General features: G+C 46.7%; 1 long non-coding RNA gene and 1 pseudogene across 1 annotated transcript; both read left to right on the forward strand.

Annotated features, from left to right (window-relative positions):
- The first annotated feature begins 20,219 nt into the window (after positions 1 to 20,219).
- LOC147667580 (uncharacterized) lies at positions 20,220 to 100,009 on the forward strand. The gene is made up of 4 exons (XR_015304164.1): positions 20,220 to 20,313; positions 48,545 to 48,663; positions 98,313 to 98,431; positions 99,363 to 100,009. It is a non-coding gene; the product is annotated as an uncharacterized LOC147667580 (long non-coding RNA).
- On the forward strand, positions 52,201 to 63,574 carry LOC147667581 (GTPase IMAP family member 2-like; annotated as a pseudogene).
- Positions 100,010 to 144,179: the final 44,170 nt, after the last annotated feature.

Raw genomic sequence — 144,179 nt, forward strand, 5'->3', positions numbered from 1 at the left:
ATGTGTGAGTAGGAGAGTTCCTCCATGTTCTAAGATGTGTGAGTAGGAGAGTGCCTCCATGTTCTAAGATGTGTGAGTATGAGAGTTCCTCCATGTTCTAAGATGTGTGTGTAGAAGAGTTCCTCCATATTCTAAGATGTGTGAGTAGGAGAGTTCCTCCATGTTCTAAGATGTGTGAGTAGGAGAGTGCCTCCATGTTCTAAGATGTGTGAGTAGGAGAGTTCCTCCATGTTCTAAGTGGTGTGAGTAGGAGAGTGCCTCCATGTTCTAAGATCCCTGAGCAGGAGAGTGCCTCAGTGTTCTTAGATCTCGGAGCAGGAGAGTGCCTCAGTGTTCTTAGATCCCTGAGCAGGAGAGTGCCTCAGTGTTCTTAGATCTCGGAGCAGGAGAGTGCCTCAGTGTTCTTAGATCCCTGAGCAGGAGAGTGCCTCAGTGTTCTTAGATCTCGGAGCAGGAGAGTGCCTCAGTGTTCTTAGATCTCGGAGCAGGAGAGTGCCTCAGTATTCTTAGATCTCGGAGCAGGAGAGTGCCTCCATGTTCTAAGATGTGTGAGTAGGAGAGTTCCTCCATATTCTAAGATGTGTGAGTAGGAGAGTGCCTCCATGTTCTAAGATGTGTGAGTAGGAGAGTTCCTCCATGTTCTAAGATGTGTGAGTAGAAGAGTTCCTCCATGTTCTAAGATGTGTGAGTAGGATAGTTCCTCCATGTTCTAAGATGTGTGAGTAGGAGAGTGCCTCCATGTTCTAAGATGTGTGAGTAGGAGAGTGCCTCCATGTTCTAAGATGTATGAGTAGGAGAGTTCCTCCATGTTCTAAGATGTGTGAGTAGAAGAGTGCCTCCTTGTTCTAAGATGTGTGAGTAGAAGAGTTCCTCCATGTTCTAAGATGTGTGAGTAGGAGAGTTCCTCCATGTTCTAAGATGTGTGAGTAGGAGAGTGCCTCCATGTTCTAAGATGTGTGAGTAGGAGAGTTCCTCCATGTTCTAAGATGTGTTAGCAGGAGAGTGCCTCCATGTTCTAAGATCCCTGAGCAGGAGAGTGCCTCAGTGTTCTTAGATCTCGGAGCAGGAGAGTGCCTCAGTGTTCTTAGATCCCTGAGCAGGAGAGTGCCTCAGTGTTCTTAGATCTCGGAGCAGGAGAGTCCCTCAGTGTTCTTAGATCCCTGAGTGACTCAGTGTTCTTAGATCTCGGAGCAGGAGAGTGCCTCAGTGTTCTTAGATCTCGGAGCAGGAGAGTGCCTCAGTGTTCTTAGATCTCGGAGCAGGAGAGTGCCTCAGTGTTCTTAGATCTCGAAGCAGGAGAGTGCCTCAGTGTTCTTAGATCTCGGAGCAGGATAGTGCCTCAGTTTTCTTAGATCTCGGAGCAGGAGAGTGCGTCAGTGTTCTTAGATCTCGGAGCAGGAGAGTGCCTCAGTGTTCTAAGATGTGTGAGTAGGAGAGTTCCTCCATGTTCTAAGATGTGTGAGTAGGAGAGTTCCTCCATGTTCTAAGATGTGTGAGTAGGAGAGTGCCCCCATGTTCTAAGATCCCTGAGCAGGAGAGTGCCTCCATGGTCTAAGATGTCTGAGTAGGAGAGTTCCTCCATGTTCTAAGATGTGTGAGTAGAAGAGTTCCTCCATGTTCTAAGATGTGTGAGTAGGAGAGTTCCTCCATGTTCTAAGATGTGTGAGTAGGAGAGTTCCTCCATGTTCTAAGATGTGTGAGTAGGAGAGCGCCTCCATGTTCTAAGATCCCTGAGCAGGAGAGTGCCTCAGTGTTCTTAGATCTCGGAGCAGGAGAGTGCCTCAGTGTTCTTAGATCCCTGAGCAGGAGAGTGCCTCAGTGTTCTTAGATCCCTGAGCAGGAGAGTGCCTCAGTGTTCTTAGATCTCGGAGCAGGAGAGTGCCTCAGTGTTCTTAGATCCCTGAGTGACTCAGTGTTCTTAGATCTCGGAGCAGGACAGTGCCTCAGTGTTCTTAGATCTCGGAGCAGGAGAGTGCCTCGGTGTTCTTAGATCTCGGAGCAGGAGAGTGCCTCAGTGTTCTTAGATCTCGGAGCAGCAGAGTCCCTCAGTGTTCTTAGATCTCGGAGCAGGAGAGTGCCTCAGTGTTCTTAGATCTCGGAGCAGGAGAGTGCCTCAGTGTTCTTAGATCCCTGAGCAGGAGAGTGCCTCAGTGTGCTTAGATCTCGGAGCAGGAGAGTGCCTCAGTGTTCTTAGATCTCGGAGCAGGAGAGTGCCTCTGTGTTCTTAGATCTCAGAGCAGGAGAGTGTCTCAGTGTTCTTAGATCCCTGAGCAGGAGAGTGCCTCTGTGTTCTTAGATCTCGGAGCAGGAGAGTGCCTCAGTGTTCTTAGATCTCGGAGCAGGAGAGTGTCTCAGTGTTTTTAATTCCCTGAGCAGGAGAGTGCCTCAGTGTTCTTAGATCTCGGAGCAGGAGAGTGCCTCAGTGTTCTTAGATCTCGGAGCAGGAGAGTGCCTCAGTGTTCTTAGATCTCGAAGCAGGAGTGTGCCTCAGTGTTCTTAGATCTCGGAGCAGGATAGTGCCTCAGTTTTCTTAGATCTCGGAGCAGGAGAGTGCCTCAGTGTTCTTAGATCTCGGAGCAGGAGAGTGCCTCAGTGTTCTAAGATGTGTGAGTAGGAGAGTTCCTCCATGTTCTAAGATGTGTGAGTAGGAGAGTTCCTCCATGTTCTAAGATGTGTGAGTAGGAGAGTGCCCCCATGTTCTAAGATCCCTGAGCAGGAGAGTGCCTCCATGGTCTAAGATGTCTGAGTAGGAGAGTTCCTCCATGTTCTAAGATGTGTGAGTAGAAGAGTTCCTCCATGTTCTAAGATGTGTGAGTAGGAGAGTTCCTCCATGTTCTAAGATGTGTGAGTAGGAGAGTTCCTCCATGTTCTAAGATGTGTGAGTAGGAGAGCGCCTCCATGTTCTAAGATCCCTGAGCAGGAGAGTGCCTCAGTGTTCTTAGATCTCGGAGCAGGAGAGTGCCTCAGTGTTCTTAGATCCCTGAGCAGGAGAGTGCCTCAGTGTTCTTAGATCCCTGAGCAGGAGAGTGCCTCAGTGTTCTTAGATCTCGGAGCAGGAGAGTGCCTCAGTGTTCTTAGATCCCTGAGTGACTCAGTGTTCTTAGATCTCGGAGCAGGACAGTGCCTCAGTGTTCTTAGATCTCGGAGCAGGAGAGTGCCTCGGTGTTCTTAGATCTCGGAGCAGGAGAGTGCCTCAGTGTTCTTAGATCTCGGAGCAGCAGAGTCCCTCAGTGTTCTTAGATCTCGGAGCAGGAGAGTGCCTCAGTGTTCTTAGATCTCGGAGCAGGAGAGTGCCTCAGTGTTCTTAGATCCCTGAGCAGGAGAGTGCCTCAGTGTGCTTAGATCTCGGAGCAGGAGAGTGCCTCAGTGTTCTTAGATCTCGGAGCAGGAGAGTGCCTCTGTGTTCTTAGATCTCAGAGCAGGAGAGTGTCTCAGTGTTCTTAGATCCCTGAGCAGGAGAGTGCCTCAGTGTTCTTAGATCTCGGAGCAGGAGAGTGCCTCAGTGTTCTTAGATCTCGGAGCAGGAGAGTGTCTCAGTGTTTTCAATTCCCTGAGCAGGAGAGTGCCTCAGTGTTCTTAGATCTCGGAGCAGGAGAGTGCCTCAGTGTTCTTAGATCCCTGAGCAGGAGAGTACCTCAGTGTTCTTAGATCTCGGAGCAGGAGAGTGCCTCAGTGTTCTTAGATCTCGGAGCAGGAGAGTGCCTCAGTGTTCTTAGATCTTGGAGCAGGAGAGTGCCTCGGTGTTCTTAGATCTCGGAGCAGGAGAGTGTCTCAGTGTTCTTAATTCCCTGAGCAGGAGAGTGCCTCAGTGTTCTTAGATCTCGGAGCAGGAGAGTGCCTCAGTGTTCTTAGATCTCGAAGCAGGAGAGTGCCTCAGTGTTCTTAGATCTCGGAGCAGGAGAGTGCCTCAGTTTTCTTAGATCTCGGAGCAGGAGAGTGCCTCAGTGTTCTTAGATCATGGAGCAGGAGAGTGCCTCAGTGTTCTAAGATGTGTGAGTAGGAGAGTTCCTCCATGTTCTAAGATGTGTGAGTAGGAGAGTTCCTCCATGTTCTAAGATGTGTGAGTAGGAGAGTGCCCCCATGTTCTAAGATCCCTGAGCAGGAGAGTGCCTTCATGGTCTAAGATGTCTGAGTAGGAGAGTTCCTCCATGTTCTAAGATGTGTGAGTAGAAGAGTTCCTCCATGTTCTAAGATGTGTGAGTAGGAGAGTTCCTCCATGTTCTAAGATGTGTGAGTAGGAGAGTTCCTCGATGTTCTAAGATGTGTGAGTAGGAGAGTGCCTCCATGTTCTAAGATCCCTGAGCAGGCAGAAGAGTGCCTCAGTGTTCTTAGATCTCGGAGCAGGAGAGTGCCTCAGTGTTCTTAGATCTCTGAGCAGGAGAGTGCCTCAGTGTTCTTAGATCCCTGAGCAGGAGAGTGCCTCAGTGTTCTTAGATCTCGGAGCAGGAGAGTGCCTCAGTGTTCTTAGATCCCTGAGTGACTCAGTGTTCTTAGATCTCGGAGCAGGAGAGTGCCTCAGTGTTCTTAGATCTCGGAGCAGGAGAGTGCCTCGGTGTTCTTAGATCTCGGAGCAGGAGAGTGCCTCGGTGTTCTTAGATCTCGGAGCAGCAGAGTCCCTCTGTGTTCTTAGATCTCGGAGCAGGAGAGTGCCTCAGTGTTCTTAGATCTCGGAGCAGGAGAGTGCCTCCATGTTCTAAGATGTGTGAGTAGGAGAGTTCCTCCATGTTCTAAGATGTGTGAGTAGGAGAGTGCCTTCATGTTCTAAGATGTGTGAGTATGAGAGTTCCTCCATGTTCTAAGATGTGTGAGTAGAAGAGTTCCTCCATGTTCTAAGATGTGTGAGTAGGAGAGTTCCTCCATGTTCTAAGATGTGTGAGTAGGAGAGTGCCTCCATGTTCTAAGATGTGTGAGTAGGAGAGTTCCTCCATGTTCTAAGTGGAGTGAGTAGGAGAGTGCCTCCATGTTCTAAGATCCCTGAGCAGGAGAGTGCCTCAGTGTTCTTAGATCTCGGAGCAGGAGAGTGCCTCAGTGTTCTTAGATCCCTGAGCAGGAGAGTGCCTCAGTGTTCTTAGATCTCGGAGCAGGAGAGTGCCTCAGTGTTCTTAGATCCCTGAGCAGGAGAGTGCCTCAGTGTTCTTAGATCTCGGAGCAGGAGAGTGCCTCAGTGTTCTTAGATCTCGGAGCAGGAGAGTGCCTCAGTATTCTTAGATCTCGGAGCAGGAGAGTGCCTCCATGTTCTAAGATGTGTGAGTAGGAGAGTTCCTCCATGTTCTAAGATGTGTGAGTAGGAGAGTGCCTCCATGTTCTAAGATGTGTGAGTAGCAGAGTGCCTCCATGTTCTAAGATGTGTGAGTAGGAGAGTGCCTCCATGTTCTAAGATGTATGAGTAGGAGAGTTCCTCCATGTTCTAAGATGTGTGAGTAGAAGAGTGCCTCCATGTTCTAAGATGTGTGAGTAGGAGAGTGCCTCCATGTTCTAAGATGTGTGAGAAGGAGAGTTCCTCCATGTTCTAAGATGTGTTAGCAGGAGAGTGCCTCCATGTTCTAAGATCCCTGAGCAGGAGAGTGCCTCAGTGTTCTTAGATCTCGGAGCAGGAGAGTGCCTCAGTGTTCTTAGATCCCTGAGCAGGAGAGTGCCTCAGTGTTCTTAGATCTCGGAGCAGGAGAGTGCCTCAGTGTTCTTAGATCCCTGAGTGACTCAGTGTTCTTAGATCTCGGAGCAGGAGAGTGCCTCAGTGTTCTTAGATCTCGGAGCAGGAGAGTGCCTCAGTGTTCTTAGATCTCGGAGCAGGAGAGTGCCTCAGTGTTCTTAGATCTCGGAGCAGGAGAGTGCCTCGGTGTTCTTAGATCTCGGAGCAGGAGAGTGCCTCGGTGTTCTTAGATCTCGGAGCAGGAGAGTGCCTCAGTGTTCTTAGATCCCTGAGCAGGAGAGTACCTCAGTGTTCTTAGATCTCGGAGCAGGAGAGTGCCTCAGTGTTCTTAGATCTTGGAGCAGGAGAGTGCCTCAGTGTTCTTAGATCTTGGAGCAGGAGAGTGCCTCGGTGTTCTTAGATCTCGGAGCAGGAGAGTGTCTCAGTGTTCTTAATTCCCTGAGCAGGAGAGTGCCTCAGTGTTCTTAGATCTCGGAGCAGGAGAATGCATCAGTATTCTCAGACCTTGAAGCACAAGCGTGCCTCAGTGTTCTTAGATCTCGGAGCAGGAGAGTGCCTCAGTTTTCTTAGATCTCGGAGCAGGAGAGTGCCTCAGTGTTCTTAGATCATGGAGCAGGAGAGTGCCTCAGTGTTCTAAGATGTGTGAGTAGGAGAGTTCCTCCATGTTCTAAGATGTGTGAGTAGGAGAGTTCCTCCATGTTCTAAGATGTGTGAGTAGGAGAGTGCCCCCATGTTCTAAGATCCCTGAGCAGGAGAGTGCCTCCATGGTCTAAGATGTCTGAGTAGGAGAGTTCCTCCATGTTCTAAGATGTGTGAGTAGAAGAGTTCCTCCATGTTCTAAGATGTGTGAGTAGGAGAGTTCCTCCATGTTCTAAGATGTGTGAGTAGGAGAGTTCCTCGATGTTCTAAGATGTGTGAGTAGGAGAGTGCCTCCATGTTCTAAGATCCCTGAGCAGGCAGAAGAGTGCCTCAGTGTTCTTAGATCTCTGAGCAGGAGAGTGCCTCAGTGTTCTTAGATCCCTGAGCAGGAGAGTGCCTCAGTGTTCTTAGATCTCGGAGCAGGAGAGTGCCTCAGTGTTCTTAGATCCCTGAGTGACTCAGTGTTCTTAGATCTCGGAGCAGGAGAGTGCCTCAGTGTTCTTAGATCTCGGAGCAGGAGAGTGCCTCGGTGTTCTTAGATCTCGGAGCAGGAGAGTGCCTCGGTGTTCTTAGATCTCGGAGCAGCAGAGTCCCTCTGTGTTCTTAGATCTCAGAGCAGGAGAGTGCCTCAGTGTTCTTAGATCTCGGAGCAGGAGAGTGCCTCAGTGTTCTTAGATCCCTGAGCAGGAGAGTGCCTCAGTGTTCTTAGATCTCGGAGCAGGAGAGTGCCTCTGTGTTCTTAGATCTCGGAGCAGGAGAGTGTCTCAGTGTTCTTAGATCCCTGAGCAGGAGAGTGCCTCAGTGTTCTTAGATCTCGGAGCAGGAGAGTGCCTCAGTGTTCTTAGATCTCGGAGCAGGAGAGTGCCTCAGTGTTCTTAGATCTCGGAGCAGGAGAGTGCCTCAGTATTCTTAGATCTCGGAGCAGGAGAGTGCCTCCATGTTCTAAGATGTGTGAGTAGGAGAGTTCCTCCATGTTCTAAGATGTGTGAGTAGGAGAGTGCCTCCATGTTCTAAGATGTGTGAGTAGCAGAGTGCCTCCATGTTCTAAGATGTGTGAGTAGGAGAGTGCCTCCATGTTCTAAGATGTATGAGTAGGAGAGTTCCTCCATGTTCTAAGATGTGTGAGTAGAAGAGTGCCTCCATGTTCTAAGATGTGTGAGTAGGAGAGTGCCTCCATGTTCTAAGATGTGTGAGTAGGAGAGTTCCTCCATGTTCTAAGATGTGTTAGCAGGAGAGTGCCTCCATGTTCTAAGATCCCTGAGCAGGAGAGTGCCTCAGTGTTCTTAGATCTCGGAGCAGGAGAGTGCCTCAGTGTTCTTAGATCCCTGAGCAGGAGAGTGCCTCAGTGTTCTTAGATCTCGGAGCAGGAGAGTGCCTCAGTGTTCTTAGATCCCTGAGTGACTCAGTGTTCTTGGATCTCGGAGCAGGAGAGTGCCTCAGTGTTCTTAGATCTCGGAGCAGGAGAGTGCCTCAGTGTTCTTAGATCTCGGAGCAGGAGAGTGCCTCAGTGTTCTTAGATCTCGGAGCAGGAGAGTGCCTCGGTGTTCTTAGATCTCGGAGCAGGAGAGTGCCTCGGTGTTCTTAGATCTCGGAGCAGGAGAGTGCCTCAGTGTTCTTAGATCTCGGAGCAGGAGAGTGCCTCAGTGTTCTTAGATCCCTGAGCAGGAGAGTACCTCAGTGTTCTTAGATCTCGGCGCAGGAGAGTGCCTCAGTGTTCTTAGATCTCGGAGCAGGAGAGTGCCTCAGTGTTCTTAGATCTCGGAGCAGGAGAGTGCCTCGGTGTTCTTAGATCTCGGAGCAGGAGAGTGTCTCAGTGTTTTTAATTCCCTGAGCAGGAGAGTGCCTCAGTGTTCTTAGATCTCGGAGCAGGAGAGTGCCTCAGTGTTCTTAGATCTCGAAGCAGGAGAGTGCCTCAGTGTTCTTAGATCTCGGAGCAGGATAGTGCCTCAGTTTTCTTAGATCTCGGAGCAGGAGAGTGCCTCAGTGTTCTTAGATCTCGGAGCAGGAGAGTGCCTCAGTGTTCTAAGATGTCTGAGTAGGAGAGTTCCTCCATGTTCTAAGATGTGTGAGTAGGAGAGTTCCTCCATGTTCTAAGATGTGTGAGTAGGAGAGTGCCCCCATGTTCTAAGATCCCTGAGCAGGAGAGTGCCTCCATGGTCTAAGATGTCTGAGTAGGAGAGTTCCTCCATGTTCTAAGATGTGTGAGTAGAAGAGTTCCTCCATGTTCTAAGATGTGTGAGTAGGAGAGTTCCTCCATGTTCTAAGATGTGTGAGTAGGAGAGTTCCTCCATGTTCTAAGATGTGTGAGTAGGAGAGTGCCTCCATGTTCTAAGATCCCTGAGCAGGAGAGTGCCTCAGTGTTCTTAGATCTCGGAGCAGGAGAGTGCCTCAGTGTTCTTAGATCCCTGAGCAGGAGAGTGCCTCAGTGTTCTTAGATCCCTGAGCAGGAGAGTGCCTCAGTGTTCTTAGATCTCGGAGCAGGAGAGTGCCTCAGTGTTCTTAGATCCCTGAGTGACTCAGTGTTCTTAGATCTCGGAGCAGGACAGTGCCTCAGTGTTCTTAGATCTCGGAGCAGGAGAGTGCCTCGGTGTTCTTAGATCTCGGAGCAGGAGAGTGCCTCAGTGTTCTTAGATCTCGGAGCAGCAGAGTCCCTCAGTGTTCTTAGATCTCGGAGCAGGAGAGTGCCTCAGTGTTCTTAGATCTCGGAGCAGGAGAGTGCCTCAGTGTTCTTAGATCCCTGAGCAGGAGAGTGCCTCAGTGTGCTTAGATCTCGGAGCAGGAGAGTGCCTCAGTGTTCTTAGATCTCGGAGCAGGAGAGTGCCTCTGTGTTCTTAGATCTCAGAGCAGGAGAGTGTCTCAGTGTTCTTAGATCCCTGAGCAGGAGAGTGCCTCAGTGTTCTTAGATCTCGGAGCAGGAGAGTGCCTCAGTGTTCTTAGATCTCGGAGCAGGAGAGTGCCTCAGTGTTCTTAGATCTCGGAGCAGGAGAGTGCCTCAGTGTTCTTAGATTTCGGAGCAGGAGAGTGCCTCAGTGTTCTTAGATCTCGGAGCAGGAGATTGTCTCAGTGTTCTTAGATCTCGGAGCAGGAGAGTGCCTCCATGTTCTAAGATGTGTGAGTAGGAGAGTTCCTCCATGTTCTAAGATGTGTGAGTAGGAGAGTGCCTCCATGTTCTAAGATGTGTGAGTATGAGAGTTCCTCCATGTTCTAAGATGTGTGTGTAGAAGAGTTCCTCCATATTCTAAGATGTGTGAGTAGGAGAGTTCCTCCATGTTCTAAGATGTGTGAGTAGGAGAGTGCCTCCATGTTCTAAGATGTGTGAGTAGGAGAGTTCCTCCATGTTCTAAGTGGTGTGAGTAGGAGAGTGCCTCCATGTTCTAAGATCCCTGAGCAGGAGAGTGCCTCAGTGTTCTTAGATCTCGGAGCAGGAGAGTGCCTCAGTGTTCTTAGATCCCTGAGCAGGAGAGTGCCTCAGTGTTCTTAGATCTCGGAGCAGGAGAGTGCCTCAGTGTTCTTAGATCCCTGAGCAGGAGAGTGCCTCAGTGTTCTTAGATCTCGGAGCAGGAGAGTGCCTCAGTGTTCTTAGATCTCGGAGCAGGAGAGTGCCTCAGTATTCTTAGATCTCGGAGCAGGAGAGTGCCTCCATGTTCTAAGATGTGTGAGTAGGAGAGTTCCTCCATATTCTAAGATGTGTGAGTAGGAGAGTGCCTCCATGTTCTAAGATGTGTGAGTAGGAGAGTTCCTCCATGTTCTAAGATGTGTGAGTAGAAGAGTTCCTCCATGTTCTAAGATGTGTGAGTAGGATAGTTCCTCCATGTTCTAAGATGTGTGAGTAGGAGAGTGCCTCCATGTTCTAAGATGTGTGAGTAGGAGAGTGCCTCCATGTTCTAAGATGTATGAGTAGGAGAGTTCCTCCATGTTCTAAGATGTGTGAGTAGAAGAGTGCCTCCTTGTTCTAAGATGTGTGAGTAGAAGAGTTCCTCCATGTTCTAAGATGTGTGAGTAGGAGAGTTCCTCCATGTTCTAAGATGTGTGAGTAGGAGAGTGCCTCCATGTTCTAAGATGTGTGAGTAGGAGAGTTCCTCCATGTTCTAAGATGTGTTAGCAGGAGAGTGCCTCCATGTTCTAAGATCCCTGAGCAGGAGAGTGCCTCAGTGTTCTTAGATCTCGGAGCAGGAGAGTGCCTCAGTGTTCTTAGATCCCTGAGCAGGAGAGTGCCTCAGTGTTCTTAGATCTCGGAGCAGGAGAGTCCCTCAGTGTTCTTAGATCCCTGAGTGACTCAGTGTTCTTAGATCTCGGAGCAGGAGAGTGCCTCAGTGTTCTTAGATCTCGGAGCAGGAGAGTGCCTCAGTGTTCTTAGATCTCGGAGCAGGAGAGTGCCTCAGTGTTCTTAGATCTCGAAGCAGGAGAGTGCCTCAGTGTTCTTAGATCTCGGAGCAGGATAGTGCCTCAGTTTTCTTAGATCTCGGAGCAGGAGAGTGCGTCAGTGTTCTTAGATCTCGGAGCAGGAGAGTGCCTCAGTGTTCTAAGATGTGTGAGTAGGAGAGTTCCTCCATGTTCTAAGATGTGTGAGTAGGAGAGTTCCTCCATGTTCTAAGATGTGTGAGTAGGAGAGTGCCCCCATGTTCTAAGATCCCTGAGCAGGAGAGTGCCTCCATGGTCTAAGATGTCTGAGTAGGAGAGTTCCTCCATGTTCTAAGATGTGTGAGTAGAAGAGTTCCTCCATGTTCTAAGATGTGTGAGTAGGAGAGTTCCTCCATGTTCTAAGATGTGTGAGTAGGAGAGTTCCTCCATGTTCTAAGATGTGTGAGTAGGAGAGCGCCTCCATGTTCTAAGATCCCTGAGCAGGAGAGTGCCTCAGTGTTCTTAGATCTCGGAGCAGGAGAGTGCCTCAGTGTTCTTAGATCCCTGAGCAGGAGAGTGCCTCAGTGTTCTTAGATCCCTGAGCAGGAGAGTGCCTCAGTGTTCTTAGATCTCGGAGCAGGAGAGTGCCTCAGTGTTCTTAGATCCCTGAGTGACTCAGTGTTCTTAGATCTCGGAGCAGGACAGTGCCTCAGTGTTCTTAGATCTCGGAGCAGGAGAGTGCCTCGGTGTTCTTAGATCTCGGAGCAGGAGAGTGCCTCAGTGTTCTTAGATCTCGGAGCAGCAGAGTCCCTCAGTGTTCTTAGATCTCGGAGCAGGAGAGTGCCTCAGTGTTCTTAGATCTCGGAGCAGGAGAGTGCCTCAGTGTTCTTAGATCCCTGAGCAGGAGAGTGCCTCAGTGTGCTTAGATCTCGGAGCAGGAGAGTGCCTCAGTGTTCTTAGATCTCGGAGCAGGAGAGTGCCTCTGTGTTCTTAGATCTCAGAGCAGGAGAGTGTCTCAGTGTTCTTAGATCCCTGAGCAGGAGAGTGCCTCTGTGTTCTTAGATCTCGGAGCAGGAGAGTGCCTCAGTGTTCTTAGATCTCGGAGCAGGAGAGTGTCTCAGTGTTTTTAATTCCCTGAGCAGGAGAGTGCCTCAGTGTTCTTAGATCTCGGAGCAGGAGAGTGCCTCAGTGTTCTTAGATCTCGGAGCAGGAGAGTGCCTCAGTGTTCTTAGATCTCGAAGCAGGAGTGTGCCTCAGTGTTCTTAGATCTCGGAGCAGGATAGTGCCTCAGTTTTCTTAGATCTCGGAGCAGGAGAGTGCCTCAGTGTTCTTAGATCTCGGAGCAGGAGAGTGCCTCAGTGTTCTAAGATGTGTGAGTAGGAGAGTTCCTCCATGTTCTAAGATGTGTGAGTAGGAGAGTTCCTCCATGTTCTAAGATGTGTGAGTAGGAGAGTGCCCCCATGTTCTAAGATCCCTGAGCAGGAGAGTGCCTCCATGGTCTAAGATGTCTGAGTAGGAGAGTTCCTCCATGTTCTAAGATGTGTGAGTAGAAGAGTTCCTCCATGTTCTAAGATGTGTGAGTAGGAGAGTTCCTCCATGTTCTAAGATGTGTGAGTAGGAGAGTTCCTCCATGTTCTAAGATGTGTGAGTAGGAGAGCGCCTCCATGTTCTAAGATCCCTGAGCAGGAGAGTGCCTCAGTGTTCTTAGATCTCGGAGCAGGAGAGTGCCTCAGTGTTCTTAGATCCCTGAGCAGGAGAGTGCCTCAGTGTTCTTAGATCCCTGAGCAGGAGAGTGCCTCAGTGTTCTTAGATCTCGGAGCAGGAGAGTGCCTCAGTGTTCTTAGATCCCTGAGTGACTCAGTGTTCTTAGATCTCGGAGCAGGACAGTGCCTCAGTGTTCTTAGATCTCGGAGCAGGAGAGTGCCTCGGTGTTCTTAGATCTCGGAGCAGGAGAGTGCCTCAGTGTTCTTAGATCTCGGAGCAGCAGAGTCCCTCAGTGTTCTTAGATCTCGGAGCAGGAGAGTGCCTCAGTGTTCTTAGATCTCGGAGCAGGAGAGTGCCTCAGTGTTCTTAGATCCCTGAGCAGGAGAGTGCCTCAGTGTGCTTAGATCTCGGAGCAGGAGAGTGCCTCAGTGTTCTTAGATCTCGGAGCAGGAGAGTGCCTCTGTGTTCTTAGATCTCAGAGCAGGAGAGTGTCTCAGTGTTCTTAGATCCCTGAGCAGGAGAGTGCCTCAGTGTTCTTAGATCTCGGAGCAGGAGAGTGCCTCAGTGTTCTTAGATCTCGGAGCAGGAGAGTGTCTCAGTGTTTTCAATTCCCTGAGCAGGAGAGTGCCTCAGTGTTCTTAGATCTCGGAGCAGGAGAGTGCCTCAGTGTTCTTAGATCTCGAAGCAGGAGAGTGCCTCAGTGTTCTTAGATCTCGGAGCAGGATAGTGCCTCAGTTTTCTTAGATCTCGGAGCAGGAGAGTGCCTCAGTGTTCTTAGATCTCGGAGCAGGAGAGTGCCTCAGTGTTCTAAGATGTGTGAGTAGGAGAGTTCCTCCATGTTCTAAGATGTGTGAGTAGGAGAGTTCCTCCATGTTCTAAGATGTGTGAGTAGGAGAGTGCCCCCATGTTCTAAGATCCCTGAGCAGGAGAGTGCCTCCATGGTCTAAGATGTCTGAGTAGGAGAGTTCCTCCATGTTCTAAGATGTGTGAGTAGAAGAGTTCCTCCATGTTCTAAGATGTGTGAGTAGGAGAGTTCCTCCATGTTCTAAGATGTGTGAGTAGGAGAGTTCCTCCATGTTCTAAGATGTGTGAGTAGGAGAGTGCCTCCATGTTCTAAGATCCCTGAGCAGGAGAGTGCCTCAGTGTTCTTAGATCTCGGAGCAGGAGAGTGCCTCAGTGTTCTTAGATCCCTGAGCAGGAGAGTGCCTCAGTGTTCTTAGATCCCTGAGCAGGAGAGTGCCTCAGTGTTCTTAGATCTCGGAGCAGGAGAGTGCCTCAGTGTTCTTAGATCCCTGAGTGACTCAGTGTTCTTAGATCTCGGAGCAGGACAGTGCCTCAGTGTTCTTAGATCTCGGAGCAGGAGAGTGCCTCGGTGTTCTTAGATCTCGGAGCAGGAGAGTGCCTCAGTGTTCTTAGATCTCGGAGCAGCAGAGTCCCTCAGTGTTCTTAGATCTCGGAGCAGGAGAGTGCCTCAGTGTTCTTAGATCTCGGAGCAGGAGAGTGCCTCAGTGTTCTTAGATCCCTGAGCAGGAGAGTGCCTCAGTGTGCTTAGATCTCGGAGCAGGAGAGTGCCTCAGTGTTCTTAGATCTCGGAGCAGGAGAGTGCCTCTGTGTTCTTAGATCTCAGAGCAGGAGAGTGTCTCAGTGTTCTTAGATCCCTGAGCAGGAGAGTGCCTCTGTGTTCTTAGATCTCGGAGCAGGAGAGTGCCTCAGTGTTCTTAGATCTCGGAGCAGGAGAGTGTCTCAGTGTTTTTAATTCCCTGAGCAGGAGAGTGCCTCAGTGTTCTTAGATCTCGGAGCAGGAGAGTGCCTCAGTGTTCTTAGATCTCGGAGCAGGAGAGTGCCTCAGTGTTCTTAGATCTCGAAGCAGGAGAGTGCCTCAGTGTTCTTAGATCTCGGAGCAGGATAGTGCCTCAGTTTTCTTAGATCTCGGAGCAGGAGAGTGCCTCAGTGTTCTTAGATCTCGGAGCAGGAGAGTGCCTCAGTGTTCTAAGATGTGTGAGTAGGAGAGTTCCTCCATGTTCTAAGATGTGTGAGTAGGAGAGTTCCTCCATGTTCTAAGATGTGTGAGTAGGAGAGTGCCCCCATGTTCTAAGATCCCTGAGCAGGAGAGTGCCTCCATGGTCTAAGATGTCTGAGTAGGAGAGTTCCTCCATGTTCTAAGATGTGTGAGTAGAAGAGTTCCTCCATGTTCTAAGATGTGTGAGTAGGAGAGTTCCTCCATGTTCTAAGATGTGTGAGTAGGAGAGTTCCTCCATGTTCTAAGATGTGTGAGTAGGAGAGCGCCTCCATGTTCTAAGATCCCTGAGCAGGAGAGTGCCTCAGTGTTCTTAGATCTCGGAGCAGGAGAGTGCCTCAGTGTTCTTAGATCCCTGAGCAGGAGAGTGCCTCAGTGTTCTTAGATCCCTGAGCAGGAGAGTGCCTCAGTGTTCTTAGATCTCGGAGCAGGAGAGTGCCTCAGTGTTCTTAGATCCCTGAGTGACTCAGTGTTCTTAGATCTCGGAGCAGGACAGTGCCTCAGTGTTCTTAGATCTCGGAGCAGGAGAGTGCCTCGGTGTTCTTAGATCTCGGAGCAGGAGAGTGCCTCAGTGTTCTTAGATCTCGGAGCAGCAGAGTCCCTCAGTGTTCTTAGATCTCGGAGCAGGAGAGTGCCTCAGTGTTCTTAGATCTCGGAGCAGGAGAGTGCCTCAGTGTTCTTAGATCCCTGAGCAGGAGAGTGCCTCAGTGTGCTTAGATCTCGGAGCAGGAGAGTGCCTCAGTGTTCTTAGATCTCGGAGCAGGAGAGTGCCTCTGTGTTCTTAGATCTCAGAGCAGGAGAGTGTCTCAGTGTTCTTAGATCCCTGAGCAGGAGAGTGCCTCAGTGTTCTTAGATCTCGGAGCAGGAGAGTGCCTCAGTGTTCTTAGATCTCGGAGCAGGAGAGTGTCTCAGTGTTTTTAATTCCCTGAGCAGGAGAGTGCCTCAGTGTTCTTAGATCTCGGAGCAGGAGAGTGCCTCAGTGTTCTTAGATCTCGAAGCAGGAGAGTGCCTCAGTGTTCTTAGATCTCGGAGCAGGATAGTGCCTCAGTTTTCTTAGATCTCGGAGCAGGAGAGTGCCTCAGTGTTCTTAGATCTCGGAGCAGGAGAGTGCCTCAGTGTTCTAAGATGTGTGAGTAGGAGAGTTCCTCCATGTTCTAAGATGTGTGAGTAGGAGAGTTCCTCCATGTTCTAAGATGTGTGAGTAGGAGAGTGCCCCCATGTTCTAAGATCCCTGAGCAGGAGAGTGCCTCCATGGTCTAAGATGTCTGAGTAGGAGAGTTCCTCCATGTTCTAAGATGTGTGAGTAGAAGAGTTCCTCCATGTTCTAAGATGTGTGAGTAGGAGAGTTCCTCCATGTTCTAAGATGTGTGAGTAGGAGAGTTCCTCCATGTTCTAAGATGTGTGAGTAGGAGAGTGCCTCCATGTTCTAAGATCCCTGAGCAGGAGAGTGCCTCAGTGTTCTTAGATCTCGGAGCAGGAGAGTGCCTCAGTGTTCTTAGATCCCTGAGCAGGAGAGTGCCTCAGTGTTCTTAGATCCCTGAGCAGGAGAGTGCCTCAGTGTTCTTAGATCTCAGAGCAGGAGAGTGCCTCAGTGTTCTTAGATCCCTGAGTGACTCAGTGTTCTTAGATCTCGGAGCAGGACAGTGCCTCAGTGTTCTTAGATCTCGGAGCAGGAGAGTGCCTCGGTGTTCTTAGATCTCGGAGCAGGAGAGTGCCTCAGTGTTCTTAGATCTCGGAGCAGCAGAGTCCCTCAGTGTTCTTAGATCTCGGAGCAGGAGAGTGCCTCAGTGTTCTTAGATCTCGGAGCAGGAGAGTGCCTCAGTGTTCTTAGATCCCTGAGCAGGAGAGTGCCTCAGTGTGCTTAGATCTCGGAGCAGGAGAGTGCCTCAGTGTTCTTAGATCTCGGAGCAGGAGAGTGCCTCTGTGTTCTTAGATCTCAGAGCAGGAGAGTGCCTCAGTGTTCTTAGATCTCGGAGCAGGAGAGTGCCTCAGTGTTCTTAGATCTCGGAGCAGGAGAGTGCCTCAGTGTTCTTAGATTTCGGAGCAGGAGAGTGCCTCAGTGTTCTTAGATCTCGGAGCAGGAGATTGTCTCAGTGTTCTTAGATCTCGGAGCAGGAGAGTGCCTCCATGTTCTAAGATGTGTGAGTAGGAGAGTTCCTCCATGTTCTAAGATGTGTGAGTAGGAGAGTGCCTCCATGTTCTAAGATGTGTGAGTATGAGAGTTCCTCCATGTTCTAAGATGTGTGTGTAGAAGAGTTCCTCCATGTTCTAAGATGTGTGAGTAGGAGAGTTCCTCCATGTTCTAAGATGTGTGAGTAGGAGAGTGCCTCCATGTTCTAAGATGTGTGAGTAGGAGAGTTCCTCCATGTTCTAAGTGGTGTGAGTAGGAGAGTGCCTCCATGTTCTAAGATCCCTGAGCAGGAGAGTGCCTCAGTGTTCTTAGATCTCGGAGCAGGAGAGTGCCTCAGTGTTCTTAGATCCCTGAGCAGGAGAGTGCCTCAGTGTTCTTAGATCTCGGAGCAGGAGAGTGCCTCAGTGTTCTTAGATCCCTGAGCAGGAGAGTGCCTCAGTGTTCTTAGATCTCGGAGCAGGAGAGTGCCTCAGTGTTCTTAGATCTCGGAGCAGGAGAGTGCCTCAGTATTCTTAGATCTCGGAGCAGGAGAGTGCCTCCATGTTCTAAGATGTGTGAGTAGGAGAGTTCCTCCATATTCTAAGATGTGTGAGTAGGAGAGTGCCTCCATGTTCTAAGATGTGTGAGTAGGAGAGTTCCTCCATGTTCTAAGATGTGTGAGTAGAAGAGTTCCTCCATGTTCTAAGATGTGTGAGTAGGATAGTTCCTCCATGTTCTAAGATGTGTGAGTAGGAGAGTGCCTCCATGTTCTAAGATGTGTGAGTAGGAGAGTGCCTCCATGTTCTAAGATGTATGAGTAGGAGAGTTCCTCCATGTTCTAAGATGTGTGAGTAGAAGAGTGCCTCCTTGTTCTAAGATGTGTGAGTAGAAGAGTTCCTCCATGTTCTAAGATGTGTGAGTAGGAGAGTTCCTCCATGTTCTAAGATGTGTGAGTAGGAGAGTGCCTCCATGTTCTAAGATGTGTGAGTAGGAGAGTTCCTCCATGTTCTAAGATGTGTTAGCAGGAGAGTGCCTCCATGTTCTAAGATCCCTGAGCAGGAGAGTGCCTCAGTGTTCTTAGATCTCGGAGCAGGAGAGTGCCTCAGTGTTCTTAGATCCCTGAGCAGGAGAGTGCCTCAGTGTTCTTAGATCTCGGAGCAGGAGAGTGCCTCAGTGTTCTTAGATCCCTGAGTGACTCAGTGTTCTTAGATCTCGGAGCAGGAGAGTGCCTCAGTGTTCTTAGATCTCGGAGCAGGAGAGTGCCTCAGTGTTCTTAGATCTCGGAGCAGGAGAGTGCCTCAGTGTTCTTAGATCTCGAAGCAGGAGAGTGCCTCAGTGTTCTTAGATCTCGGAGCAGGATAGTGCCTCAGTTTTCTTAGATCTCGGAGCAGGAGAGTGCCTCAGTGTTCTTAGATCTCGGAGCAGGAGAGTGCCTCAGTGTTCTAAGATGTGTGAGTAGGAGAGTTCCTCCATGTTCTAAGATGTGTGAGTAGGAGAGTTCCTCCATGTTCTAAGATGTGTGAGTAGGAGAGTGCCCCCATGTTCTAAGATCCCTGAGCAGGAGAGTGCCTCCATGGTCTAAGATGTCTGAGTAGGAGAGTTCCTCCATGTTCTAAGATGTGTGAGTAGAAGAGTTCCTCCATGTTCTAAGATGTGTGAGTAGGAGAGTTCCTCCATGTTCTAAGATGTGTGAGTAGGAGAGTTCCTCCATGTTCTAAGATGTGTGAGTAGGAGAGCGCCTCCATGTTCTAAGATCCCTGAGCAGGAGAGTGCCTCAGTGTTCTTAGATCTCGGAGCAGGAGAGTGCCTCAGTGTTCTTAGATCCCTGAGCAGGAGAGTGCCTCAGTGTTCTTAGATCCCTGAGCAGGAGAGTGCCTCAGTGTTCTTAGATCTCGGAGCAGGAGAGTGCCTCAGTGTTCTTAGATCCCTGAGTGACTCAGTGTTCTTAGATCTCGGAGCAGGACAGTGCCTCAGTGTTCTTAGATCTCGGAGCAGGAGAGTGCCTCGGTGTTCTTAGATCTCGGAGCAGGAGAGTGCCTCAGTGTTCTTAGATCTCGGAGCAGCAGAGTCCCTCAGTGTTCTTAGATCTCGGAGCAGGAGAGTGCCTCAGTGTTCTTAGATCTCGGAGCAGGAGAGTGCCTCAGTGTTCTTAGATCCCTGAGCAGGAGAGTGCCTCAGTGTGCTTAGATCTCGGAGCAGGAGAGTGCCTCAGTGTTCTTAGATCTCGGAGCAGGAGAGTGCCTCTGTGTTCTTAGATCTCAGAGCAGGAGAGTGTCTCAGTGTTCTTAGATCCCTGAGCAGGAGAGTGCCTCAGTGTTCTTAGATCTCGGAGCAGGAGAGTGCCTCAGTGTTCTTAGATCTCGGAGCAGGAGAGTGCCTCAGTGTTCTTAGATCTCGGAGCAGGAGAGTGCCTCAGTGTTCTTAGATTTCGGAGCAGGAGAGTGCCTCAGTGTTCTTAGATCTCGGAGCAGGAGATTGTCTCAGTGTTCTTAGATCTCGGAGCAGGAGAGTGCCTCCATGTTCTAAGATGTGTGAGTAGGAGAGTTCCTCCATGTTCTAAGATGTGTGAGTAGGAGAGTGCCTCCATGGTCTAAGATGTCTGAGTAGGAGAGTGCCTCCATGCTCTAAGATGTGTGAGTGGGAGAGTTCCTCCATGTTCTAAGATGTGTGAGTAGGAGAGTTCCTCCATGTTCTAAGATGTGTGAGTAGGAGAGTTCCTCCATGTTCTAAGATGTGTGAGTAGGAGAGTGCCTCCATGGTCTAAGATGTCTGAGTAGGAGAGTGCCTCCATGTTCTAAGATGTCTGAGTAGGAGAGTTCCTCCATGTTCTAAGATCTCTGATCAGGAGAGTACCTCCATACTTTAACATCTCTTAGCTGGAGAGTGCCTCCATGTTCCGAGGTCCCTGAGACTGGCTCCCTGGGCACAATATGATAGTTACCAGGTCTCTGAAGTGGCGGTTGGCATGGGTCACAGGTGGCGGGAGGGTGTGGGAGAGAGGAGGGGTGGGGGTAAGGGCAAAATAAATAATAATAATAAAAGAAATACTTATCTTGTCGAAACGGTTCCGCTTCTGCACTTCTCATCTGACCGATGCCCAGGAATCACAAAAAGGCTCCCCTAACCAATCACAATGCAGCAATGCAGCGTTGTGATTAATAAGCATCCAGGCTCCACCTCCCAATCACAATGCTTCACTGCAGCGGTGTGATTGGTTTCGAGTGTCGTGGTGTGATGCTCAATTTCAGACAGGGGGCTGGGCTTGATCTCCATGCAGGCAGTAATGCAGCCGCCTGCATGGAGTACGGGGACAGTGCACATGACTGGAGCAGTCACCACTCACTTAGAGTGGGCAAACCCCTTCTCCCCTGCCCTGAGAGCAGAGCAGCGCCCCCCACCTGCCCGCCCCAAAGCTGCAGGAAACATGGAATGATAATAGCTCAGAGTGATTACCCTTTTATCTTTCCTTTACTCAGCGGGGGGGGGGGGGGGGGGGGGGGGGGAGCCGCCCCGGCAGCCTCTGAGTGCAGGGGTCGCAAGGACAGCGCCAGAGTTAGCCATGGGTAGGACAGGGGTCTCAGCCATGACCTCTGCCAACTACTAAAGGACCTTGATGTGTGTCTATGGGTCTTGTGGTTCACTCTCTGAAAGTAACCTTGATTCTGCCCGGTTAGTGAACGCCTCTCTGCCACTTTCGGTTTCGAGCTGAGTGTGCCGGGTGTGTTCCCTGGGATACAGCAAACACAGACGCAGGTGGGGCTCACAACAGCTCAGCTTGTGGTGCTGCGCACACACACAGGAGCTCCTGCGCCTTCCTGCTGAGGACACATCACAGCCAGCCACAGGGCGAAGGCAAGTACACTCCAGCAACTAACTGATCATGTGAACGGAGGGCTCACCTGTGAGGGTGGTTTTCCATGCCCCCCTCTGACTACACAAGTATCACCCTCTGGGGGAGGACTGTCAAGAATTAAGGGAGGGGCGCTGTAGCAGGAGCTGCCACCTGGGGGCGCCTGGGAGGGAGCAAGCTGGGTTGAGGAGGTGAACAGTGAGAGGTCTACAGATGCAACTGAGCTCAGGGCAGAGCCGCCTTGGTTTCTGTCGTCTTATTTGTTAGTGTTGCGTGTTGGAAGTGTGGTAAAGTGTGACTCTCCCGGGCCTCCTGTGTACCGCTCCCAGGCCCTAAGTGTGATGTTTGGGGGACCCTCTCAGAGGCCCCTCAAAGCAGCTCTGTTCCTGTCTCTGGTCTGGTTCAGCACGGCCCCTCTGTTGGGCAGAGTAAGGCGCTCAGAAGAACTCCAAGCAGTTACACTGCCCAAGTGCGAGTCTGCACTTGGCCAGTGAAGCTAATATGGTGTTTTAAATAAATATACTTGCATTAAACAGCAGGAAATGAAAAGGGTGGGGGGGGAGTTAATAAGAGCATTTCGGTTCCAGCAAGCACTCCGTGTAACCTCCAAGACTGCCTGAACACCTGCTGTAAACCACAGGAAATGTAAGGGTGGATTTTACGAGCATATCTGTCCCATCACGCGTTCAGTGTAACCCCCCTGTGAAGAAAGACTGCTGGGTTACCTGTACTGTGCCGGTACCAGTGTTACCTTTAGCATGCAGGGGCCCAGTATAGCCGGTAGTATGCCATTCCCCAGTATGTGTGTGCTCGTGTGCGTAGCTTGGTCAATACTGTGAGGAGGGTGCAGGAATGCAGGGCAGTGAGGCCAGACGGGCAGAGCTGCATACGGCCACACCTAATATCAGTGAACCAGGCTTGGAACAGTTTTTTTGTGCTCCAGGCCTAGCTGCAAACATATTTGGAAGAAGCAGAAATCAGGAAGGGCAGGCTAGGGGGAAACTGCAAAACTGTAGAAAATGCTGCAGAATACAAAGCAGCGTGTAATGATGTAAGATGCCTCAGACTCCAGCAAAGGAAACAGGACCATGAAACCACTATGCACTTTGGTGATGGTGCGGAGGTCAACAAGAGGACGGGGGACACGTGGAGGTGTTGTTTAAGATCGTAATCCCTTTTGTTTATTTTCAGAGAAAAAAAAACAAAATAAAAGGTAGCTGTAGGGAAGTAGGGTCTGCTTCTTATTGATGCCCCCACTTGTTGCTGGATGTGATGCTGTTTTTGACTCGTCTGACTTGGATTCTGCTATTCAAGACCCCTTAACTCTTATGTCTTGTACTTAGGTACACTCCAGATTGGATGCAGGAGTAACCTTGTCAGGCCCTAGTATATGGTACATGTATTATGCAACCCATGAGAGACCATGCAAAATGGAACTACACCCTTACCAAAGTTGCATACTACATTTAGTGGTTAACCTGTCTTTTTATAGCATTTGAAGACTATTTTATGCCAATTTTAGTATTCAATAGTGTTCTTTTTGGGAAGGCTAGTGCATGAAGACTACTGATATGTGAGTGGTACTTCTTGAATACTAACAGAATACTAAGCACATACTTATTTGTAATCGCATAGTCTTCATTTACAATGCAGAACATTTAGTGAATACAAACAGTTTGAATACGACTGGACTTTACCCAGACTACTATTTTCAGTCTATTCAAGCTGCATGCTGAATGGTAGATCGGTGCCTTATTTAATATACTATTTGCATGCCTTATTTATTATACTATTGTGGTGTTTGTGTAGTGTTTGGTAGTGTTTTAGGGTATAGGGTAGTGCTGGGGGATCGTGCAAGGTAGTAATTGAGGGTAGGGTCGTGCTAGGGGTAGTGTTTTAAGGTTTAGGGTAGTGCTTGTGTGTCGTGCAGGGTAGTGTTTGAGTGTGGGGACCGGACTGGAGGTCTGGGGAGGGTCGTGCTGGAGGTAGTGTTTTAGGGTTTGCTGTAGTGTTGTGGTGTTTGTGTAGTGTAGGGTAGGCATTTTAGGGTTAAGGGTAGTGATGGGGGTTGTGCAGGGTAGTGTTTAACTGTGGGGACCGGACCAGGAGACGGGGGAGGGTCGTGCTGGGTGTAGTGTTTTAGGGTTTAGGGTAGTATTGTGGTGTTTGTGTAGTGTAGGGTAGTGCTGGGGGGGTCGTATGTACGATACTATGGAAATATTAATCTGAAAACTTAGAAGCTATGAGTTTCTCGTTGCTCAAAAGGGTGTCATTTATGATATTTATATGTTTCGCTTATCTTCATTGCTTGATTTTGCTTGCGGGAAAGTTTCACTCATAGTCGCCGAATGTCACTCATATTCACACTAAAATTATGAAAATGTCACACATGGCAATCTGAAAGCTTGGCAGCTTTGCCCTGCCAAGTGTTACATATCTCGCGGTAAACTAACACATTTTAAATTAGATTACAGCATTGCTGCATGTAAAACTATTGTCACGCAAGTCAGCTTACTTAAAAGCTGAGTGTATTACTGGTTTTCATGGTTTGTAGAGACCGATATTGCGTATGGTTAAAGATACATAACCCTCGCATGTGCCTATTCTGCGGAGACCCATACTCACCATACTTACCGGCCCCCGCATACTGCTGCTGCCGAAGGTGGGAAATAATGTCAGCCAACAAAGCCTGGTATCCGTAGTGGTCGTTGTTGGCCGCAGTTTATTAATAACCAAAGACATATTAATAACACAAACTGGTATCAAGCAATCTTCCATTTTTGAACATTACTCATCAATCATAATTGGCATATTACACATTATGACACCCTCTTCTAGTAGCAGGTGTCAGTCTCTTTGTGCCCTCCTTAGTTCGAAAATGGGGCTTGTACACAACCAGTTTGTTGTCAGTCTATTGGTGCTCCAGTGGTTGGTTGCCCACGCCTTCTGCGTGTTGTGGAGGGGAGCTTTACGCTTTCCAGTCGGGAGTTAGGTCCCCAGCTCGCTACCAAATTGCGCCCTGCCGTCCGGCCGGGTCTGGGCCGCGAGTGCCGTCTCCTCCTGCTACTCCCCTCCTTTATGCCGCCACGTCACCCTGCCGTGCGGCATTCAAAAGTGAGTGGCCATCCTCTTACACACCGCCCGCCGGTGTGTTTTCTTAGCCAACCAGTGTAGGATTTCCGCTAACGCCCCTTCCCCTATCCAGCACTGCGACTTTAGCTGTTCCTTAGGTGTGGGTGGGTGGGCTTCAGTCGTTGTTGCTGTCGCGCCGATCTCCCAACTCCTCGAATGCGATGTGCTTCTGCTGGGAGGGCGGCGTCGCTTAAATCCTCCTGAGCCCTCCATGCAGGCCTCAGGTGAGTCCCCCTGATTGGGGGGTTCAAACAAAGCCAGGTTGACCATTGGACGTCCTTTGGGGGGCGCCAGGTCAACAGGTCACTTCCGGTCGGGTGGCTGGCGCGCACCCCGTTTCCGCTGGTTCCTGTGCGCATCGAAGCGCCCAGAACCAGTTTTTTCCCGCTGGTGGCACCACGAGGGTTATGGCGCCGGCCTTTGAGCCTCCCCCACCCTTCGGGCGGGTGCGGCGGCCTCTGCAATAACCCTCGCATGTGCCTATTCTGCGGAGACCCATACTCACCATACTTACCGGCCCCCGCATACTGCTGCTGCCGAAGGTGGGAAATAATGTCAGCCAACAAAGCCTGGTATCCGTAGTGGTCGTTGTTGGCCGCAGTTTATTAATAACCAAAGACATATTAATAACACAAACTGGTATCAAGCAATCTTCCATTTTTGAACATTACTCATCAATCATAATTGGCATATTACACATTATGACACCCTCTTCTAGTAGCAGGTGTCAGTCTCTTTGTGCCCTCCTTAGTTCGAAAATGGGGCTTGTACACAACCAGTTTGTTGTCAGTCTATTGGTGCTCCAGTGGTTGGTTGCCCACGCCTTCTGCGTGTTGTGGAGGGGAGCTTTACGCTTTCCAGTCGGGAGTTAGGTCCCCAGCTCGCTACCAAATTGCGCCCTGCCGTCCGGCCGGGTCTGGGCCGCGAGTGCCGTCTCCTCCTGCTACTCCCCTCCTTTATGCCGCCACGTCACCCTGCCGTGCGGCATTCAAAAGTGAGTGGCCATCCTCTTACACACCGCCCGCCGGTGTGTTTTCTTAGCCAACCAGTGTAGGATTTCCGCCACGCCGCAGGGAGGCGCACGTCTCACTGCGGCTCCCCCCCTGCACCTGGTTCGTGGCTCCCACCTTTCTCCATCTTTCATTTTTTATTTTTTTTTTTTAGTTGCAACCTGCGAGTGACATTGCACCCCACAAGTTATCCCAAAACACCTTCATCCCTTTTTCGGATAGGTGTACGCCGTCTTGCCCATAGAGCTCTGGGCGGCCCGGGTGGATGAGGCCGTGCCGAACTGATTCCAGGCCATTGGCGAGGCAGAACTTGTGCATTGCCACGTTTAGCTTCCTCCTTGCGTTGTCGACGGCCTTGTTGGAATCGGCACCTCTCCAATGTTTCCTGCTGATCATTTCGGACCAGACCACCGTCGTGGGTCCCAGCCACGCAGCTGTCTTGGTGAGATCCCTTTGGATGGCTTGCCCGACAGCTTTTCGCCCTAGCCGGGTCAGGTCATTGCCCCCTAGGTGGATGATCAGGACGTCAGGCAACCAGGCCGAATCTGCCATGAGGCCGTCCAGCGTCGGCAGTAGCTGCTCCCATCTCATGCCTGGCTGCCCTATCCACCTGATGTACGTCGCTTTGGGCCTGCGTATGCTGCTGTCCCCCTGCCGCCACCAAGACTCCATCCGGGACACGAATGAGTGCCCCACCACCCAGACCAGCTGCGGGCGTCCCCCTGTCGAGAGAAAGCATTCCGTTAGGTGGCTTTTACTGCGCACCTTGTGCATTCAAGAGAGGGCGGGGGTGTGTTGTCACCCTGCCGTGCGGCATCCCAAGGCAACTCCCACTCCTTCCCCCCCTCCCACCTTCGGGGCTTTCTCTCCCTTTTGTCTTTTTTTTTTTTTTTTTGTTTTGTCTTTTCTCTTCACCCCCTTTTTTTTTTTTTTTTTTATACGAGGTGAGGGCGTATGTACGACTTGTACGCCCTGGAGCGCCATCTGCCCACTGCCTGGATCCTGTCCTCTGGCATGCCATGCTGCGATGCCGAGGTTGCTGCGCCGATCCTGAAAGAGTGAGAGGCGAACGAAGCCGCGCAATACCCGGCTTTACCAAGGCCCTGGCGCATTAAGGCTGTAAACTGGAACTTGCTCAGGTTCCTCCCGTCCTTATGTATGAAGAGGGGGCCATCGCCAGCTGGTCGAGCCCCCATGTACCTGAACAACCAGCATACCGCGCAGAGCCCCGACTCTGGTATGCAATGGAGACGTATCGTCGTCCCCCTCCTTGCCCTGTCTGTTTTGGACTGTCTCAGCGTTAACTCCACTGCCCTCTCCATTGGTTTAATGTCTCTTGCCTGCAGGCATTGCTGCGCTGGGCCCGACTTGCTGGGGGCTACCAATTCGCTGACACGGAATGCTCCAAAGAACGCCGTCGTGAAAGCCGCCCTAAATAGCAGCAGCTCGTACTCATCCGATATTAAGCCTGTGAGGGCTTCAAGGAGCTGACCCAGTTTGGCAAAATCGATGGGACGCCTGTTGTCCTTCTTTTTTCCTTCAACCCTCCTCCAGCCTTTTAAGGCCGTCTTTAGATAGGCCGAGGTAGTGGGGTCCTCGCCTGTGTAAAGCCTCGCAAAATGGGCAATGGCGGACAGATGCGCCTGGGCCCATGATCTCGTTTTTCTCGACTCGAATGCCCATTGCACGAATTTCTCGACCGCCGTGCGAGTCTTTGCCCCGTTTTCCAGCGATTTTAGGCCCCCAACTTTCATAACTGTGCCCGCGTATGTCCTGTATCTTCTGCTAGCTTCCGCGGTGAGTGATTGCCCTACTAGCCATGATAAGTCTACTCCCCCAGGTCCCAAAGGGACGATGGAAAGGGGGTCATCTCCTTGTCCGCCCCGGGCACCAGTTCCCTGAAGCGCTTCATTTGGGACCGTGAGAGTGCGTCTGCTGCCGAGTTCTCTGCCCCTGGCACGTGGCGTGCTTTCAGCTCCAGGTTCCCTTCCAGCTGTAATTTAATTAACCGTCGCATTAGCCTCAGTATGTCCGGGCATCTCGCTGCGCCTCTGTTAATGGCCTGCACCACTCCCATGTTATCTGACCAAAGGGTGAGTTTCAGGTTTTTTATTTTCTCGCTCCAAATGGTCATTGCCACAATGATTGGGAACAGCTCGAGAAACGTGATGTTCCTGGTGAGCCCCTGTGCATGCCACTCGTCTGGCCACTGGCTGGCGCACCAGCTGTTTCCCAGGACCGCGCCGAAGCCAAGGCTTCCAGCCGCGTCAGTGTACAGGGCTATCTGTTCGGCCGTTACCCAACCTGCTCTCCAAATCAGCACCCCGTTGAAGTTCTGTAGGAACTCGTCCCACACCCGCAGGTCCTGTTTCACGCCTGCGCTCAGTCTGATGTGGTGGTGCTTGTGGGTGACGCCGGCCGTTAGCCCTGTTAGGCGCCTTGAAAATACCCTGGCGGGCGGGATTACCCGAGCCGCGAAGTTGAGTCTACCTATTACTCGCTGGATCTCCCTCAGGGTGGCCTTGTCCCGACCCCGTAGCTTCGATACTTCCTCGCGAAATTCCTTTACTTTGCCTGGAGGCAGCCTGGCCGTTCCCGCTATAGAGTCCAATTCTATGCCCAGGAACGTGAGACTTGTGGTCGGGCTTGTAGTTTTTTCCTTTGCGAGGGGGACTCCTAGAGACCTGGCTAGCTCCTCGAAGGCTGCCAATGTGCTTGCGCACACTGCGGAACCTGCCGGGCCCGTGAACAGAAAATCGTCTAAGTAGTGCAGTTTCCCCCCTTCCTGGTGCCGGTCATGCAGCGCCCATTCTAAGAAGGTGGCGAACTGCTCAAAGTATGCGCATGATATCGCGCATCCCATGGGCATGGCTTTGTCAATGAACACGTCCTCTCCCCATTGGAAACCCAGTAAGTGGAAACTGGAAGGGTGGACCGGCAGTAGTCGGAACGCGGATTCAATATCGGCTTTCGCCATAAGAGCCCCTCTGCCTGTCGCCTTCACCAGCTCGATTGCGTCGTCGACTGACGCATATCCCACTGAGCAAGCTTCGGGGTCGATACCGTCGTTCACGGAGGAACCTTCCGGCAACGAAAGGTGGTGTATCAGCCTGAATTGACCTTGTTCTTTCTTGGGGACCACGCCTAGCGGGGAGATGACTATGTCTCCTTGTAATTCCTTTGGGATAGGGCCCTCAACTCTGCCCAGCTTCACTTCTTTCTCAATCTTGGCGCTAACCACTTGGGGGTGCTGGCTTGCCGACTTCAGGTTGTTCGCCCCCGCCGAGGGGAGCGGGCCATGAAATGGAATAACGAAGCCTTGCTCGAAGCCCTCTACCAGTGACCTGGCCTCTGCTTTGTTCGGGTATTTGTTTGTTAATCTGCGCAGCTGTTGTGTAATAATGGGGGATCTGGCCAGCTGGCGCCTACGAATGTCCACCAGTCCCCTTTTTTCCCCTGCGTTGGGGCTAACGCTTCTTGCTCTTTTCTCTCTTCTCCCTTTTCGCTTCACGTTTGGAACCTTTGCATGCGGAGGTGGCATGCTTGCCCCCGCAGGTCGCGCATGCGTGTTGAAACTTACAAGACGAGCCCCATGAGCAGTCCCCCGCCTCGTATCTCCAACAGATCGCCTTAGTTGCGGTTGGGGAGTCTGATCTCCCGTTCGACCGCCTTTGATAAGAACCACTCTTCCCTTTTTGGTATGAGCTCCGAAAGGGCTGGTCGCCTTTTCCGGCCCAGGTCCTAACGTCTTTGGCTGTGAGCATCTTGTGGATGAAGCCGGAGACATCCTCCTCATTCCACTCCATTTCGGGGTGCCTCTGCATTTTTAATCTAAACCCTTTATCGTATTCTAGCCAGGCATCCCCTGGGAACTGCCTCTGTGCTAGGTGGATATTGGCCTCGTACAGCCACAAGTCAGCCGCGCAATGGGGGAACCTCTCCACTATAATGCACGCCATGATTCTGAAGGCGTCTAACCAATTCTCGAAACTGCGCTCTTTTCTGGCCCCACGCCTTTCTCTCCTGTCCTCTTCTTTCTTGTCGCACGTGGTTAGATCGAGACCTTCTAGCTGTATTTCAAGCAGCGAAAATATGTCGATGAATTCTTTGCGCCATATCCTCTCTTTTACCGCTAGGGGGATGAGACATGCCAGGCCGGTGGCTTTCGTAGTCAGGGACGCCGGGCCGGGGGATGGCCTGATGTAATGATCGTTGACTACCCCACTCGGAGGTGGGCTTCCTGCAACGGGGCCGTAACCCCAACCGGGTAGCGGGGAAATCTGTTCCCCCTGGGCGGACAAGCTTACCTGCTCCTGCACTCTTGTCTGGCGGGCCCACCCCGGGTCGACCATATGCCACGTGAGACCTGCCGCTTCCTCTGCGCGCTGCTCCCTAGGCCCTGGTACCCCCTGCCCTATGCCATTAAGTAGCCCCGGCGCTAGCGATTTCAGACATTCCCTTACGATGTTGCTAATATGCTCACCCTTTTTCTTTTTGTCGGTCGTCTCGCCCTGCTCACTGCCCTCCGGCCTCGGCGTAAGGGGTTTCTGCCGCACCTTCCTCGGAGGGTTCCTCTTCGATGTTCTCTTCATCGGCGTGTTTTTCAGCTTCTTGGGTGCGGAAGGCCCTGGTTCTTCGTCCGCCTGTTCAACCGGTCTGTTCTCTTTCCCCTTGCCCAGGTGGGGGTGAAGCCAGTCGTCGCCGTGGATGGCCGATAACTCGCGGATCTTCAACAGTACCTCCGCCATCTCGTCCGGCTGGCCTTCCGACATGTCGTGATTCTCTGCGCACTTGTGTGTGGCTTCTTAGTGTCCCGCGTCTGCGTCAGGCCGTCTGCCGGGGGCACAGCTGACTGCGTGTGCTTATCCCGAGCCCTGAGCTTGCCGCGGTCTTTACCTGTTGTTGTTTCGTGGGAGCTGGCACGGCGCGCCGCGCTCCGTAAGGCGTCCTCGGTGATGATGACCTGGATCTTCTACCGGAGTCCCACCGTCTTCCCGCCTCGTCCTTCGCCGCGTCGCCTCTCTTCTTCAGTTGTTCTTCAGTCGTTGTTGCTGTCGCGCCGATCTCCCAGCTCCTCGAATGCGATGTGCTTCTGCTGGGAGGGCGGCGTCGCTTAAATCCTCCTGAGCCCTCCATGCAGGCCTCAGGTGAGTCCCCCTGATTGGGGGGTTCAAACAAAGCCAGGTTGACCATTGGACGTCCTTTGGGGGGCGCCAGGTCAACAGGTCACTTCCGGTCGGGTGGCTGGCGCGCACCCCGTTTCCGCTGGTTCCTGTGCGCATCGAAGCGCCCAGAACCAGTTTTTTCCCGCTGGTGGCACCACGAGGGTTATGGCGCCGGCCTTCGAGCCTCCCCCACCCTTCGGGCGGGTGCGGCGGCCTCTGCAAAAGCAGGCAGCACAGAACAGCCAATGCAAGTTCTGCTGTGCTGTGATGGTACCATGCTGGTTCACCCATATTGGTCAGTGTTTTGCTTGTGTACGTACTACGTAGGTAATCTGACCTGACTACCTCGCCCGGCACTATTGGTCACTATAGTACTCACATGCATGCAGCCGTAGGACCTGCCGCACACAGGGAAGTTACGTTTACTACTCAGCAGTCTGTGCAGTGTTAGTGCGGCTAAAAGAATAAAGTTAATCAGTTAACTGCATCGTGTTGAAGACAGGGACCGAAAGGATTCCGTCGGCTCAAGCAGGATGTTTTTAGTTTCAAATCCCTGCTGCTGCCACTGCGGGCCACCAGGAATTGCAGCCGCCAGAATTAAATTAAAGGACAGGGGAGTCCTCCCGACACGTGCTGTGACCTGTCTTCCCATGCTGGGGGTGGGGCAGAAGCAGCAGTGTTCTCTGGAGGCTGTGTCCGGTCATAGTAGGAGGAGGTGCAGACAGCGTGCCATGCCATCTGCTCTTCCAATGTGGCAAGTACGTATTTCACATTTGATTCATGACCAGTTTAGATAAAAGAGGCACAATGTAGCGCTATAATGCAGTGCATCACTTGTAAATTTTCGCCTAAAAAAATGAGACATTCAAGTTTGAAATTGTCGATCCTGTGATGATTTATTACAATTTGGGATAAAATGAGATTCTGATTTAAACAAAGACCAATCGATGGCGGAGGTTTATTCTCGTAAAGGTTCAGAACATATATTCCCAGTTTGCACGTTCGCTTCCACTGTTACAGAGGTTAAAGGAGCTGTAATCAGCTACTAGTTATTAGAAACAGAGATAAGGTCGACTGAGATTCAAAGTTGTTCCATTATCCAGATGTAAAACAAAATGTTGATTAGTAAAAGAGACACCGCATACATGGGGGAAAATAAGTTGCGAGGTAGTGTAGCATTTTCCCTAATAAATCAGGTCCGAAGAGGCAGAGTAATGCTTAACTGTGAATGATCCACACCTTGAAACAGATGTTGAAAATTCCGACCCTTGTCTGAAAAAGTGTGCTGTTCCATCAGAACAAGATTTACAAATGCACAATCTACTGCTGCAGATCAGATGCAACGCAGTACTTTATGGTATACATAGAGCAGCGTCAGAATCGTCTAGGTCACTGTGCTAGCCTGCCCTCTCCACAGACAGCAGCTGCAGTCTACAGGTCGAGCAGCGAAAGTTATTTCCCCAGCACTGACTGCATAGTTAAGTTAAAGAGAACAAGGGTTCTTTCTGAGGAGAGATAGATTTGTCCAGGGCAAGTTGACTCACCAGTAGCGCAGGGGGTAATGTGCCTGCTGCAAAGAAGGTGCATCATGCATAGCTCAGAACCTAATGCTAAAAGGGATTCGTTTGGGTAGAAATGTATTTTTATTAGCAAAGTCAACCCCAGCTACTGTGGTATGTTTTAAATCATCAGTTTGTGCTCCTCTAGATCAAACATTTAAAATATACTGCATAGTTACACAATTGTTTTACTGTACGATCAGTTTGCAAGGTTACTGGGTGAGTGCCCTTCGATTTATGCTGCTTCAACATCTTACAGTTTTTCGTTGCACACACACACACATATTTATATATATATATATATATATATATATATATATATATATATATATATATATATATATATATATATATATATATATATATATATATATATATATATATATACGTCTAAATAGCTTGATTTTGCTTCTGAGAAACAGTCCTGCCAAGTATCACACATCAGGCGTTCGACTAACACATTTCAGTGTGGTGCTCTGCATCACCGCTCTGAAAATGCATTGTCACACATATCTGCATATGGCAGCTGCCACTGTGAAGCCTGTAGATGGTGCTAGACGGTGTGGCATACTCGGCAGCACTTGCCTGTGGCTGCGGCGCGGCGCGCTGTTTCTGCAGGCTTGGGGCACTGCTGGGAGGCTCACAGCGCTACTATGTATCAGCATGTTCGATTCCGCGGCACAGTGCAGCCGCGTGGGTCTTAGTCAGACAACCTGACTTCAGGGTGGGGCCCAGTCAAGTAGTTTGAATGGATTGGCTGGTGGCACTGCAGGTGTGATGTCATGCCTGATGCCGAGTCCCTGTAAGCTTGGGGGCTCCTGGCTGGCTGAGCCAACTACTTACTGGCTACAATGTATCAATAGGGCCGCGCCTCGGCAATACCTAATTCCGACTAGGTGACGTCAGGAGAGGCAATGTCCAATGCCAATTACCGAGAATCGTGACGCCGAGTCAGGTTTGGCACCATGACTTAATAGGTGGTGGACGTTACGTCCTGCCGCCTGCGACGTAAATGGTTGACTACAGTTTTTGTTAGAGTTTGAGGGAGGCAGGTTGCGGAAATGGCACTACTACCACCGATGCGCAGCAAATTCATATCAATGAACTATCATCCACGCGACCTGCGCCGGAGTCCGGAGCCAACCCCACGGGAACGTGCAGCATAGAGCACACAATGTGCAGCTGTCTGCTGCTGAGCATAAATGCAACACGTTTGTGGATGGAGTCGACGTGTTTGCGGCCAGGAAAACTCTAAGGAGTCAGGCAGCCCAGCTGTAAACCGGAATTGCTGCGACTTGCCTCGCAAGGTAAGTTTCAGTCTCAGATAGTGGTGTGCCTGGAAATGCTTGAGCCCCTCACCCATGTTAAGATGAGAGCTTTAGACGCGAGGATGGAGTAGGCGATAGGGGCTTAATAAAAAAAAATGTTTTTAAACTTACCGTCCTGCGCCACCTCAGTTCTAGATTGGGCTAGAGGACGTGGGTTGGTTGAGGGAATGTAAGTATTATTACACATGTACCACCCACTATCCACCCGGGTAGGTTGGAGGGTTGCAAGACCCACATTTTGTGCAGTTAGATAAAGCGCAAAGTTGGGTCAATGGCATTAAAGCGCTTTACACAAGAACTACGCAATACATTTTTTTTAACATATAAAGGATACGTGATTTGCCCGGAATCACTGGATGTTGAGTACACAAAGGCAGAACTCGGAATTTGTTCTTTGGTACCACAGCCCACAGCTCCAAACGCTAGAATGCATCTCTCCCACCTGGAACACCTCCCTAAGGATAATCCGGGGAGTGGTATTCCGCAAGTGTAGATTTTCTGTACCTCTCTGCGTTACAGAGCTCTGACGGCGGGCAATGCGCAAAAGCGCTAGCTATTCAATGAGCAGAAAGCGCTAGCTATTCAATGAGCAAAAAGCGCTAGCTATTCCCTGTGCCGTGGTGCTCACGCTTGCAGCGTAGCATAGACCTGCGCGCCTCCAGTATCATCCTTCCGAGGCCCACAAAAGAAGTGTTTTTACGCGGAGTGACACTCACACCCACTTGTGAGAGCGCTGCAGATTTACGAGCCTGCTGCAGCATTCACGATATGTTCGAGTGTGTAATAGTCATGATATAATCGCGTGGCTCGTTGTCCCAAAGTATTCCGACAGGTTTCACCCCCTCTGAGCCAACCTGTGTTTTACAGTGGGGCTGAGGGGGCGGGCGGGATTAGAAGGCCCCCTCCTTTATTCTCATGTTTATGCCGCCTGAATGAGCTTCGCAGGGAGTGGGAAGTGAGGTTGGGGGGCTGAAGGGAGGCAGCCCCTGGGAGAAGAAAAGCCAGGCAGGCAGGGGGTAAAGAGCCGAGGGGAGGGGGCCGATTATTCATCGCTGGTAATCCCCCATCCCAGCTCCCTGTCCTCTTGCCTTCTCTTAGGCAAGGGGGGGAGGGGTGAATGCGAAAACTGGGGTATCTGATTCAGACTGCCTACCAGTGTCTGAGCTGCACCCTTGCCCCTCCACCATATCCACCCATACCAGATGAGTCCATATCAATAAGCCCACCTCCATTATGGAGGGTGTTTAAAAAGAAAAAAAAAAACTTTTGTATTTTATGAGCTTAGTCTTCAAACCCATCCTTAAAAACAACGGAAACACTTGACTAGATTAAACTAGTCTGTATTTTAAAAGAATATGCAAGACTAGAGATGTGTGTTCTTGGCGAGATTGCGCCCTAAACGTGAGCTGCATTGGACCAATAATCTGTAAGTATTCCTTGGCAATGTCACTTCTGCTACTACTTGATGTTTCAAAATTATTCTAGGAAACATCCAGTGTGCACTGCTGACGTTAATTCCTAAAACACCAAACTGACAGTGCTTTCTGTCCCTCTAAAAACAAGGCACTAGAGTAAGGTTGGAATTAAATCCAGCTGCAAATCATGTTAAACACGATTTACTTTGTTAGTAATCTGAAATTTACGAGGTTGAAAGTATACACATTAGCATGTGTAAAATTAATTGGTTAAAAATGTTCAATCAAAAGAGTCACTGATAACCAACATCTCTGCACTGTTACATGTAATGGGCTCTGTTTGTGTGTTCTCTAATTGAAATTATATTAACCCCTTCCATGCTGGTGACGAACCCCAGCCGTCGTGCACTACGGTGCTCGTGTGCTGATGACGGCTGGGGTTCGTCACGGCCCGCCCGTGTTCGTCCGGCGGCCGCACACGGGGAAAATCGCAGCCGCACGGAAGGGGTTAAAGAATCACTCCTAGTCTGAATTCAAGCACATGGCTTGCACCATGCTGCACGCCACACACTGCTGCGCGCCACACACTGCTGTATGCTGCACGCCAAACACTGCTGCATGCTGCACGCCAAACACTGCTGCATGCTGCACACCACACACTGCTGCACGCCTCACACTGCTGCACGCCACACACTGCTGCACGCCACATGCCACGCACTGCTGCACGCCTCGCACTGCTGCACGCCTTGCACTACTGCACGCCTCGCACTGCTGCACGCCTCGCACTGCTGCACGCCTCGCACTGCTGCACGCCTCACACTGCTGCACGCCTCACACTGCTGCACTCCACACACTGCTGCACGCCACACACTGCTGCACGCCACACACTGCTGCACGCCACACACTGCTGAAGGCCTCACACTGCTGCATGCCTCACAACACCACCACATCACTCAGTGGCTGACTGTTTTTATAGAGTTTAAGTGTTAAATATAAATACCAAGGTGTATATGGTGAATCATTGGGTGTATGAGTGGCTGTCTGGATGATTCAGTGAGTGTGTGATTGACTGTATAAGTCTGTCAGTTGGTGTCCAAGTGGTTGTATGGGGGTGTGAGTGGGTACATGAGTGGCTGTATGGGCGATTGCTTAGTTGTCTGAGTACCTATCTGGTTGAGGGGGTGTGCGACTGCCATTATTGATGAATGAGTGGGTGAGTCAGTAGATGTATGGGTTAGTGAATGCATGTGTGAGGGGCTGTATGGGTGAGTGTGTGTTTGGCTTTGAGGGTGAGAGAATGGATGTGCCAGTGATATATGGGTGAGTACCTGGGTATGTAAAGGGCAGTATAGGTGAGCAGTGGGGTATGTAATTGGCTGTATGGGTGAGTGTGTGCTTGTGTCAGCAACAGTATGTGAGTGAGTCCCTGTTAGTATCTGTATGCATATGAAGTGGGGGGGGGGGGTGTAATTGTATGGGTGAGTAAGTGGCTGTGTGATTGACTGTATAGTGAGTGAGTAAGTGCCAGTAGCTCCACAGCTGACTAACCCAGTGTGTGGGGGATAATATGGGTGTATGAGTGAATATATTAGTGACTGTATGAATGAGTGGGTGTATGTATGGGTGAGTGGGTGTGTGTGTAGATATATGAATTTGTGAGTGGGTGTATAAGTAGTGGTATCTGTCTGTAAATGGGTTTGTGAATTATCATGTGGGAGTGGGTGTATGAAACGTTCTATGGGGATGTGAGTGGATGCGTTAGTGATTTTGTGGATCGTCATCAGTGATGTCACTGACCATATTATGAGTGATGTAATACATGAGGTCATAGGTGGTGCATTGCGGGGGCGTAAGTTATAGTTAGCTCAGCTAACTATAACAGCTGAATTTCATGGGTTTTGTTCAAGTGAAACCTGAACCTAGCTAAAATGTACCTTTGAACATTTTTTTGTAGTTCAATGAAAAAACCAATCTCCGTTTCCTAGCTATAATGCCCCTGTAACCTTTATTTTTTTCAGCGAATGTCTATAGTTTTTTAAGCAGTAATGACGTTTGCAGAGTGGTGGAGAAAGGTGGATGGGCCTCCAACCAGCTCTCAGGAATCCCTCTGTGTAGGACTTATAGGAGGTACAAGGAGGGCTTCTTAGCCTACTCATTGCTCAAATGGGTGTAATTTATATATTTCCCTCATCTTCATAGCTTGATTTTGCTCACAAAATACTCATAGTCGTTGAATGTCACTCATATTTACACGGAAATTATGAAAATGTCACACATAAGCAATCTGAAACTTTGGCATCTATGGTCATCTCCACAAGAACACCCGGCTTGATTTTTCCATCCTGCAAACTCAACCTGCTCCCTAGCTAGATGTATAACTTTGCACTTTGAAATTCAGAAAAATGCATTGACTTCTATTCTGCAAAAGAAAAGGGAAACAGCAACTCGAACCTCAAGCATTGTTTTATAATGTCCTAATTCGCCATCGCCCTTCTTTTATGAAGGACTGTCCTGCTTTTGGGGACTGATAAATTACTATTTTAATGCAGGTTTTCTTATTTGCAATTCTAAGAGGTATTGTCATATTCTTTTCTGTTAGCCAGGTAGCGCTGACAACATACTGAATCGACTCAAGTCGCTAAAAACAGCTGAGGTTTGGGTTACCATTCTAAAACAATCAACCTCAGGAGCTTGAAAGATGACATCAGCCCTGCCAAGATTAGAATCTCTAATTTACAAGGGCAATGAGCAAAGACTGGACCTTATTTAGAGTTTGGTGGATGGGTACTCCATCGCAAAAGTGACAGACATCCGGTATGCCTTATTACAAGTGGATTATAGCCTAATGCAATTGTAATAAGGCAGCCAGAAGTCCTTCATGTGTGTGATGAAGTACCAGTCCACATAACTCTAAATCATGCACAGTGTCTTAAATTAGCACTTGGGGTCAATGCTGCATATGAGGGGCATCCAGCCAGATCCAGCAGTTATTATTGAGCCGGATCCCGACGGGTCCTACGGTAATATGGTGAATTTGCTTTTGGATAATTTGCTGACACAGTAGGCACACCCGCACCATGTCTGCTTACATTTAGAGCAGAAAGGTGCATGCAGTAAAGGGGCTTTCGTATTCGCACTCTATCCGTTGCATCTGCTCTCCACTGTCAAATTTACTCCACTGATTGTGCTTTTGCTGTCCACCCTGCATACGGAGTAACCACTATCCCAGTGCGTTCTCAACCCTCCACATCTGTTGTCTATGCATGCTCTACAACCTGATAATCCATTTACCACTGTGTAAATGTGTGCTCTGTCCTCCACATTAGCTGACATCTTTCCACATAAACTTTCTACATGCATTCTCTCCAACGTCCACATGCGCTCCTCATGTTTACTGTCCACAATCCACACCCCTTCACATCCGCTCTCTACCCTGCATATCACTCTCCACCCCAGACATCTTTACACTTTACATGTTTTACATTCTCCACTTGTAGTCTACAGTCTGTTCATATGCACTTTAACCTGTACCTTTTCTCTCAAATCTCCATTTGCTGTCGCCACCTTGCCTTCCTTTCCACACTATATCTGTTCCAAACCCTCCAGGTGCATTCTCCCTCTCCTCAAGATATGCCTTACACCACCCATACTAGTTATCCACCCTCCACATGCTCTCTGCCTTGTACAGCAACTCCCCACATGTGCTCTATACTGCACATACAATATCCAGCCTATACCGCTCCCTATTCTCTGTGGTCCACACTTACTCCAAATCCCTTTTCAATACGACTTCATTACATCTACTGTGCAGTTAGGACATCTACTTTCTACTATGAGCACCCGTACTCCATGGCCCACATCCACTCACTATGCTCTGCATCCACTCCATATATATTCCAAAACTATACATTTGCTCTACCTCCTGTCCATTCTCATTCCATCATCTGCACTCCATATACATCACCCTCTCCAGCTATGTGCACTGTCCACTAATGTGCACTACTTTCCAATCCGGATGTGCACCCTCTGTATTTACCCTCCACTTCTGTTCTACACAATACACACCCATTCTAAATTCTCTGCATCCATACTCTTGCCACTTTAAGTATGGCAGTCACATCCACACTTTACATCCTCTCTATTCTCTTTCCTTGCAACACATCTCCTCTCAGTGACCAGCTGCTTTCTGCCATCCACCCCTGCCCTCTTCATAGGCTTTGCACACCATCCTGATCTCCACCCTCCGTATGTGCTATCCAACTGATTTGTACTTCAAATGCACTTGCCATCAAACTACTCTGCTCACCACCCCTCGCATCTGCCTCCCTACCCTTCACATCTGCTTCCTGTCCCACCACATTTGCTTTTCACATTGGACATACACTCTCTGCCCTCCGCATCCTCTATCTCTAAACTGTACATGCCCTCTCCAACCTCCACTTGGGGTTTCAACTAATTGCATTTGCTCTCCAACGTCAAGATTCCCCATACATCCACTGTCGGTGGCTGACACCAACTCTGACTATCCATTCTTCACACCACTTCACCACATCTGCAATCAAAATGCAACTGACTCTGCACCTATGTACATCTGCACTCTATGGTCTCCATCCTCTCTCTGCATTCCACATCCACTCTCCAAACCCCTCACCACACTTTCGACACTGGTCATCGGTCTCACTCTTTAAATGTGCTCTCCATACACTTGGCCCCCTTCCATATCCAATCTTCAGAATCCAGGTGTGCCGTCCACACTTCATGTGCACATTTTCCTCTGTATCCATTGTTTATCCACCCTTCACATCTGTTCTTAACCCTTCACATCCAAAGTACTCTGCATACACTGTCCAAGTCCGCGCGACCCCCCATCTCCCTGTGACCCCCCATCTCCCTGTGACCCCCCATCTCCCTGCGACCCCCATCACCCTGCGACCCCCCATCTCCCTGCAACCCCCCCATCTCCCTGCGACCCCCCATCTCCCTGCGACCCCCCATCTCCCTGCGACCCCCCATCTCCCTGCGACCCCCCATCTCCCTGCAACCCCCCATCTCCCTGCGACCCCCCATCTCCCTGCGACCCCCCCATCTCCCCAGCAATCGTTAGTATTCAGTTAGTATTCAGTTAGTATTCAGTTAGTATTCACAAAGAATACCACTAGTCTTCAAACAGTGGTCACAAGCAATGAGACTAGCCTTCATTTTGCTCTTGAAATAGCACAAGAGCTGCAAATAAACGCTAACAGAATACTACTAAGCTTCAGATACTATTCTTCTAGAATACTACTAGTCTTCTTTTAGCAATCAAATGAAGTGTTCATAATGTATTTGAAGGGTAGTTGAGTAGAACTAGTATTCCCTCATTAGCATATTTCGGCTCGTGGGCATACTACTTAGCCTTCATGCTTACTAAATGAATACTACATTTTAATAGTAAATGAATACCGCAGTAACCACCTGAATCACACTATTTGAAGATCTTCCATTTTGGTGAGGGCAGGCCTGTCATTGCATCCTGTGTAAGTTGGTGCATGCACCACTTACTAAAGGTAAAGGTTCACTATATCTAAGGGTCATTTAAAACCTATAAGTCACCCCTATAGCATGCCTTTACAATCTTAAGTGCAGGGTGCTTAAGAGAGAGGGTACTTCTGCATAAGCAGGATACTCCTGCAGCCTTCAGAGTCCAGTCTCCTGGGTTGTCAGTGATGCGCCATATATTAACATATAGGGGCATTATGCGACCGCGTGATGACCATCTCGAAAATGGCTACAACAAACCCTATCATGTTTGGTGTCAAACATGTTGGAATCATACCCCTAGTGTGGGAGGCATGATTCCACCCATCAGAAGTGTCCCTCGTGGGGCTCCTGGTGTTCCTGGTACCAGCCTTCTAGTCCCAGACAGCACAAAATAATTGCTGCCAACCAGAGACACATTTCTGCCCTCCTGCTGCTGAGCCAAGCTCGAGCAGAGGAAGGCAGCACAATAGGCATCCTGTCACAGGGAGGTGCGACCACCTCCCAGACATTATTTAGTGTATTGGGGCAGGGTGGGTGCGCTTCTCAGCGCCTGAAAGTCTGCTCACAGTACTGAGTGGTTGTATACAGGGTCTCCACCGTTTCACAAACTGGCAGACTTACTGATTATGTATCGGCAATAAATCCACAGCCACCCATACTGAGAATGTTGAGTGATAATATATCTGCAGGGTCTCAATTACTCGCGCTCAGACAACATTGAGTGATCATATATCTGCATGTTCTCCATTGCCTCCCAGACTGACAGTATTGAGTGATAATATATCTTAGGGTCTCAATTAGTCTCACACTGACATCATTGAGTGATAACATATCTGCAGGGTCTACGCTGTGTAGGAAAGAGCCCCATTTTGCATGGTTACCCCCCCCACACTTTTTGCCTGGCCTCTGAGGCACGTTGTCTTGATGTGCCCAGGGTAATGTTAAAGATTCACAACGGCAGACCCCTGGTACTGCACCTCCCACTAGTTCCAATATATTGTATTCCTGTGCAAGACTGCCCTGCGCTAGCTGTTGCATGACACCCCTGTTTTCAGATCAAAGATTGTTTTTAATGAGATGGGTTTGCACCAGGAGAATGAAGTCCAAAAATCATTGAGTATTGTCAATAAAGTTCTTTATTTTCAAATATCACATATTGCATCAAAAGTATGAAAGGCTCAGCCAACGCGTTTCGTTCCCTCACGGGAACCTTCATCAGGGCTCAAAGATAATAAGAGTCAAATCAGGAGCTCCAACTGGTTCCACTGAGGATTCAGAAGTGGCACAGAATATAGGAACTCCCTGTTCTGTCTAAAAGAACCAAAGATCCAGAGTTCAAGCACCTGTACTGTCAATGGGCCGTATTAAGAGATTCATGTGGTCAGTCCAAAAATCAAAATCCAGTGTAACAGTCTGAAAGGCTTGCAGTTAAAATGAGTCCTGCATAAGTAAATCTGTAATTTCAAAAAGGCAAAATATAGGAGTTCATAGGGTCAGTCCACTCAGATGGTGTGCAGACTGGACATACTTGGATATCTGTCTTGCTGTGCAGGACTTACTATACCTGCAAACTCTCCCGAGTGTTCCAGTCTAATACACTGGTCCAAACCGACGCCTGTGCCTCTGATGGTGCAGCTTTTTTGCCAATAATTGGCCCCGGCAGTTCTGACCTTAACCCCAGGAGCTTTGCTTTGCTCCCACACCCAATTGGCCGGCTCATAAGCAGTCCCTAACTGAAGGCCCCCTTAGTCCCATTGGCTAACATAGGGCCCCTGCTCTGTGCACCCTACCACCCCAGTGCCGCTGGTGGTGCAACTTGAGTACCTACCTAAACCTTGAAAAATCTTGGTCCTAACCCCCAACTGCCACTTGTAAGAAATGTACTTACCTTTGAAACCGATAACCATTTCTTCTGATGTTATGACCTATGTTATGAGTTTTTGGGCATACAATGTTCTAAGTGTTGAACTTTGTATGCAGGAAAACGTCAGTATAACTTAACCCAAGAAAGCCTTGCTTACTTTGTATAGTGAGATCCCGCGATGTGTTATCTAGGCATACCACCCCGGTAGTCGATGTAGTGACAGAATATCAAGAACTTTTCTTGTGCCTCGGTAGAACCGATGCACAAGCCAAGAGAAAAACTAAGGCACAAAACAAGAAAAGTGGGACCCCCTATGCCCCCTAAACCTGGTTAGGGGGTCCCACAAGGACCCCCAGTGCCAAAAAAGCATTTGTTTAAAATAAATTGTCCGAATTCGCGCTGAGTGTGTGAATCCGGTACAAAAGGGGGTGGTGATGGACGGAGCATCTGAATCAATCAAACACTCACACCCAGTCAAAAGATCTGGGTTTATTCCATCACCGTTCTTTAGCCCACTCTGCCACCCCAGTTCAGACATGGCTATATGCAAATCAGTCTGACCCTGTGCCTCATGGGAACAGTCCAGCCCGAACTGCCAAGCCATGTCTTCCCTGGACCGGAAACAAGCTTCCGAGGACCGGTTTCTGGCATTCTAGCCATCTTCAGCCCGGCTTGCTTGAATCCAGTGGCAAAGTGAGCAAGGGACTCACGTCTGAGCATACCCTGCCACACTTATGGCGGCCAAAAGCGGTACAAAAGGGGGTGGTGATAGACGGAGCATCTGAATCAATCAAACACTCACACCTAGTCTAAAGATCTGGGTTTAATCCATCACCGTTCTTTAGCCCACTCTGCCACCCCAGTTCAGACATGGCTATATGCAAATCAGTCTGACCCTATGCCTCATGGGAACAGTCCAGCCCGAACTGCCAAGCCATGTCTTCCCTGGGACGGAAACAAGCTTCCGAGGGCCGGTTTCTGGCATTCCAGCCGTCTTCAGCCCGGCTTGCTTGAATCCAGTGGCAAAGTGAGCAAGGGACTCACGGCTGAGCATGCCCTGCCACACTTATGGCGGCCAAAAGCGGTACAAAAGGGGGTTGTGATGGACGGAGCATCTGAATCAATCAAACACTCACACCCAGTCAAAAGATCTGGGTTTATTCTATCACCGCTCTTTAGCCCACTCTGCCACTTGTCTGAACTGGGGTGAAAGAGTGGGCTAAAGAACGGTGATGGATTAAACCCAGATCTTTTGACTGGGTGTGAGTGTTTGATTGATTCAGATGCTCCGTCCATCACCACCCCCTTTTGTACCGCGAGTGTGTGAATCCAGCCACGAAAATGGCGAATGGCGCATTTTAAGTTGGGAATTAAGTCCCCTTTAGTCCTGAGAGTCCCTGGGTCAAACTAGCCCTTCTAGACTCTGGGAACCGGAGCAGGGAGATGGGTCTGTAGTTCCTGAGGTTGGTGGGGTCTGCAGAGGGTTTCTTCAGGAGGTTGTTGATCTCAGCATGCTTCCAGTCATAGGGGAAGGAGGCATTCACAAGGGAGTGGTTGATGGTGTGGTAAAGTATGGGGGCGATGGAGTTGAAGATGTGGTGGGCACAGATGTTCATGGGGGCCCCGGAGTGGATTGACTTCATCGTCTTCCATGTGAACCAGCTGGATTTCCTGATGTGTATGTCCTCTCTACTTGAGGGGCGCAATGGTGTTGGCACAGTTAGAGATCCATCTGTGCATGGTTCGGGCTGCGGAGTTGGGGTCATCGTTGTCCGTGACGGTTGGGGTGGAGTTGCAGAGTGTGGTGGTGAGCTGGTCAATGGTGATTTTAGTCCAATTTCTGCATCAGAGCATGTGCTGGGTTCTGTGGATGGTGGGTTTTCTGAAGGGAAACGGATGCAGCAATGGTCTGTCCACACGAGTTTGGTGGTGTGGCTGAAAGTGATGGAGTTTCCTGTGGTGAAGATGGGGTCGAGGAGGTGTCCTGCTCAGTGCGTGAGCTCAGTGACGAGCTGGAGGAGTCCTATGTTGTGGAGGTTTTCCTGGAGGGATGTGGTGTTCGGGTCTTGTTGGCTGATGAGGTGGAAGTTGAGGTCTAGTTGGTGGACGCGATGGCCTGCGGGGTGCTGCTGTCTGTGATGGAGTTGGTGAATGGTCTGTGGGGTCTGGTGGTCAGTAGATGAGGGTTCCCCAGAGGGTGGTGGTAGGGCTGGAGTGTAGGTGTTCCATTGGGTCTGTGGGCTCGTCAGAAAAAGTGCTTAGTCAGAGGGCGGATTTGTGAACTATGGCAAGTCTCGCCCCAGGCTGGGTGGGGCGGTCCTTCAGGGAGAACTTTTATCCTTGGGGAATGGTGATGGCGATGTCAGGTCCCAAGGTGGTGTTAGTCCAGGTTTCAGTGAGGAATGAGACGTCCAGGGTGGTGCTGTTGAGGAGGTCCCAGATTTCTGTGGCATGTTTGTGGAGGGATAGGAAGTTAAGGAGGATGCATTGCAGGGTCTTTGGTGCGGCTGCGTTGTTGCCAGTGTTTTGAGCTGTATCCGTGGTCCTGGCGGTGCTGCAGGAGTGGCGGCAGCGGTGACAGCTGAAGGGTCTGTGGGTGGCGGCTGGTGATGCTAGCTTGCAGTTGTTGTTTGGACCAGGATTGAGTGCATAGAGTGCTGCTGGGTTTTAGTGTTTGTGGTTCGGAGGTCCAGGGTTCCTGGCACTGGTCACGTTCGGGTCGCAGATGGGCGCAGATGGGCTTGACTTTGGCACCTCAGCGGCATGCCTGCGCAGCAGCCACCATTAAGATGGTGTCAGGGAGGGTTGGACAGCTGGAAGGTGGGAGCGTGGAGGGGAAACTTTCTTGGGCTGGTCTTCTTGGGCTGGTCGCGCTGAGGGGGAGGGGCCATGGGGGCAGCAATGGCGCAGAAAAAGTGAAAAGGAGGATGGAAAGTGCTAGAAAGAGAGTGACAGTAAAAGGGTGAAAAACGAAGGTGAAAGGAAAAGGTAAGCAGAAAAACAGAGCAAGAGAAAGAGTGAGAGGTCCACTGGTCCACTGGACCACCAGGGATGAGGCGCAGGTATAGCCTGCGGGTGGATGAGGGCCTCGAACACCAACACTCAAGAGTGCAGGGGCTCAGGAAGGCCTCAATTGATGGTAGAGCCACGAGGGTGGGAGAGCAATTTTACTAAGTCCACACTGAGAGTATCCTCAGATTATTGATCGGCAGGGTCTCCACTGCCTCCCACACGGACAGTATTGTGTGATAATATATTTTCAGGGTCTCAATGACTCTCATACTTACAGATTGAGTGCTGATATATCTGCAGGGTCTACACTGCCACCCACACTGACAATATTCACTCAATATGTGTCTTCAGGGAATCCTCTGTCTACCACACTGAAAATAATTATTATGTTTCTGTAGAGTTTCTACTGCCTTGCGCACTGATAGTATTATGTGATATTATATCTACAACATCTCTTCTGACTCCCACACTGACAGTATTGGGTGATAAAATAGCTGTAGGGTCCTAATAAATCTCACGCTGATGGTGTTGATTGTTTATATTTCTGCAGGGTCTCCACTGCCTCTCACACTGACAGCATTTACTATTTATCTATCTGCAAGGTCCCCACTGACTGCCTCCTCACTGACAGCATCTCTTAACCCCCACACTGACAGCATTTACTATTTATCTATCTGCAAGGTCCCCACTGACTGCCTCCTCACTGACAGCGTCTCTTAACCCCCACACTGACAGCATTTACTGATTATGTATCTGTAGGGTCTCAGTTGCTCTCACACTGACAGTTTTGAATGATTATATATCTGCAGGGTCTCCACTGCCTCCTAGACTGACATTATTTACTGATTTTATATTTGCGGGACTCCACTGCCTCCCACATTGACATTATTGAGTGATAATATACCTGCAGGGTTTTGACTGACTCTCACACTGACAATATTGAGTGATTATATATCTGCAGGGCTCCGCTCCTTCCCACACTGACTGTATTAACTGATTATGTATCTGTGCGACTCCGCGACCTCCCATACTCACAGTATTGAGGGAGTATGTATGTGCAGGGTCTCCACAGATTCCCACACTGGCAGCTTTGAGTGATGATGTATCTGCAGGTTTTCAACATCTCTCAAAGTGACGGAAATAAATGATGAGTGATCAGAACGATCTCCACCGACACCGACATTGTCATAAGTGACTTTTGTTTCTCCAGAACTTCCTCTGATGGTCACATGGATAGGACCGATTCACCTGAATCTGCCAAGCATCTGCTGAGACTTGTATTGACAAGAATGAGTGCTTTTGGGTCTTTTTGAACCCTATTGCCTCCCGTACAGACAGGAATGAGTGAATATGTATCTGCCAGGATCACACAGACTCTCACAAAGAAAGTAAAGAGTTACACAGATCTGAAGGCCGTCCACTTACTTTTGCGTTGTAATGAATGATTAGGGACCACATTTAAGGCCTCAGTCATTCAGGGGGGTAGAGATCCATGTCTCTACCGCTGTAGGCGGACTATCACCTTCCAAATTAAGAGATCACATTGGGCCCTCTGAAGGTACTGAAAGCTTAGTTCATGAGTGCTAGAAACAGAGACTAGTTGGAAGTGGTGTGCACACTGTCCAAGTAGGGTAAGTGTATTACACACCTAAGATAACCCCTATCCCCCCATGGTGGCTTGGCACAAGCAGTCAGGTTTGCCTCAGAGGCAATGTATAAAGCATTTGAACATACACACAGTATACAGTGAAAACACTACAAATGGATGGCACACCAGGTTAGAAAAAAAACAATATTTATCTAAATAAAACAAGACCAAAACGAAAAAAATCCAACATACTCAAATCCAGATATCAATTTAAAAAATATTACTGTAATGAAATATAGCTCTTAGAAAAAAATAGCTCAAAACAGGGCATTCTTGGTGTTATGACATGTACTAATCTAACAGTTTGGCGCTGACCCCAAGGAGTGTGGGCGGCCAAGGAGTAACTAGGATCCCAAAGTAACAGTACCTTGAAAGCGATGAAAACAAAAATGTTGCACAGAGTCGAGCAGGTGAGGCATCACTTGTACCGGTTCGGCATCCTTTCCTTTCTGCCAAAGGGGAGGTGATGTGTTGGTTCCTTACTGCTATGCAGGGGAGGTGAGGAGACAGTTCCTTACTGTGCAGAGGACCGTCTGCAATGTTAATGGTGGTGCATTGGTTCTTTACGGCAGTGCAGTGTTGAGGAGTTCGGGTTTTTGACTCCACAATGATGCAGTTGAGACGCTAGTGTCCGCAGGCGTGGGGGCTGCAGTGCAAGTCAGGGCAGTGAGTGGTGCATTTCACAAGCAGTGTCCTCAGCTCACGTGTAGGCAGTGGCCTCGATGACAAAGTCAATGTCAATAAGTTGCTGTCCTCAGCAACACCAGGGCTGTGGTATAAGTCGAGGTAATGCATCATGCTCTTCACAAGCAGTGCCCATGGCTCCAGTGCCGGCACCGTCGTTGCTGACAGAGTTGATGTTGCTTTTCTTTTGTTGCAGCTTCAGGCACATGATTCCAAGTGCCTAGGAATAGGGGTTGGCACCACTCGGCAATCAGGACTCCCTGCAGAGAAGCCCAGGTGCTATTAGCAATAGGCAGGTAAAGTGATTGGTGACCCTGTATTCACTACTGATGATGGTTAATAAACCTGAAACACGTGTATAGAGATCAGCACTATCTGCGCCAACCTTGGCGAAATACTCAAAAATATCGGAGCGAGCTTCAAGAGACTGCATTTCCCAGAATGCCAGGGGCGAACCTTGCCTGAGAGGTCAGCGGTGTGCTCCCACATCCTGTTGTAAATCAAATATACATTGTGATAACACAACATTAATACATGAACTAGGCTAAAATTGCTTCCACAGTGGTAAGGGTCAAACCCGCGAATTCAAACAAAACCTTTTTAAAGTGGTATTTCCAAACACGCAATTTAAAAACCAACTTCATCAAAAAAAGATGTATTTTTACTTGGGAGTTCGGAGACCCTAATCTCCAAATCCCTATGTGCTCCCAATTGGAAGATACCCTTGTAAAATGCTACAAGGCAGCTCCAACAATAACCTATGGGAGAGATAGGCCTTGCTGTAGCGATAAACAAAATTAACAGTATTTCACTACCAGGACATGTAAAGCACAGACGTACATGTCCTACTTTTAAATAAATTGCATCCTGCACATGGGGCTACCTTGGGTCTACCTTAATGGAACCATACATGTAATAAAAGAGAAAGTTTGGACCTGGCAAGTGGGTGCACTTGTCAGGTTGGCATGGCAGTTTGAAACTGCGCTCACAGATGCTGCAGTGGCAGGCCTGAGAAAGGTTTATAGGGCTGTTCTTGTGGTTGGCACAACCAGTGCTGCAGGCCCACTAGTAGCATTTGATTTACCGGCCCTTGGCACCCATGGTGCACTTTACTATGGACTTACTGGTAAAACAAATATTGCAATCATGAATAAATGAATTGCCATTATAATTTACACAAGCGGCCATGTGCACATGAGCACTGATTAGCAGTGGTCAAGTGCCCAGAATCCTAAAGCCAACAAAAATGGTCAGAACAATTACAGGAGGAAGGTAAACACTTTAGGGATACCCCGGCAAAAAGAGCCAGGCCCAACAATGACAGCCATCGTGTATGTGTCTGTGCGGGAGAGCTTTTGGAAACAAACTTGCAAAGAGAAAATAAATATTGACCCTGACATTGTGGGACTCATTATGTTTTGGGGAGTTTGTGGCCACCGCTTTTTTTGTTGTAATGACCAGCAAAAAACAGACATCAGACAAAATAGCTCTACGTAAATCTGGTGGTCTGAACTACTTGCTGCGACAGTCCCTTCTCTCTTGGGTCATTCCCTCTCGACTAATAATGGAGTGGGCACACCCAGAGACGGACAGGCGGAGCACTCCATCACATGTATGACTAGATCCAACCCATGTGTCTGCATGGCCCACACACTGGCAGATATGACTGATTATGGATCCCCGGGGTCTTCTCTGACACTCACTTTGACAGTAATGAGTGAATATGGAGTTGAAGGATCTATACTGACTCACACTGGAAGTCCTTAGTGTTTAGTGAAATCTTTTCTAGAGCTGTCCAGAACAGCATGCCCACCAGGACCCATCAGGTTTATGTTTGTGTAGCTGAAATGATAGGAGAGTAAGCTAATCCTTGTGAATTTTTAAAATATATTTTAGCTGGATCTCTGTTGAATTGATGGCATCAGAAGTTTCTTCCATCGTTACACGAGCAGCACTTGGCCGACCAATTCACCTTGGGGCGCTGTATGACTGCCGCAATGATGTCATGATTCCAGGTAAAGAATAGCAAGATTTATATTTCTGATTAGTTTTGGTGTGACACTATTTCCTAGTATTGGACTTTACTGAGAGAGAGAGAAAGAAGGAGACAGAAGATAGAGAGAGAATCATTGTCTCTGACTCTCTTCCTCTCTCTTTCTCTGACTAAGTACCATGTCAACACAAATATAAAGATAATCAATTGACCTCTTGATAAAGCTAACATCTTGCATTTGCAGACTTTCGTGCTGACCGCCACTTCTTCTGACAGGCACCAAGTGATGCGGCTTGAGCCTGAAATCCGCTCTCCTGACAATCACACTTTGCTACTTGACTACTCTCAGAAAGGTGTTGTTTGGTGTTTACGACTGCATCCACCTGCTTCATGGGAATAAGGGGCTTATTTACAAGACCATTGCGCCGCCGCTGAGTCATTTTGTTTTGAGGTACTGGTGGCGCAATGGGCTTCCCCATATTTACAAAGCCATGTAAAGTCATGGTGCGTGACTTTTCATGGTCTTGTAAATATGTTTCCCTTTCACACATATCTCTGCTGGAAAGAGCGTTCCATGTGTGTTGCTGTGGGTGTTCCCACACAACACCCATGGATTGTGCTGCATTGTGCTGCATCCCCTTCCTGCACAAAAGCAATCATCCCCTCAACACAGGCACCCTTTCAAAATGACACCGTCTGTGCACAGGCGCAGGGGAGAAGGAAGGAATGCGCTGTATCGTGTCGATACAGTGCATTGCTCCCCTTGTATTTGATGTACTGCAGTGCATCAGGGAGACTTGCTGCACTGATGTGTGTCAACATATTGTGAATGAGGCCCTAAATACCACTCCCTTCTATTTCAGTTACTTGTTAAGTTGTGTTTGTCTTTTTGACAAATTTAGTTCCTACACACAATCACAAGTTAAAATGTGCCTAATTAAGCACTACATTGTTGCCCATGTACAATCCAGATGTTACGATGCATGGATTTCAATTCACCAAAGTGCTGCGGTTTTGCCTCACGAGAAGTGAAAACATTAGGGGCCCGATGTAGGTACCGCTTCATAAATACCGAATTTTACCGATTCGGTATTCATGAATCGGTAAATCTGATGTAGGTATTCATTCGGTAAAAAATCCCGAATGGGTATGATTCAGTATTTACCGATATTTGCTATTGAATCAATGGCAAATACCGATTCGGTAATTACAGAAACGGTAAAAATACCGAATTGCCAAGAGGGACAGGGTGTCACTTTGACACTCTGTAGCACCCCGGTTTTTGCCTTGTGTGCAATGTGACACACATACTTGCCCTTAGGGCATGTATGTGTGCCACATTGCACAGGTGTACATGCACAAATGTGCATGTACACAGAAATTCGTAATTTACCATGCAACAGTATTACATGGTAAATAACGAATTTCTAAGGGCCTGTGGCACTGTAAACTGTGCCACCTACATTTGGAATTACAGAATCAGTATATTTACTGATTCGGTAATTTTACCGATTCGGTAAACATACCGATTCTGTAATTTTCAGGCCCCTACATAGCAAAACCCAAATACCGATCGGTAATGGCCAAAATCGGCCGTTACCGACCGGTATTTGGGCTCCTGACCTACATCTGGCCCTTGATCGCTTAGCGAGTGACATGACAGTATTCAATGTGAGGAGTTACTCCCCAATGTGGCTCCTACTTTCTTCCAGGGTCCAGCTTAGCTTGGATCTTCTTGCTGCAGAGCAAGTACATCTCACCACAAAATGATTTGAAGGCAGCTCATTTAGTATTCTAAATTCAGCTTCAGTTTATTGTAGGAAAAGTAAACAATTGTCTAAAAATTGTAAAATGGGACGAAAACTATGTAATTTAAAATCTCAATTTAATCCCAGGGGCTTGTTAGCCAAGTGTGAGATATCGTTTGAGGAGGAGATATGTTCTAATCTCCTGTTGGTTGCAATGCATTCTCTGCACAGCTTCTCTGTTTCCCTGCTCTGCTCAGCCTGTGTATGATGTAATGGAATGTTGGTGAGGACTGAAGGAGTTAGAGAGTGGGCTGAGCAGAGAGGGTGCTGCTCCAGCTGGGGTTCCCTATTAAGTAACTTGTAACCTTTCCAATAACCCTACAACCTGCTATCTTACGTGAACTGCCTACTCAACTTCTACTTATAAAGATGAATCCTTTTTAATTACAAAACTGGTGACGACTAGTAAACTACTTAAAAACTAACCTACGAATGAAGGTTTTAAATAGGCTGGGGCTAAGGCTCAACCGAAGTTTCCTGTATCACTGCGCATTATGTGGAATAAACACATGTATATATGTTCCACTGAGTTGAAGAGGTGGATGCTCTTATAGAAAAAAATCAAAGTGGGGTGTAAGTAAGAGAAGGCGGAAGTAAGGAGGGGCCCCTTGTTATTGAGACCTGTGATAGTAGCATTAAATCATATAGAATAGGCTCCGGCCTAATAGAAGGTAGGGTTTCCCAAAAGGGTGGGTCACACAGGGGAAGGAGGGTGTGGTGGTGAGGAACACCAGGTGGGAAACAGTGGGTAAAGAATTTTTTAAAAAATCCTCAATCTCACATTTATAAGTGATTGGATACTTTGGATTTAACCACCGGATAGCAGGTATACCCCTTTTGGGTAGTGAGGTAAAGTTTATCTTGTGGAATTTCAATGGGTTAAGGTGCCCCGGTAGACATCAATTGGTGATGAAATATTTAGAACTATCCGCTGCTCAAATTGGCCTTATCCAGGAGACAGATTTAAGCCATGCAGCGTGTTCTATTATATTCTCTAAATGCTCCTGGGTAAAATATTTTTGCTCTTCTGAGCAGACAGTCCATAGCAAGGGGGTGGCCATATTGATAAAACGGGGGGAAGGATGCTCCATTAAATCCATTCATTCCGACCAGCCAGGGAGGTGGATAGTGGCCACATTAAATGTTGTAAGCCTAGAACTAGCATGTGCTTCCTTCTATGGTTCCAATACCGACAACCCAATGTATATTTTAAAATTACAATCCAATCTGTTTGAAATTGTCTCACTAATAATCATTGGAGGCGATTTTAATGTTCTTCTTGACTCCGTAAAAGACAGATCCAATCTGAGCCATTATTTCGGGGCTCCTAGAGTACGACAAGCATTGAAAAACATGTTACAATATCTGGAGCTTGTGGACATCTGGAGGGTAAAGATGGGTGATAAAAAGGGATTTAAGTTTCATAGTAAGAAGCACGGCCATTCTTCAAGAATTGATTATGTTTTAATGGATAGGCCAAGCTTAGATAATATGAACCGTATTACTGTCTTGCCTAGTCACATATCTGAGCATGCCCCGGTGTTGTTTTCCTATGTGGGAAAAAGGCATAATTACAACCCAGATAGACACCTAAAGGTCTATGCTGTCAGATGTGGATATAGCAAGGGCTCTCAAATTGGCTACCCTGCTATTTTTCTATAAATATGGCTTTGACTTCTATGGTCTATGTTTGGGATGCCTTTAAGGCTAATATAAGGGGCCTGTTTAATAGTCTTACATGTTCAAAGAATATGGCAGAGACTCTGGAGCTACCGTCCTTGGAAGGGAAAATCAGTTTACTGGAGGAGGAGAGGTTCCGGATCAGCTATGGGAATATCGAACGGTTATCATTAGTCCAGAGAGATCTGAAAGAAATCCATCAGGAGTAGGTAGGTTGGATCATAAATGTATGGCACTATTGAGGACTAAAAACAGGCAAAACTTTGAGTATGGAGAGAGGGCAGGTGCCCTCTTGGCATGTAAAGCAAGAGTAGATCGCTCAAAGAATAACATTCATAAATTGATAATAAATGGAAGAGGTGAGAAGTCAAGTAACCTGGAGGACATGCAATCCTGCCTTCTCTCTCTATTCTCAGATCTATATAGGTAGGAGACGGTGCCTAATACTGAAATCCTTCAAAATTGTCTCAGTGAGAAATCTTTGCCGTCTTTAACTAATGAGGGTGGTGAATGCTTAAATGCTCCAATTACTGAGAATGATATAAGAGACCAAACAAGTAAGTGCAAAAAAAATAAGGCAGCTGGCACCGATGCACTTTCCAGTGAGGTTTATAAACTCCTCCTGGATGAGTTGGTCCCGATATTGGGTATTCAATTTAATTCAGTGTATAGGTTGGAATGACAGGCTCCTAGAAAGAAGCAACCATCATATTGATACTGAAACCAGGGAAAGACCCCCAAAAAACAGACTCCTATAGACCAATCTCCCTGCTGAATGCTAATTAAAAGATCTTCATGAGTGTTCTTGCAGGGAGAATGGTCAAGTTGGCCCCTCGGCTGTGAAATTCTGACCAAAAAGGTTTTATTTCCAGGAGATATATCCAGTAGCACACGCACCAGCTAATTGGAAACATCGATTTGGCAATGGGGTGATTGGATCCCATGGCCATACTGGCACTTGACGCGGCCAAGGCGTTTAATATAGTCTGGTTGGTATACCCCTGGGAGGTACATAGGGTGATGGGTTTTAATCCTACCTATGTTCAGACCTTAATGAAGTGTTATCAAGGTGCCTCTGCAAAAATGTTGTTGAATGGTATGTTAACTTCTAGTTTTAACATCGAGAGAGTAACAAGACAGGGTTGTCCCATTTCCCTGTTGTTATTTGATGTCTACATAGAGCCATTAGCACAAGTAATAAGATTGGATGACCTGATTTCTCCCTTTAAATCTCAGCAATATAGCAGCAAGCAGGCCCTTTATGCTGATGATTTGATGTTATACACCAATGATCCGGGGGCGGTTATACCTAGGGTTGAAGCATATTGGGATAATTTAGTTCCCTTTCAGGATATCTTGTTAATACCTCCAAAACTGAGGTGATGTGTTGAAATATCGAGAACTGGGAGGGTACCACGTGCAATACGTTTAAATTCCTGGGTATCACCATTGTTAAAGATCTAGATAAAATCCCCCAGCTTAACCTGGATAGAACTATTAAAGAAGTAGAACTGTTATTTGCTAAAGTGAAAAATCTCCCCTTAACAATTTTCGGTCTGGTCAACTTTGTAAAAATGGTCATTCTACCCAAGTTGACATATCTGTTTAATGCGATCCCTTTTGATTTCCTTAGTAAAGATATTTGTAGAATACAAAATAAGATCATAAGCGTTATCTGGGTAAATAAAGGTGCCAGATTGTTGTGGAAAAAGATGAGATGCAGTCTTTCCAAAGGGGGGCTAGCTCTTCCAGATATTAACTGGTACTCTGTCGCTTTCCAAGTTAAAAACATCCAGATGTTACTTGTTCAACCAGAAGAGACATCCTGGAGGCGGCTACTGGGGAAAATGGTGAAGCCAGAGGGTGGTGGTGGTGGGGAAGGTTTGTTGTACAAATTTGGCACACCTAGGTTCTTCAAAAGGGTACAATTGAAAGTTATGAGGGCCGCCCTTAGTCTTTGGTACAAAGTTCGATGTAGATGGAGTATTGGATATTATTCAGATCTTGCCCTGGTTGGGACACTGGTATCTTTGAAGGATAACCTAGCGATCCCCATTAAAAGGTTGGGCACTACTATCTGGTTAGAGCTTATATCCACTGACGGAGTGTACCCTTGGGAGGTTTTAAGAGCGAGGGTTGGCAGTAGCCTTTCTAGATTTAAATCCTTGCAACTAGTCTCCTGGTTGACAGCGGAAAAGGAGGACACAAGTAGAGATTGGGAGACAGAACAGGACTCCCTTATGCCCCCTAAAAACCAACTGAGTAATAGAGTCACCTCCTACTTCACACCTGCAACCGCTAAGGACCCTCAATCAACTGCCACCTCGCAACATGCCTGACAGGGTTAATGGTCAACAGGAGGTCAACCCCCTGCTGTTAATAATCCCCCCTTAGTAATCTAGCCATGTCACCAGGCATGCTAATACCCCCAACCACCCCACATCGACCTTCCAGAAACCCCACGGCGCAAACTCCTTCCATATTACCTTCCCCCAAGCTCTCACTTAAAGCGAGAAGAAACTTCAAGCATAGCCTAATTAGACAGTACCCAGAAACACTATCCGTGGACACATACCACTGCTCCTCCAAAGGGCAGATCAAGATGGATTTCATCTTCCATACGGAAAAACCAGACAACTGGAATGCCACTTTCAGATTGCAACTTTACTTTTCTATAACCACGACTACACCGCATAGTTGCAAACTAAGAATCTCTCTCCCTAACCGCTCAGCAAGAAGTGGAAACACGTCTGTGACCATCTACACTAATGGCACAGTCATGACACAGGCAAATAATGAGTACCTAACGGCCTTTGACCTCCTCTTCTCCACACTCGGAACCGCTCTCCTCCACTCGCTTCATTCTTCCCTGGTCCATTTCTCTACCCCAGGGAACATAAACCAGGGTAAGCAATCTAACACCATCTCGTCCAATGCCACCACCTACCACTGCTTCTCCCACATGAATCGTGATCTCCAACTCCCAGAAGAATGCCAAACTCAACTTCCCCTATAATTCACCCCCATCAACAGCATGATCTTGCCCTGCCGACACTGACTACTATCCACACTAGTACTCCTGCAGAACTCAGGTGGACGAATCCCCTCCCAAGGCCCCCACTCCGACCAGCCCCAACCTCCCTAAGCGCCCTTCTGAGCCCGTAGTGACCCCTGGAACACAAATTCAGAGACCCGCCAGATTGGTCGCTGAGAACCCATCACAGAAACCCGTAGGAACTAAAGCCCCCTCAGATAAACAAAAAACAGGTTGTAAGGGACTTGAAGGCGTTCGGGCATCCATGGCATAATTGTCAACTGTAAAGTCTACAATATCAGGTTTCTAAGAAATATTGCAATTCATTATCGATGTTGATTGCCAGTTCAACTGCATGTAATTTGAGGATCCATCGAGATTTTGCCTTCCGCAGTCTCAATTCTCGATTACCTCCCCTACAGTCAATAGGTACAGTGGAACCATGGAATTTAAATGACAGCTGTTTTCGTTGTTCTGTACATTCCAATGCATGGTGCACCATAGGGTATCTCTCATCCAGATGTTTAAGTGCCCTGAAGTGTTCGGAAATGCGTTTCTTCAGACTTCTAGTAGTGCTTCCTACATAATGTAGATCATAAACTTGGTGGTGCAATATATATGCTAGTTACTGTAGTGTTTTCTAGACCCATTATATTGGAAATCACATATTCCTGTAAGGGTAAATTTACACATACTACAATGTCTACATTTGTGGAATCCCAAAGTGCGTTGGTGTAGCCAAGTCAAGTCTCCCTTGTTCTTATTAGGGTAACTGGGGCTTACCGAATAGTTTTCCCTTTACGGTACGTCAAGCTGGGATATTTAGTTATGTGCACATTCAATTCAGAGTCCGTTGTTAACAAATGCCAGTGATGTTTCAAAATAGTATAACATGGCTTCCACCATACCCACATCTTTTGAGTAAGTGCTTATATTTATGTGTTTGTCTGCATTCGTATGCCTCTTTTTGTAAGAAAAAAAGTGAGAGAAAAAGAGAGAGAACATGTACATGTCTGCTCGGCGACAAATATTCATAAATAGCATAGTAGGGAGGGTTGGTGGGAGAGTGAGTGGATGGATGGATGAGTGAACAAGGGTGGATGTATGGATAGATGTTTGGATGAGTGAAAGCTTGGATGGCTGGGTGAAAGGGGGTAGATGGTTGGATAAAAGGACGGATGATGGGTGGATAAGTGAAAGATTGGGTGGTTGAATGAAATGGATGGTGGATGGAGGAAAGGGTGGAAGGATTGATGGATAGATGAGCGAAAGGATTAATCAATGAGTGAAAGGGTGGATAAAGAGATGGATGAGTAAAAGGATGAATGGATAGGTTTGGAGATGGATAAATAGGATTGGATATGAAGGGTGGATAGACAGAATGTTGAAATCTGAATGATGGATGAAAGACTGTATAGACAACAGAATGTAAAGGTTAAATGGTGGACATCAGCAGGTAAATGTTAGGATGAAAGGATGAATGGAAGAGACAAGAGCTATCTTCTGGGGAGGGTCATGATTATTTAATTTATTTGATTTGTGACATAAGAGCTTTGGTTCAAAGTGGGGGTATTTTCAGTTTCTTCCTAATCATATGCTGAAAAATATATAGTTTTGTGCCAAACAACAGCAACTAACAGTCTGGCATTAAGAAGGTGCATCTATTGTAAAAAAAAAAAAAGGAAATGTTAACATGTTATCGCATTTGTCTTTCATTTTGTGTAATGAGTTAACTTGCTTTGTTTATATAAACACATTTCTCATGTGTTTTGGTGTGGGCTGCATCTAATCATGTTTGCATTTCGAGCTTTATTCGATCATAGAGATATAGTCATGAAGTATCATCATGTCTTGCCTTTAGTCCGGCCCCCTCACTACACATGTAGCTCATTTTGATGAGTACCTGCACTTATTTTTTTCCCATTTAAAGCACTGCCTACAGTGGCATTAAAGGGGCTGCATGTATCCAGGGTTGTGAATGACTCAGTGTGAGGGTGAGATAAGGGAGGTCTCATCACTGAGGTCACCGGTGTCAAGAGCCTTTACTTAGGGGTCAGTGAGAGGTGTGAAGCTGCAGATACGCGGGGGCTGCACTTTATTATTATTATTAGGGGAGTTTATAAAGCGCCTGGTTACACGCACCGGCGTGTCCCCGCGCTATGCTAAGAGGAGTAAACAGTTCTCGCTCTCTCCACTAGAGGGGGCTCCAGGAGCGGGGATGTGATTAGTTTTCGCTGCCAGTGATTGTCATCTGTGTCTCCATTGGTCCTTGCACTCACTTGTGAATGTTCTTTCCACAGATGCCCGCAGCGGAGGTGGACCGTGGCGGGGGGGGGGGGGACGGCAGGTGAAGATGTCTCTGAACTCCCGGATCCCCGCAGTGTGCCACGCTTCTCTCCATTACCTCCTCGTCAGCCCTCCCCGTCCCAGTCCTTACTAATGAGCATAGCTCCTCCCACCAGAAACTCCCAAGCAACTAAAAACCCATCCCTTCCCTCCAGGCCACACCCACACCCTAAGGCATATAATCATGTGACCCGCCCATCCACTTCCTGTTTGTTTTTTCTGCGGAATTCATTTCCTGGCAACTTCGTCGTGGGGGTACTGGACCGGTGCCTCCTTTCGGGTGAGTGTGAAACGGCCTGCTGGGCGGCCGTTTGTTCCCCTGTTGTACCTGTTTTTGACATGTACTTTTGAGTCCCTGCTTTAGCGGGACCGTGGGGTTGGGGGGCCTTGACTGCCTGGTGTGGGGTGGTGTCTCCCTGCTGCGGCCTCCCCTCTTCTGGGTATGTTCCCTGCCCTAGCGGGTGCACCCGGGGAGGGAGGGGGGGTGTGTTGGGCGCGGCTAGCTTCTCTGCTCGCCAGTGGCGTGGCGGTTTGGCTCCTCCTGGGAGGTGTGTTTGGGGGCTCGGTGCTCGTCTCGGGCCCGTGTTTCCCTTTTTTGTTTTTGTTACCTGGGAGGCAGTACACGATGCAGATATCGTACTGGATGCGCACAGAGCATTGTATAATGCTGCCGCGTGAACAGACTCTGCAATTTCCCTGCGGGGAATCACTTTGTTCATTTAAATATACGGGGCTCTGTCTACCGGGGCTTCGTGTCCTCTGGCCGCGGGTCGCTCCCTGCCCCTTTTTAGGGGGCGTCGCTTTGGTTCACACAGTGGGCCGTGGTGGCAATGCTGTGCCTGTATGCTTCCTTTGGAATGTCCGGGAGTTCGTGTTCCCGTGTCTGTTTGGAGGCAGGTTGCTTTACATGTGGCAGCTGCTCTCTCTTTCGGTCCTGTTTTGGGCTGCCTGTTCTTTCTAGGGCCCGCCTCGGCGGGTTTTGGGCTCAAACTTCCACAGACCCGATAATTCTTGCCTCGGTGCCTATTCCAACCCTTGCGGGTGCGTAGTGCGCTATTCAAGTGTCCTTATGCATTTCATTGCGTTCCGTTGTCCTTCAGTTTGGGGGCGCCCTGGTGTTCTGGATATATTGGGCTGCGCCTCATGACACACGCATGGGGCTGGTACTTTTGGGGGTCGGGACTCTGTGTGCTGGGGCTGCGTGTCCTTGGTTCCTCCCCTGGCCTCTTTCTCCTGCCGTGGGTCGCTCTCTGCCCTTTTTTGGGGGCATTGCTTTTGTTTAAGGCGGTGTCCTGTGGTGGTAGCGCGGCTTGTCTTCCTGCTGGGGCCTCCCCTCTTCCGGGTTGGTTCCCTGCCCTGGCATGTTCGCCTAGGGTGGGAAGGGTGGTGTGTTGTGCACGGCTGGCTTCTCTGCTCGCCAGTGGCGTGGTGGTCTGGCCTCCTTTCAGGTACGTGTGTGTCGGTCTGATTGGCGACAGTTTTTTTATTCCCCTTAGATGCCTGTTGTTTCGGGTACATTTGTGTTACTGCTTTGGCGGGACCATGGGGTTTGGGGGAGTCCCGGGCTCCCTCTTTCTGTCTTGTTTGGACTGGCCTGCTGGCCTGGGGGGGTGTGGCATTCCCTGATTGGACCTGGTGGATCTTGCATTGCTTGGTCTGGGCGCTACTTTCTCTGTTCTGTGCCCCTGTTCGTGATGTGTGGTTTTGGCATGTATGGGCTCTGCTGTCACGGGGAGGTGGTGGTCGCTGGGTCTTCCGCTGCTCCTTCCTTTGGGCGTGGTCAGGTTGCTTCTGCCGCGTGGATCCTGTCTTGGATTGGTTGGGTCCGGGGGGGCGAGCCTTTGTGGTTTTCTGTTCCATGTTCGGGTCGCTTTTTGGTTCCATAGGCCCTGGGTGGGTGGACAGTCTGTGGACTTTTTCACCATTCACCTGTTGTTGGGGCTTGTGGGCCTCCCCTTTCCTCGATCTCTGTGTATGCTGTGCAGGTGGGGGTGTGGGGGATGTTTGGTGGACATGCCTTTCCCCGGTTTCTGGACGATTGGGGTTTCCTTTACGGTGGTTCGCTGGGGCATCCTGGCTGGGTAGCGAGTGGATCCCGGTGGCTGGTGTGGCAGCTCGGTGCCTGGTGGTGTCAGTGGTTGCGGTTCCTTCTTCTCCTGTGGTCTTGCGGGATGGGGGACCTTGAGGCTGGCTTGTGTTACCTCTGGTTTGGCGGTCCAGGCTGCGTCTTGCCCTGGCTTTTGGGTCGGTCACTTCGTGTGTCTGTCCGTTTTTTCTGTGCTGGTTTGCTGGTTGTGGGTCCCTCTGCCTCTTTTTCCGGGTTGGGACTGCAGTTGCATTTCTGGGCAGTCTTTTTCCTTTGAAACCCTTGGTGCGATGGCGACGGTGCCTGGGTCCTCTGTGGCTGCTCGCTGGGTTTTGCCTTGGAGGACGGTACTGCTTGGGGGACTCCCTTAATGGTGCTTCCCTTCGCGGGCTCTTTACTATTTTGGGATCCGTGGGATTGTGCGCCTGCTTTTGGGCGGCGTGTCATTCTAATTTGGTGGCCCTGCCCTTTGGTGGTATGGAATGGGGCCGGGGTGTCCCTTCCTTCCTCTTGTCCCAAGGTCTACGGGGTGCTTCCTCTTCTTCTTGTCCCTCCTTGTTGGGCTGGGCTACTGGCTGTGTTCTGTGCTGCCCCTTTTTTCCCATTTCTCAGGCACTGTGGCGGGCTCTTTGCTCAGGGCTCGGGTCTCGTTTCTGAGGGGGCGGTGTTGTGAGTGCAAGTGTTTTGGCAGGGTCGGGGGGTGTACTCGCTCCTGTATCTGTTCCGGGGCCCTTCTGGGGTCTGCTGTCCGGTGCTGGTTATGGCAGCTGCACGCTTGTGTCTCCCTCGTCGATCCTTCTGGTTCTCCGGGACACATTCTTCTTTTGCCGGTTCCCGCTGCTTCTTTGCCTACTAGGGGGTTCCGGGTGTTCCCTGCCTTGTTCGGTAGGTTGAGTCTTCCTCTTCTTTCCTTCCAGTTTAGGCCCTTTCAATGGGTGTTTGCTGCCTCCTGCGTCGGTTTGGAATGTGCTGCTGTGCGTGGGGTGGTTTCGGCTCCTAGGTTGGTGGGGTTTTCCTGTCGGTGCCCCGCAGTCTACGGTGGTGGTTGGGGGCTCGGTCTTCCTCTACTCCCCGGCGGCTCCATGTTCGGCGGCTGTTTCCTGCTGCTGTGTGGTTTGTCCTTGGGCCCGGTGGCTCTTGTTCCCCCTGGCGTGTCTTGCACTGGGCCTCTTGCGGGGCTATCCATTTGGGTCCTGTGAGAAGTTGGTTCTCTGACCTGGGCTCTGGTGCTCTTTGGAGTGTTTTGTGCCTCTGCTGTCGCAGGCTCCCACAGGACGGTGGGTTCATTTCCTGCCTCTGCTTTCTTAGTGTCCCATGGGGGTTTTGTGCCTTTGGCCTTGCTTGCCTGGGTGCACCTGATCTTGTTTGAAGGATCTGGGGTTCTGCAGTTTCTGGCCTGGTTGGTGCCTGGTTGGGAGGTCGCCTGGGTGTGCCGGGTGCTGTTGCGTTCGTGTGGTGCTTTCATGTGGCCCGGGGTGCTGTTGCTGCTCGTGTGCCTCTGGTGGCGCTGGCTCGCTCTGGTCTGGGGTTGAAGCCTGATTGCCTGTGCTTTCAGTCTGTCCCTTGGTCGGTTCGGTTGGCCTGGCCTCTTTCTGCCTTGGTTCCTCCTGAGGTTCGTGGGGGTCTAGTCGGACTGTGTGCTGGTGGTGTGTTTGGTCGTCCGCCTTTATTGTGCTGGGATGGCTTCACTTGATGGTTCGGCTGTTCGGCCGGGAGGGTGGGGCGTTTTCTTCCTTGTGGCCCCTTGGACTTTTCGTCTCCCGGGGGGTTTTTCTTCCAGGGGCGGCTCTCCTGCGTGGGGTGTTTCCCTCCCTGTCTGAGTTATGCCTCTTGCTGTCCAGGTTCAGTGTCTCGTGGTTTGGCCTGTTTTGCTTCTCCGGGGAGTGCCTTGGGTTGAGGTTGTTCTCCGGTTTGGTCAGGCTCTGTCTGCGGGGTGGTTGCCCTGTCCTTCTGTTTTACGGAGGCCTGCTGTGTGCTTTTCCCCCGTTTGCGCTGGTTCCGTGGGTCCTGCTGCGGGTTGGACTGGGTCGGGCCTCGTTTGTCCTGGTGGCTCCGGTTTGGTCTGGGTGGCCTTGGCTCCCTCTGTTGTGGTAGGCGGTGGGGCCTTGCTGGTGTTTGCCGGTGGTCCCTTGTTGTTTACCCTATGTCTCGGGGTGTCTGGTCCACTTGCGGGTTGGCTGTGGTGTCTGGACCTCCTGGCTTTGGGGTGTTCTGGCTGAGTTTTTTCTCAGTTCGGGAGCCCTTCGCCTCTCCTGTCCTGTGCCTGTCATGTGGTTTTCTTTCCTGGATTGCTGTCCGACACTGGGGGTGTCTGCATTGGTTTCCGGGGCTTGTCTTGGGTTTCTGGGTAGTTGGCTTCGACTTGGGTCGGCCTGTATCCTCCCTGCGAGCTCTGTGGGCGGATGGTTGGCCTTTCGGGGTTCGGGCGTTGGGCTGGTGCGCCCCTTGGCGTCCGGATGGTTGTGGGGTTGTTTCCTCCTGGCGCCGTTCTTTCGTTCCTTTGCTCCTTGTTGGAGTTTCTGGTTCTGCCTGTTTTCTGTCCTGTACCTCTTACTGGAGTTTGGGTGCTGCTGCTCTGTTTAGTGGTTGTGCGGGCTCTGGCGGTGTGCCTCCTTCCTGTTGTGCCTTTTTTTATGAGGTGGTGTTCCCTTTTTGTTGCCTTTAGGCTGGCTGGTCGTGTTCTGGGGCCTTCTGTGGCTGCTCTCCGTCAGTGGCTGTGTTGGCTGTGCGGCCTGCTGTTGGGCTTGTGGTGTGTTGAGGCCTGGGTCGGTTCGAGGTTCCTCGCCTCTGGGGTGGCTGCTCATTGGGCTTGCTTCCGGGATGGGGCTCCCTGGCCGTGTTCTGTGTGGATGCTGCTGGGTGTTCTCCTCGTGCTTTTATGTCCTGTAGTCATTGAGTGATATGTGGGTCTGTGTCTCCTGGGTTTGGGAACGCTGGCTTGCGTTCTGCTCCGGTTGTGTGACTTTCTGCTTGTGCGGCTTGAGTCTGTTTTTCTGCTATGTGAAGCCGATTCTTGCTTTGGTATCTGCTCATTAGTAAGGACTGGGACGGGGAGGGCTGACGAGGAGGTAATGACCGGTTACTCACCGGTAATATTCATTACTCCGAGTCGTAGCCCTCCCCGTCCCAGTCCTGGTTCCCATCCCTCCCTCCCTGTTCGGCTTCTTGTGCTTGGTAGTACAGGATGTGGATGGGCGGGTCACATGATTATATGCCTTAGGGTGTGGGTGTGGCCTGGAGGGACGGGATGGGTTTTTAGTTGCTTGGGAGTTTCTGGTGGGAGGAGCTATGCTCATTAGTAAGGACTGGGACGGGGAGGGCTACGACTCGGAGTAATGAATATTACCGGTGAGTAACCGGTCATTTGATGGTTCCTGCACAGGGAGATGCAGCGCTGAACTGAGGGTAATCCTTGTTGGAAGCGCCACCGGAAACAGCCTCCTGGGGAGAGAGGAGTTTGAGACCAGAGCCTCTGGACGGTCCGTGACCGAGGAGTGTCAGTGGGGTGTGGGGGAGTGGGGGCAGGCCCCTGGTGGTGGTGGACACCCCGGGCCTCCTCTCCCGCTGGGTCCCCGCACAGCAGCTCTGGGCAGAGAGAGAGCGGTGCGCGCAGCTCTCCGCCCCCGGCCCCCACGCCCTCTTCCTGGTGCTCGAGGCCGGACTGTTCGCCAGGGTGGAGCTGGAGGCCGCGCAGATGATCCAGCTCCTCTTCGGGGCGGAGGCGCTACAGTCCACGGTGATCGTGTTTACACGGAAGGAGGAGCTGGAGGGTGACACTATAAACACCTTTCTCCGTGACTCCAGGGACAGGCATCTTAAAGCTCTGGTGCAGCTCTGCGGGGGGCGGGTCTGCGCCCTCAACAACCGCACGACGGGAGCAGAGAGGGAGGGGCAGGTGCGGGGGCTCATTCAAATGATAGACAAAATGATAGAAGGGAATAAAGGAAAACAATATACACTGAATATCTCGGAAACATAAAAAGAAAGATAGTAAAATCCATTTCTGAAAGAAGTCAGCACAGCCGGTTGAACGCTACAAGTAATTTTTGGAAAACTGTTCAACTTTGACGCTTTGAAAACTATAATGAATAAATATGTAAGAGCAAGAAGCCCTTCTAGTGAATGCCATGATAGACGGGTGTTATACACGCGCTGCCATGATGGGAGTGGCGGACACCAGCCGTTGAATGAAACGTGACTTTTTCAGAACAAATGTTTCGACTTGCACTGCGAGAGCTTAGAAGGGAGACAAGAAGGCGCTCTAGGCAGGTGCGGTTGTACGGATCTGGAGTGCGATGTACATACGTGCATTTCCGAGAAGGGTTTCTTGCTCTTACATATTTAATTATTCTAATAAGAGGCTCTGATTGAAGACCTCCTCTCTTTACAAGTTATAATGAGAGTGTTAATTTAAATAAAACTATCTTTGTCGAGAAAAATAGTCAAATTCAAGATCAGAGGGTGTTGTGTTTTGGTATCCTGAAGGTCCTGATGAATGGCAGAGTGAGCCAACACTGGGCACAGCAGAAACATGTCGACACCTTTGCAGTAATGAGGGGTGAAGTGATCCTAATCTTCTCCTTTCAACACGATCCTTCATGTTTTTAACCCTGGCCCAGGAATAACTTTAGAATTAGGGACGCATCCGAGCTACTTTTAACCTTCAAAAACTGCACTATTCTTTGTGATCTCACTACTTTTTGTTTGTAATGTCTTCCCCTCCCTTTTGCTCCACCCCAGGCATTGCTCTACGCAGGCATGTCAGTTAGCAAGCCCGATGAAGAAGCATGTCACATATTTGTAAGTGAGGGCTGTTTTACTCACTGAGCATGTGCCACCACCGTAATATGCATTAATACCTCCTTTTTGTGTGTTATGCATCACCGTTCAACCAGAATAGGACAGGGAGCGAAGTGCCATCCAGCTCTCCTACAGATGTGGGAGCTTTGGAAGTATTATGGGTAGGGCCACAGACGGACTGGCCAGACTGGGCATCAGGCGTTTCCCCAGAGGCTGGAAGTGTGGGGGCTGGTTCTGCAACGGTGCAGGCCACTTCTGTTACTGAGGTCCGGTTTTGGCCCCCAGTAACGAAAGGAGCAAGCAAGTGTTTCCAGCCTGCCGGGACAATGCATTGCTTCCCCAAAGGCTTGTCCCAGAAAATTTCTATGGCTGCTTTGGGGTCCCTGTCCGTCCGTAGTCAGGGCTACTGGAATTATGCAGTAGGGGGCGACCAAATTATGCGGTAGAGTTGATTAAATAATGCACGAAAAAGTCAAATTATGATTCATAATACAGCATATTTTCCGATAATATTTTTCAATATTTTGTCATTTATAAACAGGGTAACACTATCGGGGCAAAATGTTTCCCCTTATTCGTATCTTCTTCACACCCAAATGCAGTAAAAACAATTACAACATTACCACTCAGCCTTTGCAAAGGATTTTACACTGCACAGGAAGACATGTTTCCACATTTTTTGTAACTTTTGGTCTGTTTGATCTAGAAACAACATTTTGTGGTCTATGTGGCAAATCCTTAATTCTGTGGAAATTGTCACAGCTGCAGAATCACTCAGTTCCAGTGGCCCTGTTGATGGGCCAGCCTTCACTTAAGCCCTATCTGTAACCCCCAATGCCATCTGACTGACTTTGACCTGGCATTCTCTGATCCCGCCTGCTCGAGGGACAGCTTCTGCTGTGCCCTGAGCGTGCCTGAGCCAATGACGACAGTGCAACCAAGACTCCCTTAAAACACAAACACTTTACCTTGTGTCATGTTCCTAGTGAGCACAGACCTCATAACACTGGCGTCTTCTCCCTCAGAGTACATGGGGGGCAGTGTGAGGTTTATGAGTGCGTGGTGTGCAGTGTGAGGTTTCTGAGTGCGTGGTGTGCAATGTGAGGTTTCTGAGTGCGTGGTGTGCAGTGTGAGGTTTCTGAGTGCGTGGTGTGCAGTGTGAGGTTTCTGAGTGTGTGGTGTGCAGTGTGAGGTTTCTGAGTGCGTGGTGTGCAGTGTGAGGTTTATGAACCTCTAAACCCCTCAGGCCCAGCAGGATCCAGGCTTCCCAGGCCAGCCTGTGGGTGGGAGGACTTTCATTGATATTACTGTTTCTGTACTTGTCAGACTCCCTGAATACCACAGACACCCAGGGCATGCACTCCTCACACCACAGGGAATGTCTGGACTCCATTTGTAGTGAACTGTTCAGTCTCCCATGTAAGACAATGAGGTGAACTCACTTTCTACCTAAACTAGCTCTGCTCTCAAACTGTCCAATCCCTTGAAGCCATCGCTCTATACAAAATTCCACCTAATGTCTTGTGTTGCTCATCTGTTTTTACCTTGTTTGCACAGATGGGTTGTCTGTAGTAAGATGCAAATATCTTTTGTTAGACGGGGACCTGGAGGGTCGGCCGAGGACAAGGGGAGAGGCCTCCGGGGAGGGCCGTCTCCAGCGATCGTACAGACAAGTAACTTCCCCCCCACAGATGGACACCACACAAGGATAAGGTTAACGCTTTTTATATGCAGTTCTTGAAGCAAAGTATCACGGTACAGTGAGATCGGGACACGAGGGTCCTCTCAATTCTAGTCTCTGGAAGGGAAAGGGGGTAGCGGGACAGTCTTGATACCGATCTGGTATGGGGGTGGAATGATGGATAGCTCACAATCTTCGAGCTCGGAGTTCTGGAAGGTCGGGCCGCGGCAGCGCCAGCAGGCTCGGATGACAAGCCTCACTTGAGGATGGCCTGAGGACGATGTAGGTTGCAGAGGGCCGCGGCAGCGCCAGCAGGTCCCGGTGATGATGTAGGTTGCAGAGGGCCGAGGCAGCGCCAGCAGGTCCCAAGGACGATGTAGGTTGCAGAGGGCCGCGGCAGCGCCAGCAGGTCCCGAGGACGATGTAGGTTGCAGAGGGCCGCGGCAGCGCCAGCAGGTCCAGAGGACGATGTAGGTTGCAGTGGGCTGCGGCAGCGCCAGCAGGTCCCGACGAGGAGGAAGGTTGCAGAATGCCGCGGCAGCGCCAGCAGGCAGGACGATGGTTCACAAGGCAGGGCTGCGGCAGCGCCAGCAGTCCGTCAAGGATGAGTTCTTCACGGTGTCTCTCGACTCCAAGATACAACTGCCTTCCTGCTCTGGAGCTGCCCCAGTTATAGGTCTGGCGCCCTTTGATGTCCGGACCCTCGCACTTGGAGGTCGGGAGGTCCGGGATGAGGGAGTCCAGACACCCAGCAGCGGGGTGGAGCCAGCGCCCGGGGAGGCTGGGGGCGATCGGCACCTGGCGGGGGAGAGCCATCGACACTCCTCTCTCCCATTTACCTGCCAAGTGGTCCGTTCACCTCCTGGGTGGATGGTGGTGTCGGGATATCGGGGCCCGGCCAGGCCCAGGGTTGGGGTCGAGCTGAGGCCAGGCGGCCTCGTGGTGCAGTGTCCAAGATGGCGGCTGAACCGGGCAATGGTGCTGACGGTGGCCCGGGCCAGGGATACAGAGATGTCCGAGGGCAGGCGTCCCGTAGGGGACGGGTTGCGAGTTGCTTCCGTGGGTCGTCAGGGTTGTTCTTCGGGTGGCACCGGGAGAGCCGTTGTCCAGGCGCTGTCAGGCGGGGAGGGAGCGGGCCCTTCACGAGGCCTGTCCAACATGCGTCCCCCCAGCTGAAGGCGGGGAGAGTCACCCATCCTCTTGGGGACTCTCCTCGTCGAGGCGGAAAAAGCGTGACAGGCCGTCCGCGTTGGCGTGGTCCTGGCCGGGACGATGTTCCACAGTGAAGTCCATCCCCTGCAGGGAGATGGACCATCGCAACAGTTTGGGATTCTCCCCCCGCTTCTGCATCAACCATTGCAGGGGTCGATGATCTGTTTGTACCCGGAAGTGGGTACCGAAAGGTAGGGCCGGAGTTTCTTAAGGGCCCACACTACTGCAAAGGCCTCCCGCTCGATGGTACTCCAGCGCTGCTCTCGGGCCAGCAGGCGTCGGCTGATGAAGGCCACTGGCTGGTCGACTCCCTCAGGGTTTAGTTGGGAGAGGACTGCCCCAATGCTATGGTCTGAGGCGTCAGTCTGGACGATGAACTCACGGCTGTAGTCAGGGGCCTGGAGCACAGGGGCGGTGCACATGGCGGTCTTCAGCTTCTCGAAGGCCGCTTGACAGTCTGGGGTCCAGTTGACTGTTTTTGGGTGGTTCTTGGATGTGAGTTCCGTGAGGGGCCCCACAATGCTGCCATAGTCCTTCACAAACCGCCTGTAGTATCCGGTGAGCCCCAAGAAGGCTCGGACCTCAGTTTGGGTGACGGGTGGCTGCCAGGACTGGATGGCAGCGATCTTGAGCTGGAGAGGGGCCACCAGACCGCTCCCCACTTGGTGCCCGAGGTAGGTCACGGACCCCTGGCCAATTTGGCACTTGCTGGCCTTGATGGTGAGGCCGGCCTGTTGGAGGGCGTGCAGGACCTCTCGGAGGTGGTGAAGGTGGTCTGTCCAGTGGCGGCTGTACACCGCGATATCGTCCAGGTAGGCGGCGCTGAATCCGTCGAGGCCCGCCAATACCTGGTTCACAAGTCGTTGGAAAGTGGCGGGAGCGTTTTTCATGCCGAATGGCATCACTTTGAAATGGTAGTGACCATTCGGGGTAGAGAAAGCGGATCGTTCTTGGGCTCTGGGGGTGAGGCCGATCTGCCAGTAGCCCGCTGTCAGATCAAAGATGCTCAGGTAGCGGGCAGCCCCCATGCGGTCAACCAGTTCATCTGCTCAGGGAATGGGGTGAGCGTTGGTTCGGGTGACAGCGTTCAGACCCCGATAATCGACGCAGAATCGGAGCTCGGGGGTGGTGCCCGGGGCAGCAGCTTTGGGGACCAGTACGACTGGGCTGGCCCAGGGGCTGTCAGATGGCTCGATGACTCCGAGTGTCAGCATTTTGGAGACTTCGTCTTGGATGCAGGCACGCACCCGATCTGGCACTCGGTACGCCCGGTGTCGGATAGGGGGACTGTCCCCAGTGTCCACGTCGTGAAGGCACCAGGGGGTGACCCCTGGGGTGAGGGAGAACAGATTTGCAAATTGCAGCAGGAGAGCCCGACAGTCTTGGCGCTGCTCCGGGGTTAGGGCATCGGAGAGTTGGACCCCGTCCACTGAGCCATCTTTCTCACGGGTCCTCAGTAGGTCAGGGAGGGGCTCGGAGTCTTCCTCTGCCCCACTATCAGTGGCCATCAGTAGGCTGAGCTCCGAGCGCACGAAGTGTGGTTTGAGTCTGTTGGCGTGAAGGACCCGGAGGGGGTTCCGGGGGGACTCCATGTCGATTAGATAGGTGACGGGGCCCTTGCGCTCGACCACCTTGAAGGGTCCTGTCCATTTGTCCTGCAGGGCACAAGGCTCGATGGGGGACATCACCCATACTTGTTGACTAGGCTCGAACTCGATGGAGGAGGCATGTTGATCGTACCATTTCTTCATGTCTTCCTGACGGGCCTCGAGATTGGCTTTAGCGAGTTCCCTGAATTGCCGGGTCTGGTTGCGGAGGGTCAGGAGGTACTTATACACGTCCGGAGGGGTCTTCTGGGGGGCCATTTCCCATTCTTCTTTAACCAGGCTGAGGGGCCCCCGGACAGGGTGTCCGTACAGGAGCTCGAAGGGGCTGAAACCGAGGGATTTCTGGGGGACTTCTCGGTAGGCGAAGAGGAGGCAAGGGAGCAGCACGTCCCACTGGCGACGTAGGGGTTCCTCCAGCCCCATGATCATCCCCTTGAGAGTGCGGTTAAATCATTCGACCAGTCCGGTTCCTTGTGGGTGATAGGGGGTCGTGAACCGGTACGTAACTCCGCACTGCTGCCAGAGAGATTTCATATATTTGGAGATAAAGTTCGTGCCCCTGTCGCTGACGACTTCCCGGGGGAAGCCCACTCGAGAGAAGATCCCCATTAAGGCTCGGCCTACCACTGGTGCTGTTACAGTCCGAAGAGGAATGGCCTCGGGATAGCGGGTGGCGTGGTCCACCAGGACCAGGATGAATCGATGCCCTTGTGCTGTTCGGGGGTCCAGGGGCCCCACAATGTCTATTCCCACTCTTTCGAACGGGGTGGTGACGACGGGGAATGGTTGCAAGGGTGCTTTGATTTTTCGGCTGTTCTTCCCGCTGGCCTGGCAGGTGGGGCAGGCTCGGCAGTGGTTGGAGACGTCATTTCGCATTTTGGGCCAGTAAAAGTGGGTTACCAGGCGGTTATACGTTTTGTCTTGCCCCAAGTGCCCAGCCAGGGGGACATCGTGTGCCAAGTTCAAAAGGAAGTCTCTGAAGCGGAGGGGCACCACTAGCACCTGACTGGCTCCCAACTCTGCGATTCTTTGCTTGCTGTATAGTAGGTCATTGTCCCAATAGATCCAGTGAGCCCCTGCGGTGTCTCCCGCGCTCTGGGCGAGTGCTTGCTGTCGGAGTCCCTCGAGGGAGGGACAGGTCTTCTGCTCCTGCCGGAATTGTTCCTGGGTGGGTCCCCCCTCTTGACACCACTGAGCCAGTTCTGGAAGGTCCTGGAGCTGAGTGGGCCCTTCTTGGGTTTGCTCTGGGGGATCAGTACGGAGGGTGTCTTCCTCTGGGGTGATTGGGGGAGGAGGTGCTGGCCATTCGGGTTCTTCGGGTCTGGGGATGGCACAGGCGGCCATGGACCAGGTTGTTACGCACGCCCAGTCCGGGAGGCCCAGCATCCCCAGGTGCTCTCTTCTTTCAACGGCCGCCCACGGGGAACTCTCGAGGTCGTTTCCCAGGAGGCAGTCCACTGGGGCATAATCGCGGACAGTCACTTTTAGCATTCCGGACACTCCTCCCCATTCGAAGGGGACGCAGGCCATCCGACACAGGCTCTCTGAATTGTCGGCCGATCGGACGGGGCAAAGAACGTTGGGCAGGATCTGTTCCGGGGTCACCAGGTGACAGCGGACTGCCGTCACACTGGCCCCGGTGTCGCGCAGGGCTTCGGCCTTGCGCCCATTTATGTTCACCCACTGGCTGTATTTTCTGGTGTTGGCGGGTAGGGGAGCCCGCGGGATCATGTCTCTTCCTCCCAGGCAAGCCAGGGTCATGGCGGCCAGTTCCCACTCGTGCTGTTCCTGCTCGTACTCTTCATACTCTTCGGAGGTTTGCTCTTCTCCTAGGGCGGCGGCAGCGACCTGGCGGGGCACGGGAGTCTGGTTCTTCGGGCAGTTCGGGTCGCTGGCATAGTGGCCGACTCGCTGGCACCGGTGGCAAGTAACGTTGGCTCGGAACCCTGGGCGCATCGGGGGATTTCCCCGACCGGCCGGGGGCGGGGTGTTGCTGGCGGGAGCTGCCGGGACGGCATCTCTGCCCCGGCCCTGGCCTCCTCCTCCTCCTCGGGGGCGATGGGGACCTTGGTTGGTTCTGTTTTGTTCACTTGGCCCGCTCCGGGCCACTCGAGTGCTTTCCCATCGGTCAGCTTCAGCGGCGAGCTGCCGAGGTTCAGTCAATTTACTGTCGAGGAGGTGCTGCCTGAGCTCGACGAAGCAATTGTTGGAGAGGTGCTCCCACACAATGAGGTTAAAGAGTTGCTCGTAGGTGGTTACGTGGCTGCCCTTGATCCACCCCTCGAAGGCTCGGCTGAAATAGTTCACATACTCCACCCAAGTTGTACCCAGGATCCGTTTGCAGTCGCGGAACCTCTGGCGGTACATCTCGGGCGTGAGTCTGTATCGAGTGAGGAGGGCGGCCTTCATGTGGTCATAGGATATCATCTGATGGTCCGGGAGCTGTAGCAGGGCATCGCGGCCTTCATTGACGAACCTCCCCCATAGCCCGGCTCCCCAGTCACTTCGATCAATCCGGTGGGAGGTCATGGCGATCTCGTAGGCCTTGAACCACTGCTGTATGTCGTTGTTCCGAAAATATTCTCTGACGACATCCTTGGGGATGTGGACCTTGGGTTCGGTAGTGCCTGGGGTGTGCGGGCGCTCGGGCACCCCTAGGTCTTTGTTCTGTTTCCGCATTTCTATTTCTGCTAACTTGCGTTCGTGTTCGTATGCCAGTTTTTTCTCTTCGAGTTCTCTCTGCCTTTGTTTCTCTTCCCGCTCCTCTCGGAGCCGTAAGTGTTCTAAGTTTATCTTTTGTTCCGCCAGTTTCAGCTCTCCGTCCAACCGGAGCCGTGCCAACTCTAATTCATGGAGTCTGCTTTTCTCTCGTTCTTGTATCTCTTCTAGGGAGAGACCCGCTCTCCTTTCTTCGGTCGGGGTGGTGTTTGTCTCTGGTGCCTCGAGGTTTTGGTTCTGGGGTCCGGCTGCACCCGTTTCTGCCCAAGATTCTAGGGCGTGTTTGAAGTCCTCTTTCGTGCCCTGCCCGGTGGTAGCAATGCCTAGTTCCATGCAAAATTGCTTTAGCTCTCGATGGTTGTAATCTTCTAGTTTCTCCATCTGGAATTTCTCTGTGGATCCGCTCTCTTTTGTTGTCATTGTGGTTGAGTCGTGGGGTGAGTTACTCTCTGTACGATTACGCGTCGGTTCGGATCGCGCCGCTGGCCACCAATGTTAGACGGGGACCTGGAGGGTCGGCCGAGGACAAGGGGAGAGGCCTCCGGGGAGGGCCGTCTCCAGCGATCGTACAGACAAGTAACTTCCCCCCCACAGATGGACACCACACAAGGATAAGGTTAACGCTTTTTATATGCAGTTCTTGAAGCAAAGTATCACGGTACAGTTAGATCGGGACACGAGGGTCCTCTCAATTCTAGTCTCTGAAAGGGAAAGGGGGTAGCGGGACAGTCTTGATACCGATCTGGTATGGGGGTGGAATGATGGATAGCTCACAATCCTCGAGCTCGGAGTTCTGGAAGGTCGGGCCGCAGCAGCGCCAGCAGGCTCGGATGACAAGTCTCACTTGAGGAGGGCCGCGGCAGCGCCAGCAGGTCCCGGTGATGATGTAGGTTGCAGAGGGCCGCGGCAGCGCCAGCAGGTCCCAAGGATGATGTAGGTTGCAGAGGGCCGCGGCAGCGCCAGCAGGTCCCAAGGACGATGTAGGTTGCAGAGGGCCGCGGCAGCGCCAGCAGGTCCTGAGGACGATGTAGGTTGCAGAGGGCCGCGGCAGCGCCAGCAGGTCCTGAGGACGATGTAGGTTGCAGAGGGCCGCGGCAGCGCCAGCAGGTCCCGACGAGGAGGAAGGTTGCAGAATGCCGCTGCAGCGCCAGCAGGCAGGACGATGGTTCACAAGGCAGGGCTGCGGCAGCGCCAGCAGTCCGTCAAGGATGAGTTCTTCACGGTGTCTCTCGACTCCAAGATACAACTGCCTTCCTGCTCTGGAGCTGCCCCAGTTATAGGTCTGGCGCCCTTTGATGTCCGGACCCTCGCACTTGGAGGTCGGGTGGTCCGGGATGAGGGAGTCCAGACACCCAGCAGGGGGGTGGAGCCAGCGCCCGGGGAGGCTGGGGGCGATCGGCACCTGGCGGGGGAGAGCCATCGACACTCCTCTCTCCCATTGACCTGCCAAGTGGTCCGTTCACCTCCTGGGTGGATGGTGGTGCCGGGATGTCGGGGCCCGGCCAGGCCCAGGGTTGGGGTCGAGCTGAGGCCAGGCGGCCTCGTGGTGCAGTGTCCAAGATGGCGGCTGGGCCGGGCAATGGTGCTGACGGTGGCCCGGGCCAGGGATACAGAGATGTCCGAGGGCAGGCGTCCCGTAGGGGACGGGTTGCGAGTTGCTTCCGTGGGTCGTCGGGGTTGTTCTTCGGGTGGCACCGGGAGAGCCGGTGTCCGGGCGCTGTCATGCGGGGAGGGAGCGGGCCCTTCACGAGGCCTGTCCAACATCTTTACTTTACTCATAGAATATTATTTCATACATGTATGTTGGAAAACCCTCTAGAACCCTTCTCTGTGTTGTAAACACTCTTGTTTTTCCTATGTAGGGACCTCTCTCTTTAGTATGCGATGTATGTTATTCATGTAATTATGAAGTGAATACCTTTCAGTTAGCAAATGCACATCTTCCCATGCTGTTTTGTTCTGGAAATCTTTATGCCAATATGGTAACCAAGCTTAGATGAAACCAGTCATGCTATTAAATCATTTCTGCTTGGAGTACAATGGTTGTCCCTTATTAACAAACAGGATTTCTAGATGATTAGTGATTGTGGGTGACTTTTTTTGTCTTTAAAAAGAGCACAGCCTGACAGTTCTCAATAGCTGAAAGGAAAATGTTCTTCTTCATACAGACATCTGATTAACCCCTTGTCTGCTGATGACGGAACCGCTCCGTCATCAGCTGCGGTGGCGCTGTGCTGATGACGGAGCGGTTCCGTCATGGCCCACTCGCTGCTCATGCGCGGCGTGAATTCCGCGCCTGCGCTGAGCGTTCTATTGAGCGGGGCGGGCCATGACGGAACCGCTCCGTCATAAGCACAGCGCCACCGACGCTGGTGACGGAGCGGTTCCGTCACCAGCATGCGGCCCCGGCGCGGCCGCCCCGCCCCCTTAGCACTGCGGCGGAATAGCCGCCGCAGTGAAGGGGTTAAGAAGGATAACACGGAATGCAGGGAGTTAGAAGCTGTCTCTCTGTATATTAGTTTGCTAGAACTAGCACAGCGCCTAAGAGCAGCAAATGAGGCGGTTGACGCTGTCTAATATAATACCCAAGATAGAATATATATTCTGATCATAAACTTGATCTTCTGCTCTGTTACAATTCATTTCTTCTGCCCAAGATAATGACTTTAAAATAAACATTTTAGAATGCATGTTCCATTCCCCAGTGATCTTTGAGTGTGTTATTCATGAATGGAAGAGGGTTTGGGGTTCCACTAATTGTCCCTGTCTAGTCTCATCGGATTTATCGTGACCAGAAACACATTTTGTTCATAACATTGCTCAGTGGGTTGTGTATGGGTTGAAGTCCAATGTGCTTTCTGATTGTTTGGCCCACTGACTGGGTTCTTGGAGTCAGGGGGTCTAGACAAGAATACCACTGCTTTTGTAGAAAGCTCTAAAAAGCACAAAAAATGGATTGCAAAGCAGTAAACAAGGAGCCACTAACAAATCCAAGTATGTATACATGTGTGTGGGCAGCTCATGTGTGAGATTCACCTGGGCCAATCAGTGCTTGAATGATGGGCAGTGTGGTGCCTGCCTCACCCAGCATGTTGCCAGGTGCCTACTCCCAGCAGGGCAGCGTCTTAAGGGCGAGTTACACAAATTCCTCTTCCATCAACGGCCCACCTTTTGAAAAACAAAAAATAAAAATAAACCCTGGAAGCCACGAGACACAGATCAACCAGTAATACTCTTCATGTATATTTTATGTTTTTTTAGGTATCCCAATTTGTGTTACATGTTTGTTTATCTATTTAGGAGTCTGTTTTAAATGAAAGTGCACACATTTCATTGTTATGGACGTATGACTTTCATTGCAGCATGATCATTTAGCCAGCTTGAATGTATTGATGTTTTATTCTAGCATGCTTTAAATTGCCTTTCTCGCTCTTATTTATCAGGAACGATCAGGAATTCTTTGAATGTGATATGTTGATGTCTCAGTTATATTTTTAAACAAAGTAACATTTCTCTAAATGAAGTGGGTGAAAGCTTAGAGGTGCTTCCTTATTGTTTGTGCCGAAGACATTCACCACGATGAAGACAGAGTATCTAATAAAGATTTTGTTATGTAGAGAAGTAATCAGTCATTGGGCAGCTGTTTCTTGCCGGGGGCTCCACAGAAGGCCCTTCAAACCCTCCACACAGGCTGGGAATCTGCCAACCTCGAGGGTACAGCTGAAGAAATATATGGGCCGACGAGCAGCTGGTTCCAAGACGTATTCAGGTGTGAACCATCTATAAAATTCTGATAGCCCCTCCTTTCAGTGCTATGTTCAGCTGAGTTACTGTTAGACCTGTCAGTCTGAGGGTGGTCTTCCCCCAAACTTTGGGGCATATTATCAAGGGCAGAATCGCCACTTTTGCTCCTCTTTATGCTGCTAAAGCAACAATATTCTTATCACCCTATTAACAAGGCGGCCCTAACATGCATTAGCACATGTTAGCAGCGGATTTCGTAACGCATCTCATGACAGCGATAGATATCGCTAATGAGATGTAAAGTAGGCGTTCCCTATTAAGACAACATGTGAAATGCTCGCAAAACCAACATCGCTGTATCAGCAACGCTGCCCCTGAGCAGCGAAGCGATGACGAAAGTCGCACTAAGCCCCCATTATCGCATGAATCCAGTGCCTGAAAAAAAACCTGAGAGCAGTATTGCCATTGAGAGGTGGATTGTGTGGTTAGGTACACAGTCCCCTATTAACAAGCATTTCATTAGCGTTGTGTGAAATAATCGCTGAATTTCACAGCGCTAATAAGGACTATCGCAGTGTATCGCTGAATTGTACTTCGCCTGTTAGCAAAGCTTGCTAATACGCCGCTAACACAGGGATGTAATTCAGCAATAGAGGGCGATCATGAAAAACGAGCTAAGAGCATTTTGCGATATTTATCGCAGTTTGTAGATAATATGCCACTTTGTGCCTTACTCCCTCTACTCTTGCTGAGCTATTTTTGTGAGCCATAGGAGTGTGCACACTTTACTACATCTAGCCAGTGCTAAAGTGCTTGTACTCGCCCCTTTAAGCATGGGGAAATTGGCTTACACCCAATTGACACATTTAATTTTTTTGTAAGTCCCTAGTAAAGTGGTATTACATGTACCCTGGACCTGCAAATTAAAACGCTACGAGTGGGTCTGCTGCTCATGCTTCTGCAACACACTTTAGTAGCCCTTCAAACATGTCTCAGGCCTGGCATTGCCGCCTGTGTGTTCAGTTTAAAACTGCCAATTTGACCTGGCAAGATAAACCTTTTCCCAGCTCTAAACCTTCCTTTTTAACACACATAAGTCACTCTTATGGTAGTCCCTAAATAGCCCTTAGAGCAGGGTGCGGTGTAATTTGAAGGGTGGACAGGCATGTTTACATTTTACATATCTTGATAGGGACTGCAGGGCCTATCTCTCCCATAGGATAACATTGGGTTGCCTTATTTCATTTAATAAGTGGTATTTCAGCACAAGTTTGAGCTCAGCTGTGTCCTTGTAATGATCACTCTGTACAATCTATGCTGCACTTTATTTTATTTTCATTAGATTTACTAAGCCATATCTGGTTCCTCTATCTATCATAGGCCAGAAATTACAGATAGTGCAGGTTAGCATATCAATGTTTAATGAAGCTACTGGATTTTGAAACTTTTTTTTGTGGTAGTTCTTTTTTTGGTGCTGTATTTCGCTCGAGGGTCTGGATGAAGATGTGTCTTTAATTTTGACGCTGTTATTTTGTAATCTGATTTTAAAATGAAATTAAAATGCACTGATCACTTGGAGAAAACAAGGTCTTCCATTGTGTGAGGGGACTTTTATGGCCACATCGGCGTCCGAATAAAGTTTATGAAATGAAAATGAATAAAATGTAGCATACAAGAAATTCCTTTGCAGCAATGCAAAGAATGAGAAATAAAGTCTGATGCCCAGAGTCCAAGATTTCCTCCCATGATCTATGCACAAATAAATCTAAAGTTATTTAAACTAAACCTAACCTAAGGTAATATAACGGGAAACCCTTGTACAATCAGGGAAGCAGGAAGGTGTCAGCATAGGTAAAAATGTCAGTAGGAATCCATACGCAAAATCGAATGTGTAACATATAGCTTTGCACCCTCAGAGGTAGAGTAGAGTGGTTTGGACCTCTCTAAGTCAGGAATGGATCTAACTGCTCCAACAAAGGGACGCCACATTTAACCTAAAAGATTCATGTCACCAATACCAGTAGTTTTCCACTCTCCCAAGGTTGGCATGATCCTTCTCTCTTGACGCTTACAACCCTCAAGTTAGGCCATCTGGGCAACCTTGAATGGATCTTCTTCTTTCATATCCAATGAGTAGCCTCCCTTTAAACAGCGCATTGATGTAACTTTCCTTGCCAAACGTTCTTGTTTGCACCCCCATCACCAATATAGAAATACTCTTTTTACTGACTATGTGATCACAAAGATACACCTGCAGAGGAAGGAACATGGAAAAAGCAAACTTCTTGAACAAGTTAAAGCATAAATGTCAAGCTATGAGCTTTAGGCCCACAGTTATACTAATGTACTTCAAAACACACTCTGAACATACAACTATATGAATTAATACAAACCAGAATAAACATAACCATTAATTAGAGGATCATGTTAATAAACTAACTGCATTCTCAATATAAACAATGTAGCTTGGAAATCATATACACAGGTATAAACGAAAACTGCAAATGTTTACATTTATAATCAATATTAAAACACATACATGCTTTAGAGTCCCTAGTGAATGCATTGCATTAAATGCATTTTAGCACATCTCTTTACAATCTATCTTTATGGAATCTATAATAAACACATTTCAATAGTAAAGCACACAGAGTATAAAACATTAGATACATTTACCTATTGAATTTCTATGATGTAAAGGGGAGGAATCAAAATTTGCTCCTCCAATCCCTCCTCTGATGGCGAATCTAGCATCACAATCAGAGAATGTACTTATTAGATGACCCAATCACAACCTAGTGATCTTCATTTTCCATCTAGATTCTACCAAACATTTCCTGTAATCATAATGTTTACACTGACCCCTCTCAATTTCTACATCCGCTCTCTTCCTTTCATTTCAGTCTCTGTCTTGTCTTGATAGTTATATCCCATATAGATTACCATTAACCCACTAACAGTATTGCACAAGAGGCGATTATCTCTAAAGGTTATAAGATGTGTACGAAAGGGGGGGCCTCTAGTTGGCAAGGGCTTGCACCTTTGTCCAAAGAAAGACCCTTCTTCCTAGTCAGGATAAGGGAATTACACTCCTAAAATAACCCCTGCTCACCCCCTTGGTAGCTTAGCACGAGCAGTCAGGCTTTTCTTGGAGGCAGTGTGTAAAGCATTTGCACATAACCAACAGTAATACAGTTTAAGCAGTACAAAAGGACACGAGAAAAGAAAAATAGATAATTACCTGCTGGCGGTTACCAGTAGGTAGTTATAGTTAGGACCAAGTTTACTTAGGAACAGCATTTCTAGGTCTCGCCTAGCGTTGAAGCACGAATGTGCTGCCATCGCTTTGCGAGGCATGCAGTATACACTTTAGCGTGGAAGCTCCGTTTAAGCTTTGCCCACTCTCCGCCCATCTTTTGGATTTGCTTAAATCATAAATGCTGCCTTCTGATTCTTCTTTGGCTTATTAGTCCTTCCTCCTGACGGCCATGTTCTGATTTGTATCCTTCCATGGCTACCAGCCCCATTACTTTAAAAACAATTTGTTTGCTGTGCCTCACCCCCTTCCCTTTCGCGGTCCATGACTTCAGAGACCACCTGCACCCACCCCGCACTCCCATTCCTGCCTTTTTGCCCGCCCACACTCCTGTTTTAAATGCCAAAGGGCTCGTGTAAATGCGAGTTCTATTGCATTGCAAAGGCTTGTTTTTAAAGTAGTGCCCCAAAATTGACGCAGCAGTTGCCTGGTTGTGATTGGCAGCACAGATTACTTCTGCCTCACTCTAGCCTCCCTGGAGCCCACACCTTTCTTTAAATATGCATTTTCCAGGTGCTGCCCTTAATAACATTTTATTTGCGCGATGCCGTACATAGTACGCATGCGAGCTGTAGGAAGGTGGATACCTGACTATGGTTACCCCAGATTTTTTGCCTTGTGTTTAGCCGGTTTTTGACTTAGTTGGCCTGGGATCCTGCTAATCGGGGCCCCAAGCTACCTGCTCTCTCTATAAAATGGACTCCATGTACCTTAGGTACATACCTAATTGGATATTGGGTCACCCGTGTGAGTCCCTGTATTGTGTACCATAGGTGCGCAGGGCATAGTTGCACCCAAGGCCTACCAGGGGCTGCAGCATATCTTTTGCCACCCCTGGCTGGCCATTGAAACTGACACAACTGGCTGATCACTCAGCTGGGGCAAGGCCGTGTAATCACCCCTTGCTTAGATATAGTATACCTATATCTAACCTTATATCTAGACACATATACACCTATAAGTCACTCCTGTGGCAGGCCTTAACAATCCTGAAGGCAGAGTGCTTGGATTTACGTGAGATGAGGCTCTAGCATGAGCTGAGCCTGTCTGCGGCTTTCGGAACCATGTCCTTATAGCTGTTCTAGGATATAGCCATACCATATACTCTTAACTGCATTATGAACCTTGCAGTTAAATGCTAACTTTGGTTTGGCTTTATCAAAACATGTCGTGTAAGGTGTCATACACTTTGGAATACTACCCCCTCGCCAGTTCTGGTGACCGGGGTAGCATTCCACCCTTCTAGAGGGAGAAGACATGTTGTTCCTACTAATCCCAGCGCCTTGAGACCCTACGGGTATGTAGCGCGCTTTATAAATGTCACTGATTGATTGATTGATCCCGGTTAAAGTTAACCAGAGCCTCAGCATTATAAAATGGATGCTGCTGCCACAGACACAAGTCTGACCTCCTACTGCTGGGAGTCATTCCAGCGAGGGTGGCTTGGACAATAGGTTTCCTGTCTTGGAAGGTGCGAGCACCACCCCAGACAGGCTATAGTGTAGTGGGGCAGGGTGGGCTGAATGAAATGAGACTTCCTGGGGCACACAAGGTGTCCCATGCATAGACCAGTTCAAACCGGTGCTGGGGCACTCCAGCCCCAGCTCTGGCGTGAAACTGGACAAAGGGAAAGGGGTGGACCTAGCAGGTAATCCAGCCCCTAAATTTGGTATATAGGTAGGAGCTGAGTCCCAAGACTTTAGATTTATCCTGACTGAAACTCTGAAACAAAACTCTGGACCTTCGACGATCTACTTTTCAATCTTGGAAAGCCAGCGAATTGCGTTCCGTGCAACTTCTGAGGCACCCTCTAAGTTGTGCATTGGGTATTGAGAAGCCCCAGCCCCGAGCACCAACTGCACCGAAGATCATCCCTCCACACTCCACGAGTTCTGGGTGGGGCCCTTCTGCATTTTCCTGCTCGACGAATCTGTCCGGTCACTAGTCCATTGGCTAGTGGCCTCTGTGACGACGAAACCTTTGATTTACAATGCTGGTCCGGTTGCTCCAGACTGGCCCTTGCTCCTTTGAAAAGGAGCAGCCCATCAGACCTTGCTGGTCTGATTAAGAAGCCATCTTTGATTCCTGCGTGGGTTGCCTTTTCCAAGGCTTGTTGACTCCAATCCAGAAGCCGACAATGCCGACAGCGAGAGCCTTCGAGGGACAGTCCATATCCAGCGCCTGGTTGTCGTCGACACCTCCTGAATGTTTGTTTCTGGAAATTCTAAATATTTTTCATATATATCTATGCCAAGGTGTATTGAAGAAAGAGTTGATTTACAAGTGCCTGAATGGATTATTTAGTAGGTCCATGACTGACTGTATAAGTGAGTGATTGTCTTACTGAATGCATGGGTTAGTGACTAAACTGTGTGAAAGTCTGTATTTGTCTCTCAGTTGGTGTGTAAGCTGCTGCATGGGTTGGTGAGTAGCTACATGAATGTCTTTATAGATTATTGATTTGTTGTCTGAATATCTGAATGAGTGCCTGAGTGTCTATGTGGGTGGGTGGGAGGGTGTGTGACTCTGTGCATAGATGTCTGAGTGGGTGATTCACTGGTTGTATCGATTCAAAAGTGCATCTGGGAAGGGCTGTAGGGGTAAGTTAGTGTGTGTATGGGTGTGTTGGTGAGCGAATGAATGTATCAGTGGTATATGTGTGAGTAACGACATATGTTATATGTGAGTGTTTGAATATATAAATGACTATTTGTGGGAGTAAGGTATTTGAAGAGTGTGTGTATAAATGAGTGTCTGTTTGTATCAGTGACTGTATAAGACAGTAAGTATGTGTTAGTATCTGCACAAATAAGTGATGTGGTGTGTGTATAAATAACGGAGTTGTTGTGTAGAACTGTATACATGAGTACATTTTTATGTGATTGATTCTTTTCATGACTGACTAGGTGTGTGAGTAACTCTATGGATAAGTTTAGGAGTGTTACTGTATGTATAAATGTATGAGTGCATATTATAGTACTGGATGTGTGTATAGACCTAGGAAATCGTCGGTGGTATGAAGTATCTGGCATTGTTGTGTGTATGTTTTCAAAAATAGTAGTCTGTATTTTAGAGTGGGTGTATCAAAGTTTATATTAGAGCATCAGTATGTGCATCAGATCATTACGTTGATGATGTCATCAGTTATGTCATTAGTGATGTTATTTGAGATGTCATCAGTGATGTCCCTGACCATGTCATGAGTGATGTAATATGTGACGTCATCACCAGTAAAATGTAAATGTAAATGTATTTATATAGCGCAAATCACCGACTCGGTATCTAAGCGCTTGCTTAGGGAACCCGTCCTGGTATTCCCCTGTGAGATAACCCCGGCAGGGTATCCACAAGGTGAAAGCCAGGCATCCCGCCGCGAGGGGCCGTAGTGGAGATTAAGCAAGCTATTGCCCAGAGTCGCAGAGTGTGACCCCGTGATTCGAGTAGGCACCGGAGCGAGAATTGTCGAGTCCGTGGAATTTTGAGCCCAAGACCCGCCGAGGCGGGGAATCGAACCCTGGTCCACGGCCGATCTCAGCTTCCGGGTCTGCCGCCTCTAACCACTGAGCCACACTTCTCCACCAGTGCATTGCGGGTGCGCAAGTTATAGTTAGCTCAACTAACTATAACTGGCAATTTCTCTGGTTTTATATGAGTCAAATGTCCAACTAACTATAACGTCATCGAAACCTATGTTTTTTTCAGTAAATTTCTAAAGTTTTTAAATGCTAATTCCTAACTATAACATTTGTAAAACCTATGTTTTTTTTCAGTAAATATTTTTATATACAAGAGAAAAAACAAGAAGAATCCACAATATAGTAATTAAAATCTACAGTTTTCAAAATATGCTTTAAAAACAGTTCCTTGAGGTCGATAGCTCTGTCTGGAGCTATAACGGCATTGTGAGCAAACAAATCCAAACAGTTCAGGCTGGTTGTGGCATCACAGACCAGCTACGGTGTCGGGAAGACACTCAAACAGTACCTGTTAGAGATGCAGGGCGCCGAGGCCCTTGAAGTCACTCGCGTTGCAGGTCGAGCTTCTTTCAGTTGGGATCAGGAGCGCTGGCAGATGAGGGCGGTGCATCGTGTAACTTTATGAGCGGGAGCGGTGCACTCGAACCACGGTGTTGATTACAGGGTAGCAGAGAGGTCAGCATGGGTAGAATGGTGACGGTGCCTAGCAGGCACCATCACCAAGTAACAATGCTGGCTGCAGACAGCCTTTCCATGGTGGGGAAACCGCCATGGAAAGGCTGGAAAGGATTGGATTTGGGGGCCCGTTGCCCGTGGTGTCTGCCACGTAATGCAGGCAAATACATGACATATCTATTTAGCGCTGCAGCAGGTACTGCAGCCAGCAGCACCTGTCATAATGTTAAATGGCCTAGATGCGACCACCATGTTGGCGGTCGCATCGTAATACTTCGTGCAGGACATCCGCCTTACAGGCGGGCGATCCCAGTAACCTCAACAACGGCGGGCAGACTCGAGTCCTCCCACCATCGTAATGACCCACTCTGTCCTACAGAAATCTTAATAAATCCTTCCTCTTGGCTGACCAATTCAACTAACACGAAGGGACTATGGACTTGCTCACGCTACCCTGATATGAACGTCTTTAAATAATATATACAACCATTCCGAATTGTGCAGTGTCTGTTGTTATGTAAGTTGTAAATATATTCATAATCAGAGCACTGCGTAGTTTGCCTTACGATCGCTAGTGTCATATTGAGTTGCTGTATGAATTGGTCTAATGCATTTTTGATAGAAACTAAGTTTGTCCTGTGCTTTCTTTTCTAAATTTATGTTGATTTAAAATAAGTTCAAATAAATTTGAACCCAATTTTGAGTCCTTCTAACGTATGCGCGAGATTTTCATTTTGAATGAGCCCTGGGACAGCGGTCCTTGATGCAGGGTTAACTCACTAAGCTACATTACAAGGACTTTAACTTGTGACTTACGGGTAACGCAGGGATCCCTGGAACAATAAACAGTAACCAACTGAGCTAGCTACATAAAAGGCAAATCTGTGACCTGCATTTTGTTTGCTGTGACTTCGAGTAGGCTTATTGACCCTCTGTGCTATTTGATGGTGAGTTGAACCTTTGATTAGCATGCACAAAGATGTTTCCAGCAAATGTAATAACCACCTGAGTTTCTAAAGTGCCACTGTGTGTTGGACCTCGTGGGTACACAAAGATATCTGTACCAGATGACATTTATAAATGCAGGCTGCCGTGGCCAGTTAAGTACCCAAGGGAGTAACTATCACATTTGCCTTGGTCTCATATACTTTGGTGCAGAGTTAAAAAAAATGTGTAACTACAGACTTAGCTCTTTGTGACACTGCCCACTTTCTACAGGAATTCTTTAGCCCCGGTGTTTCCTGATTATTAAAACTGGTATTGACCTTTTCAGAAGCCACTTATAAAATATGTTTGTCTCCACAAAAGTACGCCTTGTGCACCATTAGTGCTCAAGGCTGGTATTTTGTAAAAAACATCGGCATCACAAACGTTCAACATTTTCCCAACAGTCAATTTACTGTCCCCACCCAGCCAATGAAGAGTCCCGCCCTGCACCCAGGCTTGGAAGGTTCCGGAGTCCGAAGCACTAGGGGCAAATAACTCCATTCTAACCTTCACTGTCAGGGTTGGTAGCAATATAAATATTATAAATTACAAATTCATCTATACACATAAAATAATAACATACGTACAAATTAAATAATTATGCAAAACAAATAAAAAAAAATTAAATACTACATTAACTAAAAGAATACAAAAAAGATTAAATAACAGAGGGAATAAAATACTATTACATCCAAAAAAAAACAACAGTAAGGAAAATGTTGGATAGCGTAGGGGTAAAAATTACTATTGCAACTCCAGAGAGTGCAACAGTAGGGAAAGTGTTGGATAGCGTAGGGGTAAAAATTACTATGTCCACTCCAGAGAGTGCAACAGTAGAGAAAGTGCTAGATAGAATAGGGCTAAAAATTACTATTCCAACTCGAGAGAGTGCAACAGTAGGGAAAGCGTTGGATAGCTTAGGGGTAAAAATTACTATTCCATCTCCAGAGAGTGCAACAGTAGGGAAAGCGTTGGATAGCGTAGGGGTAAAAATTACTATTCCAACTCCAGAGAGTGCAACAGTAGGGAAAGTGTTGGATAGCGTAGAAGTTAAAAATAACATTCTTATAAATACATTTATATTTAAAAATATTTAATACGGTAATTATTAAATAAATCTAAACTATTTACAAATAGCAAAAAATAATGATTAAAAACATAATTACCAATAAATAATTAATATCAAATAAATTAATTATTAAAACACAACAATAAATTTAATAACAACTTAATTACATATCAATTACTTTACACACTATTCCTCTATAAACGCACAACAAACGCCAATAGTAAAATAATACACTTAACATAATTACCAATTAATCAATTAATGCAAATGAATTACCAATTAATAAAAATGAATTACCAATTAATAATTAATTAACAATAATATTTATAATTAAGGAAAATAAATTAATACTCAATTACATTTAGATTACTTCCCACCCTATTCCCCTATAAGCCTATAACCTGCTACAGAACATAATTATCAATTAATCAAATAATTAAAATGTATTCCCACGTAATAAAAATGAATTACCAATTTAATACAATTAATTTATAATTCCTAAAAATGAATAATTAATTTAGTATATTTAAATTACTTCCCACTCTATTCCCCTATAAACCCACAACCCGCTACCGTACCAAAATACAAAATGTACTTAAATTACATAAAAAAAATACATATTAAATACATAATAATATATATAAAAATCATATAAAAATCGATATTAGTAACATCGATAATACTAACATCGATATTAGTAACATCGATATTATTTACATCGATATTAACAACATCGATATTACTTACCTTCGATATTCTGTCCCTTCGATATTAAAACATTTGAGATTACCTATCTTCTATATTCTGTCCCTTCGATATTAAAACATCGATATTATTGTAGTTTGATATTAAAAAATCAATATTTTGTCTGCCTACCAATTGCTGCATCCATTTTGCAAGCTACTTTAACACCCCACTATAAGTGCTAAGTATATGGTACCAGTGGTAGCCAGGGGATGGATGTAAAAGAGGTCACCAGGGCTGTAGAACCATTTGTGCCACACTGAGAGACCCAAGTAAAAGAAACGTCTACAGGGCTGCCATTGTGGCATGCACAAGCAGCTACCCTGCTCAAGATCGACCCTGCACACACCACGCATGGCAGGGTCACCTCACTGCCCTTAATATAAGCAAGTCACCCCTAAGGTACCCATGGCCTGTAAATGCGCCACTAACTTGGTGATAGTTTCAGCAGTAAACAGCAATAAAAATATTGCCGCTAACTAGCGTTAGCGATAGTTATCGCCATCCCTTGTACATATGCCCCCCAATTTCTAACATTGATAATAAGTGTTGAGGAATGGTCTTGTGTTTGTGCAGTCCCACACTGCACTCTGCCGTACACTACCAATCCACATCTTAAGACCATTGTTAGTTTTTTCTCATTTTTTATCTCAATTGGTCATTTCTCTAGAGTCAATCCTTGTTTCACATTCATCAACTTGGGAATCGTTTGTTGTTGTTGCCCCGTGAGACATTCTCCAAATGGAAATGGATCTCATCTGTGTCATCTTACACTTTGAAGGCATTGAGGAGGTTCTGCAAAAAGTTGGAGCTGCCTGTGAAGAAAGAGTCCACTAGTCTGTACCTACAGCTTGCCCTAAATGCATTTGAGTTCAACAGTCGGGCAAAGGGAGAGAAACATGTGGTATATACAAGAAACCAAATGGGCGCTGTCCGGAGAGGTTATAACAAGTGTGAGAGGTGGGAAATCAACCGGTTGAGACGATAAATCGGGAAAAAAATATAATAGAAAACTGAGAGTTATTTGAAGCAAAAATGTGTCCATGTATGTGTTGGCGCCTCATTTGGCCAATTCCACTGTCGAGCACTGTCAGGAATCGTGGAACAGATCACCCAATTTCAAGAGTCTATTCTTGAGTAGTGTTTTCTTCTTCTTCGTGAGTGTTTCTAAAGTCGGGGGTGTTGCCGGGTTATCAGCCAGCGGTATATGTGGGGAGTATAGAGATATGTAGTTCAGGTACTTCCAAAATTTAGCCTATGCCCAGCATGTAGTGGGGACCGTTTGAATCTCTGTGGGGCCGCGAGGGAGGCCCTGGGGTAATAGTGTCAATAGTAAGTGCAGGTAAATCTGTGATCCGTCAAGTTTAAGATACTGTAGTCGAGCATCTGGGTGGTACTAATATTATGTAAAGTGGGTTTGGGCAACCAAGTAGTAAAGAAAAAAATCTGGGATACCGAAACCACCACTTTCAAATGGCATGGTTAGTGGAGCTCAGTTCACTCTCAGTTGTTTACCCGCCCAAACTAGTTATATCAAAAGCGACCAGAGTGTATTAGAAAAGGCCATTTTTAAAGACAGGGGGATATTAAAAAAAGGTACAGAACACGCGACCATCTTAATCATAGCAATTTATCCTGCAATAGAAAGCAGGAGTTTCATCTATTTAAGAATTTACGATTCGAGTTGGACAATTGCAGGTTCATAGTTCAACCAGATCACCTCAAAGGCGTTGCTGTGTAGATAAACACACAGATACTTGGGAGATTCAGTGCACCACCACAGAGTGAATTCCAGATCACATGGAAGAGTACCCGGGTCAAGGCAAATATTTTAGATTTGGTCCAGTTACGAGCACTTCAAATCGGACTTCCTCCCGTAAAAGAGGGGGCACATTCTCCTCAGGACAGCGCACAAATGAACATCAACCCCCAGATGCATCAAGGGAGATTCTGTGAATTCTAAATTGTGAAAAATACCGATTCGCAATTTATAATTCACAGAATGGGATGCATCAAGAAAAGCAAATAAAAAAAGTGAATCGCAGTTGCCGCAATTGACGATTGCGATTTTTGCTAAATCGCACAAAAATCGCAGAATCGCCCATTTCCCATGTTGAAATTGCGATCTCGCAATTACTGAAATCGCAAATTGCGATCTCGCTGATTGCAAGATCGCAAAAAAGGGAAGTCGCATTTCGAGCACAATGATGACATCACAACCAGGAAGTAGGCAGTTCCCTCACTCATTCAGAACACAGAGCCTGAGAATGGAAGAAGCACAGCCCAGAGCTCCACAAGACACATCCTGCAGCACCACAACCGGACACACACACCAAAACAGAATGTCCCAGGAAGCAGCAGGAAGCAGTGCACCTGGCAGAAAGCGCAAAATACAATTTTCTGAACAGGAGTTGGAGTTCCTCATCGAGGGTGTAAGCAGGGACCATGACAGGCTGTTTGGCAAGAAATCCCGGAAGGTGCCTGAAGCCGACAAGAGGCGCATTTGGCAGCGCATCTGGTCCATGGTGAACTCTGTTGGAGTGACCCAGCGCTCCATTGATGAGCTGAAAAAGAGGTGGTACGACCTCAGAGGTTGTGCCAAAGAACGCATTGCTGAGAGGCTGGGGGAGCAACATGCCACCGGAGGAGGAGACCCCACAGTTGCATCCAACAATCCACTTGAAGACCTGGTGGAGGATACACTCAACCCTGCAGCCTGCATGGGGGTCACCCGGCTGGACACCTCCCGACACACCCAACCATTCCAAGGTAAGTGCCATGCAACTGCGACCCCGTCCCCTAACAATGCCCATGCCTCCAGAGCTAGCCATTTGCTAACCCCAGTAATGCAGGCCATGTACACCTGAAATGCCATATTGCATTGTGGGACCTGTAGTGTGACAATATTTCCCAGATAGCCCCACACAGCCAGACCTGTCAAGTGAAACATATCCCTAGAGCCAGTTTGGGAATGCAAGCCTGCATGCATGTTGCAATATCCCATGTGCAAGATACATATCATTAATCATGCACCCATTTACATCACAGGTGCCTCAGAACAACCCAGCACAGACAGCGAGGCACTCCAGATTGAGGAGAACCCTGAGGACACCAAGGGAGAGGGCCATCCTGCCCCACGACCTGGACCATCACAATCACCAGCACCAGTACACCAGTACCACCACCTCCCCATGTGGACAGGGCCACTCCTGCAGCCACAGGAGGACAGCAATCACCCCATGTGATACCCATGGCAGTGGTACAGGCCACACCACCACCCAGGAGGCAGACACGGCGCACAGCCACTGTGCGTTCGCAGTCCAGCGGACTGATGAGGCAGCAGCCCAACGTGTCAACACGCGCTAGCAGGGGGGTTCATGTCTGAGATTCTGGGCTGGGCATAGAACGCCGGATGCTTGCTGTCCACCAAAAGCAGGCACGGCACATGGCAGCCATGCAGCTGCAGCTTAATAAGACAGCGCGCAACGTGACCCAGCTCACGGAAAGCGTGCAGGTGCTGACGGCTGCAGTCAGGGAGAACAGCCAGATCATGGTGTCACAGCAGGACATCACCCGCCGCTGCCACCGCCAGCTGCTGACCCGCCTGTCAGCATATACCAGATCCAACCATCTGATTGGTAATCCGACCTCCCAACTTTCGCGCCGGTCCCTGGCGATGCAAATTCAGATGGTTCAATGCTGCCAGGACTTCACCAGGGCCCTGGAACAGGTCACAACAGATGTCCAGAATCAGCAGGCATGTGGCCATGGCCAAGCATGGGGGGGGGGTGATGCCAGTGAGGGCACATCAAGTCTCAGCAGCCTGTCTGTGCTGGTGGTAACCATACGCCGCCGCGGCACCAGGCCCAGTGCAGCATCACAGGCCGATACTGGTGAGGAGGAGGTGGAGAGGCGACCGGGTGTGTCCGGCAGGAGGCGCCAGTGATTCTATGTACTCTAGCAGCAGTTAGAAAAAGTTGAGAGAGACCCCTTGAAGACCAGGGGAATAGGTTACTGCTAAACAGTAGAATCAACAATTTCCCTTGGCTAGATTTGATGAGAACTTAAGCCCAAATACTGATCTTGGACACAAGACTCAACTAGGTGAAAGTACAAACAAAAACAATTTTCTGTATAAAACTATATAGTATTTTATTAAAACAATCTTATGGTCAATTTAAAAAACACATACACAAAATATAAAAATAGAGTTTGAAAACTCTTTACACAACTCATAAAAACATCACCACATATTTGTACTATAATTCACACACAACACTTATGTAGACAGCATTAATACAAAAGTACATTGGAAGGAAACCTGCTCTAATTTATACAGTATGAGAACGAGGAATGGGGGAGAGAAGGGAAACAAACACAGACATTAACGATTTGTCATACAGTATTGCACATTAAGTCCCACATGTAACTCAAACCCAGACTTGACTTATTTTCATTGTTCTTGGGGCGAGTTCGGTTGTTTAATTGTGCACAGATATGCGTCGACGCGTTTCGATGGACTCATTAGATGTATGCCATCTTTATCTGTTCTCTCCTATATTGGCACTGGATGGTTGCCTTTACATGGAAATCCTGTTGGTAGATATATTTGGATCAATGCATGGCAGGTAATTGCTACTGTCATTATTCAGTACACCTTATTCATCATACTACTCTTTGGGCGTTCACCGTTGTTATACATTTTGGAATTTTAAGGTTTTAAAACATTTATCAGCCCATCCACATTTTTCTAGCAGTGTTGCAATGTATGTACACACACTTGGGTTGAGGCATTACTGTTACTCTAAAATTCCAGTCCTACCAATATGTGGGCTTCTGTTCTTAATTGTCCCTCATTCCTGTTACTCACCCCATTGATCCAAATATATCTACCAACAGGATTTCCATGTAAAGGCAACCATCCAGTGCCAATATAGGAGAGAACAGATAAAGATGGCATACATCTAATGAGTCCATCGAAACGCGTCAACGCATATCTGTGCACAATTAAACAACCGAACTCGCCCCAAGAACAATGAAAATAAGTCAAGTCTTGGTTTGAGTTAAATGTGGGACTTAATGTGCAATACTGTATGACAAATCGTTAATGTCTGTGTTTGTTTCCCTTCTCTCCCCCATTCCTCGTTCTCATACTGTATAAATTAGAGCAGGTTTCCTTCCAATGTACTTTTGTATTAATGCTGTCTACATAAGTGTTGTGTGTGAATTATAGTACAAATATGTGGTGATGTTTTTATGAGTTGTGTAAAGAGTTTTCAAACTCTATTTTTATATTTTGTGTATGTGTTTTTTAAATTGACAATAAGATTGTTTTAATAAAATACTATATAGTTTTATACAGAAAGTTGTTTATGTTTGTACTTTCACCTAGTTCAGTCTTGTGTCCAAGATCAGTATTTGTGATTAAGTTTCATCAAATCTAGCCAAGGGAAATTGTTGATTCTACTCTCTAGCAGCAGTGCCATGCTGTTAAGACAAGCACGCCTGCTTCGCTCTCATGGGGCTGTATGAGGAAATACAGTTGTCATGTATTGTGAAATCAGAATAGAAAGACATATTATTGTGAAAATAACAATAAGAATTTATTTCAAACGTGAATCCGACTCATGTCATTATTACATTTGGCATGCATGAGTGCAGTGTTGTGTGAGGGTATGGGTGCACTAGAAATAGTTCATTGTGATTTGGTTGCGGCACCTGTGTCCTTCTGCAGGATTCTCCCCGCGTGCATGATGCACATGTGCAGGTGGGCGGTTGTCCCCCTCCGACTCACTGCCAGAGATCTCCACAGGTATCCTCCGCTTGGTAGCAATATTGTGGAGTATGGCACATACGGCCACAATGCGGCAGCAGACCTCAGGCTGGTATTTGAGGGCCCCACCAGTCTTATGTAGGATGCGGAATCGGCTCTTTAACAGCCCAAATGTCCGTTTAATGCAATTTCTAGTTCCTGTGGTGTGGCAGGGTTGAGGTATGGGGTGAGGAGGTACTCACGGAGGCCGTAGGCGCTGTCACCTGAATAGAAGGAGCAGAGGGTCAGTGCCTGTTTTGCGCAGCTACATGGTCTCGACGTACTGTATGTGGGCATGTGTACTTACCTAGGAGGTGTCCTTCACCATAGTCACCCCTTGCCAAGCAGGTGTGTATGCCACAGTGCCGGAAGATGAAGGAATCATGCGTGCTCCCCGGGTATTTGGCCACTATGTCAGTGATGATTGTCTTTGCATTGCAGACCATCTGGATGTTCAGTGAGTGGTAGGACTTGTGGTTCCGGTACATGTACTCTGTCTCAGCGGGTGGGCAAATGTGGATGTGGGTACAGTGAATGCATCCAATTACATGGGGAAAATGCGCAATGTTGTAGAAGGCAAGCTTTGTTTGATTTAAGTCCTGTTGGGTGGTTGGGAAGGTTATGTAGTGGTGTATCTGGGTCAGCATGGCATCCAGGAAACACCATAGGCAGCGAGACAGAGTGCTCTGGGAGATCCCCCCTGCATATGCGACTATCCTCTGGAAGCTTCCGGAGGCCAGGAGGTGCAGGCAGCACAGGACCTGGACATGGGTGGGCACGGCATTGGCCCTCCTTGTTGGGTGCTGCATCAGGGGGTCAAGGTCTCTGATGAGCTTGTGAATCATTGCCCCATTTAGCCGGTATTTGGAGTATGTCTCCTCTTCAGTCTGGCCCAGGAGTGATATCAGCTGCCGGAAGATGCGCTCCTAAATCCTGCGTTGGTTGCGGGCTGCGCGCTGGAGCCTCAGCCGCCTTGCCACGATGTATAGACCTGGCATTGTGAATGTACTCATGCTACTACTGTGTCACCTTAGGTGTGTTTGTTTTGCTCCGCCCATTGTTCCTTTTTGAAATGTTTCCCCCCCCCCCCCCCCCCCCCCCAATTGAACTTCATGGTTACCACCTGGTTTGACTCCTTCAATTGTGACTCGCTTTTTTGCGATTTTGTTTTTTTTCGCAATTTGCGATGTTTGATGAATTCTATTAGCGATTTATTTGCGAATTCGCAAATTAATTTGCAGAATTAGTGGAAAATCACTATTACAGATTCGATGAGGGGGGTCCACATTGATTCTGCGAATTTCTGTTTGCGAATTCGCAAATTGGTGGGTTTTTGCTTCATGAATTGCGGAAGCTGAAATTGCAATCGCAATTGCTGTTTCAAAGCTATTGCGATTGCAATTTCGGTGGATGAATCTATGCCCAAGTCATCTGCATAAAAGGATGCAATGGGTATTAGGGGCGAGAGCAGACACCCCTGCCTGGTGCCCAGAGTCAAGCGAAATTGCGGTGTGATCAGTCCATTTATATTGATTTGAGCAACAGGAATGGAATATAATAAGCAAACTAAGTTTAAAAAGCAAATAGGGATTCCCAGTTTTTGCATAACTGCGTTTATAAAGGGGAATTCTAAAGAATTGAAGGACTTTTTGGCATCTAGCATCATCACGACTGCCGGCAAGGTAGACTCCATTTGATTTATTACTGAAAAAATTGTGTGTACATCCAGTGTCGTAGATGAACCTGGTTAAAAACCAGCCTGAAAAGGGCATTGCGTGGTGTCAACGAGAAATGCCAATCGAATAGCCAGTATTTTGGCAAGAATTTTTTTATCATGTTTAATACTGAGAGTAGCCTTTAGGATTGGGATTTCAGAGGAGACTTGCCTGGTTTAAGCAGTAATGTAATAATTGTCTCATGCATTGTTGGCGAGAGGGAACCACTCTCTAATGCTTCGTCATACACTCATATGTGAATAGTTGAAGGTAAAAAAGGACTTCCGGATGACAGAGACCAATAACTGCAGTGAATTCAACACAAGCTCCGTGGCTAAAGAAACAGATTTGTATGGCTTGGAGCTTCTTTGCAGAAGTACATATTTTTCAGTGGAACCATAGTGATAAGAAGCTCATTAGAATTCAGCATGCCATGCCTGCTACAAGAATTATACCACCCAAAAAAGCGTTCACACAATGCAAGACAGCAACCACCTGCTGCACTGCATGAAGGGAGTGGGCAGGAAAGTGCCATATTTCACATTATACAACATTCCTAAAGTCTGCCTGTCCTTGCACACAAAGTGCTGCCTTGCACCATGGTGCAAGTTTGACCTGCATTGTAAGCAGGATTGTTTTTGTGCAGGAAGGGACATTTTCTTCCACAAAACATAATCTTCTGATGATGTTTCCTCTTTCTAAGTATGCTCCAAAATAAAACTAATAAAGAAGGAGGAAGAAACATGGAGATATAAAGTTATTTATCCTTGCTATCCCTCTCCAGGGGGCACTCAACATTTTGACGCAATCTGTGATTTCACAGAGATCCATGGGTGGATGTGTGGGAATAGCCCCGCTCCACCCAAAGAACTGCTCCCTGGGGCACAATAATGCAAGGCAGTGTTCCTCCACATTCACCAAGCCACAATGAGGCACACAAGGTGCAAATGTAACATGGCAACTATCATTCTAGGTTATGGATTGCACTTTCAGCCAATTGCGTTGCACAAGGGCAACAAAAAACTATGATGAATAGGCCACATTATCCTAATGTAGAAATCTGGACTTCACAGATTTACCAAAGAAACCATACAAAAATTATATAAATGTAAAATTAAAATGTTTCCTGATTAGAGTTTTAACTACAAATTCACCAACTTAATTCGACCTTTCTTGTTCCTCTCCAACTTAAGTGAAACATTTCGTGATAAAGTGTGATGCCATGCCCCGCTGAGAAACTGTGGTTTCCATTTTGTACTTAACCTTGAGGTCCATTTTGGTGAGCAATTAAGTTTGCTTATGTCCTGGTGCACCTTAGAATAATATTGCCACTAAATTGTACTTAAGCTTTTGAAGTTTCATTCCTCTGATTCTCCTTATTTGATTTTGGTCATTTTGTTGACATTTTCCTTTTAAATATGTACTTATTTTTTTAAAATTCTATTTGGGTTTCACATTGTTTGGTATTTTAACTTTATTACTGTTTCAGTACTGCACAAATAATGTATGCATGTCCCTAGATGTACCCTGTCTGTTCTGTGTCATTGCTACCAGGGGTTTGAGCTCATGTTAATCATGGTGACTCCTCCAGTACACCCTGGCAGTTGGTATTATTATTCCTAACAGAGGGCGACTGCCCACCCCAGTTAATAATACACTTTCTTACAAAGGACCTGAGAGCATAAGGGCATCCCAGAATCCTCTGCAGTGTTATATAAAAATATGCATATTTGGACTGTGGTGGTGCACGGGGACTAGGAGCACTGCAGGCACATTGTTTTTGTGTTCAGGGCAACACAGGGGCAGCAGCAGCACCCTCCCCTCCCAAAAATCCAGAAGCAATGTTAATTTGAAATTGAAAAGAGCACTTTAAGTCTTCCAGGTCATTGGATTCCTGATCTGGGGAGCATTTATTTTGATCATTTTATGGTAGAAAAGAGAATATAAATATTTTCATCTTTATTTGCTTTCTGATTCTCCACTATTACCAATGTGTACCACAGGTGGGTAAGACTTCTTTACATAAGGTGCCTCTTTTTCTGCAAGGAAGTTTTTTTTTTTTTGTTATAGGTCAACATCAGACCTAGTAAATATCTTTTTATATCCCCAATCATGATAAAGAGCTTTAAAGTGGGTTTTAAATGCGTATTTCTCGGAGCAGCTTCAAAATGTTAAAGCCTAATCAGCTAACGGTAGACCCAGACTTCCACAATATACTTGAGATACTGGGCCTGATTCACAGAACCAACTTAAGGCAAAATCCTAAACTTACTACTTTTGGCATTCACAGAACGTACTTACTACTTTTGGTATTATTATAATGCACTTGCTACTTTTGGTATTCACAGAATGGATTTACGACTACTAACTTTGCGTCAGCCACCGGATGGAATCTCCACCTTCGGGCCGGAATCTCCACCTCTGGGCCCGAACATCCGCCACTGGGCCAAAATCTCCAGCCCGAGTGTGGACGTAGTGTAGTCTTAAATTCATTCTGTGAATACCAAAAGTAGTAAGTGCATTCTGTGAATACCAAAAGTAGTAAGTATGTTCTGTGAATACATAAGTAGTACGTTTAGGATTTTGTCTTAAGTTAATTCTGTGAATAGGGCCCACAGTCCTGAACTTCACTTTGGTCCAACTTGTCCACTATTGATTTTCACAGTCATGGCAGCCATGGCATCTGCCTTGGTTCTATGTCACTGAGGGTTCCATCAGAGGTTTAGTATATACGACTCCTGTGGGCATTTCATTCATAGCATTGATGTTTCATCCTGTCTTTGACATTAAATGTTCTATATAGGTGTATTTACCATTATTCCTTTTACAGCACCTCTCCCATCAAACACACAACCAACAGCTATCTATAAAATACGCAGACTCATAGTAGCTGCAGCAGTGTAAACTAAAGTTTAATCATTTTTTCAATTTAAATTATAAAGCAGGTCTCCATTTTTATGCTATGGGTTCTGCTACCGCATAAAGCTGACCAATTTCAGGATTACAGAACATTTTACAATTGCGGATATAAGCACATTAATCTGCATTCTTCTTTTTCCACATCATCAACACAACGTGGTAGATATTTTCCATAGTCTGATATTCAAAGAGGTGTTCACTTCTAAGGCCAAGAAATAGAAGCAAGGCAGGAATGGCTGGGAGCACCTGGTAAGGTCTCACTGACAGAAGATGATTGGATAGTTGGGACTCTCCAGTGAGTGGTCACTGAGGGCCTTCAATGTAGAAAGGAAGAAGGATGAACTCAAGGTCGGGCCCCAGTGGCTGATCCAAAATTTCCATCTGCATCTCAAATGGGATGTGACACCTTGTCTCTCTGGTTCAGGCACAGATGTGTTAATAATTAAACAGCCCTAGCTAAGGGGATCTCGATTGTTAAACATCTTTATGGTTCAAATAATGAGCCACTACCTTTTTCCGCCTTGGCTCAACAACATTCTTTAACTAATTTGGATTTTTATACTTTTCTCAAAATCAAAGTAGCACTTGCTAAGGTGCGTCTTCATCCTACTTCTCCTACGATTAATCTCTTTCAAATATGGACTAAATCTGGTCACGTAGCCTCCAAAATCTATACATTTTTATCATCTGTTTCATTACCTACGCATACGGTTGCTCAACAAAAATCGTTGCACCATTTTGATCATGGAGTTACGGATCATATTTCTTCAGACACCTGGCAGCTGATTGGTAAACTTTCTCTTCGCAATAAAATCGCCCCATCGTTAATGCAATCTAAATTTTTTTCCGCCAACCTTCTTCATTGGACTCCTGTTCGTTTACACTCGCTCAATCTCAAAGAAGATAACTTATGTTGGAGCTGTGGCTTATTGACGGGTGATTTTCCGCATATGTTTTTTGAATGCTCCCTCCTCCAACCATTTTGGGACCTCATTCATAAACACCTCATGCTCATCTTTGGTATTAAGTTCCAACTCTCTTTTCCATTAATTCTATTAGGTCCATTAGCTGCCCCTGTTCCTCTCCCCTTGGATCCCATGGAATTACAGTTGTTGGATCTCCTATTGACTATTGCAGTGAAAGTCATTCTTATGGAATGGAAATCCTTTTCCTCTGTTTCTTATCATACTTGGTGGGCTTGGGTTTCCTTTTTACGAAGTGCTCACACTTCGGTCGATCATGCTCACCTCTCTCCATCTATTTCTAGTGGGGTTTGGGATGCTTTGGATAACTACATGGATTTGTCATCAAAGGGGTTGGTTGACCAATATCCTTTCGATTTGTCTGGTTGAATGGCGTCTTGTTTGTCGGGTTAGTCCGTTGGAAATCCTTCTCTCCTTCCTTCTTCTCTTCCTTTCCTGTCTTCTCTCCTTTTCCATCTTTTCCCTCTTTCTCTCTTTCTTTCTTCTTTCTTTTTTCTTTCCCTCCCTTACCCTGATTATACCAGCTGATAGTGATACTCTTGATTGTAGATTCTGTCTAAGATACTTACTTCCCCTTAACTAATTCATTTTTCTGTTTTTGGCAGGCTACTTTTGTTTAGGGATGCATTTCCTATGATTTATTTTTGAATTTCAGCCTCTGATTGCTTTTTATCTGGTATCAATTGTATCACTTTTATTTGTATTCTGTATCTTCTTTTGCTTCTTTATGAAATAAAATTCTTTGAAATGAATATTTAAACAGCCCTTGGTGGTGGAAAGGAAGTGGTACAACTGAAGGAGTCATACATTCAAAGTCAGCCAGGGTTTGAGCATGCAGCAGTGTGTTACACTCTTTGTGTATCGCATCTCATCACAGGGACTTGATATGCAATATGCATTTATATATATATTGGCAGGATATACATTGACTGTATGATAATATTTTGAGTGATGTTATTTACAATAGAGAGGTGACACTCGATTTCAGTTTCCTCCATGGGTACAGATGAAGTCATTATTAGTAGCTTATCTGGAGGAGCACCTTCTCTGATCATGAGCCAATGTATATGGGTGTTTGAAGGGCCTGGGCTTAGATCACTCAATGTATGATGCAGATGAAACCCTCTCATACACCCAGGAACCAAAGATGGCAAAATATGGAGGTGGGTGGTCAGTAAACAGACCAAACAGTACTAAGCACATTGCCCATGTGTATGCCCAGGGAGGCTGGCATGAGTTCATCTGCTTCTTTCTTACAGTGTTACACTTCACAAGCCCAGACTCTGCAAGTCAGGTACTTGTAACAACTACTGACAACGACCAAGCTGGGGCATTACTGCGTCAAGGTGTGACGAATGGTCTCCCAGCTTCTTGGCAGGTGAGCACTGTAAATCATAAGCGTGGGGTTGTGTTTCAACAATGCAGAATAATTGACAGAAATCTTGAGAAGCGCATCCCATCGAAATATACTGTTTCACAGCTTCACCTGTAGAAAAAACAAACAGACAATTATCACTCATTAGTAATGCTGTTACATTAATTATTTCTCTATTTAGGAAAGAATCCCAGTTCCAAGGTATCCAAAACCGGAGATTAGCATTTAATAGACTTTGCTAACTGTTAAAGGCAACCTAGACAAGATTTTAGGGAAATCACCCAGATCATTTTATGGAGATTATCTAAGGAACCTAGGGGCATGTTATCAAGAAAGCTAAATACATTCTCGCCGCTTTTATCGGCAGGAAACTGCTGATAAAGTGGCGATAATGGGCTTGATAATATGCTATATGGAATTCCAATCGAAACCCATGTTAGATATGAAGACATCTAACATGGGCTTTGATTGGAATTCCATATAGCATATTATCAAGCCCATTATCGCCGCTTTATCAGCAGTTTCCTGCCGATAAAAGCGGCGATAATGTATCGAGCTTTCCTGATAATATGCCCCCTTCTTATTTTTGTACTGCTTTTTAGAATACTTGTTCAACCTTTTCTTGTACTATAAATGTTGGGCACTTTACATGTTTATTCAACTGATTAACAATGCCCAGAAATGCTCAGTTATTTTTCTGCAAATGTTGTAATGATCTGTACCACATTCATAACAGAAAATAGTGTTTTGTTATTTTAATTTTATATCTCTATATGCAACCTCTCCTGGTGCACATGAATAATCTGGCATAATACTCAAAATACCACTTCACCTTGGTGATCAGTCCATCGGTGTGAGTTCACCAAGAAAATGCATCCTTGTGCTTCCAGTGTTGTAAAGTGAGCATAAATATGATCCCTCTTTCTTTCTGCAGGGGATACAGCAGCAACAATGCACTCCTGTGGTTCCAACAGGAGATCTGGAGGAGACTGACTGCACTATACCACCCTAGACCACTTCCACAGCATGCCCTATATTTATGGATTATTTAGTAGATCCCATCCTCAACAATATCTGACACACACACACATGCCCTGCTTGTAGGTATTGTTTCTTTTCTTGGTACTGTTGCCGGATGTCTGTTGTGTTTGTCACCAGTGGTGAATTACAGACCCTGCCATGATGACTATGTAGCTCGTTGTGCTTACATAGAGCACAGGACACAACAAGAGTGACCCACTGTTGTTAGGCAAGCTGGATTATAACCATCCTGATCCTCTGCCTTTTACTGCATTCCATGGCATCTCATTATTTCAGAGGGTATTGTTCTTGTGTGATGTGTCTCCTTAGGATATATTGTATGATGGACATGTAATCACACCCAAAACGTAAGAATTGCAGGGACTGAATGTATTACATTGTTTGCCTACTACTTCTGCATCGTCTCATCTCTTCCACAATTAGGCAGGACGATTAAAATGATATGAACAGCAATCCTTTGAATTATTATTGATTAGGTGGGACAGAGCGGTGCATCTGAACCAGGCTTGCTTGAATCCAGTGGCAGATCTGGCCCAGGGAAGGCATGGCTTGGCAGTTCGGGCTGGACTGTTCCCATGAGGCACAGGGTCAGACTGATTTGCCTATGGCCATGTCTGAACTGGGGTGGCAGAGTGGGCTAAAGAACGATGATGGATTAAACCCAGATCTGTTGACTGGGTGTCAGTGTTTGATTGATTCAGATGCTCCGTCCATCACCACCCCCTTTTGTACCGCTTTTGTTTGCCCTTAGTTGGCAGGGTATGCTCAGACGTGAGTCCTGTGCTCACTTTGCCACTGGATTCAAGCAAGCCTGGCTGAAGACGGCTGTAATGCCAGAAACCGGTCCTAGGAAGCTTGTTTCCGGTCCAGGGAAGGCATGGCTTGGCAGTTCGGCGGGACTGTTCCCATGAAGCACAGGGTCAGACTGATTTGCATATGGCCATGTCTGAACTGGGGTGGCAGAGTGGTCTAAAGAACGGTGATAGATTAAACCCAGATCTGTTGACTGGGTGTGAGTGTTTGATTGGTTCAGATTCTCCGTCCATCACCACCCCCTTTTGTACCGCTTCATGCAGACAACAGCAGTAGTGGTAGTGAGAATGAATCTGATTGCCATTGCGGACAAGTTGTTTCGCAAATATCAGATCATCGTAAGAAAGGCCCTTTGGATATAATAGAAGTGGAAGGAGAGTTTACCAAAGTTTTGTTTGATTCAGGGGCACAAATTACCATAATTCCCGAGACAATTCTTAATAAGTAAACTTGTTAACACTATAAAACTACTCAAAGCCGTTATAACGCCATTTGGTCTGGTGTCTGCGGCATCTGTATTTCAGAGAGCCTTGGAAAATGTTTTAAAAAGAGGTCACGGGGTAAAAATGTATCAAGATGAAGTGTTAATTTATGAAAGAAATGATTAGGAACATGATTTGATACTCAGGGAAGTCTTCAGTAAGTTTAAGGAATACAATTCAACTGTAAGGATTGATAAATGAAATTTCAAAAAGTCATCTGTAGATTATCCGGGACACCCAATTACAGGTCAAGGTGTTCAGCCTAAAGCTGCACTTGTAAATACCATTCAGGACCTAGCTTCACCATCCACAAGGAGGAACTAAGTACGTTTCTTGGAATGTCAGAATATATAACAAATTCATGAAGAACTTTGCAGGGATAAGTGTGAACATGCGGAAATTGTGATGCAAGGGTGTCAATTTTGTATGGTCGGATGAGTGTGAAAAGGAATTGTTGACAGTTAAGAAAATGCTCAAGAACACTCCCAAGTTAAAAGGTTGATCCCACTTAAAGAACCATCCTTATTACTGATGCCAGCATGAAAGGTTTGGGTGGTGTGTTGCAATAAAAGGACGGTGATTGAGAATGTCATTTTGTTCTTATCACGTGGGCTCAGAGGTTCAGAACTAATATATTCTGTAATTGAAAGAGAAGCTCTAGTTCTTCATTGGGTCAAAAAAAAGCTCATGAACTTGCTGTGGGGTGTGAAATTTGAGTTACGGATGGATCATAAGCAACTGTGTCAAGTATTTAACAAAAAACATATTGACGCAATCTCTGGAAGGATTTCCAAATGGATTGTAGCTCTTCAGGGTTACAATTTTAAAGTTGAGTATTTACATGGTGCTAGGAATAGTGTTGCTGATGCCTTGTCAAGATTAGTGGTACAAAGTGATGATAAAGGTGAAGCTGAGGAAGATTATATCGATGAATGGGTATGTACCATTGAGGTTGGTGGAATAAAGGGAAATAAATGGCGAGAAGAATGTGCAAAAGATAAGGAATTTCTTGAGTTAACCTGTTTACTCAAAAATGGATAGGTCAAGAAGGTTAAAGGGAACTGTGAAAAATATTGATTTGTAAGGATGAATTAGCTGAGAGTGAAGGCCTTATTTTTAGGGGAACCAGATTAATTCCACCAACTTTACTTTGTGAATAACTTCTTGAGATGGCACATGAAGGTCATCTTGGGATGGCTAAGACTAAGGAAAGATTAAGACTTACTTATTCGTGGCCAGGAATGGGCTTGCAGGTAGAGCGCCTAGTGAGGTATTGCATACTTTGTTGCATGAGGGAAAAGTGTCAGAAACCTAGGGTCCAACCCATGATAATTAAGGAAAGGCCAAATAAACAATGGGAAGAGTTGGCCTTTGATATTTTAGGTCCAATTTTTGGAAATGGTTGTGAGAGTTTCGTCTTTGTGTTAATCAATCTTCTTTCCAGGTGGCCAGAAGTAATAATCACCAGGCGCATAGATGCCATTCATGTGATAGAGATCCTTAAGGAGGTTTTTGAAGAGAAGGGTTGCCTGGTTCTTAATTGACCGATAATGGTTCACAATTGGTCTCCAGTGAAATTGAGGAGTTTTTCTTGAAGTATTCCATCAAACACAAAAAGTGTACTCTATATCATCCAGAGAGCAATGGTATGGTGGAACGCTTCAACAGTGTTTTAAAGGAGACCGTTGACTTAGCCAAACAAAATAGTATAGATTGGAAAAAGGAAGTCATCAGGAAAGTTGAAATTTACAGAGCCACAACTGGTCGAACTCCTTTTGAATTACTTAAAGGAAGATGTGCTAATACTTTAGTTGCTCGTTTCTAGATTAATGACAAAGAATCTAAAAGAGATGTAAAAGCCTCTTTTAGTGATTGGGAGGTCAAAGAGAATGAAATAATAAAGGCACGTAAAAGGAACTATGATCTAAGAAAAGCAGTGAAGGTAACTTCTGTCAAAGTGGGTGATTTAGTGATGATCAGAGCTCCCGTTGGAAGGAAAACTTCCACTTTGTTTAAAGGAAAAAGACAGAGTGAATAACTTATTGACCAATGCTATCGAAACCGAGGATTCGTGCATTTGGAATCTCAACAGAGTGGTGATCATAAAGAACAGTAAGTTGTATTGTGGTAAATAAAATTACCGGGACTGTTTTTCCATACATTAATAACAATAAGAATAGCTCATTAAATGAGAGGCAGAGTCCGTGGTATCTGAGTCATACGGGCTTTAATTAAGATGACTCGAGTCACTGAGAATCGGGTTCCATCACCACTAAGGTTCAGGAAGGGATATCTAACGTTTTATTAACATCACACATTATATATAGTAAAACCATACAATTGTAATGAATACAGTAGGCGTAACAAGTAAAAGTAGAGAGAGATAAGAACATATGGGCGTAAAAGAGGCGTGTAAGGGGGCGTACACAAGGGTGTGCACTTGGTGAGTCATAGAAGTGTCATAGGTGGGTGGATGCATAGAGAAAGTCTGCAGGGTCAGCAGAAACCTTTACCCTGCATGTGCGCGTAACTGATCATGACGTGAGATTGACGTGTAACTGGGGAAAGCTGGGGGGGTTGACTTTAGCACTAGTAGAGGAGTCTGGAGTCTGGGATGTCAGAACGACCTGCACCTTTGACATATCTGATATCTTGTGTTTGGATGATGTATTGTCTGAAGTAAAAGTCTCTCGAGCAGAGGCCGTTCATCACTAAATGCTAGTGTGTGCATATATTTCTTCGTGAAATGCGCGGGGTCATGGGCATACTATGGCAACGGGTTCAGTAAATCACTTGCATGGAGACAGGAAGGCTGGGCCCTATGCTCTGCAGGCGGAAATATGTTTACCTATTTCACTAGACTGGAATGTGTTTTCGCGGAGGCTGAGCAGATAACTGTAGGCAAAATACCGTCTTGGCAGGCAGGCAGGCCAGGCCGGGCACCGCTCGGCTGGGCAGGGAGTAAGGTAGAGGTCAGGGATGCATACCTAAACTGCAGTGTTTCAGAGACAGAAAAGAGGCTCGGAGCCCGAATTCAGGGCCTGGCTCGGCTGGAGCACAAAAACGTGTGCTTCGCGATATTTAAAAGTGCACCATGTAAATGCATTGGAAACGTAGGCCTCAGAGCGGAATTAACATTACATACATGGAAGGCCTAATAACTGACATGCTAACATTGGACGGAAATGCAGGGGCATTATCATGACAGGTATGGGAAGGGAATTACATGATAACAGGGACATACATGGGGCATAGGTACATGGATAGGGTGCGAGGGGGGGACACACTGACTACCAAAAATTTCTGTTTCCTCATTCCCTCCTTGTCCCCTACTGCGCCCTTTAGGATATATCTATTTTCATGAGACCATCTATCTGTTCATATAACATCATTTGCTCATCTTTATTCATTCGAGCACGGGAACGTGAACGTGGACGGGGAATACAAGCAGTGGCACACAAGCCGCAAATCGCTGGGCCACATTGCAGACAGAGACAGCAACTGAATAGTATGAGCAGTACTATTCCTAGGAATGACAATACTTTCCATCCCCAGGCTGATATCACACTCCAGAGCCAACCGGACCAGGTCCAGGTGCCAGGATTCTGGTACATCTCGTGAGCTATCTTATGGAGCCTGGTTATTGCTGCATACACTGATGGTGCGTTATTAGGAATAAACACACAACAACTGGAGCCGATCACTCTACAAGCTCCGCCCCTATCGGCCAGGATGACGTCAAGAACAAGGCGGTTCTGAAGAACAACGAGTCTCATAGAAGACTGCTCTTCCGTTAAGTTACCTAGGGCAGAAGTAGTCTCGTTCACTACTGCTTCCAAAGTTCTGGTTAATCTGCGTATTATTTTACTATTTTGGACGGGACCTATGAACCAGAAGTATCCTTTAATATAATCTTTGTACTGGTCCCATGCTGACTCAGTGTAATCGATAACTGGAGGAAGGTACCTCTTATGTCTAACATGTACAAGTCGGGAGTCTCTGTGATAATGGGACGGGGCTAGAAAAACAGGTGGTAGTAGGAACGCAATATAACACGTTCCACCCCAGTCTAAGGGCAGACGTATATAGGCTGTCTGACCACAAATAAAATAGGAATGGCGGGAAGCTTTGAAAGTAGATTTTCCTTTCTCACTGAATTGGACCACAGTATTACAATCACTGTGTCCTAGGTGCACTGAGCCATTTTTCCTAACGCATAATTCACCTTTCACTGGTAAGACTGTTATAAACGGTAAATCTGTATTGGTCTCGGACTGGACGTTTAGTATCATGAGGTTGAGGGAAAAATTTCCTAATTCGTACACTTCATTTTCTAGATCGGTCCCTGTCCTTTGGGGAAGACCGTCTTTGTCTGGGAAACATACCTTATTCATAACTGTATTCAGGTCTCCCCATATCCAATTGCCCTGATAAACTGTGGACTTACTGTCTAGTGATGACATTAAAGCAAACCATGCTCCGCACGAACCATTGTATGAAAACGGATAAGGAAAAAGAGGCAGAGCTCCCTTCATTTTCTGGTAGGGTGGGAGTCGGCCACATACCCAGCAATTTGTGACATTGCTGGTCTGGTGAGAATGGTGTAACATACGGATAAAAGTGTTGTTGCGCAGTGCTAGTCGATAGGACAATTCGTGGGGTGGCAGGTCGCTAAAAGTGTGCTCTACAGTGTCGTTGAAGGAAGAATGTATATGTGAATCAAGAGGAGGAAAGAAAACATGTAGCGTCAAGCTTACACATATAATCGAAACACTTAAGGAAAACATAATGATCAGGGTTATTATGCATCTGCTGCGTAAGTTCTTGCAGTACTTTTCTTTCATTATTTTCTGCCTATCTCTCTCACTATTTGGGTCTATAGTCTTATACATGTCAGGAACCTGTCTAACCGCTTCACCCGAGGGGGACTTAAACAATTAAACGCTGTCTGACTTACTAGACCGTAATTTCATTTTAAACTCCTGTTGCTGAGTTTTTTCTAGAAAAGGGGGTTTAATGTCAGTATCAGAACTGTTCTTAGAAGCTTTCGCAAAACAGTCTTTGGAATCCGTTCCGGAGCCAAGTCCATGAAATCGATTCACGTGATGGGCATGGATCCAGCCCTTTCGTCCTTCCACTTTAATAGCTGTCCTTGTCGTCAGTAGCAGAAGCTTCGGTGACTTCCAACGCGGCTCCAGGGGGCTTGACCGGTCGAAATTTCTCACCAGGACCAGATCACCAGGGACGATGGCGTGGTCTTTAACCTGGGTGTTGTCTGGGAAAGCGGCGGCAACCTGTGAACGACAAGAGAGTAGTGCAGACATCAAGGAAGCCAGGTAATCTGTCAGCATATTACTGTCAACATCTGTAATTTTTCTAGGCATAGGCGTACCCCACATATTTGGCGGTCTACCGAAAATCACCTCATACGGTGATAGTCCGGTTCTGGAATGAGCTACCATACGCAAGTAAAAGAGGGCAACCGGCAAGGCTACCATCCAATCTACACCTTTTTCTGCACAGACCTTCGCTAGTCGTGTTTTCAGAGTCTGATTGTGTCTCTCGACGAGACCAGCTGCCTCTGGATGTTGTACGCAATGGAACTTCCACTGGTACCCTAACAGAAGAGATACTTGTTTCATTAATTCAGAAGAGAATGGCTGTCCATTATCTGAGTACACGACACGGGGCAAGCCGTATCGCGGAAAGAATTCACGGACCAACTGCTTGGCAGTGGTCTCAGCAGTGTAATCTGGGACTGGGTACGCTTCTGTCCACCTGGATAGGGCACACACAACTACAAGGACATACTTGAATCCTCGACATCTTTCCATCTGAATATAATCCATCTGGAGGACTTCAAAAGGGTGGTCAGGAGGATGAAATCCACCTTGTTCCACGGGAATGCCTTTGCCTGGATTGAACTGACAACAGATCATGCAGGTACGTACTTTCTGTTTCGCTGCTGCACGTAAATGTTTGTTGAACCAGATAGTTTGTATACTGTCTAACATGGCTTTTTCTCCTAAGTGTGCTGGACTATGTGCTGTATTAATGATAACTTGAACCATGGAGTCGGGGAGAAACCATGTGGCTTTTCCCTTTGTCAACCATCCCTGATCTGTCTGGACCCCTCCTTGTTCAGTCCATTTCTTGATTTCGTCTGGAGTGGCATGTGTCTGTATGTCGAGTACATCTTGTGAGGGATCCCTGACTGTCATACAATTCGTCAGTGATGGTACTTCCGTCTTTGTCGCGTCAGTTGGAATGTCTGTATGAGTCTGTGCTGTAAGTTTGGCTGTTCGATCTGCCAGGTCATTACCCTGGGAAATAGTATCAGTGAGTTTAGAATGTGCTTTGCACTTCATGATGGCTATTTCTGTAGGCAAGTGTATTGCATCTAACAGAGCTTTAATGAGGGGACCATGCTGTATCGTGGCTCCATGAGAGGTCAGAAAACCTCTCTCCTGCCAGAGAACACCGAAGTCGTGAACGACTCCGAATGCATACTGTGAATCTGTGTATATGTTTACTTTCAGGTTCTTAGCTCGTATGCAGGCTTGGGTCAGAGCAATGAGCTCTGCTGCTTGAGCTGACAAGGTGTCAATACGTTGTGTTTCTAAAACTTCAGTATCAGTGGTCACTGCATATGCGGCCACTAACTCTCCTGTGCTTGTTCTCATACATGAACCGTCCACATAAAGTGTCAAGTCTGGGTCGGTAATGCAATGTCTGTCAAGTCTTGTCTTGGCTTCGTCACTGTGTTAATCACTTCCACACAGTCATGTGGTGCAGGGTCTGCCGTGATTGCGGGTAAAAGTGTAGCAGGGTTTAATATGTTACAACGCCTGATCTCTATGTGTGGCTGGAACAGTGTCAATTCATATCCTGTCAGTCTTGCTATGGTCAGGTGTTGTGTCTGTGTCCTGTTTAAGAGAACTTCCACTGAGTGTGGAACCTGTACTGTCAGAGGATGTCCTAACACTATGGAATCGCTTTGTCTGATCGCTAGAGCTGTTGCTGCAACCGATTTTAGGCACGCAGGCAGAGCCTGGGCCACCGGATCCAATGTACTAGAAAAGTAAGCACAAGGCTTGTGTTTTTCTGCTTGATCTTGTGTGAGAACAGATAATGCTGTGCCATCGCGTTCAGTAACAAAAAGTGTAAAAGGTTTGCTGTAACATGGTGTCGCTAAAACTGGTGCTTGACATAGAGTTTTCTTCAGTTAATCAAAAGCAAGTGTATGTTCCTGAGTCCAAGGGAGGACAGTCGAAGTCGCTGCCTCCTGTGTTGTCAACTGTATGAGTGGTTTAGCTAGATATGCATATTGGGGAATCCATTGTCTGCAGTAAGAAGTGAGGCCAATGAAGGCCCGTACTTCCTTTTGTGTCTTGGGCTGTGGAAGATGTGCAATTAACTGAATGCGGTCAGGTGTCAACTGTCTACCCCTCTTGGACAGCAAGTGTCCAAGGTATACCACTTGCTGGGCACAGAATTGCAGCTTTGAAGGGGACACTTTGTGCCCCTTTTCTGCCAGGAAGTATAAGACTGTCAGTGATGCACGTTCGCAATCTCGTTCTGTACGCGCTGTGATTAATAGATCATCAACGTATTGGAGCAGAGCAGTGTCACTAGGCATGTGAATACTGTCTAGTCGTCGTTTCAGTGCTTGACTGTAAATACTAGGGCTTTCTGTGAACCCTTGAGGAGCCCTTGCAAATTTGAAGCTTCGGCCATTTAAACAGAATCCGAAGAGATACTGGCTTTCCGGATGGATGGGGACACTAAAGAAGGCGTTCTTGAGATCAATTACAGTAACGAACGCTGATTCTGAATCAATGGCAGTCAATAGGGAAGAAATGTCTGGGACCACTGGGTACTGGGGTATTATGCATTTATTCAATTCCCGGAGGTCAATCACTAGTCTGTAGACCGGTGGTGCATTTGGATCAGTTCGTTTAAGAATCGGAATGATAGGAGAATTACATACGTTGGAGTCAGTTTCTACAACCACTCCTTGTGCAATAAGTTCGTCAACAATTTTCAGTAAGGCCACTACAGCCTCAGGTGGTAACTTGTATTGTCGGATTCGTGGCAGTACAACTCCTTGCTTGAGTGTGACACGGTATGGTGTAATGTGCATGTAGCCTACATCAGTCGGACCTTGCGCCCATAAATGCTGTGGTACATTCTGAAGTCTTGGATCAAAATCTCTCAACACATAATGTCCTTTAAAATCACGTAAAAACAATCTCACTCCTTCCGGAGAACAACAAATCACTGCTCCTAGTTCTTTCAATGTTTTTATACCAAGCAAGTTTTCTGGACACGATTTCGTAAGCAATAAGTCTGTAGTGCGGGACAATGGACCAACTTCTAGGGAAACTGGCTTTGACACTTCGTTAACAATAGGCTTTCCTGAAAATCCCAGGGAAATATTCTGTGAGCCTGAGAGGGGTGCCCCTGGAACCTCGTTATGACTGATGGTAGTTCTGCTCGCCCCTGTGTCAATCAGAAATTTTCTATCTTTCCCTAATACATGACTATGCACATAGGGACCCTCTTGATCTACAGGAACCTCGATAAGGGGCAAGCCAACCTCCCTCTCTAGGCTGTTTCATGAGTACTGTTGATAATCTGGGTAGTCTGATTGCGCATACTGGTACATTTGTTGCGTGACGTGTTGTGTGGCAGCTATTGGTTGGGGTACAGCTACTGTCTGTTGTGCGTTCTGTGGAGATTGCGTATTCTGCGGGATGTGGTCCTGTCTAGGAGGACGCGGTCTTTCTTTCGTCTTGCCTGTAGCTATCTTTGTGTTTCAGGACAGCACATTCATTTATATAGTGACCTGGCTGCTTGCAGTAGTTGCAGTTCCCCTTGACAGGTGCCGCGCCCTTTCTCTGACCATCGGCGGCTGGAACTGATTGTGCAACTAGTACTTTCATTTTCGTGTCTTTCATACGTCTCTTTTCGTGTTCCTGTTCTTCTCTAATTCTGTTCTGGTGATACTGTAACATTTGTAACATTTGGGAAGGGCTATTAGCTTGCCAGGTACTTTCAACCTTCAGTACTCTATTTTTAATCTGGGGTAAGGAATTCTCTACTAATTTGGTCACAAACAGATGTGGATACAATTCACTACTTGTCTTTAGGCCACTATTAATAATAAAACATTTTTCAAATCTAGAATAGAAATCACTAGTGTCTTCATCTTGTTTCTGTTTGCAGGCTGAAATGGCATCCCAATCTTCCTTTTTGGTAATCAATAATCTCGGTAAAACCTGAATCAATAGCTCGGGTAGTTCTTTAACTTTATCCCCGAGACCAATACCTGGAGTTCGTGTATTATCCTCGTTTTCTAATTCTGTCCAGTTAATCTTTTTCTCTCCCACCTCCCATTCTTTTTCTTTGAGTTTTTCGTAAATGCCTGCAGGCAACAGGACTTTCAACATTTTAATCGTATCAGCATATGTATACTCCCCCATACGGAGCATGTCTTTGAATTCACGGTGGAACCCTGCTGGATCTTTATCATGACAGGGCAGTAATTTTTTCATTTCCAATAATTCCATTTTCGTCAAGGGAGTGTACACGTATACTCGTTGAAACGCACCCTCGTCAGTTCTAACGGGATGAACCTCTCATAAGGGATTCTGTCTATCTATGTAAAAGGTTTTTCTTTCTCGGTGTGGAACAGGAATAAAATGTGGAGTCAGGAAAGTCACGTATTTATGTTGTTGTTCTAATATGGCATTAATTAATTCGGTACCTAGACCTCTCCATCTTACTAGGAGTAAATCGTCTAATAATTTATATAGGGGACCTGGATCAGAATGCTGATTCTCGTACAATGTGATGAGATGTTGAATCATGTACATACCAGCTAAACGCTGTTCTTCCGGAGGAAGACTCAAAAATGTCTGCGCTACTACGTGATCCTTATATATGTTAGCATTGCCGGCCCATTGTACTGCTAACCGGGCTAGTTCCTGTTCATGCATGGTACTAAGTTCGCTACTCCCTATTCGTCTTTTCAATGTTTGGTCAGTGGCTTGGAATATGTGTTCAAGGAAATACTGTTCTGGTATGGGAGAAAGAGAACGTTTCTTGTATTCTAGTCATATGGGTCTATCAAAAGGTCTTGCCCTACCTACGTAATTTATTTTACTTGGTTCCTCAATTGCTAAATCATCATCCTCTGAGACTTCGTCATCTTCGCCCTCGGCTTCTTTCTCGGCCTGTTCTTTCTCGTGTATCTCAACAATTTCTTTACGAATTTTTCTGTACATGGCTTCTACACAACTCTGTTTATCATGTTTACCAGCAGCTATGTTGTCACTCCAATTTGTCAAGACTTTAGTTACTTCTTTATTTGGCTGGTCTCGTTCCCTGATCAAACAATTAATCAAAAACTGTAAGAGCATACGTTGAAGTTCCACTTTTCTATGTGCCATGGCCTCATGAATACTTTCTGGTCCCTCCCCCGTTCTAATGAAGTGGTATATTTTGTCTAGATGTTTCTTCATGTCTGGTAGAATAAGCAAGTAATTTGTAACGCGTCTTAATCGTACTGAGTATATAATCATTGAACCTTCCCCTGGTACTGGATCATATATGCAATCAGTAAGGTGTTGTCTAAGAGATGCGTGTGTAGCTGCTTTTGGCGTGTGTTGCATTGCTAGATCTCGTAATGATGATCGTTTTAACGGAGGTGGGGTGGAGGGACCCCCTCCTGCGGCTCCTAGACTAGGATCGGCTTGGCTTGAATCGGGTGTTACTGCCAGCGCTGTCGCCGGTAATACGGGTTGAGCTTGTACTACGGGTGCCGGGAGAAAAGGATTTGGAGGGGGGTTGGTAGCAGGAGGAACAGTGGGGGAATTCGTGTTATCTACAGGGTTGGGAGGAGGATTAGTAGGAGGTACACGTACGTTTACATACTCTGGAGCAGCGTCATCTAAATAGGAAGAAAGAAAAATGTCCGCTGCGGTCTGTTTATTACTGCGGAATTTAGTCGGGATCAGTGGTGGCGGCAAGTTACTGGGTACTTCCGGGGTCACCTTAGGTAGGCCCTCGGCGAGAAGGGGATACATGCCTTTAATAAGGGCATTTCTTTGTCGGTCTAATCGTTCTGTTCTAACTCGTTCACCTTCTTCTAACAATTCCTTTTCTTGGGCCTTTTCTGATGCTTCTCTACTTCTCTCTGCTTTCTTAATTTCTTTCTCTGTTCTTCTATGCGCTTCTTTACGCCACAATTCTATGGCATCTTTCTGGGATTGTCTGGCTTTCTTTTTCCACAGTGCTTCCTCTACTCTCATGATGCAATCAGCATCCCATGTCCCTGAGACAGGCCATCTATATTTCTCTTCCAGGTCTTTAGTATAATCCGCCCATAAATCTAAGTACAGTATGGCATCTAGGCCATGTTTATGGTACATAAAATGTCCGGGAGTGTCCCTAGGCGGGACGGGAACTGCTTCTTCGAGTATCCCTTTCCTGGTTCCTATCTGACGTAATTTCGAAAAAAGCGGCATATTTGAACTAACTTGGACAAAAATACAATGAGCACAATAATAGACTGCAAACAATCATTCATGCCACGACATTAAAACATTGCGAACAGATACTGCCTGGTACATAGAACAACACAATTCTGAAAATCTCGAGAAACAATACTAGAATACTGGATGCACTGCTAGAACAGTACAGTCATACCGGTCTCATAAGGAGACACGTCATACCGCATCCACCTAGTGGACACGTCTTTACCGGATCTGTGTACCCAGACCCGTCTTGACAGGGCTCAAATAAATGAACCCGTCTATATGCGTTCCCAACAAAGGTACTCACCGGGAAGCATAGCTGAAGGCCTCGGAAACTCAACACTGGACTGGACTGGACTGCTACGGCTTCTTGCTGCTACGCATGCGCCTCGGAACAGGTGGGCCTCTGGATACCTCGGACCTTGCTCTCTCGGCTTGGGCTCTGGTTGGGACAGTCCGCAATCCTCACCGCCTCGTGTGGATGCCTGGTCGCAGTCTCCGTCTCCTCCGTGGGCCTGAGGGAGTTAGCAGGAAAACCCGCGAATGTGCACTGAAGGGTCCGTCACGGCTGCAGAAGGGGTCAGGCTGCGCTTACATCGCCGGCGCGTGGGGAAGGGGACTCGTCCCTATTCGGGCGCCAGATTATGTGGTAAATAAAATTACCGGGACTGTTTTTCCATACATTAATAACAATAAGAATAGCTCATTAAATGAGAGGCAGAGTCCGTGGTATCTGAGTCATACGGGCTTTAATTAAGATGACTCGAGTCACTGAGAATCGGTTTCCATCACCACTAAGGTTCAGGAAGGGATAGCTAACGTTTTATTAACATCACACATTATATATAGTAAAACCATACAATTGTAATGAATACAGTAGGCGTAACAAGTAAAAGTAGAGAGAGATAAGAACATATGGGCGTAAAAGAGGCGTGTAAGGGGGCGTACACAAGGGTGTGCACTTGGTGAATCATAGAAGTGTCATCGGTGGGTGGATGCATAGAGAAAGTCTGCAGGGTCAGCAGAAACCTTTACCCTGCATGTGCGCGTAACTGATCATGACGTGAGATTGACGTGTAACTGGGGGGAGCTGGGGGGGTTGACTTTAGCACTAGTAGAGGAGTCTGGAGTCTGGGATGTCAGAACAACCTGCACCTTTGGCATATCTGATATCTTGTGTTTGGAGGATGTATTGTCTGAAGTAAAAGTCTCTCGAGCAGAGGCCGTTCATCACTAAATGCTAGTGTGTGCATATATTTCTTCGTGAAATGCGCGGGGCCATGGGCATACTATGGCAACGGGTTCAGTAAATCACTTGCATGGAGACAGGAAGGCTGGGCCCTATGCTCTGCAGGCGGAAATATGTTTACCTATTTCACTAGACTGGAATGTGTTTTCGCGGAGGCTGAGCAGATAACTGTAGGCAAAATACCGTCTTGGCAGGCAGGCAGGCCAGGCCGGGCACCGCTCGGCTGGGCAGGGAGTAAGGTAGAGGTCAGGGATGCATACCTAAACTGCAGTGTTTCAGAGACAGAAAAGAGGCTCAGAGCCCGAATTCAGGGCCTGGCTCGGCTGGAGCACAAAAACGTGTGCTTCGCGATATTTAAAAGTGCACCATGTAAATGCATTGGAAACGTAGGCCTCAGAGCGGAATTAACATTACATACATGGAAGGCCTAATAACTGACATGCTAACATTGGACGGAAATGCAGGGGCATTATCATGACAGGTACGGGAAGGGAATTACATGATAACAGGGACATACATGGGGCATAGGTACATGGATAGGGTGCGAGGGGGGGACACACTGACTACCAAAAATTTCTGTTTCCTCAGTATGATAATGAAGATAGATGCTCACCTGTTACTTCTCAACCTAAACCCACTCTCAACAGTGGAATTGGTAGTACTGTGAGAAACAAGACGTCGTCAAAGTTGCCTTTAATGTTCACCGATTTTCTCATGTAATATGTTTTAGTGTATATTATTTTATTCTTTTGATTTGTTTAGTTTTGTATATAGGAGGAAGGTGTGTAAGAATCTGAAGGTACTTAAAGTTTGTTATTACACAGATATAACTATCTTAACAGAGATGCTAATTATGTTTAAAGGTGCACCATGGTGATAGAACCTGGTGTGGTGATGCTTCTGCAGTTGATTATCAGTTGCACCTGATATCTCCTGCTGGATTGATGGGATCACTTTACTGGAATAAATGTAACCTGCTTTCTCATTACCTGTTGTCTTGCCAACTTTATTTACTATTTACATTTTACAGTTCCCTCTTTTACGGACATAGAAAACCCTAATAACAAAAGGCCTTGACAAGAGTAGGTACAAGTACTGTAGACCAACCTCCTGATTTTCGACCACAGGGAGGAATAATAATCATTTACAAAAACAAAACAATTTCTTCAACTTACAGTACTGTACTAGGAGCAAAGCCATAGGCCAGTCCGATAGGAAGCAGAAGCCACCCCTCTAGCATTATATATCTCGGCAATTTCTCAAATGTGTCGGCTACCTAGCTTAGATGAGAACCTACAAACCCCTTTAGAGTTTCTGCTCATTTTGTCTTTGGCATTTATTATCTGGTGTGCCCAAGAACCATTACCTGTAAATAGAACCTCAAAGTAGCAAAAATAATTTATGTTAACAATTGGGATATTATCTATACAAATTATCTATATTGTTAGGGTTTTTGCCACAGATCATTGTGAAAGTTTCAGATTTGCTGATCACCATATTTTAAGAAGATATAAACTCTTCAAAGGCACTCAATTTCTGCAGACCAACGGGAGTCCTAGACAGAAAGACAGCATCATCAGCAAATAACAACACTGGTAAAGGACGCCCAGCCACATAAGTAGCATCAGTTTGTAATGACTGCAAAGACTTATCCACCTCATTGATAAAAAGAGAAAACAGTAAAGATGCCTAAACACAGCCTTGACGAATGTCCTGCCCCACTTTGAAAGTGTGCAAGCATTAACCTTGTAGCCAAACTGAACTTTTCCAGATAAATTCACATAAAGAATGGTAAGGAAACCCATATTTGGTCTAGAAGCACCAAGGCAGAATAACAATTACCAAAGGATGGTATGGTTACCTAAATCAAATGTACTACTTTGATCTGCAAAACAAAGATGCAAGATTCTGCTGTGGGATATTTCTGTATGAATAGATCCAGAATGACACATTGCCCGATAGTTCCGAGGCAATTTTTGAAGCACAGCTGGGCTGTTGATAAAATAGAATATTCCTGTGAGCATTCCTGCAACCTCTTCAGTGGGATCCTGTTCAACATTTTACCGAAGTGTCCAGGAGTGAAATAGGACACTAGTTTATAGGGCTTGATTTATCACCCTTGATAGAATAATAGACATACTCCAGAGGCTGGGATAATGTGGACACGAGCTACAATAAATACTCTTGGAAGAATAGGCCACCATGATTTAGCAGGAGGTTTAAAAGCATCTACTGCCCCCAGCACTAGCATGCAGAGACAAAAGGAATGGGTTCCCAAATATGTATAACCTCTCGACCTTCTAAACCATTGTTCAGATTATTCTGTTTACAAATTCCAGAAAGATGTGCAACCCTGGCCTCACAGGACACAAAAGAACAGAACTCAGGAATCGGCTAGGTCGCCAGTAGGTAGTTATAGTTAGGACCTAGTTTCCATAGGAAATCTGCAACATTCTATTGGGAATAAAATTGGCGCGGGTTGTTGAATCTTTGCAAATTTCTCAAAGAAGATGGCCCGCTCCGCTCCACTCCTTCCCTGGAAGTCTCAGGAAGATTCGTCAAGTGGGGGCCGAGAAAAAAGGGTGGGTCCCAAAACGTGTTTTCCCCATGTTAATTTCCCTAGGAAAATTAGACACGGCTACAGCCCGAACCGCAGAACAGAATTACACCATATTTGGCAAAATGGTGGAGTCTGATTCACAGATCATGCTTTTAGTTAAATGGTGTAAATCCTTCCAGTAGTTTCTGAAAAAATTGAAAGAAAAAAATATATATATCTATAAGCGCGCACCGTGCGCGCACCCGTGCGTGCACGGTGCGTGAATCGGGTGTGTGCGTGCTGAATTCTAATTTGTTGCTAGACGTCTGTCAACATTCTAATCGGAGGAATCCAGAAAATGTTGGCCGCCATTTTGTGACCAAGGCAGAAGAGAGCCATAAACAAAAGTGGAAAACGTGAAAAGGGGGCAGGGTAGAGACTTCCTGACCCCCTAGGCTTTCTCAGGGGGTCCATGAAGGACCCCGAAGGCCCCCAAAATGATTCTTTTTTTTAAAAAAATCACGAGGTGCGCGCACGGTGCACGCACCCTCGACGCAAAAGGGAGCTCCAAACAAAAGTGGAGAATGTGAAAAGGGGTCAGGTTAGAGATTTCCTGACCCCCTAGGTCATCTCAGGGGGTCCCTGAAGGACCCCAAAGGGCAAAAAACACTTTTTTGTAAATAAAAAAAAAATTGTGCGGTGCGCGCACCCTTTGGCCGCCATTTTGTCACTCCAAGGTAGAAGAGAGCTATAAACAAAAGTGGAGAACATGAAAAGGGGGCAGGGTAGAGACTCCCTGACCCCCTAGGCCTTCTCAAGGGGTCCCCTGAAGGAACCCAAAGGGCAAAAAACTCCATAAAAAAAAAAAATCGGGAGGTGCGCGCACGTTGCGCGCAGGTAAAAAACAACAACAAAAAAAAATTACAGTTGAATAACGAGTTTGAGTGTTTAGATGTTGGTTGGCTCTAAAAAGAGCTATTGTGTTTATTGAGTGTTTTTTTAACCTACAAGTAAGTACCGATGCAGAGTCTAAAATTCAAGAGGAAGACCCTCATCTGTGAAATGTACACCATCTCCTCTATGATTGCCTTGCATGTTGTAACGCAAGTTGTTGTGGTATATAGAACCCATACCATAGTCTCTGAGGAAAGCAGAAACAGACTTATTCACATGTTTCCTTGCTTTCTCACTCTGTCGACAATATTGGTTGGACCAGTTCCATTTTTGCCTTTGGCATATATTAGAATATACAAAGGCAGTTTGTGGAAAAAGTGACATCAATTGTCCAAAGGTGACCTTTAAAAGCATTTCCAGACCTACCCCAGTCAAAGTGCCTAGGTCATTGCCACCACAGTGCACAATTATGAGGTCAGGGTGTGGGAGATGCAAAAATAATTTTACAAATGACATCAATTGGTGACATCTCAATCCTCTCTGGCCAATCCATATAATAACCACATTTGGTAATTCAAGGTTGAGAAAGCATCTATTTGCTGCATACCTTTCACTCCAGAAAATATAACTGTGTCCTATAATCCACACTCTAAGCATCTTGAAGGGAGATGTGGTTGTACTCAGATGGGCTCTGGAAATGAAATGGCAGTTTGAAAGTAGGTTTTTAGAAAAACATGTGGATGAGATTCAGTGCACTTGAAAAAGAATAAATGATTGGTGGTTTCTGTAAATTCAACATTGAAAACTAGAGTGCATGCAACTGTTTTTTGAAAGGTGAAATGCAAATGGTTGAGAAAAAGTCATTGAAAGGTACATTGCATAGGATAAGGTGGTTTATTGAGAGGTCAAACACCCTTGCTGGTTTGGTTTGCAACATTTGGTGATGAACTTTTCACCTGTGTGTTCAGTTAGGTGTTCTATGGAGTGTTACCATAGTGACAGGCAGAGAGAGCTGTGGGGGAAGACTGAGCATTATGTGAGTTTGAAAGTGTAGAAATGTAGAACCAAGTAAAATATTAGTTTGGTTTTGAATTTGTGTCGGAAGATATTTGATTGGTTAGCTTCAATTTATTTATTTATTTATTTTTATTTTGCTCATTTGTAAAGCGCATGAATCGCCCCACGGTTCCATAACTTGGGCGCAAGGTGAGAGAAGGCTCTACCTCCCCATTTTGTTTTCTTGAAATGGGGAGTAACTAAGAGGCCTTTGCCTTCCAAACGAAGCTTGCGTGAAGGCTTGTAAACTGTCAATTTGTTTGATAAATATGACGGGCCAAGTTGATGAAGCCTCCTAAAGACTAGACAGCATATTTTGAATTGAATTCGTTTGCGAACCGGAAGCCAATGTAATTTGTGAAGGAGGGGCAGGGAGGGAGTGCGGCGAGGGGCATTGGTGACCAGTCGGGCTGCTGTGTTCTGAATCACCTGCATGGAACGCAGGGCAGAGTCTGTAGCCGAGATGAGAAGTGCATTACTAAAGTCCAGCCGGCTTAAAAACAGCATGTATCAGGGTCTTACGGGTAGTGAGAGGTAGGAAGTGAAAGACTTTCCATAAGAGGCTGAGGGCATGGAAACAAGATCTTCTCGTAGATGCTATATGCTCCTCCATGTTTAACTTGTTATCAACAAGAACCCCTAGATTTTTTACAACTGATTTGGGGGTTGGAGCCGCACCTAGTTCTTCCGGCCACTAGCTCGGGGACCAGCTGGTGATTGCCTCCGTAAACAGCATGATTTCCATTTTGGATGTATTAAGCTGGAGGAAATTTTGATTAATCCATGCCTTGATTTTAAGCATTAGTATCATTGGCCAGGAGCAGCTGTGTATCATCTGCGTAGGAGACTGGTATAAACCCAATCTCTCTAAGCAGAGCAGCCAATGGAGCAATATAAATATTAAAAAGGGTAGGGCTGAGACAGGAGCCCTGAGGGACTCCCTTAGTGACCAAGGTGGTTTTGGCTTTGAATGGGCCCAAGTTGACTGTTATTTTCCAACCCTTAAGAAAGTCAGTCAGCCATTCCGAGGCTTTATCCTGGATGCCTATTTTACTCAATCTGTCGAGAACAATCGAATGCGAGATGGTATCAAATGCAGCGGATAGGTCGTGCAGTACCAAAATGACTGCTCGACCCCCATCTGCTTGCAATCTAATATCATCTAATACCTTGACCAGAGCAGTCTCGGTACTTTACCTAGGTCGAAATCCTGACTGGGAATAGTCCAAGCAGTTGGAACTCTCAACAAAGGAGGAGAGGTGCTTGTTAATGTGTTTCTCCACTAGTTTGCTATAGAGTGGAAGCACGGAGATGGGGCGGTAGTTAGTAATCACGTCCGGTGGGAGTTTTTGATTCTTCCTTATTGGCATAACTTGTACATCTTTCCATTCTCTTGGAAGTTTACCAGCATTAATAGAGCTGTTAAAGACTGCTCCCAATAGTCCGGCCAAAGTGGATGCAAGAGATTTGGCAACTTTTGCCGGGATAAGGTCTTTGGGGGACCCTAACTTGGCAGATATGAGCAGGGTTTCTGTTTCTCCTAAAGTAAGGAGGGGAAACATTTTTAAGGAGGCATTTTCCAAAGAATTCGGTAAAAAAGTGTCTATTTCTAAATCCCGAGAGCTGCAAAGGGGAAATTTAGCATAGATATCATCAACTTTGTTTGTTAAAAAGTTGGCAATGTTATCGCAAAGTAATTGCGACGGCTCGTCTTCATGATGGCAAGCTTTAGGGTTCACTACAGAATTGAGGATCTAGAACAGTGTTTTTGAAGTATTGTCGGGTTGTTCTAATTGCGAAGCAATATATTTTTTCCGAGTATTTCTAATATTCTTGTGGTATATCCTCTGTCTCTCTTTGAAGCTATCCCTGTCTGAAATTGCTTTAGTTCGTCGCCAAGTTCGTTCCAATGTTTTACAAATACTTTTTTCTACCTTCAATTCATTTGTATACCAGGCAGCCTGGGGCCGGCGTGCCAAAGTGGCCATCTTTTTTATGGGAATAATGGCGTCTAAAGTAGTGATGGTGGCCTCATTCAGAGAATTCAGATGCTCCTCCGCTGTTCTATCAGCAGGATGTAAGGAGGCATAAAAATGCCTCTGAGAAGGACATTGGAGAGAGTTTATGCTAATGCCTATATCTACGTACTCCAGGTTTTTTGTTCGGTAAGTTTGCTCTAGGCCCTGCTAAGTCAAAAGTAATCATATGATGGTCTGACCAGGTTAATGGTAAAGTTTGTTTATATATTAGGTCAGAGGAATTTGAAAGTATTTGATCCAGGGTGTGCCCTGCGCTAATTGAAGGCACATTATTTTTCTTGATCAGACCCAGGGAACAGATTTCTCCAACAAAATGCATTGTCTCTGAATCAAGGCTATCTTCGCTGTGAATATTAAAATCTCTCAATAAAATGAATTTATTAGAGGACATGACATGGGGTGCAATAAGTTCCGAGAGAGTATTAAGCGATGTGGCAGTGGGACCCGGAGGGCGGTATACAAGTGCGCCTTTCCAACTGAGTTGAGAGTGGAGGTCCAACCTAAATACAATGACTTCTAAAGCTGTGTTCATGTATTGATCTAGGATGGTTGCCCTGATAGGGTCCTTGTATACAATAGCTATCCTGCCACCCCTTTTCTTGGGTCTGTCTAATTTCAGGATTCTATAACCATCTGGCAGGGCTGTAGCAATAGCTGGGGCAGAGTTAGTTTTAATCCATGTTTCTGTAAGAAACCCGAGCTCTGGTTTCAGTGAAGTTAACAAATCCCAAATATGGGTCGCGTGCTTCGGAAGAGAACGCACATTAGCCAAAAAGGCTGTCCATCAATGATCGATCTGTGTTTCCTTCATAACTGGGGGGACAGAAGATGGATTACTAGTGCCTTCATTGAGGCTATGAAATTTACAATGGCGACAGGAGATGGGTCCCTCAAGAATCGTGGGAAACTGATATTTACAACAGATGGGCAGGATGTCAGAATTTTCCTGACTATTACCATGGCGAGCGAGATTAAGAAGCTCTTGCCTTGTGTAGCTAATGTTCGTTGTACCCACATGGTTGTAAACTCCACTGTGTAAGATGCTGACAAGGTGCCTGGCGACTGGCAGTGGTCTGGCGCGGACGGGCGCAGACGGGCTTGCCTTTGGCCCGCTCACTGCGCCCGCCCACTGCGCGGTCAAGTAGCTGGTGTCATTTATACCTAGGGGGGCGGGGGAATGCGAAACAGCTAGTCCGCCTAGTCTGCTCCCTGCCGTTCTCCCAAGATGTCCTCTGTCCCCCCGAGCGTCCCGCTGCAGCACCTAATCGTCTGCGGGGACCAGGGTTCGAGGGTGGAGAGGAGGAGGCGGTAAGTGTGAGCGAAGCAGGGAAAAGTGCAAAATATGCAAGAAACAGCAATATTTAATAATAGAATAAAAATAATGCAGCCTGTTCTAATCCCCGGCTTTCCGCCTCAGGGATATGAGATTACCTAAGTAGTAAGCCTGCGTCGTGGAGTAGCGTGCTTTTGTAGTGCTGAGGGGCGGGGAATGCGAAACAGCTAGTCTGCCTAGTCCGCTCCCTGCCATCCTCCCAAGATGTCCGCTGTCCCTCGGAGCGTCCCGCCGCAGCACCTAATCGTCTGCGGGGACCAGGGTTCGTGGGTGTGAGCGAAGCAGGGAAAAGTGCAAAATATGCAAGAAACAGCAATATTTAAAAATAGAATAAAAATAATGCAGCCTGTTCTAATCCCCGGCTTTCCACCTCAGGGATATGAGATTACCTAAGTAGTCTAAGAACATGAGTGTAAAATGAGAGGGAAGCTGTGTCATTCTATGACTCCAGTGACTAGTGCACAATTCAGAGATTCTGCTTAAGAAAATCTGGTGTGTGTTTGACACTGTTTTAAAACTACAAAAGCATTTTTAAAGGTGAGTTGTTAATTTATAAGGGGATCTATGTTGTGAAGTTTAAGTTAAATTTAAAACTGTATTCTAATGTGGAAGCAAGAGTTGATTTGTACAGAGTTTGATTTTGAATTTGTCTGCTTTGGGAAACATGGTGTGGAAGGAGCATTTGGTATGTTGATGTGTTTGAGGAGATATTTTTTTGCAGTACAGTGCTGTTGTTAAAAATGATATAATAATTTGCTTAGTTGATGTGTTTTAAAATATGGCAAAAGATGCAGTTTTGGAGTGAGTCATTTTTTATGACAGTTAGTGCTATAAAGTCCAAAGCAGCATGTGTGTTAGGCCTCTGAATTCCCAAATCGTCTCCATGCTGTGTACTAAAGATCCTGGGTGTGCTGTAGAAATTGCATACCAACTTTTTCAGTAGCATGTAGAAATTATTTCAGTGAAATTTCATTTCTACATTCTTAGTCTTACCTTGAGCCCCTGCATTGCCTGTACACCACTGCAATGTCCTAAAATGTGAAACAGCACTCCTAGCTAGACTTTGTTCGCTGTAGTAATCATTTTACTGAATTGCAAGGCATACTGTCATGTGTCTAAGATCACAGTGTGAGTGTGAATTCATTTCACAAAAATGTGGCAGAATAATTTGCTTAGTTGATGTGTTTTAAAATATGGCAAAAGATGTAGTCTTGAAGTGAGTCATTTCTTATGACAGTTAGTGCTGTAAATTTGAAAGCAGCATGTGTGTTAGGCCTCTGAATTCCCAAATAGTCTACATGCTGTGTGAGAAAGATCCTGGGTGTGCTGTACAAATTGCATACCAACTTTTTCAGTAGCATGTAGAAATTATTTCAGTGAATTTTCATTTCTACATTCTTATTCCCACCTTGAGCCCCTGCATTGCCTGTACACCACTGCACTGTCCTAAAATGTGAAACAGGACTCCTAGCTAGACTTTTTTTTGCTGTAGTTATCATTTTGCTGAATTGCAAGGCATACTGTCATGTGTCTAAGATCACAGTGTGAGTCAGAGTTCATTTCAGAAAAATGTGGCAGAATAATTTACTTATTTGATGTGTTTTAAAATATGGCAAAAGATGTAGTCTTGGAGTGAGTCATTTCTTGTGACAGGTAGTGCTATAAAGTCCAAAGCAGCATGTGTGTTAGGCCTCTGAATTCCCAAATAGTCTCTATGCTGCGTAATAAAGATCCTGGGTGTGCTGTAGAAATTGCATACCAAATCTCTCTGTAGCATGTAAAAATCATTTAAGTGAATTCTGATTTGTACATTCTCAGTCCGATCTTGAGTCCCTATACTGCCTGAACACCACTGCACGGGAAACAACCTTTACAACACAACTTTTACAACGCACTTTCATTACAACGAAACTTTTACAACGCAACATCTATTACATAGCATGCCATTACAATGGAACCATTACAACGCATGACACTACAACGCATACCATTACAATGCATGTCATTACAACACAGTCATTACAATGCATACTATTACAACGCATACCATTACCATCCAATACTCACCCTACTGTTGCACCCCCTGCAGTTAGAATATTATTTTTAACCCTACACTATCCAACACTTACCCTACAGTTGCTATGCAATTTCAACAGCACACCCAGGATTTTTATTACACAGCATGGAGACTATTTCTGTATTCAGAGGCCTGGCACACATGCTGCTTTGGACTTTGCAGCACTAATTGTCCTAAGGCCTGACTCATTCCATGAGTACCTGTATTCCCATATTTGTAAACACATCAAGTAAGGAAATTATTGTGCCACATTTTTTTTAAAATGAATACTAACTCACAGTGAGACCTTAGACACATGACAATATCCCTTAAAATTCAGTAAAATTATTACTACAGTGAAAGGGGTTCTTGCAGGTAGTGTTGTTTCAGGGTTTATGGTAGTGCAGTGGTGTTTGAACATTATAGGGGCATTCGCTGAGGAAGGTGATTCTGGATTTAAAGCAGTGCAGTAGTGTTGAAAGAGTTTCGTAGGTTTTGCTAGGGATGGTGTATCAGGGTTCTAGACATTGCAGTGCAGTTCAAGCAGTGTAGGGGGTCAAGGTGGGACTGAGAATGTAGAAATGAAAACTTGCAGAAATGATTAGTACATGCTACAGAGAGAGTTGCTTTGGCATTTCTACAGTACATTCAGGATCTTTATTACATGTAGTGCTACAAAGTCCTATGCAGCATGTGTGTCAGGCTTCCTAATTACCAAATATTCTCCATGCTGTGTAATAAAGATCCTGTATGTGCTGTAGAAATGCCATTGCAACTCTCTCTGTAGCATGCAGTAATCATTTCAGTGAATTGCAAGCGATATTTTGATTTCTCTTTAATCAGTAGGTGAGTCAGTGTGTTTTGGGGAATATTGTGATAGAATTACTTGCTCGATGCATGTGTTTGCAGATATGAGAATACATGTCCTCATGGAGTGAGTCAGGCTTCACGACATACAGTGCTTTATACTCCTAGGCCTTACATGATATCATACACTGCCCAAGCACAACTGCATTGTTCCTAACTTCAAATAATCAGCCCCACCTTGAACCTCTATAGTGCCTGAATACCACTGCACTATCCTAAACCCTGAAATATCATCCCTAGCAAACCCTGCTAAACTCTTTCAACACTAATGAACTGCTGTAAACCCTGAAACATAATTTTAAGCAAATTCCCCTATAATGTTCAAACAGCACTGCACTGTCCTAAACCGTAAAACAGCACTCCCTGCATGATCTCCTACACTGCACAAACTCTGCTGCTGTGCCTTAAAATTACTTATGGAGTGAACAAGACTTAACAACATATAGTGGTTCTAATTGCTATGTAGTATACTAGCAGTTGTCTACAATTGTAAAAAAAATTATTAAATACGTTTTTTTTTCTTCACAACAGATTTTAATTATCTACAGAAAAAAAAACAATATGCCGTCCAAGACTGAGAGAAGAAAAAGATATAAACAGGCTTACATTTCCAAGAAAAAAGATGTACAAAATTTATCTAAAGAGCAATGTCTGGAAAAAACAAAGAAAACTCCTAGTAAGTCAACAAAGGATTTTATAAGGAAAAAAACACAATTTAAAAAAACTATGGACAATCAGGAAAAAAAAATCTGTAACTACAAAGATAAACCAGAAAAAAAAAGAAAAATGATGGAAAAATATGTGTGAAAAATAGGGGCCGATTCCGATTCGGGAAAAAAAAACGTCCGTACTTTTTGTATCCGGAGCCCTCTCTGTATGAATCGTACCCGTCCGTCCGAGTCGCGTAGTACGATCCGTATTCCGTGAATCCGTCCGAATCGGCACGATCCGTACGTATTGCAAGGCTGAAACCGTGAACCGTACGACTCGTACACATGCCGTACGACTCGTACACATGCCGTACGACCCGACGAGTACGATCCATACCGGGGTAGGAGGACGCGATTCATAATGTCCACGTCAGTTAAGGGCGAGTCATACGGAAAAGCACACAAACACATACACTCCGTATACCCCATGATCGCAGGGGTACGGTGCGTACACCTGCGATCATGGGGTGTACTGACCGTACCCCATGTACGATGGGTACACCCATCGTAAATGGGGTACGGTCTGTACACCCCATGATCGCAGGGGTACGCGCCTATACCCCTGCGTTCATGGGGGGTATGCACCGTACCCGGTGGGGGTGTTCCGTACCTGTTTCAGCACAAACTCTGCTTTTATGGCCGTTTTCAACTCCAGTAGAAAAAGGGTCATACGGTGCATACCCGACACGTATCGTACTTGCTGGGTCGTAAAAACCAGCCACGAACCATACAGATGTTGTGTACAGCGGGTTCCGAGGGAGAATCGTACGGAGATTAGAGTCGTACGGTCTCTGTATGACTCGAACGGGGTACGGCTCCTGGGAAGAATCCTACTTCGTCGTACGTACGGGGGACATTGCAGGGTATGATTCGTACGGGAAAAACGCTCCGAACGGCTATTCGGAGCGTTTTTCCCCGAATCGGAATCGCCCCATAGTCTTTATAGTAGTAGATGAACAAATCAGTTTGTTGAGATTCGAAAGCGAATGTTTCATAACAGAGATGTTGTAAATTTATTTAAAAATGTAAAGAATTGTGAAAGAAAAAAAGCTTTTTATAAGAAAAAAAACAATTACAGACAATTGTTGACAAAGCTTTTGAATTAAAACTAAAATTGTTTGTTTTAGTAATCAGTAGGATTCAAACACTAGATAAGCTAATTAATGTTATGAAGGTCAAAAGAAAGTGGAAAAGACTAATTAATAGAACTAATTTTGGTAATGTTTTCTCAGGAGAATGGAAACATAGTTCAAGTTGTGAGCCGTTTTTTAATGAAGAGAGTTACTTTCAGAGTAACGATTTGTTGCATGCAGTTGACACCAGTGGTCGAGCTTATGAGGTTAAGAATGGTAGTCCGATTGAAAAAGAGAAAATTGTCCCTAGAAATGCAGAATAGGTGTTAGCTGATGAAGTTTTAGGGAGACGTCCTAAGGCTCCAGTGAACACTTGGAATTGTAGTAGTATTTGTACTGTACGACAGGATTCAATTGATTTTTTTCACAATGTTTTACGTAAGTATACTAAGAAAAGTGTTAAACACAAGATTAGGATGTTGCAAGAATTAGACCCCTGCAGAGTGAGAGAAAAACGGGTTTGCAAGGTCATTCTTTGGTTTGTCTTTCTAAAAAAGTATGTCAGAGTTTTTCTCACCATTTTAGGATGTTAGCAGGGCATCATACTGAAATGAGGAAATTAGTGAGAATTATGCAAAAAGTCCAGCACTAATGTTAAAAAATTTGAACAGTGCTCTTTTGCATGGATCTGTGTTAGATGTGATCAACATTTGTGAAGAAATTGAGGTTAGTTACTTTGGTCCTGAAGAAGAAAGTGCAGAAACAGATACATTAATAGAAGGAAATGTGGAAAAAAATGTACAGATTTTTAGTACAGAAAATTTTGAGCAAGAAAGTACAAGGTTTAAGGTCATTTCGGGTGAAAGGCCAAACTTTTCTTGCATTTGTTGTAGACAAATTCATTATAAAAATCAGACCACGTTAGTTGATCTATATTTAAAAAGTGAAAAGGAGAATAATAATGAGTCGAAGGAATTTGCAACTTATTTGTTGGTAGAGAATTATTTTGATTTGGGTTCTGATCAACGTATTTGTAAATATTGTTATAATAAATTAGATGAGAATAAGATGCCTGCTAGAGCTGTTCATAATAATGTTGAGTTGGTAAATATTCCTTCTGAACTGATGGATTTAATTACTTATGCGTCTATTCTCATTCAATGTGTGCATCCATTTCGGGCTTTTGTTTGCACAGAGCCTAAGACAGGGAAATTGCCTCCTTCAGATTTACAGAGAGGATTAAAGGGACGAGTTGTATATTTGCCTCTAAATTTAAAGAAAAATATTGAAACAATTGGTGTAGAAAATGTGGAAGAGGAACCTCTAGTTATTCTAGTTAATGGTGTTCCTACGAAGAGAAAGAAAATCTGGCAAGAATTAGTGGATGTTAGGAAAGTGAAAAAGGCAACTTTGTATTTGGAAAAAATAATCAATACTATAAAAATGTGTATGTAGGAGAAGAGGAAACAACTGTAGAAGATGAGAGTGATTTGCCAACTGCACAAATTGAAAAAGTGGATGTGTCCAGAACTGAAGAAATTTATGAACATTATAGTGTGTATCCACTTCACTCTAAAGAAGTGATGGGAAATACTATTGAGTTATTTCAAATGAAAGAAACAAAAGGAAGTCCCATTAGTGTATGGGAAGAAAGCTTGGAAGCTCGTTGCTTCCCTCAGTTATTTCCAACAGGCAAAGGTGGACGATATGATGAATGACCTGTGCAGATTCCTGCATCTGAATACCAGACTTCAAGATTATAAGCAGAAGATCCAAGGTTTTGCCAATGTATTCCATATGTGTTTAATCTTTTGTTTGAGAGTCACTTTTCTGGACTTTCTTATGCAGTAAACCATATACTAAAAAGTGGAGTACATTTGCAAAATGTTTCAGCAAACGACTTTATGGATAAAGTCCAAAAGAAAGATACTGTTTTGGAATCTCAACTAATTAATCTCATGGCATGTCAGCGTGGTACTAATGAATATTGGTACCGTCGTCATTAGGAATTGAAATGTATGCTAAGAAACTTAGGAACTCCTACACGGTTCCTTACTCTAAGCTGAGCAGAGTATGCTTGGGAAGATTTACTTCAATTTCTTAGAGAGACAAATGCTAACATGGAAAATATAGAATACAAGACACCTGGAGACCTGTGCTCTTTGGATCCAGTTAATGTATGCAGGTATTTCAATCATAGATTTAGAGCTATGCTGTCTTTTATCACAAACCAAAAAAATTCTCCTCTTGGAGAGGTTCTGGATTTCTTTTGGAGAAAGGAGTATCAAGCAAGAGGTGCTCCTCACATACATATGCTGCTATGGATCAAAGATGCCCCCACATTTGGAACAGATTCAGATGACACAGTGATGAATTTTATTGAACAATATTCTACATGTGCTGTACCCAAAAGTACAGTAGAAAAGAATTTAAGACATCAAGTCTTACGGTTTCAAACCCATCGTTGTGGAAAATACTGTTGTCGAAAGAACAAATCTAAGGATCAGTTCTACACAAAATGTTGATTTGCATTTCCACGTCCGGTATTATGAAAAGGAAGAGTGAACAATTTTATGTCATCTTTGCGACATATTTTCACAAGAAAATCACCCAAAAATACCTACAACTTAAAAAGAAATGAAGAGTCAAAATACAAAAATGACTATAACCCAGTCATTTTGTCCATGTGGAATGCTAACTTGGATATTCAATATGTTGCAGACAACTCCATTGCTGTGGCTCGATATGTAACGTCTTACATTACTAAATCTGAAAAGACGGAACTAAAGGAAATGTGGGAAGAAATTTCTCATGAAAAGAGCCTAAGTAAGAAATTGTACAGCTACAGTTTGAAGATGAAGAAAATCTAGAAATCGGAGCATATGAATTTTCAGATCGTTTATCATCAGCAAGTCTATACTCCAAATCTAGAACAATCATTTGGGTGAGTTTAGGTCTTGCAAGAACACGAAACCGAGTTTTGAAATCTGTACAAGAAATTGAGTATTTAGCAGAGAGAGAACCAGACAGTACAGCTATTTTGAAGACAAATATGTTGGATACATACTATCCAAATAGAAGTAATCATCTTGAGAACATTTATCTCTATGAAGTACTGCAAAGCTATACTTTTAGGAGGAATATTACAGAAGATATCAATAAAGGAGTATATGCTGTGATTAGATCTGAAGGATGTTTAGTGAAACAAAAAAAAGGACATTTAATTAATCATTGAAAAGTGAGTTGCGAAACTGCTGAGAAAAGGGAATTTTACTATTGAGCTCTTTTGCAACTCTTTAAGCCATGGCGAACAGAACTGGAACTACTTGGAGATTTTGACAGTTATGAAGAATCATTCAACGCAAGTAAAAATACTATAGAATGTCCTGCTTTTAATAATTATCTGAAAATGTTGAACGACGAAATACAGCAAGAAGCTACAATTGCAGCAGAGATTGCTAGAGACAGTTCTCAAGACAGTCAAAGTTCTCCTTCGTTGAGTCAGGATCCACTAGGAGAACCAATTATCCAAAATGAAGCAGCAACTGTCATGGATGACGTGGAAAGAGCAATGCAACAAACTCAAGAGGATGTAATAAATTTAGAAGAATTGGAAAAACAACTAAATGTTTTTTTTTTAGTTCAGTAGTTTTTATTGAAAAAGGACATATATACAAGGTACTGAGTAAAACACATTGGGAATGGAAAAAAAAAAAAAAGAGGATAGGAAAAAGCAAACGCCCCGGGTGGGGGGGGGGGGGGTCGTGCGAACACTGTCTCTGTTGGCCTGTGCTTGTAAGTGCATAGTCCTTGTTCTCACGATGGCTTCATCCTCTTATCGTTCCTTTAGACTTCCCCCGCAACTCTTGTGTGCTGTTTGGTTGTCTTTCTACCCCCCTGGTGGCTCGAAGAGAAAGGAGAAGGAGAGGTGTAGAGATATGGAGAGTGTAGAGAGCAATTGTGTCGCTGAGTAAGTGATGCATGCGGATTGTGAGCGTTGCCTAATCTGGGTGTTCAGGGAGGCTTATGGGAGGACAGGTAGGACTAAATGTTGAGCAAAAACAAATGTACGATCGAGTGACAAAACAGATTGAGCAAGGTTTATATCATGAGAAAAAGGGTGCTCATGTACGTCATTTAAACCTGTCCGACTGTACGTGAGTGGAGAAGCAGGAACTGGAAAAAGTTTTATAATTAAAGCAATTGCAACTTATCTACAGAAAAGAACTGAGTCGTCACTGTCTTGTGTTGTGACTGCTTCAACTGGATTGGCAGCACATAACATTAAAGGGATTACTTTACATCGTTTATTGATGCTGCCAGTAGAGCATGAAAATAAATTAGAATACCAAAAGCTATCTGGAGAAGCTTGTTGTGAAGTTTCTAGAGACTTGAAAAAAATGGAACTTCTCATTATTGATGAGGTAAGCATGGTTTCAAGTTTAATGCTTGCCTTTGTGCATTTAAGAATGCAACAAATACTTAAAACAGAGTATAATGTGTTATTTGGAGGCAAACACGTCATCGTTTTTGGAGATCTACTACAACAAACTCCTGTGAAAGGACAGCCAGTATTTAAAACAGTTACACATAAAGACACCAGAAAGTGCCTGGGAAGCATTGGAAATGTTAATATTTGATCATATTTCGAATATTCGAAACTCATTACAAATATGCGACAGGCAAAGGACGCTGATTATAAAAGTATTCTTGAAGATATAAGAATTGGACAATTGAGTGAACACGGCAAAGAAGCTTTACAGGCACGATTACTTACAAATTTGTTTCCAAACGAAAATTTTCTCCCAGAGGATATATATAGAGAAATTGCTGAAAAGAAATCAGTTATATGCTTGATGCCAACTCTGTATATTCAATGAAAAAATGCTGAAATTAGAAAATCAAGAAATTATGAAACTGGAAGCTATTGATAGAATAGAGCATAAAGGAGCTACTATTATTTTATCAGAAAAGTTGAAGTCAAAATTGGATTATTTAGAGAAATCAATATCTAAAACTGCTGGTTTAGAAAAGAATCTATATGCATGTATAAATTGTCAGATCATTTTACGACGTAATTTACATGTGGAAAGATGTTTAGTTAATGGAGCAATGGGTAATGTTGTTGATTTTGTGAATTACCCAAATAGAGATGACATTGAATTTTTGAAAATCAAATTTGATGAAATTGAAGAAGTACAACAATTGAGTCATTGTTCAGTTTGCCAGGGACAGGGATGTATAGAGCTAGGGGGGAAAGGTTGTTCTAGTCTTGGCAGCAATGTAGGAGAAGGATCAGCCACCGATGAGACAGATGCAGGGGTGCATGGGCGATTGAAGAGGTAGGTTGGCAAAGTAGTCCCGGGCACCGGGGAGGGACCTGGACCCACCAGGGCAGGGACAGGGGCAGCAGACAGCACAGGGACTATAGGAAGCACAGGAAAGCAGGTAGGACAGGGACAGGGTCAGCAGGCATTGTAGGAACAGGGAAAGCAGGCACTGCAGGGTCAGACCCGAAAGGCAGTACAGGGGCAGCAGGTAACACAGGCACAGCAGGCAGAGAAGGGGCAGCAAGCAGTGCAAGGGCAGCAGACAGCACAGGGACAGGGAGAGCAGGCATCGCAGGAACAGGGAAAGCAGACACAAAAGGCAGTGCAGGAGCAGCAGGCAGAACAGGGGCATAAGGCAGTGCAAGGGCAGCAGGTAGCACAGGGCAGGGACAGCAGACATCACAGGAACAGGAAAAGCAGGCAGTGCAGGGCCAGAAATGGAGGCAGAGCAGGGGCAGCAGGCAGAGGGCTGTGCAGAGAGAGCACTGGGGTGACATGTAACGCTGGCACAGTAGGCAGGGCAGGGGCAGAAGGCATGGCAGGGACAGCAGGCAGCATAGGGACACAAGGCATTGCAGGAACAGGGAAAGCAGGCACTGCAGGGCCATGGACAGAAGGCAGTGCAGGGACAGCAGGCAGCTAGCAGTGCAGAGGCAGCAGGTAGCACAGAGGCAGCAGGCAGTGCAGGGGCAGGAGGCACCACAGGGGGGTACAGTACCTTGATCTCGGGTCAGACAAAGAGCTGTGGCTCAGCCTCCTCTAATCTCTGACGGGCACAGACAGGCCCCCCTCAGGCTGGGATTTTCCTGGGCTACACCCACGCACATCCCAGGATACAGAAGTCGCAGGTGAACTTTATCCTACCCCTGGAGGTGCAAAAAAGTGACTAGCAGATGGCCCTGCCTCAGGGCTGCGAGGAAGTGCAGTCCGCTCCTCTCTGCAAACTCGGTAGTGGGCAGCGGTCTTGAGGTGGGGCTCTGTCATGCTGGGATTCAGCTAGGAAATAGGAGGAATATAGGAGGAAATACGAAGGGAAACGCCTCCTGCATTGCTGGCGGAATTCGACTTCCACAATGCGGGAGCTGCAGACAAAACGCATCCTGCACTGCCGGGAAGTGCAGTCTAGTACTGCCACCAAACCCGGGTGGTGGAAGGGGGTCAGGAAGTGGGGATCTCACGCGCTGGTGTAGGCGAGAAATAGAAGGAAATACAACCATTCCCCCTGGAACAAATGAGAAGACAAGCTATGTCCATGTTATACATCTGAAGGATCAATAAAATAGAAGGAAACACAGCCCTTTCTAAGGAACAAAGGAGTCAACCTCCAGCCATGTTATACCTCTGGCGAATCAGTGAAATAGAAGGAAACACAGCCCATTCCTTGAGAACAAAGGAGAAGTCAAGCTCTCTGAATGTTATACCTCTGAGGAATCAACACAATAGAAGGAAACCCAGCGGTTCCCTCTGGAACAAATAAGAAGTCAAGCTCCGGCATTGTATACCTCTGAGGAATCAATGAGATAGAAGGAAACGCAGCCCTTCCCTCTGGAACAAATAAGAAGTCAAGCTCCGGCATTGTATACCTCTGAGGAATCAATGAGATAGAAGGAAACGCAGCCCTTCCCTCTGGAACAAATAAGAAGTCAAGCTCCGGCATTGTATACCTCTGAGGAATCAATGAGATAGAAGGAAACGCAGCCCTTCCCTCTGGAACAAATAAGAAGTCAAGCTCCGGCATTGTATACCTCTGAGGAATCAATGAGATAGAAGGAAACGCAGCCCTTCCCTCTGGAACAAATAAGAAGTCAAGCTCCGGCATTGTATACCTCTGAGGAATCAATGAGATAGAAGGAAACGCAGCCCTTCCCTCTGGAACAAATAAGAAGTCAAGCTCCGGCATTGTATACCTCTGAGGAATCAATGAGATAGAAGGAAACGCAGCCCTTCCCTCTGGAACAAATAAGAAGTCAAGCTCCGGCATTGTATACCTCTGAGGAATCAATGAGATAGAAGGAAACGCAGCCCTTCCCTCTGGAACAAATAAGAAGTCAAGCTCCGGCATTGTATACCTCTGAGGAATCAATGAGATAGAAGGAAACGCAGCCCTTCCCTCTGGAACAAATAAGAAGTCAAGCTCCGGCATTGTATACCTCTGAGGAATCAATGAGATAGAAGGAAACGCAGCCCTTCCCTCTGGAACAAATAAGAAGTCAAGCTCCGGCATTGTATACCTCTGAGGAATCAATGAGATAGAAGGAAACGCAGCCCTTCCCTCTGGAACAAATAAGAAGTCAAGCTCCGGCATTGTATACCTCTGAGGAATCAATGAGATAGAAGGAAACGCAGCCCTTCCCTCTGGAACAAATAAGAAGTCAAGCTCCGGCATTGTATACCTCTGAGGAATCAATGAGATAGAAGGAAACGCAGCCCTTCCCTCTGGAACAAATAAGAAGTCAAGCTCCGGCATTGTATACCTCTGAGGAATCAATGAGATAGAAGGAAACGCAGCCCTTCCCTCTGGAACAAATAAGAAGTCAAGCTCCGGCATTGTATACCTCTGAGGAATCAATGAGATAGAAGGAAACGCAGCCCTTCCCTCTGGAACAAATAAGAAGTCAAGCTCCGGCATTGTATACCTCTGAGGAATCAATGAGATAGAAGGAAACGCAGCCCTTCCCTCTGGAACAAATAAGAAGTCAAGCTCCGGCATTGTATACCTCTGAGGAATCAATGAGATAGAAGGAAACGCAGCCCTTCCCTCTGGAACAAATAAGAAGTCAAGCTCCGGCATTGTATACCTCTGAGGAATCAATGAGATAGAAGGAAACGCAGCCCTTCCCTCTGGAACAAATAAGAAGTCAAGCTCCGGCATTGTATACCTCTGAGGAATCAATGAGATAGAAGGAAACGCAGCCCTTCCCTCTGGAACAAATAAGAAGTCAAGCTCTGTGCATTGTATACCTCTGAGGAATCAATGACATAGAAGAAAACGCAGCCCTGTCTTCCTAAACAAATGGGAAGTTCTGTGCATGTGATACCTCTGAAGAATCAATGCAATTCTGCAAGGACTAAAGGATTCTTCAATCGCTGGTCAGTGTCATGTAAGCAAATGGTACTACACTGCACCGGCCCCTCAGGATGTGTCTAGACCTGAAAAAAACTTCTGAACATAGAATAATTCAGCCTGAACTGCTGGAGAGAGACGTCTGCAGGACTTTCAGTTGTATACTTTGGGGATGTACACAGGAGCTGTCTGCATTGGGGAAAAGAGGGGGTGCAGGGAGGGTGGGGACACAACGGAGATTAACAGTATTTTTTTTTTTATGCGGTGGGACATGGGACACCGAAAACACAAATAAACTTACCTGCTGCCCTCTAGCATCGGGTCCAGCTCTTCAGCTCCTCTCCTTGGCTACAGGCAGGTACAGCTCCCAGCGTCTTCTGCAGCCAATCCTGAAGCTGCTCTCACATGAGAGCAGCTACAGGATTGGCCCGAACACCAATGATGTGCACTCCAGGACAGACTGGGAGTCACTGCCTGCTCTCTCCAGCCCCAGTAATGCAGCTGGGGTTGGAGAGGGGTCACTGTGCATCTGGTTTTCGGCCGGCCTGAGACCGCCGGATACAAAAAAAATGCACAGTGGAGGTAGACCCCACCACTCCTCCTCCTGCCTATCACAACCCTGGCCCCGCTCCAAGCTAAATTTAACAATTATTAAATGGGTTTTAGACCTGTTTTATTAATGTTTTATTTATTAATTTTCTTAAAGTGCTGTCAAGGGGGACAATGCTCCTCCACCATAGTGCAGGAGCTGCTGCTGCCTGTACAGGAACTTCTTTCTAAGAGGCAGCTGGCGGCCTCCAGTTGACTGATTCATGGAAACAAAAGTTAAAGAAGGGCTCTTTCCTATGCGGGAGAGCCAGCTGCAACATAAACTCCACAGGACCATGTTGGAAACCTGCCTGATGCGACCTGGACATTATGTGGCTCTCCAGGAAGCCCTGGCAAGGTGGGAGAGACCAGGAGGCATATTTACAAAGAAATGGCAGTGCATGTTGTTACCCTCCTTGGCTTAAAAACAGGCTCCCCCACTTCTGAAGAGCAGGGTTACATGACATTTACAAGAAAATGGTGCAGCCCTGTGTTTACTCCTGCGCTGGTGCTACACTTAGCAGTGTACCAAACAACAGGGCAACCCAATATAGAGAACATTATCATATATGCAAATGTACCTTAAGGGTTTATTCGACTGAGCATTCAATTTTTCAGTAAGTAATAGAAATGAACAAAAATATATCAACATAGGGACCAATTCATAAAAATTGTATTTGTAGAATAAATTTAAATAAAAAACAGCTACATAGCAACATGTGGTAAATGACTTCTATGTCTCTTCCCTCTCTAGCACTTCATCAGAATGTCTTGTGACATCATAGAATGTTTGAGTGCCTTTCTGGAGCTAGATGGTGAGTTAGTCATCTCAGGCTGAGGAGCTGGTAGCTCTCTCCTGGTGGGGTTTCTTCCTACTTACTTATCTCCTGCTATCTTGCCACCTACTTATCCTGTCAATAAAGAGTTGTCTTCAACTACACCTGGACTACAGATCATCATTTGTGTACCACACAGCACTCTCACCACTACTACTAACATTCTTTAACATTTCCATTAGCAGTGCGATACCCTCTTGTAACCATAACTAAGTCACAATTTCAAGGTATTTGTCCCTCAACACCTTAGCATAGTTATGACAATTGTATACATACAAATGTCACGGCAAGTCTAACACACATAAACAAGACGGGTGTAAGAAAGTCGACGTTTTGGTCTTTAGTTAGTCAGTCCGATCCAAAAGACCATCCTCAGGACACAGCTTTGCTTATTTTCAAACACTTCTCTTTTCTGCCAATAATCCGATCTTCATGAGCACACCTTAATAACTATAATGGCCAGTTCGTAGAATTCAAATCTTGCAGTGTAGCGCCAAAGCAGGCACCCTTGCACCATAGAGAAAGCATCTCTGCGTGTAAGGGAAGATTGTTTTTGTGAAGGAAGGTCCCCCTTCCTGAACATGAACACTCTTTAAATGCTGTTTGGTAACTTCTAAGTGTGCTGCTTAATGCAAAACACATAGAAGTTAAATGGCTAACGCTGCCTTGTAAATAAGGCAAAGTCCCTATCGCCACGGGAACATAAAGAAAAGTGATGTTCCCGTGCCACTAGGGTCTTGTAAATATGCCCACAGGAGTGAATTTTCCAGCCTCATTGAGAAATCAGGAGTTTAGGCAGTGCAATTAAATGGTGAGAAAGAGAGAGCTCTTCCTGTAGTCTCAGAAGAACACCAGTATGACTGAAAGAATCAGAGTGTCCCAGCATGGAAGCTGTATGACCCCCCACCTCTCCAAGGTAGAATCTGCAGCTGGCAATCTTTTCTTGTCTGCATGTTGGGAGCCAGTCTGCCCTCTGGTGTTCTTTCTTGGGTGATGCAGTTCTTGGTCAGTGTTTACAAATCCATTGCTTCTATGCACATTGTGAGAACATGCCTTTTTTTCACTGTTTTTCTCATTCTTTGCTGAATGTCATTATTGTTTTTTAGGCGCACTGGGGCACTACTGTCGAGCGAATTGTGTATGTCATCTGGCGCCCAAAACATGTAATTCCTGATTGGCATATTTAACTCTCCTCTAAAGCCATATGATACTGTATAGAAGCTATACCCAGGAAATGGAAAAGTAAATGTCATCTGTGGACTGCAGCACTTATTGTGCATCTGCTAGTGTGATAAGGAAGTACATAGTAGAGGGGTCCCAGTACAGGTTCCTTAAAGGAAAAAAGGGGATTTAAGGAAAATACAAAGAACCAAATGCATAGATCCACTGTTGTTTTATCACAATGAATCAGATTGAAATTATTCAATTAGACAATCCAAAATAAATCATTTATTCAAAAAAACGACAAAAAGAAGTGCCCCAGGGTGGGAGGGGTGGAGAGAGGCCATGTTCATACAACCATCGTGAACATATCAGAACTGAGGTTGCTGCTGGCAAATGTTGTCAATAGTTGGCGACGTTTCAACCCCAAACATGTTCTAGGTAACAATGTGACCTTAGCAGGGGGTCTTCCTCAGGACAGTGTGGATGCAGGAGTGAGAAGGGCCAAATGCCTAAGAGTTAATAACATGGAGTCAGTGGTTGCCAAAGGCTAACAAAAAACTCAATGGGCAAAGAGCGCAATTAATTAGGTAAATATCATGACAATCGGTTGTAAGGCGATCGATACATGGTAGTTTGGGAGCAAGGGCTCTAAACACGAGTAGAGGCAGCCAACAGGTATAAACACAGAGTCTATAACACAAAACATGACCAACACTGATTAAAATGGGGGCAAATCGAAAACCGAAAACGGTGTTCAAATCGCACTATACTATGGCGGGAGTAGCAGAGCCAAGTTCTTACCCAGGATCAAAGAGTCCGCATGGACCCATATCCGGTAGGCATCAGAGAGGAAATAGGGACTGGCTGGGTCACAGTTAAAGAGCCTGAATGCCGACTCAGCGTGTGCACGCAACGCTACGCCGTTTGCAAGAAAACACGTGGGGGACCATCAAGGGTGGAAAGCTGCATGTTGATCAAGCTGGTGATCGAGATGGAGTCACAGCCAGGTAGTGGATGTATGAGTACAGAGTTCAGGGTTATCACTTAATGGTGTGCATAAATGTTGGAAAAGGGAAGTCACATAAACTGTGCATAAAACATTACTCAAAACAGACTTCTCTAAACAAATAGCTGAATTTAAGGCATCCTAAAAAGGACCCAAGTGGAAGGGATACCTTGTCAGTCTAATTAAAAATATGCACCCATCTGTGCATCTCTCTCGCAGGAGGGTGGAGACAGTTTGGGTGTACAGCGGGTAAAGAAAGTATGTTGTGCTAAAGAAGAACTTCCTTCTGATTCATTGTGATTAAAGAACAGTGGATCTATGCATTTGGTTCTTTGTATTTTCCTTAAATCCACTTTTTCCTTTAAGGAACTTGTACTTGGACCCCTCTTCTATCTACTACCAGATACCCAGGTCCCAGGGAATTTTGGGTTTACCCTTATTTTGTAACATAGTGTGATAAGGAAAGCATGGACTCAGACCTGCCAGACCAGCTTGACGGCTGCAATATAAACCTGCAGCCTGACCAGTCAAAATAACCTGTTTTTCAGCAGAAGTCAATCCTTTCAAATATTAATAGGTCAACCCAATTAAGGCTTTGTAGCCCACAAGTGATGGTGCTCAGTATTTAACAATGGCATATGCAAGAAATTTTACTTTTACCCTTCAGCGACAAGCCCCAAAATATATTTTAACAGTAGGAGTCTGTTATGCTCTGTGCTAGATGTAGACACTGGTAGCCAAGTAGATTTAACATGTACCTTTAATCTGTAGACGGTTCAAGTACATCCAGATGGTTGTCAAGTACAACAGACAGGTAGTCCAGGTAACATGTGAAGTATACAGTAGATTAACCAGTTGTCAAGCCAGGTAGTAGGAAACCCCTTGTAGTATCAAACCCCACCAGGAGCAGCCAGCCTGATGCTCAGCCCCTCTCTCTCTTACTGTCATTCTTCACTCCCACAGACACCCAACATTCCATGCATCACTGCATTAACAACATTCTACAGTAACCATGCACATTGTCTGAGCGGCTGGAAGAAAGGTTGAAATGTGAAACATAGAATAACTATGCAGGGCATAAAAGAGGACTTGCTGTCCTATGACAAAGCTAGAGGACAGGTTGAAATATTCATTCTGTTATCTTGAGTCTGGGACCAGCTACAACAATAATTTAACAGCTCTCTTGAATAATTATCAAATTACCAATTCAATGTTGAAGTACATTAAGGTAGTAGTAGTCAAAGTTGCAGCCTGTACCATGTGTCTTCCCCACATTAATGCAGTAGTAGTCAGTTGCAGATGGTGCATATCATGTATCACCCCTACATCAAAGTAGTAGTAGTCACTCATAGGTGGTATGTACCATTTATTCTCCCTACATTAAAGTAGCAGTAGTCAGAGGTTCAGCCTGTACATACCCTGTATGTCTGCAGTGTTATGTTAGTCGGGGTCTCTGCCTATACCTACCCTATATGTCTGTAGCGTTAGGGTAGTCAGAGTCTCAGCCTGTACATACACTGTATGTCTGCAGCCAAAGTCTCAAGCTGTACGTATCTTGCATGTCTGTGACGTGGTACTAGTCAGAGTCGCAGGCTGCACTTACCCTGTATGCACTCAGCGTTATGGTAGTTGGAGTCTCCACGTGTGAATCTCTGTATGTCCATGGCATTGTGGTAGCTGTAGTCTTATTCACTAAATACCCTGTATGTCTGCAGTTTTATGGTAGTCGGAGTCTCAGCTTGAACGTACCCTGTACACACTTGGTGTTAGAGTAGTCAGAGTTTCAGCCTGCACATATCCTGTATAGCCACAGCGTTATGGTAGTTGGGGTCTCCACATATACATACCCTGTGTGTCCATGTTGTTGTGGTAGTTGAAGTCTCAGCCTGTACATACCCTGCATGTTTGAGGCATAGTGGTAGTCAGAGTCTCAGCCTGTATGTGCCCTGTTAATTTGCAGCATTGTGGTAGTTGAAGTCTCAGCCAGTTTGTACCCTGTATGTCTGCAGCATTATATGAGTAGGCGGAGTTTCAGCTTGTACATACACTGTACGCTCACAGTGTTATAATTAAGCATGGGCGAATTTTGCGAATCTCGCGTTCGCGAATTTTGCGGGTTTGCGAACTCGCAATTCGCAAAATCCGCGAATTCTCGCGAATTAGCGGATTTTTTTTTGTGTTCGCGCGTGTTTCTGACAGTTCGCGAGGGTTTTGTACAATTTCGCAAAACGCGAACTTACCTGTCGGGTCGCAAGTTTTGCGAACTTGTTGTTTCTACGTGTCCAGCCTGTTTGGGACACTCTTCTTCATCACTGCCACTCTCTGTCACCACTGCCACTCTCTGACTACTCATGCCACCCTCTGGCCCACCCATGCCACCCTCTGTTTCATCACAGCACCCTCTGGTTGTCCAGTCAGTGTACATTATTGTGGCAAAGCAAAGCACACCTTCCCTGCCTCAAGTGACCTGAATTAATTTGGGGCTGATTAATGTGTCACAGAATATATTTTTTAGCTGGCACCTGCTTCCTTAGTGCTTCCTGATTAGTGATCTTTTGCACTTGCTAAGTGCTTTCATTGTTGCAAAATTAGTTACAACACCTGCCCTGCCCCAACTGACAATAATGAATTAGGGGCTGATTAATGGATTTTAACTTCCAGCCTGGCTCCTGCTTGTCTCCCTTAGCTGTAATTCAGGACCTTTGTGGCATATGTGTAACTAATCTGAGGTTCAGAGCTGGGTCACATAATAGTTGCAAGTAGGCAACTGAACTCTGGAGGGGCCCCTCAGGAAGCACTACAGGAAATGGCTACTAATGATGAGCCTGAACTTTTGAACCTGGTAAGTAGTTTCAGTTTTGCTAAGATCGTATTTCTGCAATTTAGCACTTATTCGCGGGGCGCGAAGTTGTACTGGGAAGCCGCGAACTCACGCGAACAGTGCGAGCAAGCCATAAAATCCGCTGCTCGCGGATTTGCGGATTTTGGGGGAGATTCGCGAATCTCGCGGATTGCGAATTTACCGAAAATCCGCAAAATCCGCGAGCGAAACGGATTTTCCGCCCATGCTTAGTTATAATAGTCGGAGTCTCAGCCTGTAGGTACCCTCCATGTCTGCAGCATTATGGTAGTTAAAGTCTCAGCCTTTGCATACCCTGAATGTCCGCATCAATTGTGGTAGGCAGAGTCTCAGCCTGTACGTACCCTGTATATCTTCACTGTAGTGGTAGTTGGAGTCTCTGCCTATACATATTCTACATGTCTACAGAGTTCTGGTAGTAAGAGTCTCAGCCTGTACATATCCTGTAAGTCTGCATTGTTATGTTAGTTAGCTACCCAGCCTGTACGTATGCTGTATGTCTTCTGTGTTATGGTAATCAGAGTCTCAGCCTGTAAATACCCTGAATGTTCGCTGCATTATGGGAGTTGGAGTCTCAGACTGTACGTACCCTGTATGTCTGCAAAGTTATGTCAGTCGGAGTCTCAGTCTGTACATACCTTATATGTCCGCTGCATTATGGTAATCAGAGTCTCAGCTTATACGTACCATTTATGTCCGCAACGTTATGTCATTCTGAGTATCAGCCTGTAGGTGCCCTGTATGTCATGACCGCTGCTTTATGGTAGTCAGAGTCTCAGCCATTATGTACCCTGTATGTCTTCAGCGCTATGGTAGTCGGAGTCTCAGTCAGTACGTACCCTGTATGTCTTCGGCGCTATGGTAGTCGGAGTCTCAGCCTGTATGTACCCTGTATATCTCCACCATTACAGAAGTCAGAGTCGCAGCATGTGCTACTGATCCAAAGCACCGACATTGGTGTCCTGAAGGAGAGGGTTTTATCACAGGTACTTCTTCTGGAGGGACTACACAAGTCCTGGAACACAGTTAGAGCGTTACAAAACATATATTTTTCAATTAGCAAAAAGTTTTTAGCAGCAGGAATGAGTCTCAAAGAAAGCAATCTGGACAAGCATGGCTGATTTGAAATTGCCAGAATTTTAGAATTTCATGCAAGTGTCTTATATGCTCATTTTCAAAGTGCAAACACTTTCAATATTTTCAATGAAAAGACATTTGTTTATACTATCTGAACCTTATTTGAACATGGGGAGGAACCTTTCGGCCTCGGGACATTAAACCAGTGGCTTGGAGAGGTCTTTGCACCTTTTTTCCATTTTTATCCCAAGTCAATGCTAGAGCTATCCAAGGCTCGCTCGGGAAGGAAATGTGGGTTGGAAACTCAGAACTCAATAATACACATAATAACACTCAATAAATATTTATCTACTCATTGATTTAATATTTTGTAATTATTTTTTCGAAAGCACTTTGAGGCACACCAACTACATGCTACACATAGAATCAAAATAAATCAATCATTCAATCACTCAGCATTTGTAAAGCGCTACCCTAGGGGTATCTGGGTTCTGTGATCATGATGATCATAATATTTATAAAGCACGCAAATACCAAAAATGATGTGTCGGTGCTAGCGAGGTCTAAGAGCCAGGTCTTGAGTCTTTTTCTGAAATCTGCCAGCAAGGGGGGCGTACAGAGCTGGAGGGGAAAGTTGTTCCAGGTCTTGGCTGTGAAGTATCGGAAAGAGTGGCTACAACTGCGGGTGCGGCAGATGCAGGGGGTGTGAGGAAGAATGAAGAGGAGAGCAGTTGTTTGGCAGGTTGTTGAATTTCAGTTGATGGTTGAGGTAGGTGGGTCCTTGAACTGGCATCTTGTCTGGAAGGGGAGCCAGTGGAGGACTCTCAGGTGGGGGTTGATGTGGGTTCTTTTAAGGAAAGTCCAGGATGAGTCTGGCTGCAGCATCCTGTATGGTCTGGAGTCTTATGAGGAGCTGGATGAAGATGCTGACACAGAGGCCGTTGCATTAGTCAAGGCGGATGGGGATGAGGGCCTGAGCGGCGGTCTTTCTGGTGCTGGCTGGGATCCATTTGAAGATTCTGCAGAGCATGCAATGTGTGTTGAAGCAGGAGGAGGCAACTGTGTTAACTTGTAATTTCATGGTCAGTTGGCTGTCAAGGATGATGCTGAGTTTGCATGTGTGGTCAGTCGGTGTGGGTGTTGGTCCGTGTTCTGAAGGCCATTCAGAACACAGCCCTAGATTGGCTCCAGGACTTCCTCAAAGACATGACTCAAACAGTGAATCTCGTACCATTCAAATCCAAGACTACCTCAGTAACTAAAGGGGTACCACAGGGATCTTGTTTAAGTCAATCTTTGTTTAATGTGTACGTCACCCCCCTTGCAGTACTCCTTAGGAATATTGGGTTTATCCCGGTTTCCTACGTGGATGACACTCAACTCCTTCTTTCTTATAACATCTTGGATGAGCAGTGATTTATTGCAGTTGAACGCAGGGAAGGCAGAAATAATGCTTTTCAAGGATGCTGTCACCAGCTGGTCCCATAGCTGGTGGCCAGAAGAATTAGGCCCAACACCATCTCCAAAGCCAGTAGTCAAAAATCTAGGGATACTAATAGATAATGATTTGAATCTGGATGAACATTTATTTAGCCACGCCCCTCCTCCAAGCGCGCAGCAGTTGCGCGCAGGGGGCGCCTTCGAGCGCGCCTAAGAAGCGCCGAAGAAAAGCCCGTCTGCGCCCGTCCGCGACAGGACGGGGCGAGGGGCGATGGACCCTGGTCCCTCTACACGAGCTAGTACTGGTAAGAGCAACCAATCTCTCTCCTACTCCGCCCTTACACTACGTAGCCTTAGACCACCTACATGCTGCAATATAGTCATTCCTTGGCACTGTATTGAAGATGCCTATTCCTGTCCTCAGTGTCTGCGCCTTTCTAACGTCATTGCACCCTCTCCCAATTTCTACACTTCAATTAAGGGTTTGAAGAGCTTTTTGCTAAATGTACGCTCCCTACCCAAACATCAACATCAGGTCTGGGACGCAATACATTCCATTCAACCAGACATATGTTTCCTTGTGGAAACCTGGTTAAAACCCCATACAATTACAGCCATTGCTATGGGGATTCCCTCTGGCTATAAAATTAAACACCTAGATAGGGACATCAAAACGGGTGGTGGATTGGCTATT

The sequence above is a fragment of the Lissotriton vulgaris genome, unplaced genomic scaffold (assembly GCF_964263255.1).
Source record: "Lissotriton vulgaris unplaced genomic scaffold, aLisVul1.2 SCAFFOLD_353, whole genome shotgun sequence".
Taxonomy (NCBI): Eukaryota; Metazoa; Chordata; class Amphibia; order Caudata; family Salamandridae; genus Lissotriton; species Lissotriton vulgaris.